The 124,674-nt window shown below is 26.2% G+C and overlaps 9 protein-coding genes and 1 pseudogene across 14 annotated transcripts; 4 read left to right on the top strand and 6 right to left on the bottom strand.

Annotated features, from left to right (window-relative positions):
* Window positions 1-3,346: 3,346 nt before the first annotated feature.
* LOC113548053 (probable peptide chain release factor C12orf65, mitochondrial) lies at window positions 3,347-5,529 on the top strand. Of its 3 annotated transcripts, none has more exons than XM_026948707.1 (3): window positions 3,347-3,583; window positions 3,795-3,961; window positions 4,897-5,529. In XM_026948707.1, the coding sequence occupies exon 3, from the start codon at window positions 4,960-4,962 to the stop codon at window positions 5,410-5,412; it is 453 nt and encodes a 150-aa protein (XP_026804508.1). In that variant the 5' UTR covers window positions 3,347-3,583; window positions 3,795-3,961; window positions 4,897-4,959; the 3' UTR covers window positions 5,413-5,529. The 3 variants fall into 3 exon arrangements, with proteins under 3 accessions (XP_026804508.1, XP_026804509.1, XP_026804511.1); XM_026948708.1 differs by having other exon boundaries at window positions 3,347-3,703; XM_026948710.1 differs by lacking the exon at window positions 3,795-3,961.
* A 4,158-nt stretch (window positions 5,530-9,687) lies between these two features.
* LOC113561221 (protein lifeguard 1-like) lies at window positions 9,688-17,651 on the top strand. Its single transcript, XM_026967518.1, has 4 exons — window positions 9,688-10,336; window positions 14,047-14,125; window positions 16,486-16,759; window positions 16,834-17,651. The coding sequence occupies exons 2-4, from the start codon at window positions 14,080-14,082 to the stop codon at window positions 17,465-17,467; spliced, it is 954 nt and encodes a 317-aa protein (XP_026823319.1). The 5' UTR covers window positions 9,688-10,336; window positions 14,047-14,079; the 3' UTR covers window positions 17,468-17,651.
* Window positions 12,262-13,290, bottom strand: LOC113561220 (annotated as a pseudogene).
* Window positions 17,652-30,475: 12,824 nt separating the features above from the next.
* On the bottom strand, window positions 30,476-69,150 carry LOC113550451. The gene is given in 30 exon segments (XM_026952280.1): window positions 30,476-32,461; window positions 33,317-33,348; window positions 37,518-37,854; window positions 38,263-38,385; window positions 38,831-38,935; window positions 39,351-39,594; window positions 39,657-39,819; window positions 39,876-40,029; window positions 40,171-40,331; window positions 40,476-40,652; window positions 41,083-41,091; window positions 41,375-41,509; window positions 42,751-43,000; window positions 43,675-43,886; window positions 44,550-44,633; window positions 44,718-44,898; window positions 47,071-47,173; window positions 47,250-47,376; window positions 47,441-47,651; window positions 47,711-47,754; window positions 47,757-47,813; window positions 48,559-48,663; window positions 48,877-49,035; window positions 49,132-49,224; window positions 49,401-49,569; window positions 49,645-49,803; window positions 49,914-49,988; window positions 50,073-50,162; window positions 53,903-54,001; window positions 68,434-69,150. Coding segments are annotated over 30 exon segments (4,983 nt in total). The 3' UTR covers window positions 30,476-32,053.
* A 1,962-nt stretch (window positions 69,151-71,112) lies between these two features.
* Window positions 71,113-74,150, bottom strand: LOC113549009. The gene is made up of 4 exons (XM_026950144.1): window positions 73,897-74,150; window positions 73,626-73,763; window positions 71,420-71,573; window positions 71,113-71,362 (listed from the first exon to the last, which is right to left on the bottom strand). Exons 1-4 carry the CDS (start codon window positions 73,952-73,954, stop codon window positions 71,227-71,229), a joined length of 486 nt encoding a protein of 161 aa, XP_026805945.1. The 5' UTR covers window positions 73,955-74,150; the 3' UTR covers window positions 71,113-71,226.
* A 3,302-nt stretch (window positions 74,151-77,452) lies between these two features.
* LOC113558086 (E3 ubiquitin-protein ligase sina-like) lies at window positions 77,453-88,891 on the bottom strand. The gene is made up of 10 exons (XM_026963604.1): window positions 88,459-88,891; window positions 85,999-86,098; window positions 85,840-85,936; window positions 83,146-83,426; window positions 81,962-82,062; window positions 81,569-81,874; window positions 78,480-78,708; window positions 78,198-78,410; window positions 78,006-78,121; window positions 77,453-77,829 (listed from the first exon to the last, which is right to left on the bottom strand). The coding sequence occupies exons 4-10, from the start codon at window positions 83,401-83,403 to the stop codon at window positions 77,565-77,567; spliced, it is 1,488 nt and encodes a 495-aa protein (XP_026819405.1). The 5' UTR covers window positions 83,404-83,426; window positions 85,840-85,936; window positions 85,999-86,098; window positions 88,459-88,891; the 3' UTR covers window positions 77,453-77,564.
* A 1,752-nt stretch (window positions 88,892-90,643) lies between these two features.
* Window positions 90,644-98,248, top strand: LOC113550485. Its single transcript, XM_026952359.1, has 5 exons — window positions 90,644-90,649; window positions 91,895-91,937; window positions 96,593-96,712; window positions 96,953-97,072; window positions 97,649-98,248. Exons 1-5 carry the CDS (start codon window positions 90,644-90,646, stop codon window positions 98,143-98,145), a joined length of 786 nt encoding a protein of 261 aa, XP_026808160.1. The 3' UTR covers window positions 98,146-98,248.
* Window positions 98,249-101,715: 3,467 nt separating this feature from the next.
* LOC113558097 (GDP-Man:Man(3)GlcNAc(2)-PP-Dol alpha-1,2-mannosyltransferase) lies at window positions 101,716-103,352 on the bottom strand. The gene is made up of 2 exons (XM_026963615.1): window positions 102,202-103,352; window positions 101,716-102,139 (listed from the first exon to the last, which is right to left on the bottom strand). The coding sequence occupies exons 1-2, from the start codon at window positions 103,268-103,270 to the stop codon at window positions 101,808-101,810; spliced, it is 1,401 nt and encodes a 466-aa protein (XP_026819416.1). The 5' UTR covers window positions 103,271-103,352; the 3' UTR covers window positions 101,716-101,807.
* A 6,640-nt stretch (window positions 103,353-109,992) lies between these two features.
* Window positions 109,993-116,329, top strand: LOC113558135 (hydroxysteroid dehydrogenase-like protein 2). Its single transcript, XM_026963645.1, has 9 exons — window positions 109,993-110,440; window positions 110,509-110,650; window positions 110,761-110,924; window positions 111,945-112,158; window positions 112,784-112,989; window positions 114,304-114,504; window positions 115,440-115,637; window positions 115,818-115,943; window positions 116,023-116,329. The coding sequence occupies exons 2-9, from the start codon at window positions 110,637-110,639 to the stop codon at window positions 116,133-116,135; spliced, it is 1,236 nt and encodes a 411-aa protein (XP_026819446.1). The 5' UTR covers window positions 109,993-110,440; window positions 110,509-110,636; the 3' UTR covers window positions 116,136-116,329.
* A 29-nt stretch (window positions 116,330-116,358) lies between these two features.
* Window positions 116,359-119,109, bottom strand: LOC113558107 (interleukin-1 receptor-associated kinase 4-like). Of its 4 annotated transcripts, XM_026963634.1 has the most exons (10): window positions 118,928-119,109; window positions 118,649-118,859; window positions 118,443-118,530; window positions 118,183-118,371; window positions 117,935-118,104; window positions 117,695-117,845; window positions 117,216-117,531; window positions 116,988-117,143; window positions 116,723-116,920; window positions 116,359-116,664 (listed from the first exon to the last, which is right to left on the bottom strand). In XM_026963634.1, the coding sequence occupies exons 4-10, from the start codon at window positions 118,341-118,343 to the stop codon at window positions 116,464-116,466; spliced, it is 1,353 nt and encodes a 450-aa protein (XP_026819435.1). In that variant the 5' UTR covers window positions 118,344-118,371; window positions 118,443-118,530; window positions 118,649-118,859; window positions 118,928-119,109; the 3' UTR covers window positions 116,359-116,463. The 4 variants fall into 4 exon arrangements, with proteins under 4 accessions (XP_026819435.1, XP_026819423.1, XP_026819439.1 ...); XM_026963622.1 differs by having other exon boundaries at window positions 118,443-118,859; XM_026963638.1 differs by lacking the exon at window positions 118,443-118,530.
* Between the last annotated feature and the right edge of the window lie 5,565 nt (window positions 119,110-124,674).

The following is a 124,674-nucleotide window of genomic DNA, read 5'->3' as shown; positions in this document are numbered from 1 at the left end:
CAAATTTCCAAATCATTTGCTATACTGTTGCTTGTAATTAAATATTTATTGTGTTCTTAGGTTGGGATAAATTATACAATTTTTTATTTGTCTGTTTCTAATTTTTGTACAGGCATGTAATCCAATTTTATCTTTCATGTTCATTAAATTTTGAAAATAAAGCCATTTTAGAACTGCTATTTTCATCAAACAAAATTGTCTTGTCCAATTTCCATATTGGCAATATGTTAGGTATATGTTTAAATGTTTCTACAAACTTGATCATATGTACTACAACACTTGCATCAAATAAAATATGAACTTTTTCTTTTGTAATATAATCACTAAAATATGGTTTTAAATCTGAAATTACGAATTACTAATAGATTTAGCTCCTAAATATTGTGCAGCTCAATCAAAATGTTATTAATTTTACTATTACACCTATATCATGAATTTGAGTTAAATATGTATTCACCAAATTTGCTTTGTCTTTACTTGTAATACCATTTATTAAAAATATGAGATTGAACCTTCCAATTTGAATTTAAAGTGACCATATAAAAGTTAAGGTTTCTTTAGCTTTAGGCATAGCGTCATTTTTACCAGTTTCTATTCCACAAACTATATAAATCAAGAGCTATTAAAATATTCTTTAATAATCATCTCGGAGGCCACAAATCAATTTGATTTTGATTTTCGTTTCTGTATTACACATGTTGACTAAGCTGCAACTGCTTCTGAGAGCTGTCAACCCAATACATGTATTGATTGTTATCAACAAATTATGACTTTCAGTTGATTTGTAGTCCATAGAATTGCATACGTTTTATACGTGAAGAGATAACTAGGTGAAGTGTGTCAACATTTTTGGTACTGAAAAGAATGATGTTAGCATCAGACTTAATTTTTTAAGTAATGATCTTACACTGTTTTTACAGGCATATTTATAGTTCAAGTATAAAAGAATATAGAAATGACACTCGATCAGTTGATAGTTTTTATTTACTATCATATGAAGTCTATAAACTTTCAAGAAACATGCAAATAACTAATAAGCTTGCATACTAACCTGATGTTATATGTAAATTTATCCAAGTAACAGAAACATTTACTGCTGTTATAGTGTTCAAAGCCAAAATCACCAAATTTTACCAAACTATAATGCAGTGGTTTCAAACTTTTATTGAACACGGCACACCGTATACTTCAAAAAATTTTCACGGCATACTGACCTTTTTTTAGATGAACAAAACTGTTTTGAATTAATTATAATTATTTATATATTTAATAAGAAATGTGTGATTGAATGGCTAACAAATATTTTTAATTCTTGGACGAATAGTTGACACATACCCTCATTTTCTTATATCACAATTCAATGTAATTGGTAATTTATAGAAAAACCGTGACACACCTTTGAAAACTACTGCTATAATGTCACAGACATAGTTCATAAAGTATTAAGTGCTAAAATTGCCAACAACAATAAAAATAAAAAATTTTATAGTTTGGAAATAGTAAGCTCGGTAATAAACAATAAATTATTTTTGTTTATTAATTCCTTTATAAAATGTATCAAAAATTTATCAGTTAAAGTCAATAAATTGTAATATAGTAATAAAGTGTAAAATTCTAAATATATACATTTTAATTTGTAAATGCATATAACACTATAATGATTATATTTTTTCACTTGGTTACTTTTTGCATGTTGGCAATAATGTGATGTAATCATGTAGAAATTAACCAAGTGAAAAAACAAAAATTGTGAATTTTTACAACAAATTTAAAATTTAAAAATAAAATTATTACAATTTACACTTAATCTCTTTTTGCATGATGAAACGATATTTTCATTCAATTCAGTTAAATAATGTTCCTAAGTAAATTTACCTTAAGAATTGTCAAATTGTTATTAAGACATTTTTATTTCATCTTTTAAATAGTTATAGTTTTTAATTTTGTCTTTAGTCCTTGAGTAATTCTTAGTAGATAAATATTTTATTATTAAATGCTGTTAGTACACCTGTTGACTTCTGTATCATTATATCCCGTTTATTAAAATGGTTTAAGTCATCTTCTTCAACATTTTTCTAACAACTTTCTTTTTCTGAAATAGAAATCTCTGTTAATATCTTTAAATGTAATAATAAGTACATTGTTGAAATATAGATGTTTGGTTTAGAAATAAAATCACAAAATATTAAGAAACTCAATTATAAATTACAATTGCTAGTTGAACAATATTGCATTTTCAGATTTTTAATTATATATATATATATAATTTTATAATTACACTATCAGAGTTATAGGTAATGGAACGTCCTTTTATTAGAAGACTCATCAGACCACAAAGACAAAAATATTCAAAACCTAATTTATGTTTTGTTAAATACATTATAATATACAATACACATTTATAAAAAAAAAATAAAATAATGTATTAACTAACATTTGTTGAACAAAAATCTCCATTATCACATTAATTTCCTCAACTAAGTATTTGGTCAGTACTGTGTACTGATTCTATATTAGTTGGCATGTTAAAATAAACATAGTCAACTTGTGTAGCATCATTTTACCCATTAAGTACCTATGCATATAATCTGTTATTAAAAAATTCAAACTATTAATATAAATATATAACTGATCATTGATTTAGCAGATAATGATGTATTTATCCATAAAAATGACTAATATCACCTTAAGAAATTATCATACATAGATAAATTAAACATGTAATATGCATGCATAAATATTTAAATATAATGTATAATAGATATTATATAAAAATATGTAAATGTAAACTTAAACTTTTGGCCCTTTGACAGTAGCTGTCTTACAAGTAACAAGTTAGTTGGAAGTTACAACCCTTTACTATACAATTGTTCATCATGGTTTACCAAGTTGGTATTTATTATTTATATAACAGAACACAGATCATATAAATAGTTTTATATGATCTGTGTTTTTATTTCAAATTTAGAGATTATAGAATACAGATATACTCACGATGTAGAAAAGATCTTCTCTAAATCGTGGATATACTATTAAAATTAAAAAAAAAAAAGATCCATACTCATATCATATAATAATTATTAATAGCCATGTATACCATCCATAGAGTGCCATCATATTATGATTCAGAAAATCAGAATTTATTATAGTTTATGATTATCAGTATCACTAAATATCGAGTAATCAATTATTTTATGTCGTTTACTCCATGATGAGTGTATTTTTTTCTATCATGATGTTGATATTGACTTTCTCTTAACACAACCTATTATATAATATATATATATATATATATATATATATAATATATTATTGTTATCTACGAAGTCACGATTTAGCACCAGTTCTCGCGTATCACTTCACATTAAATATAAAATAAAAATACCCGTGGTCTGTACCCGGCTTATTCGGTGAAATTGTGTTTATTTTTTGGTTTCATACTTTGAACTTTTGTACTTGAAATATTATATAATGAAGTACTAAAGTTATTTAATATTCACAAAATAATACACATTGGTTATGTTTAACGGCCATCAGTAATAAATTGTTTTGAAATTCGCTGAAAAACAGTATCCTTGTACAGGTACGTTTACTGTTGAGGAGTTATACAATAACGCATACCTCAAGTGTTTTATTGAAAATTGTTGCTTAATGCTTACGTCCATTTGGTAATGTTAATTGAACATACCTATGCATCAATATTGTATGTACCTAGTTATAATTCATTCATTTTTATAGATTTTTTTTTTTTTTGTTATTATTTTAATTATTTATATTATTTTTTTTTTTTTTAGAAATGACTATTACCCATTTACAAGTAAAGCAATTGTACAAAGAGCTTTTGAAGTATGGCAGTAATTTAAAACTTACTGACAAAAATTATTATAAAATTCGAATCAAACAGGAATTTTTAGACAATAAACAGTTAGTTAAACCTGAAGAGATTAAATTTTTCTATGATGTAAGTTTAAAATATCCTTACAATTAAAAAAAAATCATCATTTTTTGGTACCTACATTTTATTTTAATACCATTGTTTCACAGTCATGTTTAATATACATTTTTACATTTATGTACACTAAAATATTCATGTGTTCACTGGAAAAATTTTATAAATAAGTACTCGATAATCATTAAATTAATAATAAATAATAAATATAATTATTTATTTCTTTATAAATCATAACCATTAACATTAAATATATTATTATAGTATTTCCCTAACTGAGGCGCGAGATAAAATTAATATTGTACTTATACACTATAGATACCATAGTACTATTATACAGTATACATAATACGCTAATAAAAAAAAATTAATTTCATTTATTTAAGGGAAGCGTGATAACATTTTTCTATTTTTCGGAATGCATCAACCAACAATGTTTGGGAACCACTGTATTAATGTATTAATCAATGGTTCAGTATTTGTATCATTATTAATTGAAAAATATAAAACCAAAATTTAAATAAGAATTATATTTGTAGTTCTTTAAAATTGTCTAGAAACACAGCTGTTATATTTGCACTAAATAAAATACAGTTGAAATAGTAAAATTATAGATTTATTTCACTATTTGAACTGCAACATCATTACAAAAAATGTTGATCGAAAAAACTTTCATATTTACAACCTGTATGCCATGAAAAAAATCTTAAGCTTGCTTAGCATATAAAAAATTTAAAAATGTAAATACATACAAATTCATTCTCTTATTAAGTAAAACAAATTTGTTTCGCAAATGAAAAGTATGATTATTCTTGACTAGTAATTACACATTGCTTAAGTATTTGCTATTTATAGATATAATGATATTATCATGTATATATTTTTAACAGTACAGTAACTTAAATAAAACTGTTTTATTAACAATTTTTAATATTTATTTGTTTCAGAAAGGTCGAGAGTTATTAAAAAGAAAGTCAATAGTATAAAGTGTGTACGTTTCCATCATATCTATGTATTCATTATTGTGTAAGGCACTACCTTTTAACACTATAAGTGTAAAAAATGCTAGAGGCATTAGTTTAACATTGTTTAATAAGAAACAAACTATAGATCACTCAAAAGTACCTATTATTAATGAAAATGAACTTGAAGAAATGTTTGTTAAGGGCAGTGGCCCTGGTGGATCAGCAGTCAATAAGAATGCTAATTGTGTTGTATTAAAACATAAACCAACTGGCATTGTAATTAAATGCCATGAATCAAGATGTGTTGAAGATAATAGAAAAATGGCTAGAAATAAACTAGCTACTAAATTAGATGTATTACAAAATGGTAATGAATCAGTCGAAGCCCAAAAAAAAGCCATCATGGAAAAAAAGAATGCACAAAAAGAATGGAAACGGAAAAAATTAGAAACATTAAAAAAAGATTGGATTGAAAGAGAAAGTAGTTTTAAACCTTAAATTATTATAAATTCATAACTATTAGTTTAGTATTTAAGCTGTAATTTGTTGAAAACTAAATTAACTGTAAATGTTATTATCAAATTAGAAGTAAATACATATTAATCATTTATTAATTTTAATTTTTTGATTTATTTTAGTTCAGTTTTAATTAGTAAAATGTAGTAAATATAATTGAATAAACAATGTATGTATAGTACAGAAGTGCTAGGTTTTGAAAATATAGGAAGACTATTTTATAAACACATGTATAGTTTTACCTAAATCTAATCATATATTTCCTATTTTTATTTAATTACTAAAATATAATTATTTGTTCTTTGTTTGTTATAAACTTATAACATTTCAAATCAAAAGACAAAAATTAAATAATGCCAATTTATTTTTGAGAATTTTAAATATCATTCAGCCATATTTGACTCATCATACGCCTTAGGTAGTTATGTATATTATGTCTGTGAAGGGCATAAAAAATCTTCCAGATGTACATGATGAATGATGACGCTGGTATAACGAACATACATAATATTTTGATTAATGTTAATAGTAAAAAAATGATCAGACACCATTTGATCAAGAACCAAAATCTACACTTTTTTCTGCTATCAATATACAAAAACATTCATCTTTTTCAATTAATTTGTTATAAATAAAATTAGTATTTTGAGGATATATATGACAAATATTGGTTTATTTTTTAATGTGAGAACCATAGGGGCTGAGCTTTGTCTTATCAATCTCTTAAGGGAGACAGCCCCAAAGCGGCGCCTCTGATGTAGTAACTATCTACTATAATTAATATGAATTGAGATTATTTTCCTAAGTTAAAAAAATGATCACATCAAATATAGTTCTAGAAACTTACAAACATAATAACATATTAATCTACATAATACTCAGAATCATAGGTGTACTTCAAATTAAGATTCCAAGTTTCTTTCAGTACTTTATTTCACAAATCACATATAAACTATTATATTTGAAATGTTTTATTTAATAATTTAAAAAACTAAATGTAGAATAAATGTGTCAATAACTGTAACATTTTTTAATTTATTTTTTACCATATGTTCTTAATAAACTCAATAAGAGTGAAGAGCAAGTCATTTTCATAAGTTCATTGTTCTGTGGACTCTGATACTGTGTGACTGCCACTGCCACAGTACGAATGTATGTTTATATGTTATAGTATGTAATTAGGTACAAATTATGATTTATAAAATTGCTTTGATTTTGATAGGAATATCGTGTGACTTGCTTTGAATAGGGAAAGATTAAGTCAATTTTAGAACTGATTCATATGTACCACGAAGAAATGGGTAGGTACTTAACTTATAAGAAATAAAGTGTAAAAAATTGTTTGAACTGCTTCAATAATAGAATCTTGTTTCAAATTTTCAATTTATTCACCCATACTAAAGGACAATACTAGAGATTAAAGCGTGTAAGTTAGCAATATAAATAGTTATTAATGATAAAGAATCATTAAAAGAACCACAAGTCTGTTTGAATTAGAAATATGTAGTAGGTATATAAAAAGTTGATAGATTTAAGATTTGAATCGCGGATCAAAAGTCCGTTTTAAAAAAAGTTGGACAAAAGTTCAGATTCAATTTTTAATGTTTTTATAGTCGAATAAAAGTACAAAAATACAAAATATTTTATTTATTTTAAAAATTTAAAAATGTTTGCAAACATATACTAATATTTTCGTATAACTAACAAAAATATAACAGAAATCCACTATAGTTACTAGTTAAGCACCTATATATTATATAATAATGACAAATTTTTTTTTTTAGTTTTAGTTTAGTTGACGCGTGTTTATAAATAAAATTTGTTTGTTGAAATGTACTAAGTTACAAATTAATTTTGATATTGTTGATTCTAAGATATCGTGTGATTGTATGTTAATATTTTAAATACATATGTCTACGTACCAACTATAAATGAAAATAGGAAAATAGAAAAAAATATATAATACCTAATATATAATGTACTTAAATTTTGTATTTTCGGACGTTTTGTCTGATACTAAAATGTGCTTGGACTTTTTGTCCAACTTTTTTTAAATCGGACTTATGACCGATTACCTTACGATTTAGCTAGCCCCCCTCCCAAGTTTGAATATTATTGATTTAATTTTGTGAGCCAATCGCATTATTATGAGAATTGATTATTTTTATAAGTTTTAAGGTCATTTGCAAAAAAATAAATGTGTAAACTTTTTTTAATAACATTAGAAATATCATTAATACCTAAATATATTAAAAAGAAGGGCTGACAAATGATCACCTTTTGGGACATCAAATGCCACTATGCCAAATAGCACATTAAAAAATTTAAAATTGAGGACAGACAGACTTCAAATGCTCAATTAGTATTACACGATTGTTAATTAGAGAAAAAAAGAACAAGACCAGGAATGTATAAAGGATTAGTCAGCCAAAGAACTCGAATAACTAGTTTTTTAAACAAGATTTTGTTGTGTTCTACGTTGTAGAAAGCATTAAATTAAATTTAAATGTTTTTCATGTTAAGGAATTAACTAGTTAGAAGAATAAATTAAATATTTAAGTTAAAATAGGTGTAAAAATAAATCTGCAATGATAAAAATAATTTCATCCAGACCAACATTGAAGTTGAAATAGAGATTGTTAGTTTAAAATATCTATTTCGCTAAATTCTAAGGAGGAAAAAGAAAATAAATATTTATTTTCTTCAACGTTTGGTATAGGTGCTCGACGCATTAGAAGCTAAATGGATTAGCTATGGCTATAGGTAGTTCTTAAAGAAAAACTGTGCAACAAGATTAACAATATTTTTTCGGTATCTAGTATCTAAAAAATAATCCCATGAAAAATAACTCCAGAAATTTATTCCCCGAAAAAATAACCCCATATAAGATTTTGTAAGATTTTAAATGATAATAATTGTATAATATTTAAAACTAAAATGTATTCTAATAAATACGTGTATGTCGTATGTGAATATCTTATAAAATATAGGTATTAATATATATATTTTTTTTTATGTATTATAATTGACATTTAATATTATTAATATTATAAACGTTTTTTTATTTATATTTTATTGATTGTAATTGAAAAAATTTACTAAGTAACATGGGCAGATTAGGAAGTCCATATTTTAACAATATAAGTATAAATATAGGACTTATAGATATTAAGATATAGGTACGAGGTACCATATCTTAAGAGGACGTCGCACCCACAATATACCTAGTGTGCTTTTAGTTTTGATATTAGAGTAAATTGACCAATTATCAAACTTTTAGGTAAGAACATAATCTGTGTTTTCTCGTTGGTTTTTTATGATATTTTAATTTTTAGGTGAGTATCAAAAATATTAAATATTTGAAAATGCTCATAATTCACTTAAAAATTAAAATATTACACTTATTAGAATATTCGTTTATTTATTTATTGAACATTTTTAGTTTTGAATATTATACAATTATTATCATTTAAAATCTTACAAAATCTCATATGGGGTTATTTTTTCTGGGGTTATTTATTAGACAAATCCTAAAAAATATGAGTCCAAAGTAAGGAGATTGGGTATTGCGAATTCGCGATATTGTCTTAGTGTTTATAGACGTATTTCCAAAATGATTTCAGATTGTGTTTAACAGATAATTTAATTACGTTATATTTTTTTAAATCAAATTTAGTCATTTTCTTAAATTCAGCTCGTAAACAGGAAAAAAAATATAATTTTACGATTACACATGACACGCAGTATTAAATTGAATTGATGTAATATATTACATATTTTTTTAATGTAAGTATTAAGTAACCCGGTGTATTAAATATTTAGTATTTACCATATATTTTGTTCATAATAATTTATTAATACCTAATCAAGGTGGTGGATATAATGTCATAATGCTTCAATCAATGGGCTATATGACTGCTGGTCACACTGTACACGTAACTATACCTATTGTACGATTCGTAACTGCAGCACTGACAGCAAGCCTGTAACAAAAACAAACAGTTATTGCCACAGACTTTATATTGTATACAAAATTCTGTGGCTGTTGCAAATTGCTCCTCCTGACGGTGTATGTTTACTGCTTATGCCCTTTTGACATTTAGGCTATTACAATTAGCAAGGCGTACCTATTGCATAATACTAAAATTATCGTTTTTGTCACCACTACAGGCGCCAAGCGCTACTCTCTAGTCTCTACGTTTCTACCTACTGCCTTTTCACTTTCGTTTTCACCGTTTTCAGAATTCAGTTGAGTCAATCTTAGGCGAGTTACCACTAGGCGGCCAGGCGCTGTAGCTGTATGGTGTGTAGTATTCCACTATTCAGGTTTCACGTTCAGTTGACGCCGTTGACGGTTGCTAGTTTGTTACTTGTCTTATAATTGAATATCGAAGTCCGGAAGTGATTGTTGTCACTTAGCGCTTATCAGTCATCGCGGGAGATAACGCGTTGTAATTCACCGTACCGTAAAATAGATAAGTACCTATATACCCGTCGTAGTCGTACCACATAATATTCTAGATCTTTCTATGGGTGTTTGTCGTTTGAGTATTACACGATTTGTTTGACATCACAAACAGTGGAATCGATCAACAATAATAATCCATTATTATTTATTCCCACGATTACCAAGACTTGCGCACAGACGCACTGTCGCGTTGATCCCGTCGCCCATCCATTGCGCACTTGGCACTTGCGCGCCGTCGTTATCTCATTGCGCGAAGGCGAGCAGTTGTATTACACCACTCGTCGTTTCGTCACTACGAATCATCGTCAAAAGTCGTTGTTTGCCCTAACACATACATTGTAAACACAGTTTGTTGTGCTGAAATATTACTCATTTCAAACCGGACGACCAGTTACATAACCGTGGTTTGTAGCTTGTACGGATTCACGTCACCAGTGGGTAAGCGATTTTTCTCGTCTCTTTTACTTAAAATCTCTTATCGTAGGTATATTGTAATATTGTATTATTATTATTTGTTGTATTTATTACGGTTACCGTCGTGTCTTGTGTGCCCCTGCTAGCAATGTTAGCATGTCGCCCGTGTATACATAACACTTGTCTTTCGCCCGCGATTCGTCCGTTTACTGTCCTATACATCGCATTAAATGCAGTCTTTTTTAAAGGATACCACGATTGCTGTGCGCTGATAATTGTCTTCCTGTGTGATGACGCAGTAGCTCACTGCAATGTCGTTTGCCTCGTGTGAATTAGTCAATAATTAATAGTGCAACAGTCATCTGAACAAATACCTTTCGAAGTTCAAGGTTGCTGCTTATTTTCTTTTTTGCATCTTATTACGCAAACTTATTTTTACGGATACTGCAACTAGTTTTCTAAAGTTATCACCATTGCTAGTAATTTATTAGTTATTTCTACTATAAAATTCAGAAATTAGCTGAACAAAATTAGCTCATTGGTGCATTTTTATGCTGTTATGCATTTCATTTGACCAATTATGAAAACCGATACGTGAATTTTATTAGCATTAAATGACTCATAAAATTGTTTGTTTTTTTTTTATTTTGAAATAATCCAATGAATCATCGTAGTGTATCTACCAATACCACAATTAAATGATTTTGATTAATAATTTTATAATACGTTTAATTCAACTAATAGTTTTATAATTAAACAAATTAATGGCTTTTTAGTATCAACTACCTACCTAAATTCAAGAATTTTAATGTGTTCATGTTTTAATTTAAAAACCACTGTTTTATTGTCTTTTAATTTTGAAGGAGGGTTAGGCTGGAAGATTCAAAGTTTCAAAGTTTTTTTTTCTCAATAATATAAGCATAAGTGCGCGCACTGTTTGCATGGTATGCGGCTGATAAAATGTGTCCCCCCCCTTTTTTTCGTTTTTCCAAAATCAATTTTAAAAAACAAGTCCATATTCCATATTAATAGTATATTACCATTTTTTAACTACTAACCAGTCTAAATTAGACATTGTACATGTGCCCCCTGGCCGCAGGGTATGCAAGCGCATACTCTGCATACCCCATGCGCATACCTATGATAATAAGTAACCTTTAATCTGTCATCTGTCTTATGATATAAAAGATATATAAGTATAAATTGTTCTGTCTTGAATTTTTATAATTCCTATAGACTTGTGTCTAACATTTTAGAAAAAAGATAATCTTTAATAATAAGACATACATTAATATTGTACTATATATGGTAGACTATTTGAGATGCTTATTTTGTTTTAATATTTATTTATCACCTATAGAGAATAAACTATACATAGCATACTGAATGGTTTGTCCAATTATAATAATTTTTAACATTTTTTTTTGAAAATCTAAGTATTTAATTACAAGTATTTTAATAGTAGTTATTTGTATTTATTGTTGAAGATAGAGAAAATAAGTTAGCAATTACATTAAGTTTTTGTGTTTATCCCACAGCTAAAGAAATATTTCTTTAGTAATAGTCTATTCTGATAGCTATTGCCATTTATATTTTGATTATTTTATAATGTAACTAAATTAAGTAATAATCTTAACATTAAATTAATTGTAATGTTCATTATTATGGAATAGTAAATTTTATTTTTAAATATATATATTGTTTGGGGAACTTGTAAAGGTAGAATTTTTGATAAGGAGGGGGAAAAAACAAAATCTTTATCAATTTTGCCTTTAAATAAATAAATACAATTATATTTATTTAATATTGAGTTGTGGCATAGCATTAGTCAATAAAGTTAATAATAATTTATTACCTTTGAAAAGCTGCGCTCCGCAGAAGCCGATGATATTGGTATAGTACACAATGAATTATATGGAACATAAAAATGTGGAAAAGCCCCAACTAATCTATAACTTGACAATAACTCTAGTATTTGTAAACAGGATATTATTTTTTTCATCTTTGTCTGGACTATCTTCAGAATTTATTTCAATATCACTATTAGATTTAATATTATTAGAATAATTTAATTGGAATTCATGACCGATTAATAGCTCATTTAAACTTTTTTTAAATGTTAGATATTCTGTTCTTAATGTAGCTTCATCAATGTTAATAATCCATTGCTTTAGATTATTAAATGGATGGTTTGTTAATATATTATTATCATCTGTTGTCATTAAACATTCTGGAGATAATAAACTTAGTCATTTAAAATATCTCTAGAATCATTAAATCTTTTAAATTTCTATTGATATTATAGCATCTAAGACTTAATAATACACATCTCTTCGAAAAATATCATTTGGTGATGAAGACACTTCATCTTTGGCAGTTTCACCAGGCATAAATTTTTTCTTCCTTGTTAGTATCTGTTTAAAATTGTTTTCTTTACATAATATGTTTTAAGTAAATGATTTTGTATCATTAATTATTTTAATACAGGTTTCCTCACATCTTAAATCTTACAAACGAGTCTTAGCAACATTAACTAATGTCATAGCTTGTACGAAGTCCATAGATTCAGATTGCAGACACTGAGAAACTTCTGTAGTAATTTCAATTACTTTTCTTATAAAATTCATAACTAAAATAAATTGAAATGATGTAATAATTTGAATTAAAGACTTTGCTATTGATACAACATCATGATCTGAATCCTGTGAAGTACTTAAATTGTTCTGTCTTTAACAATGCAGCATATTTGTCTTATATCACTATTAATACCCTATCATGTGAATAATGCATTAGTTATATTTTTATGATATATATCTAGAGACTCAACCTACCCTCATCCATAGGTGTTTCTGTCAAATAAACATAGACCTCTAATCTGGTTGAAAAAACTCTAAGAAAAATACAAAATACATGGCCAAATCCAAAAAAAAATTTAATAGGATACTTGAGAGTGATGCATAACACTTAAGAAACTACCATTTCACCCATAGTATATTATATTATAAGTGTATGCAAAATAGAAAATGATTTGAATGACTATAGGTAACAAACAAATGTTTGGTACTTAATTAACAAATATTAAGGATACTTTAACTAAAATATTATTTAAAATCCTACTTATGCAAAACCTACTCTTAGCAAACATTTTTAAGAGAGATTAAACATGTTGCTCATAAATTAGTTTTTTTTTAAATATCATTTAATTTCATACTTAAGAAAAAAATGTGTTAAAAAGTTTAGGAATTTAATTTCATTATTTGATTACTTACTCATATTTGTATTTCAAAACATATTTTAAACTTTTAAAGTATTACTAAGAGGACATTATACCCGCATGTGTTGTTTCTGTCTTACTAACGTACATCATAGCAAGTTTGCGTTCGGCAGAACACATATTGGAATGTTAATTTTAATATTAGAGTAAATTTACCAAATATCAAACTTTAAGGTAAGAATATTATTTTAAAAAATTCATGATTTTATTGATATTATCATTTTAAAGTGAGGCTTATAGCTATGTAAAATCTGCTGAACGAAAATTATCCATATTGTATGTATGTGAGACAGAGACAACACATAATATATCATCCTCTTAATTGTTTACACTAACATCAAAATTCTTAAAATTATGATGGTATAAATATTCATTTTTTTTTCTAGTGTTTCCATGGTGATTGAGACTAGTATACTGTTAGAAGATTTTGTTTTAAATATTGATCTTTCATATTTTTCAGATTAATTGAGCCAGTGTATAAACAACATTTGCAATGAGTACGTGGCAACAGACACAGACTCCATACGGATCAGGAGCCGGTATTTTTATATTAATTTTAATACATTTTCTTTTAGAATTAATTTTCAACATAATCTTAAATTGTAAATATAGAAATGTTACAGTTAGAATTAAATAAGACATCATGTTTTTACATTCTTAAGTTACGACCACTACAGTGGATTCCGCTTAATGTGGGCATGTTGGGACCAGCCCTTTTTGCCCACATTAAGCGGTTGCTCATTAAAACCAAAATTTGTTATATTAATTATTAGTATTGGGACCAGACCATTTTGCCTATATTAACTGGTGCCCACATTAGGCAGAATCAATTGTACATATTAATTGTCAGTTTTTTTTATTCATTTACAAAGTTTTCATTATGCTATCCCAAATTTGTAATGCTTTTTCTACAAGTTTGTAGGTAAATTTTTTGCGGGCATAAAATTTCAGAGAAAAATATTATAGTAAAAATAATGAAAGTAAGTTAATAATATAACTTGTAATCATCTCATAAAAAAATAAGATAAAATTCATATCAATAAGGAATTTCATATTTTTTTCCAAAAAAAATAATTAATAAAAAGCACAATCAGTGGTGCCAATCTTATGGCACAACTGTGACAAATGTCAGATAATATTTTAAGTAGGTGCGTGGGTATGTTAAATCGTGGTCTAGACACCTAAAATTGTTAAAAGTCATGCTTTGAACTACAAAATAACAAGAGAGATTAGAAAATTTGATTATAATTAGGTGTTAAAAAAAGGTTATGAACCTTCAATGGGTTAGGGTGTGTGTTAAGTATACAAGTATATGGAAATTTGTCACAATTCATAGGTATTTCAGATGACATCGGCACCACTGAGCACTATAATATGATAGATAGCAAAGAAGTGGTAGTGGTATTGACATTATAAGTGCATAACTGCGTAATTTTTTATCATACGTTTATCTTAATAATACATTCATTGAAATTCTGATTTTGGGATTTTTAAGTATACTACAAGACCAAACCATATTATATTCATATACGTAGACTTTTTATACCATTTAAAGGGAGTTTCATGTGATTACAAATTTTTTTTTAAATGTTAACCACCCTTTTTTAATGGGTATGCATACAATATTATGTTATATATAATTAATCTAGTACTTGTTATACTTTACTGTAAAACAAAGTTTATCAAATGCTAATATATTAATATTACTATAACTTTCAAAGGTTACTCTAAACCTATTAATAATTATCATGGAATATCAACCTTTAGTATAATTAGTGTATGACTCAGAATCTACCTATTAAAATTATATTTGTAAATATTTATAAAAAAAACTGATTTGTAATAGTAATAGTTATAGTTGAGGAAAAAAGGCCATTCTCATTTGAAAAATAGAAGTTTGTATCACTACAAAAGTAGTAATTAAAGTAGTACATTTTATTGAAATCACTTTATGACCAATACATTTGAGCCTATTGACTTAATAATGCAAGAGGATCAACAATTAAAAAGCATACTATGTATGTAATAATAAAAAGATATTTAGGTGGAATATAGAAATTAGACTATGTATTTATAAATATGCATTATTATTGATTTATTTATTAAATATTTCTTAAAATTAATTTAATAATATAATTTTTCAATCGGAGGCAAATCAATAAAAATATTGAAAAATTTACCCAATTAATCAACATAAATCAATCATAATTTAATTAATCCCTATTATCCTGTGTTGTAAGATCAATAGATAATTATTGACCTTGACCAACCTAATTAGTTTTATAGGCAAATAAATAATTGATTCAATAAACTGTGAATGCAATTTGCGGCAACTACTCTGTTTAAAATTATGATCTTAACTGTTAAGTATACTTAAACATTACAAAAATCTGAATTTGAACTAATTTATTGTAAAGAAAAATAGGGGTGTACATGGTAGGTTATCACGTGTATGTACATAATATCAATTATGTTGTAAGTTGTTTAATGTTTTGTTACTATTAATCCTGTGATCACTTTCTGTAGTTGAATAAATTATTGCTGTAGTGGTGTGCAACCCAGAGGTTACTAAATTTTAGTTGAAAGATACCAAAAACTAATTATAATATTAAGATTAATTAAATGTTGTAGACTTGTTAATCGTTAATTTTTAAGTCTCGATACAAAATAGGTTGTACATTACTAGGACAAGTAAACTTTCAAGAATATGCTGTCTGCTGTCTATATATTATTATTAATCCCTATTGTATTAAAGGTTGCTGTTCTAGTGTTATAATAATTAATTCAATTATTTACTTACATTTTAGATGGTTTTATTATAAACAAAATTTAAGATACATTTTAGATTCTAAGCACTCCTATACTATAATATTAATTTTACAATGATGTTTTTTTTTAGCCCCACCTCCACCAGGGTTTTATCCACAAGGTGCCCCATATCCAAAAGCTGATGGTGGCTATCCTGCTGCCGGGGGATACCCTACTGCTGGGGGATACCCTACTGCTGGGGGTTATCCTGCTGGTAGTGGATATCCTTCTGGGGGTGGATACCCTCCTCCATATGCACAACAAAATATGCCTTATTATGGAGCAGGAGCACCAGAAAATAACAGTTTTAACGCACCTGAAAACTTTGGCTTCAGTGATAAAACTATACGTAAAAACTTCATATGGTAAATATAAATTATTAATACATTTATTATGGTAGGTGTATGATATTAATATATTTTATTTTTTATTCTTTCAGTAAAGTCTATAGTATTCTGATGTGTCAGTTACTTGTCACATTATTTTTTGTAGCTATGGCAACTTTTCATACGGACACTAAAAATTATATTAAAGCACATCCAGGGCTCAGTATCATCGCAATTATCATTACTTTTGGTACTTTAATTGCGCTCGCTTGCTGTGAAAATTTACGCCGCAAAAGTCCTACCAACTTTATTCTATTGTTTGTATTCACCTTAGCTGAATCATTTTTATTAGCAGTATCTGTGTCACGTTACTATCCAGATCAAGTGATGTTGGCTCTTGGCTTAACTACATTGATATGTTTTGCTCTTACAATATTTGCTTTTCAGACTAAAATAGATTTTACAGTAATGGGTGGTTTTTTAACAGTAGCTGTTATAATTTTACTGGTTGCATCTATTGTTGCTATATTTTTCCCTGGTAAATTGATGACACTCATAATTGCATCTGCGGGGGCTATCATATTTTCCTTATATCTTATTTATGACACCCAAATGATGGTTGGTGGTGATCATAAGTATTCAATCTCTCCAGAAGAATATATATTTGCAGCATTAACCATCTATGTAGATATTATAAACATTTTTATGTATATATTAGCCATTATTGGAGCTTCAGGTGATGATTAAAAATTGTATGTCTAAAGATTATTTATAAAAATAATAAAATTGTTGATTGTTTATTTAAAATTAAGTGATGTAGATTATTATTCCTTTTAGCTTTAATTTTTCTGATTAAATATAGTTATTCTGTTTTGTGTTGAGTGAATCAGTTTTAATAATATTTACTCATTTATCCTCACTAAATATTTATGTATTTATAATACATTAATATGAAAAAAAATATTTAAAAACACTTGTTTAATGATATATTATTAAATACTTGTGTTAAGCAAACATATTTCATACTTATTAGTTATAAGTTTATAGCTAATATACTTCTTAAATAATTATATATTTTTTTTTTTATGATAAACCATTTTAGTTACAATTAATTTAAAAAAATGATTGCATTTGGAATATTAAAGTTTAAAGTAACATTTAAAGAATTTTTAAAATAAAAAACAACATACTATTATTTTTCAATTGAACACAGAACATTTTAATTTATGTATAATCAACAAAACATAGTAATAATAACTTGAAATTCTTATTTGTTAAATTGAATTGTTCAATGAGGAGAAATGTTTAAGTGATATAATTCTGTACAATTAAATTAATTATATTTTTGTTTTTATCAATAACAATTAATTTTTCAAAGTATGTATAATTGTATATGAGTTAATTTAGTAATGAAAAATATTGTGTTATTGACTAATTTTATTCAGAACAATTCATTTTATTCAATAAATAAGCATTCCTAACGCATATTTGTGATTTAAACTTTGTAGTATTTTACAATTATAAGTGTAATTGTATAAACAAATTTTAATTATTTTTGTACACATTGTTATTCTTTTTTGCTATCTTATATATAACCATTGATGTTAATATATATTTTTAACCTATTTAAATTTACCTTTATAATTTAATGTATTTGTGGCATTTAATTTATTGGATATTTTGCATGTACAATATACAAAATAAGTATATAACTATGATTTAAGATAATTGGTAATATACATTAATTATAAAGATGTATTTATTGCTTATGTTATGTATTAAATGTCTTGGAATATTAAAAGGTAAACAATGATATTTTGTATTTAATATTTTACATTATAATTCTACCAGACCATTTGAAAAATAATTTTTCATCATATATTCATGTAAATTCTATTATAAATCATCATAATAGAAATATTAATTATTTTATTGAATTGTGTTGTAAAATTCCAGTTTAAAATGTTGATAAAATTTAAAATACATTTATTTTAAGAACTATCCAATCAGGATTATATCAGATTTAAGTTGATGCCAAACTAGGTGGGTAAATATTGGTGAAATAAGAATATCTTATTACATTTAAACCAGAATAGATTAACCTAGAAGGAACCAAAAACCTATACGTGGATAACCTATAGCCCTATAGGTTTCAAGTACCTACATTTTTACCCCTTGGGATCTGGCCCTACGCTTAAGATAATATGCACCTGTGACATGTAGTATAGTGGATTTTTAATTCTATATTTCAATAATTCCTTTATTATTTTACGTTTTGAGCGGAATGATGAATGTATTTTTTTTAACTTTTGGAGTGGTTTCTAGAAGCTGAGTAGATCTTGTTAGTAGTTTGGGAAGGGAAGGGGGGTCAAAAGTAAAAATTTTCCAGAACTTTTTTTAAGAATTGAGAAAAAATAACTAAAGAAATACCTACTGGAATTTTTACACTAACCAGTTCTCGAAAAATACATAGAATTCATAGAAACTTGAAATTTTAACGAAGTGTTTATAATTTATATTATCATTTTCTATACATGATATAAATCTTTTGAAATATTTATAAATAATTTAAATGTTTGACTTTTTTAGTTTTTTTTTCATGTCATTTCATTTTTGTTTAATTTTAATACAAGATTTAACATAAGTTATTTTAATTGCATTTGATGTTAGAATTTTCATAACATTTTCAAACTATTTAGTAATTAGAAATTCATAAAAAATTTAATCGAAAAATTAAAAATTTATTACAACATTACAACTAATATAAGACTACTTAAAGTATTTCTGACATGGTACGCAACGGTTGCCTGTATCAAGTACAGGCACTGCAGCGACCGGTCTACGCCTTATCAATCGCCACTATGGGCAACGACCGACACACCATCGACTGCTCTGCCGCAAAAGCACTGGGTAAGACGGGAAGACAAGTCAGTCCGGACGAGTACCGGCCGCCGTCCGTCTCGCTCTCTTGCGTGAACCGTCTTACCGACAACGTCTCCTAGTCGTAAGACCGCGTAAAGCATAATAGTGTATTCTCTTTTATGTCGTCAACACCTGGCATAGTGATAGTTAACAAATAGTTATTGTGTACTGTTGTTTATCATCAATAAAAATACATTGTACAAATAGTGAAATTCGTATTGTTCTTTTATCCTGGGCGACTCACTAAGCACCTACCGCCGTAGTCGTGTCAAAATGAACAAACCAAAAGCTATTATACCTATGTATGTAAACTATAAAAATAATTATTGTTTTTAGTTATTTGATTTGAAGTTAAAATTTGGATGAAATTACATTTTTTAATGTTGAATAATGATCATTATTTTGATAAAGTTTAAAAACTTGAAAGGTGCATGAGTATCCTGAATATCAAAAAATATGAAATATATTGTAGTTTTACTAGTAGAAAGATTAGAATGAATACAACATAAAACTAATAATTATAAAAACGTACAAGAATAAGTAGTATTATGTCTTATGAACAGTGAACGCTATTATAAAGGTTAGTACTCTGACAAAATAAACAGTGTAATGCTTTGACCCTCGACCGTCGACATAGGTACCTATTACCTACACATTACAATAAAAGACAGGTACCATAATATGTCCACTTTTTTTAAAACAAATAATGTGAAAAAAAATGTTATTTACTTATCCGCTCACTTACTATCGAGATTAATTTTACCTATCAATGAATTCACATACACATCCATTAAAGTGACCCATTTGACTTAACACTTACGACACACTGTACAGCAAAGCAATACCATGAAACCTATAGGTATTTGCCCACCTTTGTGAATTTAATTTTAAAGATTTTAATTAAATTCATAAATCATCAATTATTCAATTAAGACATAATATATATACATTGAGTGATTATTTTATTGGACAACGCTCACTATTTCAAAATGTATTGTAATGATATGCTCACATATCATAATTGTATATTTTATTATTTTATTAAATAAATAACGGTAAAGTTATCGCACGCAGATAACCGTCAGATAAACAATTTACATTGTTTGATCACATAGGAAATCACACGTAATTGTGACAATATGGCGCAAAATGTGTGATCTATTTCGAGTGCCACCAGAGACTAGGGATGGCTCAATGAGCATCTCCGTCGTCGAGGAGAAAGCCGATTTCTCTAAAGATGCAAAAGCCTTTGATGGAGCCGCCTGTGACATTGGCAGGCTTGACCATGTCGTCTTCGCTCATCAGTGCAGGCGCACCACCCTTTTGGGTAACATCTCTCCCAAGAGTGCATGAGCACCATATACACCCACCATACCGAAGACTGCGAGCGACACTGGACCTTTTTCACTTCAACGAAAAATATCAGTGTTGTTTTTTATTTGGATTCGTGTGATTAACACCTTCTATTTTTATTAAGATAACTACAGCTTAACGAATTCAACTGCGAATACGGTAAGGTGCATGAGCATCATTTTATTTCCGTTAATTTGTATAATCTGCTTTTCTACGTTTTATTACTACCTACGGTGTATTTGATCATATTCTCGAATCACGACCTCGAGAGCCCTCCGACCATCAGGAGGAAGGTAATAACGTAAATTTAAATAATTTTAATATTTACATCTGATAGGTAACTATAGTCTCTAGTAAGTGTAGGAAAAAGGTTCCACAGATTCGAAATTTATTCAAGGCTTATGTCCCTTTTATTTGTTACTTTAGATTTATTATACACGCTCACGTTAGTTTGCACATTACCACTGTTAACACCATAACTACTTTATATTTTCTTTTCTTTTAATTTATTTTATTTTTGCGTTATTACAGTATTAACGTTTCTGAAAAAAAATGTTCAGTTTTATATATTTTTTTAATAACTACATTATTAGTTTCAAAAAATAAATATTTTGTATATAAAATATTGCATGAAAAAAATACCCGTTTTATGATCATTTAAAAAAAAAAAATAGGGTTTGTATATACCTAAGAATATTTTAAAGAATATTAATTACTGCCTAACAATTTTGAATGTAACACGGCGCTTAGTGTATGCAATATTGATACATAAGATCAGTTATTACTGTTATTAGTAATAAACTAATAACTTATTACCTATCCACTTGTTTCTTACAATATAATAATATATTAGTTGAATCAACCGGCTTCACCTGTGAGAATGAATGCTTATCTTTATATTAGTTTATCTTCGGCCTTCGTTTATATTTCTATTAAGGTTATAATAATTCCTTACAAACAATATTTTTTGTTTTTTGGTTAAGTGCATATATATATATATATATATATATATACAGGTTTTTTGACCAGTTTACACGGTAACGTTCAATTGTTTGTAAGTAAAACAAAGATTCATTATGTCAACGGGGATGTTAATGCATAATTAAGGGTGATAAGGGGAATAGACTCTCCCCAGAGCTTTAGTTTACTAATATTTTGCAATATTCATAATTTAATAGTAATCCAAAATCCAACTATAATAATATTAATAGTAAGTTTTTACTAAAAAAATTGTGTGTTAAATTTGAATTTAATAATATTGTTGACGACCGCTAGATAACTACTTAATTTTTAATTACCTCTGCGCTATTGTGCAGCATAGCTAGATATAGGTCGTTGACGGTCGCACTCACAAGATTTTCCTCGTGACCCCGTCCACTTCCTATTGAGTGCCATTTATATAAACATATAGGACATAGGTACACATATTTCACTCAGGTCGGTCGAAATTGATCAGATACAAGTTACGTTTAAATTAATGTAACAGATTCTCTATTGGTAATAAAAAAACAATACTGAATTAATGGAAATAAGCTTTATGCATACAGTCCACTATTTTAAAAATATAAAAAGGTAAATTTTGTAATTTTATTATATGTTTCCTGTATGCATTCGGTAAGTATGTGCAATATTTAAATAAAACAGGAATTAAAACGTAAATTATTTTGTAGTTATATAAATAGTTCTAAAATCACCAATTGGTTAATCTATAACAATATGCAACTAACATGAATTGTAATATGCACTATTACACGTGCACAAAGTATTTTATCAAATAAACTAAGTTATATTATTCTTAAAACAATTGAATATTTGCATTATTTTCAACAAATTATGTTGCCACGTCAAGCAGTGATTGATCTATATTTAATCAATCATGTATCTGGATTGATTATATAGTATAGTATAATATAATAGCTCATCCACACATCATTGAGTTTATAAATAAAACTCTTATGACTTAAAAGTGTTCATACTAACTTATTAATTTAAAATAATCAACTACATCAACATTCGTTATAAATTAACGAAAACATTAAAGTGATAAGTTCTAAACTGAATATAACGCTATTTATGATGTTTCAAATTAAATTCTACAAGAAATCTTATGTTTTCCCGCTGTGCTTTCTTTTGGTCCGTCCTGTCATCCTCGCGGACCACAGTTAACTCGTTGCCATTTTAACCAAAATATTGATAAATCTGTAAATAAAAATTAATTTCATTTCCATACTTAATTTTTGTTGATTAAATTATATTTTTGTAAAATATTTTATTTTTACGAAAATTCGTAAACCACTATGAGTATGCCGTATGAATTTCTATAACTTTGACAAAGATGTGTGAAAATTAAAACCAGTTTATGGTTTTAATAAATAAAACGGAATTAATATTTCAACTATTTTTATACTTCCATAATATTTTGTATTTATTAGAAACATAGAAATCCAAAGATTTCATGGATATAAAGTGAATGGCCACTGCAAACGTCAAAGATGACATTGTTATTAAAATATTAGATATGTACAAAATAGTAAAGTTTTATAATTAATTTTAAATTTTACACACAGTTAGTCGAACCTTGCATAGGCTTATCCTGTTACTGTAATATTGCTGTTCTCGAGCCGTTCACCAAGTATATAGAATTGTCTCGAATTGAAGCCGCCGTATCTAATCGCGGTAATAGCTAGTGCTGTAGAACGGAGCATTCCTTCGGTACCAGTTATAATGTATTGAAGTTCTCCGTCAGAAAGGTAAAGCAGGACTTCTGCCCGACAATTTTATGTCCGTAAACTTAATACCGCATTGTTTGGGAATTCTGGTCGTTTCATAGATTCTATTCGGCACAAATATGACGCGGCCGACTGCGGGACACGCCAGTGGCGAGGGGGAGAGCATAACTCTCTTTTTCGTCGCGAGGCGGACCGAAGCCGGCCGGGTCGCGTCCATCCGCGGTGGCCACGTGCCGTTTTGGTGTCCGTCGCTCGTCCAAGAGTCGTCGTCTGCACCGCCGTCTGACGCGCCCATGACATCGCGCACTAGCCGCTCGCCGTCAACCATCGCTCCCGCGGCCGAAGCTGTCGGTCCTCGCCTTGCCGTCTAGTGGTCGTCGCATCGTGCGCCCGAGCAAAACGATCTCGCCACACTTGTCTGTTCGTGGGCTGATCGGAAAACGTTGCGGAGGCGACCTGTATCATACATTGTTTTTTTGAACCGAATCGCCATCTCGTATCCTCCCCCCCTTTTTTGTTATATTATCATTGGTATTATTGTTTTTTTTTGCTACTGTTCAAATTTCCATTTTTTTTTCAATTTTTTCTTCATTTATACATTCATTTATTTATATTATACCAACTTTGTAGCCCATAAAGCGAATTTTTTTCCGGAATATTTTTTTTTTTATCTCGTTCATTTCACTTTTCTACTTATCAAAATTGTTTATACCATTTTGTACACTGTTTAATTTGTCAAAGTGTATTATATCTACTATTGCCCATACTGAAATTTTTTGATTCATACATTTACACTGATTTTTCTTATCAAAATGTTGTACATTATTGATAGCTCTTACGGCAAGTTTTTTCTGAAATTAATTTTTGTTTCATTAGTTAACACTTTTTTTACAATCAAAATTTATGATGATGTTAGCCTTGTAGGCAAGCTTAATATGTACCTTGATTGAAATATCAATAAATTGAAAATCGTATTTACACAATGAATTATTGTTTTTTTTTTTTTTTGTATTTTTGAGTATATACATCAATTGTTAAAAATTAACGATTTACAAAATCGTCTATGAGAAAAATATATATTCAACCAGATATAGATACTAAAGAGTGTAGCAGCAATGGAATAGGACGGATCGACAGTAATTTGCAAAATAGTCAAAAAATTCAAGAATCCCTCTCCCCGAAATGTAGGTGTATAATACACTTGCATACAGCATTGAAGTAAATTGGTATTAAGTCAATAAGTCATATAAGACCAAAGGTCTATAAATACATTGTATTCAACTTCAATCTATATCAATGACGTTGTGGTAATTTACGCATCTCAAGTGGTATAGGTTCATCTTTTATGTAACAGCTTTTAAATCGTCTATTGTGTCTTAGTGTGAAACTGCGATGTATTATAATCTCGTAAAATACGACTTCTAAATCACCACGATTCGCGACCCTGTAAACTTCATGTGCTATGGTTCTTCTTCAAATCTAAGAATTATTAATATATATTATATAGCAATTTTAGTAACTTCTATTTTTCACTTTTTAAGTATAATAACTGATTCGAAATATCAATCACTGTTACGTATAAATAAAATAAATATATAGAACGAAACGAAAATGTGTGACCATTACTTAATATTTTATTTATCTTAAAGTTATATTATAAGAGGTTTTAATAAAACGAAATAATTATTTCAAGTCATCGGCATACCTCACGTGTTGGTAAACTAAATATCATGAACGAATGAGCGCACAGTGGCGCTGTACAGGTAGTGGCGAGAGAGGTCATGACGTAGATGGCGAAGAACGTTGACGTAGAGTGTAGCAGAGTGACTCATCGTCACATCGTCACTACTCGTGCATTGGAGGGTGGATGAGAGGGGTTGTTGGCATAGGTATAAGAACAGTATAGTTATGAGGGGGGGATGTGTGGCGCAATGACGTTCGGTGGACTTTTTTTAATTTGTTGAAATGTATGATGATCAAAAACACATTTATTGATGTTGTTCTTATAGTTGTTATTCCTTAAGTTCTATAGGGTGATTCTTTTATCATTTTTAACTTATTATTTAATTTTATATATTCTTTTTTCGAAAACAATCGATTTGTAATTATAACTAAGCTATAAAAATGGGAAATACACTTTATAAAACAAAAAATAACTAAATGTATTGTATGAATTTTTTTTTTTATTTCTATGTTTTTCTATCATTTATGACTGTAAATTGTAACTCAAATCTAAATGGTGTAACAATAAAGTCCAAAATTGAATGTACAATGGATATTGGATTTTAATAGAACGAAATACTTTTATGAATTATAACTCGTAATAGCCGGTGGCTGCAGTCGACCTGTAGTCATAGAATTTGGTGTCCTGGTTATTTGTAGAACAACAAGACAAGTCGTAGCCTTTGCAATTTGTTGATGTTGGATCATACGCCTATAATTGGTTCAGCACAACGTCCCCCCACTTTGATGGCTGGGTTAAGTTAGAATGTTAGGTTGTTCGAAAGTGGTGGTCAAAAAGAAGATAGCGTCGGTGGTATGCTACAGTGTTTCTACTTATTAGTACATGTGACTTCGATGCACCACACTAACTTAAAATACATGTAATTATAGATTCTTAGGAGAATGATGAATGTTTTTGTATTACAATACTTGCGTATTACATTGTGTACCTTCTACTGTATGTCTGTATAGTATTACTTAGTAAATAAATAAACCCTGTTTTTACTAGAATATTTACTAAAAAAAACACGAAGTAGATTAAATTAAAAGTTTATTTAGACATAAAAATATTAAAATCGTATGTTATTTTTACTTTTTAGTATGGCGTTTGGTCAACTTTAAATTTGTTCAAATGTATGACGATCAAGAACACTTATGAAAATTATTTATTGAAGGTGTTCTTATAGTTATTATTCCTTAAGTTATACAGAGTGATCCTTTTATCACTTTACACTCATTATTTCAGTGTTCAGTTTTTTTAATTTTTTTTTTCAAAATATTTAATTTCATTCTTTTCTAAAATTATATAATATTTTTTTCACCTTTATATTTAATGGTGAAATCACTATCAACTTTTGATCGTCAAACGGTAACCTATACCGGCACTGTCTAAATATTATTTAAATGATGAAAATCAATCGATTATTTTAATAACCATTTTCATACCATCACTCCCATCACTATAGTTAAATCGTACTTATACGTAATGAAAAATTTTTAAATTTTAAATTAATAAAAATATAATTTTAATTACCTATTGTTGTCCAATTGTGGTATTTTATTTTCATTTTTGTGCCACGCAATAAAATGGGTCCATAAACTTGATGTAGATTCATTGTTCATCAACACAGAATCACAAATTAAACAGTTTATCGAAACATTAGATTTATTACGTTTAAAATACTGCCATATTTTAATGGGAGCCATGATTAACAAATTAAGAACTAGAAATAGTTGTTGTTTATGCTAAGTGGAATCAGTGCTTAGAGAGTACTAGCTGGGCAGTGAACCCGTATATGTTGCTACAATACATATTGTTCACCATGTTATCGCAAAAAGTTAGAGTTTAAACTTAGCAGCATACTATAAAAGTTTACAAGCTTTATTTACCAATAAATCGGTTTTTTTATTGATTATGTATTTTTTTAGATAGTATATACTAGTATAGGAAAATAATATATAATAAAAACAAAATGTTGACATTAGGTATTTAATAATAATACGGTTGTCAAACCCAATTAAGAATTTCATGCATAAGTTGTTGTGTAATATTAAATATATAAATCGGGATAAAATTTTATATCATAAAATACATTTCAGTTATTATTAATCATATCCCCAAAAATAATGATACGCAAGACTTGAAATGTTTATCAATTATTGAAATATCTTATTTAGACCACCATCATCTTGTCCGAAAATTAAAAGAACAACCAAAATGTTGTGTAATAAAAGTTTTATTATTAGAATACAGAAATTTACAATGTTAAATCCAAAAATTGGATCTTAAAATCTATAAATCCATATTTTGGATTTTGAAATCCGATTATACGAGTTTCGGACTTGTCATTTCTACTAAACGGAACTCGCCGTAGCTCTGTGCATGTCGACATTGACCATAACGTTCATAACGCACAGGGAATCAGGATTTTACGAATATACGTTCTGTTTGGGAAACATACTTGAATACTTACGAATAATGTATTCCTACGAGTGACTGTTTATCGCATAATACGGGAACAAAAAAATATAAAATATGCATTAAAGCAAATATTTAATACAGATGTGACGATCAGTGTTCCCGCTAACGCACACACCAAACACTGACGCTTTGCCCGAACGGTGCCAGACTTATATAGGCCAAGGTCGAATTTTATTTGTGCATACCTGAGTTTGAGCTAACGAAATGTTAGAGCAGCGAATAGTTATGAATAAAATCACTAGGTATTTAATAATACGAGTACAAGCAATATAATGTGCAGGCAACATAATATGCTAAAAATCTATGATAAAAAATATAAATACAGGATGCCTTCCCTAATCGTGTAAGTGTGCCCGGGGTGGGTCTTACTATGACGGAGGACAAACAGCGAATGTCAATGCCGGTAGTTTCACCGGGCCTTTTATACCTGGTTCATTAGCGATTACACAGGACCGGTCTCGTGTTTTGTGACAGATAACAAGAAACTGTTGAAACCCCAATAATGCAATCGCCGATGAACGTACAATTTAAATAAAAATTATTATAAGAATAAGATAATTATAATAATAATAAAAATAGTAATATTAATAATAATAATAAAATTAGGAATAAGAATGATAATTAAATAAAAAGGAAAAGAAGAATCTAAAACCTTCCCCGTGCATCTCCCCTACATCGAACGGAAAAATCCCCCTCAGACAAAAAATTAAAAGTTAAAATATTAAACAGTTATTTATTATGTACAATGCAAATCAATAAATTTACAAACGTATTATATATGTTTATTTTATTATATCAATTATATTAAATTAATATAAAAATATAATTTAATAATTCGTCATAATAATAGTATTGCCAACACAAAATCCATTACTATAAATATTGAAAATATTAAACAATATACAAATCACTAATGCAAATAAATACACTATTGATATTAAAATACAAAATTAAATAATACAAATCGAAAAAACCTATATCAGTTTTAAAATATAGTTACGTACTCACGTTCACAATAGTTAGGGTCGTAGCGGCCGGATAGAAAAAACTAAAAAAGTTCTATGTCATAGAGTAATAATTATTACTCTATGGTCTATGTGCAGTCGATTATATTGTTATTATTATTACTTACGTGATTTTTTGAACATTTTCCACTTTTCACAGAATTCTAAGACTTTTCCAGAGTTTTTCCAACCTATTCTTTTCGTATTCGCGTAATTTGCGTCTTTTGAAAGCCGTGCGTTTATACGATTTTTTCGCCTTTTTATGTTCGTAGTGGTTGCGATCGCGGTAACGAGTACGACCGCCGACAACAGTCATCCGGGCGTTTTTCTTCGTTCTTTTTATTTTCGCACATAGGATCGCAGACACCAATCGACGTACGAGATATTTATTCTATTGTTAAACTTCTATCTAATCTATCTTAAATTTACACGTATATAATATTAATATACGTTTGATTCGAATCCCATTTGTCGATGTACAATAAGTACTGTTTCTTTGATTCAATAAATTGAATTTTATCGTATTTATACTGTTTTGTTGTTCTCTCGGTAGCTTAATCTTTACGTCATATATCTTCAACCACGAGTTGTTCTGTATATCATAAAAGTGTTTCTCGACAACGTTTATGTCGCACAGTACTACTGTATTCATGTACATGTATATGTAATAACTAATAATACATGATAAGTTTTTTGTAGGTGTATTGATGAATTAATAACATATTATATATTTTTATAAATCGTAATATAAACTATAATGTTATTTGATGATATAATACATAAATAAATGTTTCTCTATTTTAAAATATTTTTATATAATAAATTTAATGATTTTTTGGGATTATGGATAGCTGAAGGGGACGTGAGGGGCTTTGCCCCCCAAAGTAATGTGACATTGAATTTTGTGTGAAACGTTCGTTCATCAAACACCTACTGAGTACCTCTTCTAATTTTTTTCTAAATCAAGCACTGCCTTAATCAATGTCTGATTTTTAAATAACTTGTCTTTTTTATTTAAACAAATTTTTAAATAACTTAAAATATAATATATATGTACATTTTACCTAGAAGGCTATAAACAGTTATTGAGTAATGCCTACCTATACAAAACATGTTAGGTTGATGTAGATAAATTAAAAGTGAAAAACTATAATATATTTTAGCAGTTTTAATGGTTGGGTGAAAACATGCGATTTTACACCTGTTAATAATCCTATTCCTATTTACATTTGTAAATTTTTGTCATATATTTTATCGCAAAGAATAAAAATTAACAAGATTGTATATATTTGAAAGATATTATATTTTAATTTATGAACAGCATTCAATAATTTATTTGAAGTACCTTAAAATTACATTACATATTATGATGAAATGAGTATATTTTAGATATAATCCATTATATAGCTTAAAAATAATCATTGTAGAATATAATTTTAGACAATTTGAATGTTATATTAAAATGATAGTAAACGATAACGCAATCAATGTTCATAAAATATTTTTTTCTAATAAAAATCTAAAAGTGAGAATTATTATTTACACCAATACACATTTTATAAAGAATGTATCTAATAATTATAATAATTATATTATTACATTTTGTATGTATATACATATTACCAGATGTGAATGTGCATACATATTATATATATGGGGATGACAAGAAACGTTTGTAAAGAATTTTTCATTTGTTTTTAAATTATTCCTATCTATAACTTTTTATGTCATCCGATGTACTTTAATAAAGCTATAATATATAGGACTTAATAAGACTTAACTAATACATCCTTCAGTATACAACTAACATAATCCATTACATAATATTATATGACAAAAACACGAATAGCAACCGACATATGTAATAGAAAAGAAGTACGTATATGGTATATAAATAGTTGGCAGTTGCGAAATGGAATCAGTGTTATTATATGTATATTATAATCGAGGCACCGAAAACTATATAATTATAGTATTATTAGTATTATTATTATTATTATTATTATTATAATTTTCAGCACGCACGGAGCAATAAAACTCTAGTTTGTAACACGTGAAAATTTGGTTAACCCAGAAAATATATATTTACATTCTGCAATGTAGTCGTATAGATAATATAAATACGATTGGTTTTGGGTTGGAAATTTTTAAGAAATTAGTTTAATTAAAAAGATTAGTGCGCACATGAATTTGATCTATGTGATCGTCTCTTATGGTCGAGTGCAAATGTTGCAGCGTATGAATGTACAAGTCGTTTCCGGGCCTTAAGGCAAGATAAAACGAGTCACAAATACTGTTTCAACTGGAAAATTGAACTTGAATACCGCCATTGTATATATTTACTATGTATTATATCGAAATCGTGTAATTTGTAATTTAAAAAAATTCTTACTTCAAGTATAGTGCAGGCGGTTGTAAGTAAACAACTAATAATATCACAGCCTTTGACTTTTCTCACGTACAGCTTATAACAAACCTATCGTTTAATATTCGTAACCATATAATGTAATACTATTATGTATGCGTATATAGATTACACAATATAAATTTATATATAATATACACCTATTATATATTAACAATTAATAATAATAATGACGTGTATATGTATGTTATACGATGTATACCAATCGAAATGATAAAATTATTACATTACTGTTTTATATTATTAGATTATATGATACAAAAAAAATTTGACTAAATGTACGTGTTATAAGTCAGATTAGAAAATAAAAGTAATAATAATATATTTATCCTAAATGGAAGTCAAAAAGAGGATAATCCATATCATCATTATCTATAAAAAAACATATTTACCGTTGACTATTAACATGAATCCAAAAAGGGCTTTAACGATTAATACATAAACAATTTGCATATGATTTATTCATCACCGATTACAGTTATTAGTAGAAAGAGCGTTTTTTAGCATTTTTGTTATTTATTTATCTTTTTGTTCAATTAACTATAAACATATAGGTTTTGCTATGTCTTTTAAATAAATAGAAATATTTACCGATATCAAGAAACGTAAATATAGACATTAAATTATACATTAAAAATATAAACGGATCACAGTGACATCGGCAGTGAACACTACGTTAATAGTCATCGGTAAACATCATTTTCCCAGCCCAAATTTCATGAAAATCAATTCTTTGCCCTTTGACAGAATGTTATCCACACCATGATCGGGCTGCTGTTGTGACTGCTGCTGCTGTTGCTGCTGATTTTGTTGGTTTTGTTGATTCATAGTAGTGTTGTTGACAGGATTGTGATGGGTCAGATCGTTCAGCTTTTGCATGAAACTCGATGTTCCACCTCCAGTATGCCCTTGGTTATGGATTTGTTGACCATCTTGTGGCCTATTACCAAGTCCGAAGTCTGGAACAACATGTGCTAGGCCCTTGAATAGTTTTCCCGACGTGCTCTGAACACCACCACTACCCGCTGACTGACCACCGCTTCCGTCTCTACCATCTCTCCTCTCGTACGGATCTCCTCTCTCCCTCGCATCCACCGCTGACATCTAAAATCCCGACACGGTTTTTTAAGTACCAAATAGTCAAACAAAATTACCCTAAAACGCAACCAACACACATAGGATTCTCAAAGTCTTGGATATACCTACCGTTAGTGTGAATAAATTCAGCTGCCTGTTGTAAATACATTTCGAGAGAACGTTGAAAATAAAAATCAATAACTAGGTTTAATTAATAATAATATTTTATGATTATCAATTAAAATTTAGTGTTGAGATTAGTAAATTCTAATTTAATTAAAAATTAAACAAAATAATGTTGTATATCTTATGTTCAATTGTTTAATAAAATATAACTTATTTCCATACGCCCAAACAGACGCAAGTTGCCACACATTCATTAACATATAAACCGTAGTCAGAGAAATAAAGTTACTTTGTTGGTATTATGATGAATTTCAAACTAAAATTATGTTTTAATAAGAGTTGACACTGTAAATTATCTTGCAAAACAATGAGAAAAAATTTATTTAGATACCTATTTAGTTTTTGAAAGATAAAAATAATATAAATTGGATAAATCTAAAATACAGAATAAATATACACTAGTAAAAAATATATTTTATTATAAAATCCTATGTGAGTATTACTATATTATTAATATACCTGTAATTATCGAATTTTAATGATTTAAACTTAAATATTGTGTACATTATTCCATTATGTTTATAATGTGACGGGTGCACCGGCAGCTAGACGTAGCACACAGAATATGTTATGTTTTGTGTGTGTTAATATTGTAGAGGTTGTTGTTGTCTGGTCGATAAAGAGTGTGAGTGTATTTGTTGTATAAATATATGTATTGAAGAAGACACAGATCATTAATAGCTCACACGCACTCACCTGGTGATAATCATACTGCGGAAGGCAGGCATCTATAGCGAACAGAACAAAGATAGAAAAACAAAAAGATAGAAAAACATACAGAAAACATATAATTTTGTATGGTTTGGTTTTTTTGACCATGACAAAAAAACTAAGACACAGAACATGCAATATCTGAGTTTTATAATGAGTAATGGATGAATTCACAAAAATAAAATTATCAAAAATAAAAACGTAACTGTAGATTTTTTTTTTTTTTAATTTCGTTTTTATTTTAGATGTGATGTGTGCGGTGGAAAACCATTTTCATGCTTGGAACACATTGAAGGTGGGTCATATCGTTGAGAAAAATTTACAAATTCATTCAGTTTGAACAAACAAATTCAGCATATTTTATTAGAATAATAATTTATAGCTGATGAATAAATTTGAATTAATCAAGAACCATAAAAAAATAAAGAAAAAAAATCATAAAACATTTAAAGCACACATAGAGATCAATGTTATAACATGCATTTTTTATTTATTTTTTAAATAATTAAACAAAATATGTAGGTGGAGCTATACATTTTTTTCTTTAACTTATATTTAAGTTTAAAATTAATGTTATAATCAGTTTTCATATTCCTAATTAAAGTTTTTAATTAAAACAATATATTTTATTACCAAAGCGAGCAAAAAAAACATTTTAGTTATTTTAACTCTATAAATTACATACTTACGGCCAGAAAATAATATTTTAATTTTTATAACCGACTGTATACTAGTTGCGGTCATGGATGATTTTTGAGATAAGCACATATAACAGTTGCGGTTGCTGCAATTGTAGGTAATGTCTAAGTTGCGGTCACAGTAAAGACTGAGCTTTTACACTGATAATAAAATGAGTTAAAAATTTAGAATTTAAATTATATATTAGTAGTATAATATTATAATGAGTGCCTAACAAATGTAATTTGAAATTTGAGCTGAATAAGTAATCTAATCTGGAAATTTTGTTGGTATGTACAAGTTCCATGCTTTTATATTAGAGTTGACTTTAGAGCTATTAAATGCCATTTGATGTAAGTTTATACTATATAATATACTGTACAGTAATCTTAAATGATTATTAACCGTCACCGTAGTTTGTTAACTGAAGTCGATCACTGTTGTTTTTGAAATATAAAAATACTATACATTTTAGAAATATTTATATATTGTTGTGCTTTTATCCCACAATTGAGTTATTAAAGCGCAAACAGTGACCGCAATTAGTAGGTAACCTTTTAATTGGTTGACCGCAACTAGTACGTAATTTTTGATTTTGATCGCAATTAGTAAACACCGATTTAAATAGCTTCTAAGTTACTTTTTTAAATATTTATTGATTAAACTAACACTCTTTAAAAACATATCTGACCTAAAAATATGATTTTTAAATGTATAAAATCAATCCATTAATTAATTTTCCATGTCTATTCTACAATTCCATGAATAAAATTAATGATTATTATTGCTGGTACAACATATGGAATAAAAATGTAATTACACTTATTTATAGTTTATAGCTCCACTTACTCTTTTTTAATTTCTCTGTTAGGTTATTAATTAAAAATTATTTAATAACTTTCTCATATGTTTTATTTTAGATTCTGAGCGGAGAAATGAATATGTATATCCATCATTTCGGTTTTACAATGATGTACGTATTTTATTTTTTTATACCTGATATTATGCTACATCTAGAAGCAGTAAAATAGGTATAGTATTGACTTATAAGTTAATAACAATAATATATAATAATAAAAATAAAATATTTTAATTATCTAATATTATTATATGGTATAATATGTGATGTTTACGGCGAAAATTATTTCAATCTACCATAATAAATAGTAACAGTAAATAAAAATAAACTCTAAAATATCATTAGAGATATACTGTATCATTGTCTCCACTCAGATTAATTTTTCAAATGCAATGATTTATCATTGAATTCAAATTTGACACATTTATTACAGTGACCTACTCAATGGAGTAAAGTAAAATTCGAAATCAAATTTACAGCATTAAAAATTTTTTGGGGTGATTTGTTATTTTTTTAGAGTGGAAAATTGATTTTAATTACTACAAACGTAATATTGTGTTGACGTTATAAACTCAAACATAATTATTTGTAGGGAGCTACACAATTTAAGCAGAAAATGGCCAATAATAAGTTATATCGATCAATCAGGTACGTCAACAAATTATGAAAACTAATGTGATAAAAAATAATTTTTGAACCTTTAAATGCATAACATGGCTCTTGTAATAATTGAGTAAAATTCATAAAATGGCATACAAGGTTGATTTGTTGAAGAGAAAAAAAACTTGTACAAAACAAAATGTATTAAAATTCATTTTCGCTATGATGGAAATTAATTTACAAAATCGTTGCATAACATATAACGAAGAAGCTTGAATCTTATAATAAATTAGTTATGCTTAAACAACTTAAGTATTTATAAAAGAAAAATAGTAAGATATTAATATTGAATGTAACGTAAGGAATATAGTAGATATTAATTTTTTGAAATTCATTATTATCGATTTCTCATATTCTCTCCTACAATTTTCACAGAATAAAAACTAATGATAATTGAAGGAGTGTGGGTTTGAGATTAATTTAAAAAAAAATCTGTTAAAACCTAAATATTTAACATTCTTTATTTTTTCTTCGATTGCAGTACCAACACGTTCGTGCTACCGTGCGACGCGATCGCTTAGCAACATTCAAATTTACATGTTTCATATTTACATTTAACAATTACTGCAAACACGAAATTAGTTACATAGTAATATATTTTATATTATATATTATATATTTTAATATTTTGAAACATTTTTTTAAAAGAAACAATCATTATCTTAGCCAATTTAGGTGTTTTAAAAAATAAAGATCTAGTCTCAACTTTGGAGTCAATGAAAACTATATTTCGAGAAAAATATTATTTAAAAAAAAATAATCAAACTTAGTATTTTTGTATTTTTTTTTTTAGTAACAATTCCAATTTTAATTTATGTAATTTAATTCAAAAAAAATAATTTCTATGCAGAAGCATTAAATATATAAATAGCTGTTTATTACTTAGGTTAAAATGTTAAATTAAAACTTTTAATTAATAGTGAATATTCACTACTCGATTATACACAGGATACTCTTTGACATTTATGTCTTATCTTTTTTTTTTAAACTTTAATGCTTTTTAATAAACAAAAAACTTATGCGCATATTCAATAACTATATATCAACCTTTTTTGAAAAGTATTCAGCTTTTAAATATGAAATTAAAATTATTTGTAGTCATAAAATAAATTTAAAAATCATTATTAAGTATAAATGTATAATAATTATTTTTAAAAATGTTGTTTTACAATTACTTCAAACTCATAAAAAAAATATTTATTCTATAACCATAAACATTCCCCAAGATAATGAGTGCATCATTTAAAAAAAAAATCACTAGTTCATGTATTGAGTAATATGAATATTATAAGTACACTTTATTATGGTATTTATATGTGTTGCAGAGAATAATGGGTTATGGGTATGCACATTAAACATAAATATATTATATTACCAATAACACAACATAATCTTGTCAAGTTTTCAATAAAAAACAAAACAATAATTTCAAAAGCCATTGCAATAGGGTAACAAATAAATTCAGTGACAAAAACCGGGCCAGAAAATAACAACATAACAAAACAAAAACAAGCTGCTGAAGTAATCAGGCAAAAACAAATAAAACATATTTATATATTTCCACTATTTCGACTCATTGTGTAGGTGTATATGCATGTTTTTCCTAAAGATCTCGCGTGTCTAAATATTCACCATAATGAATTAAAATATTTTATATATGTATTTTTTTTATTTTTATATTTAACGCGCTTTTTTAATTTTACAACGATAACGGATAACCCACCATCACGGTACTTTCATTTACAATTTTATTCAGTACATTGTTACATTATAAGAGTTGAGTGCGGCAAGACGATTATAGTTTCCTTTGTTGATCATCGTCTAACTATGTCAATTGCCGCACACCCGAAAAATGTAATAAGTGTGTGATGGACATTAAATGTAAACAGCTGCTTCAAGGTTAAAATTTAACCATAAAGAATATCTGTGAAATAATTATGTATGGACTATGATTAAAGGGCAGAGGATAACTTTTTCGGAGATGCGTACCTTTACGTTTAATTGGCTGATCTATGCCTCGAGGCGGGGGTGGTGGACCACGAGCGCCCGGGCCGTGTCCTCTCATATCCTGTTGCTGTTGCTGGTGCTGCTGCTGTTGTTGTTGTTGTTGCTGTTGCTGCTGTTGGTGATGCTGTGTCTGCCTTTGACCTTTGGGTTGTAGTGGCCCTACACTCTCCCCATCAGCATACTCTGTGCCTACCTCCACCAAGAAATTTGAAGGTACTAGACCCCGGACTCCGTTGCACTCACCTCTGTAAAAACCATCATCGTCCATTTCCCCATATATGAAAATGGTCTGACCCATTTTGAAATGTAATTCTACTTGCTGAAACAAAACGAAAAATAAAATGTTGTATCTGATATCTCTATGTCTACCTGATAAATATTTATGATTTATGAGTAATCTATATTATATTTGCATATTAAATTTTTTTAACTAAAAACAGAATAAAACTGTTTGTATATTATTTTCAACTTAACATCGTGTTAAATTAATAGCATTAATAAGATGGCTAGATTGATGTAAAATATTATACATTATACCTACCTAATGTTTATATATATATATATCTCAACTATGATACATAAAACAGTTTCAATTAATACGTAATACATATTATATAAATACCACAGTATTTTCATAACCAACTTATAATTACAATAATATATCAATATAATTATATCACATTAAAAATATTAGCTACCTAATTAAAAATTAATATGATTGACTTACATCTCCATCGACATTTGGTGAATTTTCAGTCGGGTCATAATCATATAATGCCACCATTTTTTTTACAGGACCCGAATACGGATCAATCCAACGATCATCTTTTCTATTCCTAGGATCTTGATTCTTTAAAAAATTGCAAACATATTAACATTTTTGTATAATTAAACAATCAAAGTAAGTTTAGTTACTATTATCACACAGACTATTAGAGATATTTAGCATTATTAGCATGATATTGGAATTAGGTGAAATAAATTGAACGAAACTTAATGGCTTTTTGACTTCTTAAACCCAATTTGCTTTACTTGTCTTGTTTAAACCCGGGGAAAGTAATGATAATAGATGTATCATCTTACAAAAAAAAAAAAATACAAACAGAACTACTAATAATCAGAAGTGAAAAATATATTATTATACACTACTTTTTTCATTAACTTTACAAAAATAATCCATTTATCAATAATTACATTTTATTTTATACTATATCTTACAACTTATGATTTGTTAATAATATAACAAACGAATAATCGTAGATTTATTCTTCATAAATAAAATTGTATACATTTACCTTTTGCATATCTGATAATTCCATGACCATATTATGAGGAACATAACCAAATCTTCCTCTACTTTCACCCCAATAGAAACCATCCGGATCTTTATCTCCATATATCTACAATAATTAAAACATAATTATATATTTAAAGTAGTTTACTAAAATCGGAAGAAAAAATTCAAACAAATTCGTTATGTGGAATCATTCAGTCGACCACGTGAAAAGTTTGTGTTCTTATTATATAACCTACTTTTGTTGTTTATTTTTCCGGGTGGAGGCATATTTCAACCCATTTGTTCAAAAATATATTACATTTAAATCAAAATACATCAATATGACGTTATATCCAATACAGCTAGTTAATAATATAACATTCACTATTAAGTTTATTATTTAGAATTTTATATTTTAATACCGGCATTAATTATTTTTAATATAGATAATATTCTCGAGCTTATGCTAGTAATTTTTACATAAATAAATATACTTAAATACCTACATACATGTTTCATAATGTAATATAATAGCAAACCTTTATATGTTCTCCTTCTTTAAATGGTAATTCTTCATCACAAACATCTGGGTTAGGAGACATAGTAGTTGGATCATAGTCATAAATAGCCACTACCCATCTAGGTCGTTTGTCTCTTGGTGTTTTCTGATAAACAGTCTGTCTTGGATCAGAACCTCTCCCTCTGTAAGTTCTTTGGTCTCCACCACCACTAACGTGCTTTATTCTAGGTTCTATTTGTTTTTCGTTTTGATAGAACTGCTCTCTACAAATGTAACAAATAAAATAATTTCTATAGTGTATCACAATCACTAGTTCTAAAAATACCTTTCATCATAATGATGACGACCGTGATGAGGAGGTTTAGACCTAGGAGTGGGTGCTGCAGGCCTATGTGGATGAGCTGAAGGAGCACGCCTTGCTCCTCTTCCATTTTCCATGAATTCCTCTTCACTATAATTTCCCTCTCCAGCAAAATCTTTCGTAACTTCTGTCCAAATGTATTATTTGAAGGTTATCAATGATTTAATACAATTTAATACATACCTATCGATGGTATGCTTATTTGCCCAGGAAATATTTCTTTATCACTAAGATTTTCTGTTTCCGTGTCCACGATTACCTGGCCATAAGCATTCCGTTGCGGTCTCATATGATTTGGTACAGCAGATCCATATTTAATTCGTTTGTCTTCATCTTGCTAAAGTATATTTAAAAATGGTTAAATTAATATAACACCTTAAGCTTTTTAAATATAACCAAAAATAGCAAGATCGATAAAGAAATAAAATTTATTATTACTATTATTACTATTTTGTTTATTGGTACTTAAATTGTTTACTTTATGATGATGATTGTGATGATGAGGTGATTTATTTTTTGCACCGGGTATCAAAACCGGATTACTATCAGTAGACTGGTTATCCCTAGACTTAGTGCGTACGGTTACTTGTCTGGGGTTAAGACTGAGCAGTTGAGTGATATCGATTAAAGCATGATCGCCTGAAAATCATAATGTGAATCAATAAAATTGTATTATTTTTTAATAAAATAATTTCTGTAATGATTATTATATTTGATTTAGGTTTTATAGTATTTTGAATTGTAAAATCTCATGTATTATAAATATGATTCTAAAATTCTAACCAGTTGGGCTATCAATATCCGACACTTTTTTTCCATCTGCATAAACAGCATAACCTGTTATATGACCACGGTTAGAGGGGTCACTGAGTGTGGTAGTCACCGGAAGCCATGTTACCAATAAAGTTCCATCTTGTGGTCCTGATTCTACTTGTACTTCTGAAGGTGGATCCGGAAGTCCTAAAAATGACATTGTAAATTAGCATATAATAAAACATTCTCTAAAAAAAGTAACGTTAAATACAAAAAAAAAATCAAAGAAAAAAATGTTACTGAAAGGAAACAGAATGACAAAAATATTTTATACCTAATTATTATTCATAAACTATAGATCTCATAACTTTAATATTTCTGAATAGGTTGATAAATAAAAATGTAAAAAAATAAAATGTTAAGTAATAAAAGATATTGATTTTAGTTTTTTTAAATCTAAAAGTTGTAAGAAAAATACATTTTTCTTTAAAGAACTTTCATTATTATTTTTATTTATAAAAACAATGGGTATTTAAAAATATTTATTAGAATAACATTTTTTTCTTTAAATATTTGAATTTTTTCGTAATTGATAATAAATATATTCTACAAAAATATAAAATGATGTATTATCTACCTTTACAGCCTGTATGCAAACATGCAAGCACAATACAATAAAGAAAACAAGCAAAGAATTACAATTTGCATATATCATTATTTAACAATATTTATTAGATGAATGTGATGTAAAATAAAATTTTGCAGTTGAGTAAATTAACTTTATTCGGTAAAAACCGACTCAAGTTAGCTTTCAACTTCGCAAAGCCAACACATTATTTTCTCATGACAAAAGTAACAATGGGTACATAGCAGTAATTATAAATCTCATGTCCGATTGTTATATGAAACATCAATTCAAAACTGTTTACCTTTAGGCAGCGTTTTAAAATTTATGTGCGTAGAAAATTTTTCCATAGAGGTAGAAGTCCTTTTTTGATCAAACGTCGGTGCACGTAACGTCTTAGCACTAACTGTTACTCTGTATAATGTATTAGGCACCAAACCTATAAACAAAACCCATGAACTAATATACTTAAAAATGTATTTAATTTTTATATTATTATTAATACTTTGATATGATTAAGAAAATCATATTTATTTAAGTTATATTAAATTAAAGAAAATTAATCTACTAAGGACAATTATCGATTATTGATTATGTATTTTTTAGATTTATATTATTAATACAATAACACTTGAGTTTTTAGTTACTACAATATGTATAATTTTTGTATTGGACAATTTTATAAAAATTTTGAAGATATTAATAACGACATAACGATTTCATTAAACAAATAAAATAAAGATCTTTTAGTTACTACAAGATATTAATCGTAACATAAGTTTACTGCCAACATAATTAGTTCTCCAACTCAAGTTGTATCTACTGCACCCGTTATAAATCTACTTTTAAGTATTTTTTTTCAAATTTACCAACAAACAATAATATTCCTACCAATATAAGTATTCCTGTTACACAATCTATTGCTAAAAATAGTAGCTATATGATTAAGTCATGCAATAATACTCTTAAGTCTTGTTTGAATAATTGTTATCAAAATATGTGCAGCATTAAAATTTATTTGATCGTTCTTAAATATTCTGTCCCTATATTTTTTCAATAAGATCAGATTATGTTTTACTAAACAACTAATCATCAAGAAAATAAAATCCTTTCAAACACCAGTTTTCAGTGTCCCTAGTAGGAATGTATATTATTTTCTATATATACTTCCATTTATCATCATAAAGGTATATAGGTAATCATATCCCATAACCTTTGCATAATAATAACATATACGAATACATATTGAACGAATGAAAGTTATTGTCAATTAGTCATAACGGAATCTTAAGTCCTATCATGCTTTTCTTTATTGTAAATATTAATTATGATAAAATTAACTGTTTCGTGTAAAATAATTATTAACAACTGTTATCTTATTTTGGTATTACACACTATACATTATATAACACGACGGTTTATTTTTCAAGAAAAATTATTTTATAACTTTCTTTGTAAAACACAACTAACAAAGTAACGAACACATGCCGTTATGTATTTATCTACCACTATAGTATTCGATATGACTTTTAGAAATAAATTTAATTAAAATACAACTCATATTATACAATTTGTTATATGATATTCGGTCAACTATAGTCTATAGAAGCCATATAATATTATGCATATTTTATGATGATGTGTATATAGTAACTACATAATATAAAAAAAAAAAATTACCTGTAATTGTATGTTTGTAAACACCAGGTTTGACAGTTCTGAGTTCAACATTATTAACGCAAACCACATGTTGAAAATTACTGTTGCTTGGCAACCATGATATAACAGCGGACGTGGATGTTACTTGGCTAGCCTTTACGTGTGATGGTCGTAATGGCAACTCTTTTTCCTTACCAATAACCATTGTACAAGCAGCATCTCTAGATGTTCTTCTATTAGCTGTTACTGATCTTACACTGATTCTATGTGGCTGCAAACCATAAAAAATAATAATGCTTAAAATATATTTTAAGTATTGCATAAAGAAATAAACAAAAAAAATCCATACATTTTTAGTAATATTTAGTAAACAATTAAATATCTCAATAAAACAGTGCAATAATATTTTATAGATAATATTATAAATAGTTTAATATTTTGATAATGATATTAGAATAAACTATAAATAACTATAAATCTATAGTCAACTTCAAAGTTATGAAATATAATCATTAAACAAGCACCTATTCACATAAATAACAATTCTATCATAGAACATCAAAGTTGTTTCGTGACCCAAATCAACAAGTTATAATACTGTTATAGTTTTATGTACGTAACTGATAATATATGTAATATGTATGTTATTCAATTTATTTAAATTGTTGTAATCATTGTTTATACTAGATGTTATATATATTATTTAAATATTTATTTGGGTATACCTAATTTTAGAACATGACATTAGACAGTATAAACATCAAAGGTAAATAATTTTTTTGTAAGGTTACACAATTACTCAAGTCAATAATAGTATAAAATAATAATATAAAATAATATATTATACCTATAGAATTATTATGAATTATTACTATTCATTGGTTTTAAAAAATCTAAGACAATTATACTTTACACAAAATAATATACACATAATTATACTATTACCTTGTTTGAGTCAACTCCTTCAACTAAAGCTCTAGTTCTTTCTGTAGCTTTAATAGTTGTTTTCAAATTTCCATCTACGTATACATGATATGACTCTGGCAAACAACCTTCTTCAGAAGAAGGCGCGTTCCAACCAATCAGCACGCTTTTGTTCAACTGCCTTTCCAACGTCAGCTGCTTCGGTGCCGGTACTAGCAGCGAGAAGAACATGTCTAACAGTGTCGATGTCCCGGAAAAACAATTTCCCCCCCAAAACAAGACGCTATTACTCTACGCTAGCTCTACATGCACTAGTCTAGAATATTCAGCCACCACCATGTAATAATATTTTTAAATTGTAATATCACTAATATTTTTTCCTATTGACTTGTTATAATTTTTATAACAAAACATACAACTTGAAACTATTTGATAAAAATAAAATAAATTTGAATGCTTTATTATTCAATTATTCTTAAAACAATCTATTTACGGAATTCTCAAATTAACGTTTTTTTAGCTATAAGACAGGAAAGAACATGGGTATTAAAACACTTACAATTATTTAATTTGATAAGACATATTACCCACAGTCCACACATAATCTAAAAATCTATAAAGCTCTAATAATTGTAACTAATATATTCTCTAGTATTCCTCGTTTAAAACTTAAAGAAAAATTGAAATTATAACATTTCTACAAACTTAATAACATACTTATAATTTATATTTCATATACTTTCCTATTAGCAAGCAATTTATTCCTATGCCTATTGCCATATTTGGTCAAATGTCTATCTGAATTTTTATGTTAATAGGTTTTCAATAAATATAAGAATAAATAAGAAGCTGAACAACAGAAATCAATTAGAAGTAAATTATTTTTAAAATCTCACCATCGTCATCGACGTTATCGTCTTCTTGTAATTCTTCTAACATATTATTGTACTCTTGTTGAGCCAGTCTCTTCATTTGTTCATCTGTTAAGATTTTAAAAAAAATAAATAACTATTTTATTTTTAATAGTTTTTATTATATATCAATAACAATATTTTTTTTTTCACCTGGGAGCATGTATTCAATATTTTGAGGAACCGTAGTTGTCGCACTATCGTCACATTCTCTAAGTCTGACGACCATAGACTGATAGAAATCTTCAAGATCTCTACCATAAAGCTGTTGTACATAATTTGAAGGCACTAAACCACGTCTTCCATCTAAAAGCTCACCATCAAAAAACCCATCCTATATCCAAAAAATATATAAAATTATTGTTACATAAAATCTACATATTTTGTACTACACAATGTAACATTTTAACATAATCTAACGGTTAGGTCCTAACCTAACCTTCATAACGTTAGCGGTAAAAATAATGACAAGCATATATTAAATATATCCAACAAATGTATTGGTGACTCGACATTATTAATATTTTTGTTATTAATCAGGAATAACAAGACAAACAAATTACGGAAAACAGAAATAATTACGCAATAATAATATTTGATAAAATAACAGCATTTATTTTATTTTAATTAAAAAGTAAATGACCGTTGATACTTCAAAATTTCACTAAATATTTAGAATATAATTTAGTACAATTTCAAAACACTCAAGCTCTTTTTAAGATGTTAAAAGACATTTAAAATAATTTTTTTTTTTAATACGACATATATTAATATGTTTACAATTCTACATTGCATTATAGTAATTTATATTACTATTAAAATATACGGTGGTTAAGGTTAATTGTTGACAAAAACATTGCATTTGTTATATTATTAATATTTAATTATTATAGTAGTATATATTTATATCATATTATATCATTGTTATTTTTTCTTCAGTCAATACTGATACTTATGGTAAAAAGTTTCTTTAATAAATATTTTAAGAATTATAGATTAGGTTTTCAACTAATAAAAATAGTTATTTTACGTGGCAATTACTATACATATATATATTACGTTGTCGTCAAAATTTTAAATCCAATCACTCATAAAATTATATATAGGTGTTAATATTAAAAAGTATACCTAAGTATTTTTTAAAACAACATTATTTATATTTTATACCTATAATATTTTGGTGATTTTTGCGAATTTTAAAAAAATATCATTATTAAATGCTTGTTAAAAGAATTGTGGCTATGTATTTTCAATATTTCTTAATTGCTGTAAAAATCATTAATGAAAACCTTACATTAAATAATCAAGTTTTTTTACACAACAACGAAAATTTTATTGCACATAAATTGAATAAAAAACGAAAATTTAAAAAATGTTTTAATATGTTTCACAAACGGAGTCAATATATTTTGTAAATGATAAAATATATTTATAAAAAATTATTATTTAAAAAAGTAGAAAATGATAATCGCTTTGCTGTACAGTAAGCGTCGAATATATTTAGTTATTGAGGAATTAATCACTGTAATGTATGAATTAAATTTGAATTAAAAGGTAGATTATTAAATATGAAAAAATTGAATTTCAAATATCTTCTACTATTCATTTTTTTATTACAAAAAAAAAACCAAATCTTTGTAAATTAGTTTTGCGTACACAAATTCTAGTTTATCCTTAATTTTTTTCCCGGATTCTTTTAAAAATTATTTTGACTTCTCAAAGTAACAACTAAGCCCATTTTTCTACCAGAAACCACCCTCAAAGTTGAAAATCAAAGCATTATTACTGCCCCCAAAAGTAAAATCAAAGAAATAATAAATAATAATAATATTATTGTAAAATCAATTAATTTATAGTTTTTCTCAGAATCTAAAATGTTGAAATGGATTTATGTCTCTATACATTTATTCATTTTTAAATGAAAATTTAAAAAATAAAATCGATTTTGTCAAAAGCTATTTAGCGTAAAAATTCTAGTTTTTTTTTTAGTTTTTTTGTTTTACTGGTTGTTTTTTAAATTTAAATTTCTAATTGTGAGATTATGATATTTTCAAAGTACCAACTTAAACCTGTTCACTACTAGGAACTACCAAAAAACAACAATAAATCATATCGTACTGCTCAGAATCTGGTTATAATAATTAGTCATTCGTTGAATTCAAATTTGATTCAATTTATAGTATATTATATACATTACAGTAACTTGCTCAATGATGTGGTATACGGTATAGGTACACGACGCCTACTTGAAGTTTAATACTATACAGCAGAGTAAATAACTTAGTTTTTTATAAATTGTATTTTACAGAAAAAATATTCTGCTTTAGAGTATAAAACTAAAAATATAGATGCTCATTCATAAAATTAAAATTTTAATGACTGAAAATTATGTAATATAGATATTTCTAAAAACGTTAGGAACATCATAACACACGTCACATGGTTGTAAAACCAATATATTCATCACTGCTTCAAATTTTAAATATGATAGTAATATTGGACGTACCTCGTCTTTATTACCCCATACTAAAATATAATCCCCTGCGGTAATTGGAAGTTCTTCTTCAAAATTTTCATTAGGTGAACAATAGAAAGGATCATATGTATATCTACAATTAAATATTACATATTAATATTAAATAAATATACTATTTTAGCATTTATTCGATTTATTTTATTTATTACCTCGCACAATAAACATAACACTGTCCCTTTCCTGGTATATCCAACATGTCTGGCATTCGTCTTTCCCCAATACGTTTCGTTGAATCTATACTTAACCCTAATGCATCGTTAATTATGTTATTTTGATCTACAAAAAAATTCAATCGTTAGTTTTAAGTTTTATCACGGTGAAATTAAAAATAACCCCTCACAATCGATATCTTGTTGAGCGTTGATCATACTGGGAATCGCTGGCATAATCCGTCCTTTGGGTTGAATTCTTGATTGCTGTCCAGTAGCTAATAAGACAGAATCCAATGCTGGAGTCGTGGTAGTAAGCGGTCCTACGGTTGGCAACACCGATGTGCCAATGGATAAGGGTTGATATGTCTGTGTCAGATGACCAGGGGCCACGCGATAAAGCTTTATATGGTAAAATATGATGTTAAAAAAATATTTTGATTACAAAATATTATACGTACCTCTGTGTATGGGTAATTTATATGCGATGGTACCGAGGCCAAGCATAATTCGGATCTTGCATTGAACTCGAAGAAGGTGTCAATATACCAGCAGTCGGCAAACCTAAAATATGCCAAGAAGTAGATTTAAACATAAATACGACATAATACTTATGCCTTAATATATTTCCGAAAATTAGATTAAAATTACTAAAAAAAAAATATTGCACTAGCAATTAAATTGACTGAAATATAAATAGAAACAATTTGTATAGATAATTTTTATGTTAAATTTGGTATTGACCAAACTCATGCATATCAGATTATATATATGCTATTTAGTTAATAAATTGAATGCATTATCGGCTAATTTGGAAAAAATTAGTTTGCTAAATATTGAAAAAAATAATTCTAATTTTTAGCAGGAATGTATAAGCACGTGGACCACATTAGTTTTATTAATAATGTGTTTTATAGGATGCATACCTATATGCTTACATAATATAATTATAATGCACGTAATACTAATCACCGTAAATACTTAGGTTCTAACTATTAATATTTTGTGCTATAATGCTATAATATGATTATATAATCTTGTAGTCTAAATAATTGTATTGAAATAAATTAAATGTAGTAGTATATATATATATATATATATATATACAAACAAAAGCGTAAGTGCTAGTTAAAAATCTAAATATCATATTGAATATATTTTGTCAAATTACCTATAGGCTATATAAGTTATGCTTATTTGACTATTTCCTTATTGATGAATAATTAATTTTCAAATTAATTATAATAATCTAATGAACTACACTTTGCACTATAAGAAAGGCTTTTTTTTATTTCTGTCCATGACTTACTGCGTTTTTTCAAGCACGACCGAAGCGGTGCTGTGTTTGAATCCGTTTTATCACTTTTTATTTTGACTTTATGCAGCGGTGCTGTTTGCCCGGTACCCCCGGCAACTGTTTTATTTTATTTTTATTTTTTTTATATTTATATATATACGCATTCAAGGTGTTCAATATATATAGTTAAATATAAAACTGAATAATTCATATTTTGAAAAATAAATATATTATATGATTTAAGTTTTAAAAAGTTCACATATATATTAAACATCCTGTGTTTTATATTTACAATTGTATGCAATTTATGAAACTTGTTGTTAATCTTACCTATAGTAGATCTTGTCTTGTCTAGTTCAGCTAATACTCTATTGTCTTGGTCTATTTTTGCCATTATGCGATCGATTTCTGAAGGCAGAGTAGATGTTCTACCACCCGTTATACTTGATAATACTGGTCTGTTGATATTAATTGTTTCCAATACATCTCCTATGTAATGAAAATTAATTGATGTTATTGACTTTCGTATTTTATAGCGTAACTTTATTTATTTATTCAATGTAAATAAATAATATTAACTTGTACCTGCAGACTGTAATCTGTGTTGTCTCAATTGATCAGTAGAATACATGTGCTCTAATGATGCAGGTAGAGAAGAATGGTTGATAGAATTCGATCCTATGAAATAGTAATATATTAGATATACGTAAACGTTTAACGAGCTAGTTTATATAGGTCGTTGTTGTTTTTTGATTCTTAAATTATGTGTTTATTATAATATACATATAGATAAAATAATACATCACAATTCATAATATAATTATTATCGTGTATTAAGTATAAACACAACTTACTTAGTTCTACACTAGATGTAGTAGATTCAGAGGGCGAGTTTAAAGCTAAGTCTATAGACTTGTATGAAGTTCTTAGTGTAGACTTTTTGTGATGTTCTAATTCCAACTGCAATTCCTCCTGTTTTACATTTTCTAATTCCATCTTCTTTTCCAACTCTCGAATCTTAGACTAAAATCAAACACAATTATCCAATATAAATTATTTATTATTTAGGAATTCGGTTATAAAACTATTATATTTTACTTGTAATGATTCAATATGTTCACACAGTCTAGTTTTTTCTGCATAGTTGATATTCGATGGCCTGGTCTGTAATTCACGCTGCTTATCTTGAAGTTTGACAACGCATTCTTTGTAATCTTTTTCCAACGCTCTCTTTTTGTCAGTTGCATCTTGCATAAGCTATAATATCATAAAATTATAGAACTATTATAATAATAATAATATAATTATAGATTATAAAATAATATTTATTTTTTCATATTTAAATACTAAACACTATAAACACTTGCCTTAAGAATTTCATCTATTTCTTGATCGGCATCTGCCCGGGCTGATACTGAGTTCAGCCCGGAGCCCTTTTTCACCTAAGTAAAAAAAGTTAGAAATTTGTATTAGAAATTCAAAGTTTTTCTATTTCTGAATATTATCTTAAATTTAAACTTGCTCACATGTTGGAGTTGTAATACTTGTTTGTGTAGATCTGTATTTTGGATGGTTAGCTCGGTATTTTTTTCCAACACTCTGACTAGTTGATCCTCCTGTAATATAATAAAAAACACATTTAAAAAAAAATCTTATGTGCTACGTTTACATACAATAGGTAAATATCTTTTATAAGTTATTCTGATTGAACCAAGAAAATTTATTTTTTGTAATGTTATTTAATTTAATGGACTATATTAACAATTATTATCATTCCAAACGACTACAGTTAAAATCCCAGACCTCATAAATAAATAGTAGGTATACATTTTATTTCAATAATAATATTTAGGTAGGATAAATGGATAGAATACTACTGATTTCCTAATCAAAAGTTATTCCTATTAAATATATATTATACTTAAATAATATAATAAACAATAAATGAATGCAAAGGAAGAAAAACCTATGTGCACTACCTGTGGTACCGAATTATCAATCAACCATAATTTTACAAAATGCCTCTAGTACACAGATGAACTCAACAACCTCAACATCCGAACACCCTAGAGGCCAGATGCATCACTTGAACCGAACGCAGACACCACCTATCTAGTTTTAATATTTTTAAGAAAATATAAATTGTAAGATTTAATCTAAATAACATTTATTGTAATTAATATAAAAACTAATGGCCGATGTTAATTTAAGATCAATAAAAAAAAAACCAATAAATTATCACATTGAAACAAACTTTTCAGTTATCAAAAAATTAAAATGTATACCATTAAACCTAAATAATAAATTATTCTTAAGCTTATAAAAACATACAAAAATAATGAATTTTAAGTGGCTAACAAAACTAATTCATTCGTTGCTTAAAAAAAGTCAATAAGTAAAATTTATTATTAAAAAAAATCTATTTATGCGTTAGACCACCTTAATTAATTCATTTTTAAAGCAGCTGAGCAATTAATTGTTCGATAGGAGATGTATTACCATACATATGATAAATCACATAAATAAGAAGATAAGATTGACCTACCTATACCTTTTAGGATATATGACGCGTATTACCACACACAAAGCACTTTTAACCCAACCCCGTTCTCATTATTATTATGTACGTTCTAGATTTTTTCATATTTAATTAGACACTAGTAAGAACCTCTTTTGTTTCATTTTTTTTCTCTTCTACATCATATAAATTAAACAATATATAAGCAGGTCAAGATGTGGTTCCAGATAAAGAAATAACTAAATACATTGAATATAAATCATTACAAATGATTCAATATAAATTGTATAATATAACTTACACTCAATTCTTCTAATCTCTCTATTATACAAAAAAGTTTTGGAAAATAGTTTCATCAAATAATTAACCGAGCAACCAATACTTAAGTTCTTTAGTAAATTATAAGATGGATAAAAAGATGCTTCAGATATCAGATAAAGAGAGCTATTTATTAAAAAAAAAATGATTGAAAAGGTTCCAAAAAAATATAAGCCGAGGAGAATAAACGTTCTGATAATAAATATTCAACAAAATATGTATGGACTATATTTTGTTGGAAAATATTTTGTCAGAACGTCTATTTTCGGAGTCATAATTATTGAAAAAAGCGTTTAGTTAGAAAAATATTTTATCGAAAATTTATTTCGATAGAATAATATTTACTACTGGGAAAATATTTCGTCGAAATACTAATTCAATGTAACAGGAAGAATTGACGAATAAAAATAAAAATTATAAAAGTTAAACACATTATGAAAATTATATAGACAATAGCTTAAGATTTATTCAGATCTTAAAATACCCAAAAATAATATTTTATAAAAAATTATTATACTTCAAATTAGTTTACACCAAAAAAATATTAATATTCTATATAATTGTAAAAAAAAATTGCTCGACTAAAATAAACGTTTTTACTAGTATCTTTTTTTTAATTAACAAATTGAATGTTTAATTTTTTATTTTCTGTATTAAAAAAAAAATGTTAACGTACTTGTGGCGCAAAAGTCTGTAAATTCTATACAAAAAAAAAATTAAAAATATTGATTAGAACAAAAGTTATTTCATTTATCAAGGCTTTCTGTTACAACCTATAATATTGGAACAATATTTTTGTTTAACTGTATTTAAAATGCGTTCTCACAATAATTCATTTTTAACAATATGTAGTTTCTAGAATTATAGTTAATTTAAAATACATTTACAACTAAGTACTTTCATGACTAAATATGGTTCTGTGAAATACAGTAAATTCCTACTAAACGTATATACCACAAAACACTTTTCTGATCAAATATTTTTCCAGACAATTACGATTCTCCTCATCATATATTTTTCAACTTGTATGTATCCCCCCAACCCAAAAAAAATGTAAATATTATCTAATGAAATTAATATTAAAGCAACATTCAAATATTAGTTTTAACAAGTTACTTTGTATTGAGATCCCATGGCATAATTTAATGGATATGATAATTGAATTAATAGTTTTACACTTATATACTTGTTGCCTGAGCTTCAGATTGCTTCACGAGACTTTACACAAGGTGAAAGGTGAAACAAATAAGGTCAACAAATTAATCAATACATGGATATAGACCATGGTTAATTTATTTTTTAAAGTGCTTTAAGGTCTAAATGTGTAGCTAGGAGTAAAATGTTTGGGAAAATTATGAAAAACAAAGTAGCACGTGTAACTCAAGAGCTGGCTATAATCTAGGATTATGTTATTGGGGTTATAAAAATCATCTGTGTATCGATGGCATATTAATCAAAATTTCGATGTTGACAAACCCTGGCTATTATTTATTAATAACGATGTAAGTTAAAAGTAATTTTTTCTGAACTATGTCTTAAACATTATAAAAATGATTTAAAATTAACCAATAAGGGCAACATTAGTGTTGTTTTTTTTTAAATAAGCAAGTAGCTTAAATATTAGAAGCAAATATAATAAAGATCTACCATAAAAGTATATTTTATGGTACATGCATACTACTATAAAAGATGGCACAAGAAAATGTTTACCTACAGTTATAATAAGTAAAATACAGTTGATCATATAAAAACCCTGAATACAGAACTACACCACACCATCTACCGAAAAATTAGAGAATTATTATAAAACGATAAGTATTACTGTGTTTAAATTTAAAATCACTATGCTTAAAAGTAAAAGAGAAATAATTTCAAACAAACTGTCTTTAAAATTTAAATACTGAAGTATAAATTTACGGCTCAAATTATTTAGCTATGACTTATGACTATTATTCTACATTTATTTAATTTTATTACTATTTAAATATTACAGAAAATATTTAGGTAATTATTTAATATGCGGAGATTTGTGTTTTTATATAAAACGTTATTTTTGTTTCTTATACAACATTATGATTACTAACGATTGTTGGTAGAATAAATTTTACTTTGCAGCATTTACATGACGAAAGAAAGGTTGACTTTGTATTTAACGTTACAAGAGTTTGTGTTCTTTAAATGTAATTTTACGACTCTTCAATGTTTATTAACATTATTTCTTTTTTTTTTAACTTTAAATAAATTATTAAAAAAAACATATAAAACATAAGTTATAAACTCTAAATGTCTTAACAGGTTTTCAATAACAGACTTTAGTAAAAAAAAATCTCTATAATAAGTAATAACTAATGGTCACGCATGAAACTAATCTAATTGAGTCATCAAAAAATACTTGAAATACTCTAAGTGTTATTACTTAACGGTCCTGTATTTTTATGATAACAAATTGGTACAAATTATTTTGCCTCTAAAATCTCAACATATCTCAACAATTAAGTAACTACTATTAATAAAACTTACCAGTGCGAATGCCGTTGAGCCGTCGTTGTCAGATAAGTCACTGTTTAAACGGGAAGTACTGTGTTCACAACTTTGTACACAATGATAATAATCGGCATCCTAAAAAAACAAAAAAAAAATAGTTATAATAATATGCTTAATCGTTATTAATTAGCCACTGAGTATAATGTTTAAAATATTTTGCGGACACTGTAAACAAAAAAATTAACATTGTATCAGAGTTAAGAAAAAACAAGAAAAAATATCTTTTGTGTATGTAGGTCAAACTAAAAAATATTCTTTTTAAGCACCATTGCACAAAGCTCATTCAAAAATATTATTTCATTGACCTTTTTATTTTATTAATTATCAAACAAAATGGTAGTTTATAAATATTTTTTAATCGTTAAAATCGGTTCAATGGAAATAATGTCCCTAGTCAAGTATATCTAGAAAAATGTAGGTATAGTTCCAAACGATAACTATATTTTCAAGATAATATTTTATTGATTTGCAGAGCTACAAGATGTATAATATATTCGTTGCACACGCATATAATAGAATATCCACATTTCATCCATATATGGTCCAACCCATATATTTTTTTTTTTTAAGTGCACGTTGCGTTTCATTGTCTATCAAATGATTAAAAATAAAGAATGAATGAAGTTTTAGTTAAAAAATATAATACATTTCACATTTATTAAGCTGCTACTTCTACTGAGTAGTGGTAAAATTATAAAGCTAATAAAAACTTAACAATTTAACAATGACACTTCGTCTTTTAGACAAATTTATAACATTGTATTACTATGAAAGTGTCTTAAATAAATCCAATAATACTTTTGTAATTTCAATGAAAGTAAAATTCTCTTTTTAAAAATAATTTTTAAACATAAAAGTTAGTATAAAGCCTAAAAAGTATAAATTTAACATTTTTAACTACACAAATAATTTAAATATTTTCGTATTTGTTAGGAATTATATTAAAATTTGAACTCAAATGCTTATAAAAAAAATAGACCTTCTATGCAATTAATATTTCATAACGTGCGCTTATATGTGTATCTATAATTAAATAGCTATGGATGGTTTCTGATTAGCAAATTGGATTTAGTTTATACTTTAAAGTCAAAAGTAAAAAATCACAGTTATTTTCAAAATAATTGAGTAAAAACAAAAACGGTAGATAACTGAATACAACTCTACTACCTATACAGTAAATAATGAATGTATTAAATTTTAAATTTTCACTGGACAGCCTCCCCCTCATACTATATATCATCTTATTATTTATATATTTTTATTTTGTATTTTCTATGTTATATCCTATTTGCTTATTGTACATGTTACAAATTGTAAATGTTCTATTTAAATAAAAAACAAAAAAAAAATTTAATCAGTTATAATATATCATTATTCATTATTGATGAAAAACAATTCTGAGCGGAGACAGTCTATCTTCTATATTATTAAGTAGTAAAATTATGATTCGTGATACGTGTTTTAAGATTACTATTAAATTAATTAATTTTACTACTTAATCGTATTACGATAAGTTGATTTAATTTTTGCCAAAAACATTACATTTGTTATATTATTAATATCTAATTAATATAACAATATAATATACCATAATATATTATTGTTATTAACTTAAATCAATATCATCACCTCACCGTAAAACGATAAATTATCGTGATTTTGGCAAATGTTATTAATATTTGAGCTTTAAATGCTTATATAAATAAGCCTAATTGTTTTAAACATTTTTCTATAGCTTAAAGAAAAACTTATGTATGATCTTGTATTACATTTTCAAAATTTTTGACCAAATGAAAACATTTTTATTAATATTCAGAAAAATAAAAAAATATACTATTTAAAAAAATAAAATACTGGACATTTTTAATTTTACCTCTTTAAAATACATGCTAAATCAAAAACCTCCACATAGTTGATAGTCCTAGTTTTTTTTTACTACTTATTGTGTAGAAATACATAACAAAATTACAAAATAAACACACGTCATTGTAAAATCAATACATTCATCTTTCCACTCAGGATCTAAAATAATAAAGAAATTATTGAAATATATAATCAATATTAGCATTTTATCATTGTAAACACATGTTTGCACGTATCAATATTACATTTCACTATTAACCTTCTACAATTCTACTTATATTTCATTTTACTATATTAGGACATAACTTTCGATTATTATATGTATGTAGGTTATGAGTATATGACGTCAATGATGGCATATAAATAGGGCCATTCAGTGTACGTAGACACTCGCTAAACTAAACACCATACTGTGAATATAGTCATACAGTCCAGTTGTGTTTTACATTAATATTACAGTATTAACTTAATCATAAAGTCATGTTATTTATCTACATCAAATACCTAAATCCTAAGTCTAGTTAAGCTTCAGTTTCAACAGAAATAAATACAACATCAACATTGTAAAACTGTAATACATGTTTAGCTTCTCTCAGAATCTAATAAATCGTGTATACAAAATAAAACTTCAAAAAACTCCACTAAAAAACTATTATATTATTAAATTATTGTATAATTATTAATTTGTATATAACATTTTATTTAAAAAAAATTGTCGATATTAAAGTATTTTAGCCTTTAGGTAATAGTTATAATAATAAATTAATAATAATTCTTAAAACTTTTAACCAACTACAGATTGCATATTTTGTTTTATCGTGGACATAATAAAATACAAATATATTCGTACAGTAGTATAAGTTCTATAGTTGTTCATATTTAATACTAAAAAAACAATGTAGGTATACCTACTGTAAAATATTCAAATTTATTTACGGTTTGCCCAAATACGTAAGGCACAACTAAATAGGATTGCCCGACAAAAGCCGAAATACAACGTTTTGCATAAGTACAGTGGATGCTTTTCATTTTTCCTGGGTATTTCTAAAGTTTAACCAATTTTGAATTTCGCCCCTAACTCTCAAGTCCGTCCAGTGATCTTATCATATGCCGTAAGTGATTTTCCACCAGTAGATACCACAGATTGCGGTTTTCTGGAAATTATGACTGCATATAGAATGCGCTTTACCGCGGCGATACATTGATAGTTATTTATAATTTCAAATAATATAAAGCAATAATTCTGAATTTATGCAATATTTTGTCTATCATAATCTGTTGATATAAGTGAACTCATATTATTATTTATAATCATATTTAGTGAATTGGTGAATTCGGTTAAATTTTAATCTTATTGAAACGTGGTGAAGGTAGTTTAACAAAAAATATTCACACATTTAATGTCTTTTTAAAATATATAGGTACTGTAAATTTTTTTTTTAAAACTAAATATATTTATACTGACAACATTTTTTTGAAAAAGTTTTAATTTATTGACAAAGTATTTTTATTAATTACAATTATGTGCAGGTACACTCCACAATTATTGTTAATATTGCTACTTTTATTTTTAATTTGATTTATATTTCAATCAATTGTGGTGCAGGTATTTTAGCGATGTATAATTGAAAAATTTAAGTATTATATATATTTCAATAAAATGCGTTTAGGCTGATTTGAGGTATAGTATTAGATAGTATAATAACAATTTTAGCCAGTAGAGAACATACGAAAATATAACACTCGTAACTTACAATTCATACATCTGTTTTATTATTTTAAATACATTTTTCTGCACTACCCCATTTTACTCCTAAAAAAAAAAAAAATCAAGAACTATAAAATTAAAGCATAGAGTATTTATTTTAAATATACCTCACAGGTCATGGGCATGTCAGTGTTGGCAAAGGTAGCACGCTTTAAGGACAAATCGTACGTCAGTTAAAGCAGTGTAACAACTTCGCAAGAGAAAATCAGCTTATAGGTATACCTTAGTCCGTTAAAATGAACAATAGATATAAACAATACAGATTTTTAACATGGTCAACTCGATTAAGTGGGTAGTTTCGTATATTTTTTTTTTTATAAAATAATTGCTGTAAAAAACCAACAGAAGGATCACTTGTATAGTCATATATACTAGCTCAATTTTTTGGGACAGGAGTTGGGTCTATAAAATCATGCTTAAAACCTGCCCTATAGTCTTATCTATGAATTTATAAAAAAAAAAGCATGACGATTGAATAACTGGTTCCGATTTCTAGAGCCAACTCCCGTGATAAAAATAAAAAACACCTATTTAAACATGAGAATAATAAACCAACATAATATTTTTAAAAAGGACTTTATAATCAAATTAATTAATAAATAAGCATTTTTTTTTTTTTCCGTTAAACCAATTGAAACCAGAAAAAACCAAAAATACACAATTTTTGTATTTGTAAAATATATATGTGAACAACCACTCCTTGCAACTGCATGGGTCGAATTCCGGGATAAAAAAATGTCTTAATACTTTGCCGCCTCCCCGAGTCCCAACGACTCTATATTAATATAACTTTTATTGAAATCGGTCCAGTAGTTTCGAAGATTAGCTCTTGCTAACAACAAAACTCAATTTCGCATTTATATAGTTATAGATATATTTCTATGTTATAAAAAAATGTATGGATAACCTTTTTATATATATTTTGTTGTTGAAGATATAATTTAAACTGATACTTGTGACGTATTTTTACATACCAAAATTTTAGATTAATTTTTAGATTGTGTGAACGGAGTTCTATGAATGTATTTGTTTTACAATAATGGTATTTGTTTGTGCGTGTAAAAACACTTTATATGTCAGAAAATAAAATGCTTTAACCTTCAATATTGATAGTGTTTTATGGTAGAAAATTGGATCAAGTTTGAACTTTGGGCGGTCAAAAGTAAACATTTCCCAATACTTTTCAAAATAATACGGAAAACAAAAAAAAATTAAATAAATAAAAAACCGCAAGACTATTTGCAAAATACCAATTTTCCACAAAATTGATTTTGATTTTGTTATGATTAAAAAAAGAATAAACGTAAACATTTGAAATATTTAATTTCTTTAGATTTTTCGATTTATGTATTGATAACATTTTTTTTTAACACTAAATAAATAACAGCTTCATTTATAAATATTTTTTATGCTTATTTATTTATTATTTGAAGAAAATAATGACTGAATAAGATATTATTTTATGTTTATATATAACATATAATTTTTTGATTTAAGTAATGTAATATAATCAAAAAAAGCATATAAACATTTTAGATATTTAAGGCATATATTCAATATACCAATAAATCAATCTTGTGGTTATACAGATATTAAAAATGCAATTGATACGTTCGTTAGGTAATTCAGCATTTTTCAACTAATCAAAAGTTCTCTTGCACATGTTTCAAATATAATGAAATTAGCAAATTATTTTTTTAAATTATTTTGTATTGGACTTATTTTCTTCGCTCTTATGTTATTTCAAAAAACTTTTACCCTTTATGGCTCTATTAGCTTTTGATTTTTGAATGTCAACCTATATTTTTACTTTCATAATCTAATTTAGAACACTATTCTAAAAATGTTTATGTATTTATTGAATATTTAATGCATAGATTTTTAAGCATTCAAAGTTTAAATAAATAAGTACAGAATCATTGGAAAACCTCAGAAATGTATGATCTCTAAACTTATAATGCATATAAATAAATAAAACTATTTACCTATATCAATTTTCAATATTTAAACATCAACATTATTAGAATATAATTCTGCTTCAGATAATAAAATATCAAAATATAGTTGCTCATAAACAAATAAAAAACAAAAACAAAGACAAATAAAGAAAACTAATAAAGAATTTAACAAGAAACATAAGGCTTAATGAAATAAGATACTATATAAAATGTTAGAAAATAAATTAGATACATGTATATTATATAGCCATATAGGTATATATAATTATATATCTATAATTTTCAAAAAGTTCATTATTTTCTAAAAAAAAAAAAACATATTGATAATTTGTTTCCAACAAAATATAATATAATATTTTAATTATTTATAACCAACAAAATAGGTACTATAAAGGAAATATAATTAACAGAAGTCTATAATAACTAGTATTTTTTAGTTAATTATAAATTATATTTTATGCAATTACTACAAATTATAAAATATTAATGGGTACTAAATGAACTATCAATCATTCCACCATGTAGTTCCATATTTAAAATATTAATTCAAAATGGCTTATTTGGATCCAACAGCTTAATTGACAATTTAGGCCAGTTTAACAATTTAGATAGTGTGTTTAAGGCATAATACCTTTCTGTAAATGAGAAATAAAGGCATTGTTGTTTCAAAATATTCGTATGTTTTGTTCAATAACTCAAAACATAAAAGAAATAGTTGAATCGCACCGAGAAAGTTGAGACATAATAAAACCAAAGAAACTTGTATTTTTAATTAATCACAAAAGTTAATCGTTGGAAAACGGTTAATAATAAAAAAATATAGGTATATATTATAATAAATTCACATACAAAGCGATATAAACATTATAAACTAAAATGTCAACCACTCGACATATTTTTCACGCAAGATTACAAGACTATAGTATAAGAGTTGGGTTAGGTTATGACGTTTAGTTATACTATAATATAACTGTACTACAGAAATGTGCAGAAAAAAAAAATGATTTAGTTCCGTGATGAGCTCCGTCGTCTGATCTCTAAGAAAACATAGCAATCACGGACGTTACAACATATATAGGTATAACTCTACGTTTACGTGTCATTTGAACAGCTAGGAAGGGAGTGGGGCAACAATTTTTTTCGGGGGGAGGGCGAGAGTAAACCGCCACGTTTTACTGTTTAATAAAAGCTACAGTTATAGTTATGCACATACATGCACACATACCTTCACACACACACACACACACACACACACACACGCACACATACGCTCACACACGACGTTGTCTGCCAGGCGGTATATAGTGTTATTATGGTGTAGTAATGGGGAGCTAGCGGCAGCAATCAATAGTGTGCCCATGGCACACTATCGCGCCGTACACGCGGACCTCTACGAGTGTTGGCTTTAACTGTGTATACGCGATGGCCTACAATACGAAACCACATGAAAAACAACGCATATAATAATCTGTACACAGTTATCGGTGCGCGGGATTGAAATCGCACGAGTGCGGAGCGATGTAAAATATAGTACTTATAGGGAAATGATACAAAAAAACCAAAAAAAAAAAATTATTATTAATATATTTAAAACATACTGATTATATTTTTTAGGGCAACGATTATTGCCGACGTACTGCAACGATGATAGGGCAGTGCTATCACCCGGTTGCTGGGTGGCGGCGACGGCGGTGACGACGACTACTGACGACGACGACGACCGGACAGGGTTTGTCGAACGATTTGCACTGCACGTTTAATGGAAAAACTTTGATTTTATATTAGAAAAAAAAACAAATAAAAATGTAGGTTACGGAACTGACTTTAAAATAAAAATAATGTACTATAGTAGCAAAAATAAATTTAAAAAATAGTAATTACAACTACAGAACTGGGCTTGTTGCTACTCGGTGAGCTTTATAACACTGGGCACGGAGAGACTTCTCGGGGAAACACCCCGCTGTCATTGGTCCGTACAGTTCGGTTGCGCGCGGTAAGGCCGCAATATACGCATGATAATGTGGTGGCGCGCGCTGTGAAAACCGTGTAGATGGTTTTTCGCAGCGCGCGCTATTCCCGTGCATGGGCGGGGGCGGAATCGATTTTCCAGAAATGTTCCACCACTGCCACCGTTCCCAGTACCGTCATCACGTCTGGCGTCGCCGCTATTCTACCGAGTCGTCGAAGACGACGCGTACAGATAGCGCTACCGCCGACAGATGGACCGACCACCAAAAGGGAGATTATACCGAATATGATGCCGAGTGCCCACGTTTTCGAATTGAAAACGTGGTTAAAATGTAGAAGAAAAACGTGTCATTTTTTTTTTTTAAATAAACATAAATATAAAATTAAAATTGCTGTAGTAAGATCGACTTGAAAATATAATCTTGTATTACATTTTCAAAGCTTTTTTTTACCAAAAAACTACAATTTCTATACAGAAGATAATTTTTTTTTAAATACATGATTTTATCAATTACATTATTTATGCTCAATGTTAAATTTTTAAAACATACTTAATTTAATAAATTAAATTATTATTATTTTTATTAATAATTCAATTATTACGTTTTAGTTAATGACATAACATACTACATTATACAAATAAAGTAATACAAATAAAAGTAAAAAAAATTAAAATACTTGTTACAGATATTTAAATAAATTATACAAGTTAAATACTTCAATGTATGTAACATGGGATACTAAATATGTGGTTAGAGCAGATTAAATTAAAATTGGGTATAATGTAATTATTAAATTATCAAACGCTAAAAACTAAAGGTCGAATATTTTTTTTTCATATAAATAATTACTAGATAGTCTATATAGAAACGTATTATTTGTTATGCAAAATCTATCAAATTATTTTTTAAAACTGAATTATATTCCTTTCAAAATATTTATATAATTTGATAAGAGTGAATAAATAAATTGTATATTTTAGTAGACGATGTTTTAATACATAGAATGTGTATCGCAATAATCTGACACATTCAAATGCAATTTTAATGTAAAATTTTCAAATCTCCATAATACACCGTGTATTGTACAAATATATTACTACCAATTTTTGAATACAAATTTGAGAAAAGTAAAATTCTACACAAACTTTTTTTAGAACATAACAAATTGCTTGATAAATAACAAACTTAACTTTAACTTCGATAAATTTAAAATTAAGCATGCATCCAACAGGGGCGTATTTAAGGAGGCATTTGCTATATTTTTTTCTATATGATACATTAATTAATAATTTATTTAAAAAAAAATTCTGTTTGATAAAGATCGTAAATCGTAATGATATCATACTAAACATATAATAAGAATTGTATGCTTATTTAGGTAATCAACTGTAAATTATTTTTAGTTTTTATAGAAGAAAAATTAATTCCCCCCCCCACATCGTCTCAACAACTCAAATACGCCCTCGGCATCCACTATATCACACTTATTAAGTATGTATTAATAATATTCAGTATAGAATAAACCTATTATAATATTAAAAAGAAAAAAAATTATCAATACAAATTAAAATTATTAATATCATATTAAAAATCGGAATATGCTGTTTAGTATGTTTCGAGTATATACTTTTCCAACTGTAAGTTAGTCGCTGAAAAGGAGCTGTGTATATTGAATCCAATAATAAATTATTGAATTTATGTAGAAAAAAGGAAATTGTATGTCAGTAGCATTAATAATTCTTAGATATTTTTTTATTTTCTTAAGAGGGCGCTGTAACAGCATGTATTATTCCCATCTTACAAACGTGCATGTGCAATTTTACGTTCTCAATAATAATCAATTTTACTGTTATTTTTTTAAATTAAAATGAAATAACCAAATTATAAAAATTAAAAGTTAAAATTATAAAGAAATTTATGAGCATTTTAAAACTGTACATTGTTTGTACATTTTAAAATGATCATGACTTATTGTAACAAAACTAAAATATCAATAAATTCTTCGAAATGTCCTACTTTTAAAGATAAGAAAATTAAATGGATTCTTTCATATTTAATAAATACATTACAGTGACTTACTCGTCAATGCTGATATACATTCAAAACCTAGTATACAGCAAAACAATTATCTACCTTCCCCTTTTTTAATTTTTAAATATACTCAAAAACCATTTACTTAAATTTTTAAATTTCTCATACTATAATAGATCCTTAAGGAGTGATGAACTTCTATATTTAATTTGTTAAAATGATTATAGGTACGTAATATACGTACATAGAATAATAGCCCTTAAAAATGCATTTTTAAGACCATGGTCTTACAAAAATATAAAATATATTAAATGTAGGTATTATTAATTATTATTAGATCTAGTATTTATAATACTTTGACCATTTTCACAAATAATAAATGTTAATAGATTCGTAAAATTTTCAAATTACCATATCCTATACATATCTTCTAAACCCGTTATCAAAAACCAATTATCAATTTAAATAATTTAATTTTGAATTTTGATTTTGACACGTAAAGTTTCCAAATAATTTTTTAAATAAAAACCTACTAACTACGGAAAAACGGAAAAGTTAACTCAAAATCATTTTTTAACATAAAAAATGATTTACTATATATAGTTGGATTTTTGTACAAAATATGTATAATAGGAATTTTTAGACTTGATGTTCAAAATATTCAAATGTATTAAAATAAATAGTAACTTATAATAACGGGTTTTCTACTGGCGAAACTTGTAACATTCAACTATTATTTTTAAATTATCATTTTATTTACACAATGAAATTTTCAAAATATTAAATTAATTTTAGACTATTTTAGGCATTTAAAATTTTCAAATATATTGTTTTATTTAATGTTCCGATAAAAATGTTTAAAAATTTAATACAAGATTCCACAGAAATCGTTCTTACAGAAACATAAAAATATTTAATCTTAATTTATTCATAAATGATTAAAATTTAAAATGTACAGTTTATTTTATAATTAAAAACGTGTAAAATGTTTGATTGTAATAGATAAGGCTTTATAATGTAATAAGAGATGTCTTATAAGATGTTCTAACAATTCCAGATAGATACATAAAAATCTCAAAAATACATAAACATAATAATATAATATATTACGATATACAAGTCCGGAGGAAATAATATAAATTTGTCCAAAAATCTAAAAATTAGCTCGAATCCTTAAAACAAAATCATTAATCAATAATTAGTTGTCTTACAGCCCCCGTTATTTTCTGTATTAATTAGCTATGATGATATCTGCAAAAGTAAAGCAGTCAGCTGAGAAACAAATAATTTATGTATAATAAATGGTTTTGAAACTATAATACGTATATTATAGTACATTTTTGATAATACAAAAAGTATAAGAAGTTAGATATTCTAACATTTGAATCATAAAAATTGCATAATGATAATTATGAACCTATAATGTCAAGAAGAAAATTCTTTTGACTGGTCAGATGTTGATATCGTAGTCACGATATCTCGATATCTCGTATCGCAATTTTATCGACTAACGCCACGAGTTAAGATATCTTAAATCGGAACTAACTACTAACTAGCTTTTAATTTTTTTAAGGAAAAATAACACCATTGCGGTGTCTGCAGTCTGCAGTTGATCTCGAGTCTCAACGCGTCATTCTGAGAAAACGCAAGCGCCCCGCACAACAATTATTCTACTATGGAAAGAGTGGGCATCCACGCGGGTCGATAATATTCCGCCCGTGGCAATTGCGCGCACACTACAACAATGATCACCCGCAAATCGCAATATATTATAGTCAATTTACATTCTATAACAATTATTATTTTAAATACTCATGCACAAACACGCGATACTATTTTCCCCGCAGTATAATTTCATAATGATGTCTACAGACGTACGATTATTTAGGGGACTTAACCCAACCCCGTAGTAGGAATACATATAGTACATATATTCATATAAACAATAATTATATAATAATAGACTCCTAGAAATGTAGACAGTCCAGTCTCCATATAAGTTATAACAATCTTATAGATTAACAAAATGTGTATGTCACAATATTTGTTATCAGATGCATTTTCATGACTAACAGTTCTAATTAATAAAATATATAGGTATAAGATCGTTTTAAATATGTAATACTAATACACCATATTTGGTACAACGGTTATAGTTATTATTTTATTAATAAAGATCGTTTTCTACAATAGTTGTTTCTTTTTTATTTTTTAAATTAAAATTTAATTTGTATCATTTTAATTTATCAATGAAATTTAAGGTATTAAATACTGACCGATTTTAAGGATCTCAATATAGGATTTTTACTAAATATGATGCATACGTGTCGTGTAAATGTGTATGTAATAAACTAGTAAGTGATCATTAGACAGTGTGCGTGACTGTAGAGTAAAGAATGTGCACGTGCACACATATGTCAACAACGTGTCGTCGAAAGAGCTACACGAATTTTTTTTTTTTATGTCTAAATGTATCAATTTTTTACCAGCTATAATGCTAGCTTGGATATATCCATAAAATTACTGAAACTGAATTTTGTCATAAAGTTTACTTGATAACCAGTTTCTTGCAATTTTAAATTAATTTCAAATTTTGAGCGAAGCAAATAACGGGTAAATTGATTGATTTTACAATACTATTTTTTTACTTAATATCTGTTACCATCTTTAGAACTAGTAAAATGCATCAAACTTCAACCTAGGTTGAAGGGTAATTATTGGTAGCGAATTGGATCTAATTAGTCTTAGTAGTTAGTATTTAGCTTTAGAGTTAAAGCAATAAATGTATTTTTCCTCTTTTTTGGGGGTAGACAAGGACGCCCATTAGGGGGTGTAAGAGGGTGACATGTCACTCCCCTAGAACAGTAAAATTATTGTTATTATTTTAGTTATGAATAATAAATTCATTTTTCTAATAATAATATTACGAAAATTTACTTATAATTATGATTTTCACCCTCCTAGGTTTTGACAGATGGGCGCCCTTGGGGGGAAGTGTATGGTTTTACAGTGATTTTATTTTTTATTTTATTTTTTTGAATTTACAAACACCTTTTGATATACTAAAATGGTATGGTACCGGGTAGCAAATTGAATTAAGTTAATACTCTTGAGACTTTGGAAGTAAAAAATAAAAATGTTCACTACTTTGCAAAATATTCGAGATAAATCAAAATAAAAAAGGTAGACAAGTTGGTATCGCTCTGCTGTATAGTAGAGATGGGGAGTAGGTGACACTATAATGAATATGTTAAATTTGAATACAATGACAAGTATCATTGTATACGAAAAACTATTCTGAACGGAGATGATTTGTCAGTCTAGGATATTAGTTGGATATATTATATTATTACCTATATTTAAATTGTAATATATCGTAATTTTACACGATTTAGTAAAAAATTTAATTTCATACGCTCATAAAATTATTTCCATGTTGACGCTAGAAATTTTTTTTACAGTTACTTGTAGGAAAATTTATAAAGAACCTAGCATTGAGTTTTTCAACTTTAGGTATAAATCACAAAATTTTTATGAATTTTCAACTTTAAAATTTCTTGTAAATTTCGCGATTTTAACATATTTCATAAACATAATTAAACTTTAAATGCTTATCAAGAAAAATGTGGCAAACGATTTTTGATTTTTTTTTTTTAATACGATAAGTATAACTTATAATAAAACGTATTAAATTTTAAAGATGTTTTGGTGAGCCAAATTTTTTTTATAGGCATTTCAAAAAAAAACTTGGAAAATCGAAAACTTCAGTTGTCTATAAATAGCTTAAAAAAGTCAAGATATTTCGAAAATTTAATCGTAAATAGATTACGTTAATATAAACATTTGGTGAAAATTTCAAGTATTTACAATGATTCGTTTTTGAGTTACGGCAAAATAAAAAAATTAATTTATTCGAAAACTGATTATGCGTAAAAATTCTCGTTTTACCGTCACTTTTTTTAGAGTTTTTCTTAAGGCTTTTGAAAATCACTGGACATTTTTTACTTTTGAAAGTACCAACTAGATGAATTTTCGTTTTCAAATAGGGGCTGAAGTCAAGAATCAAAGCATTATTTCTACTCCAAATCGTGACGACATACACAAAAAAAAAAATCATACATCATTATGTAAAATCAATATATTCCTCACTTCGTTCAGAATCTAATACATATATATAGGCAAAACGGAAATTCCAATAAAAACCAAATTATTTGTTTTTTTTTTTGTAATTCATAGTCGAATAGTGAATAAACTTTAATGATGTTCTAAAATATTAGATACTATTATCACTTATTAGACATGATTTAACTTTAAAAATATCTTGGTTCTTTTATGCGATCTTAGAGTTTTAGACATTTAAAATGTTCAACTTTTTGTAGTTTTAATTCAATTTATATTATATGATAACTTTTTTGCATGAAAATAAAATACTTAATAATTTAATTCAAGATTCCTAAGACTCCTTATAAGTAATTTTACTTTTAGATGCAATGTTTTTATAATAAATTAAATCGTCAATATCGACCTTCCGTATTAATTAAAGTAAAATAAATAACTTAAATAGCAAAAAAAAAGTCAATAGTAAATACATAAATATATCATACAGTATACTTAGTTATAAAAGGTAACAGAACATCTTTGCTCAGAAACGTTTTCATATGTAATCATTTATCATTGAGTTCAAATTTAACGCATACATATTATATATTACGTACTTCTTAATTATACTACAACTTTTTATTTTTAACCCTCTCAAAGTACCAATACTTTCCTATTAAAAAAGATATTGAAATTAAAAATTAAAGCATTTTTACTACTCCAAAAAATGGTTACAAGCAAAAAAAAGCTACCATTGATACCACACTATTATTTGTTATTGTATTTAAATTAATAATTTATTTTTTTACAAAAGTTTACCTCTTCGTCAACAAATATACTTTCCTCTTCTGAATATCCATCGGTCTGCTTAACGGAATTGTCGATCCACGAATTAACTTTATCTGCTACATCTTTTGGACACTTAGACTCGGAAAAATCCTCTTCATTCACATCATTAACGACTGCTTTCAATGGCTCGATTGCTATATCTTCGCCCGCTATATTTTCTTTTTCATCTTCTACGTCATTATCCTCCACTTCCTCATCCTCCTCGTCATAAGCATCGTCCTCTTCAATTTTATCTTCTTCGGTATTGATAGTTGTAGTAGCAGTTTCGTTTGCTCTTTTTTGATTTTCCATCAACATGGAATTAGCAACAAGCGTGAATCGTAATCCCGAGCTGACATTGAACAGACGTGGTTTCTTTTTCTTCACCTTACACTTCTCAAACACATTCCGAAATCCTTGGAACTTCTTTTCAATATCCTCAACTGTGTCTTCTTCCAATACACGACCATCGCCTATTTTGGCACCAACTTCGTCTGCATGCATAGAAGGAACGTACGATTCTTGTGTATTAGCTCTATGACGTTGTTTACGACGTCGGTCATTCGATCGGTAGAAAACGCGAAACAACGATTTTTGCTCACGATCACGGACATTGCCTGATCGTACATCGTACACACAATTCGGTTTTGGGGGACTAATGCCAAGTAATTTTGTCACATAATATTTACAAGTGGCCGCCGTATCCATTGCAGGTATACACTATTATACAGACACATTGTCAATTACTAAATGTCTTATATTATGAACACAATTAATAATATATAAAACTACTCCTATTGTAGTTAACACCAAAGCATAATTCACACGCAAACACACACACAACAACATACAACACATATACTAAATTTAAATGTGTGGTATATGCGGTGGATAAGGAGGATATGACATTCGTACGAACATTTGTACAAACAAATGTGCGACGAGGGGACCTAAATAATCGCACAATTACACCAGTTTTTAATGTATATACTTCGAAGGTTAAAAAGATATTTCAGAGACCCAGCTTATCGCTTTCCGACCAATATAATCAAAATAAATTTTATTATATCAAAACTTTTTAGAAATAGATAGGCAATTATCAAACACGATAATAATAAAAAAATACATTTAACTGACATTGTTTGATATTATTTTGAATTTATAATTTAATATGGTAACTATGGAATACCATGAATTTATGATAAATTATAATATTCTAATACTAGTAATACTACATACTAATAAATATATTTTTTTAAATTTTTTGACATAGGTAAGTTTTAAAATATTTTTATGTAATATTTCATGTTTATAACTTATTGTTAGTTACCTAACTTATTTTATCTTATTTTAATGTAAATATTAGATGTATTTTATCTTCTAAGTAGGTTATATGTAAATGCAATTTTAATTAACAAATATGTATGATCTAGACTGTAAATAAGATCATACACAGCAGCTGTCTAGTGTGCAGAGGCTACATTACACATGGTAGACATGGTGGAAGTTAACGACAATCGTTGCTCAATATGTATATATATATAATTATATTATAACTAAGTTTTAACAACCGTCCATTGAAGTAAGTATTAATGATTTACATATTAATACTATTAGTTTCACTTAACAAGAATCCCTAGTTAACAATTACAATACTGAATTAGTTATATAATACTTAGAAAATCAAGATCGTGTTCATTCATTTAAATCTTTATTGGTGAAATAATGATGACATTATAAAGATAAATAATTGAAATATATTTTTATCTAAAACAAAAACTCAAAAACTAAAAATATTAAAAATTTCAAAAATCAAAATAATGAATTTTTTTGTAATCTATGGTTGTTTAATCTGTAATATTTACATGAGTAGCTTAATAATATAAAAAATTTAGAATGCCTTGATTGTGGTATAAAAAATTATAATAATTTTTAATGTCATAATTTAAAAATATATAATCTAAAGTATCAAAAGACAAAAATAATATGTATAATATATGTCTATGTATATGTATATAAGTACTAATATGATAGTATTTCTGGATATACTTCAAATTATTGATGTTTAACAATTGTAAATAAATATATTATATTTAATGTATTTTATTCTTATTAATTAATTAATTAATAATTAAAACCAAATTCCTGTAAGTTATTTAAAAATTCAAATTTTTTATTTATCAATAAATCACAAAAAATTTTAATATAGTATAAAAAAATTTATTTCAGTAAAAAAAAAACAAAAAAAATATAGAATTTAGTTATATAAAAAAAATAGTATAACATGGACGGATTTAATTACCTTAATATTAATTATAATATAATACAGTTCCACTAAGAAATAATTTATCAATAAACTAATAAATTAAAGTTATATAATAAAAGACAAAACATATGTGATTGAATATGAAAATTAAATGTTTGGTGTTTTAAATTAACCTTTGAACATAAATGATACTTAATATTACCTAATAAATGGTTTATTATTATAAACCTATTTGGTAAAAGTGCTATAATAATTATAAATTATTAAATACTAATTTGAAATCATAATACAGTTCTTCTAGCTAACAAAATTAAATATAAATTATAGTAAATGTATACCAAAACTTCACAATATGTTTTTTAATACAAACACATTATAAAAATAATATATATCATTATCAACAACATTTTAACTTATTTGTAAATAATAAAACCAAAAACCTAAATAAATGTTTGATTTTTCAGTACATATAATAATCATGATTCTTATACATTAAATGTATACTATTGCAAATATAATTACTGGTCAATATTACGAACAAAAAAAAATATACTTATCAGCACAATAAGCAAATTGGAAGATGTAGATATATTCGCTGAATTACACCAATGGTCAAAATAGCAAAAGCACCAAGTAGTTGAATCATAATAATCTCTATAAATATTTAAAATAATTAAAATGTAATACTCCATGTTTATTTTAAGTACATACCGTTTAATATCCAACTCAGGAATTGAATTATTGACATAGTGGCCTAGTTTAACATCCAGGGAACTTTTTCTACAACCCTCATACTTATCAGCAGGAATATCTGTTCGAAAACCTTTTAATGAACTCAAACAATCACGAGTAATACGTTCTTCAGCTTAAAAAATAAAAATAAAAATAAATTTAATAATAATAATAATAATAATAATAATAATTGTATACTCTTTCAGACCCATGCACAACAAAGATAAACAATTTCACTTTTTTTTTTAGTTATCTAATGTTATTGAGGGTTTGATATACCAATTTTATAATTTATAATATAATTTGACTTTAAATTCAACATTTAGAAAAATAAAATTCATCAAATTATATCGATAATGGGTGACTCCTTTATCAGCCCCTTTCATAATATACTCTTAGACCTTAGTATATAAGCTTATCTATTATGCATTTTTTATTTCAAATTGAAAATAAATATAAATATATATTCAAATCTACAAATGACAAGAGGAATGGTAAATTTTAATGGATATAGTGTAATATTTAGACAATTTTAAGAGTGTAGTGAACATTCTTTATAAACTTTTCTATCTTTAAAATTTTGATTAATTCAAATTATTTTTAGAATATTATCTTGAATGTAAAAATAAACAATAGAATTGCAATTCTCATATTAATTAGGATGTAACATCATTTATAAGCGTATCGTGGCGTTTTTCACACTCGACAATTACTAACTAAAAAAACCATTATGTGACACATCAATTTATATGAAAACTCTACTAGATAAATAGTGGTAAAATTTATCTGTTGTTAATTAACTTGCATGATTAATTAATACATTATTTATATTGGAAAATAATCATAATCCAATTCGCTTTATTTAAAAAATCAATTTTTATTTACATTAGTTATTTGATGTGACCACCATTAATTTTTATGCAAAAACTGTATCATATCTCGATTCATGAGAATTTTGCAAAAAATACCATTTGAGAGTTTATTTTTAATTTATAATAATATACTAAAAATAATTTTAATAAGTCCAGATTTTTAAGATAGAAAAGAAATTTCAAAAAACTGTTCATTGTGCCACTGCAGTTAATATGCTTAACTGCTCGTTCATTTCAAAAACACCTTATCCAAGATAAAAAAAAAATGGATTTGATACTGTCTGTTTCTGTCTTTTTTTTAACACACATAGAATATAGCAATGTAAACATGTTTTTTGCAAAACATACCAATTAATCTATAAAGTGAAGCAATAAGAAATCTAAAAACAGATTTGAATTTGTTGCTAAAACAGCTTGAAATTGACTTTCTCACATTTCTTTTTTTTTTATTATTATTATAACTTCTTCAAAAATTATAATATGACAATTAATTAATTTTTATTTTTTTTAATGTAAATTTCTAGGGATTTAAGGTTATATAAAATTATTAATATGGAAAAATTGATTAAGTCAAATCAGTTTTCAGATTTATTATCATTTCACTGAATAAATAAATACATTTGGCAAAGAAAACATCTAAATTTATTTTACGCATGTATTAGATAAAAACAAAAAGTCTGTATTGAATCTTCTGAATCAAAATTAAAAAATAACAAAATCACATTCCAGTAATTCACCCAATTTTAATGTAAGTAATTATTCCAACAATAGTCACAATAAAACTAAAGTAAAATTTCTAAATATTATGTAACTAAATTTGTATTAATAGTATAAAACAATTACTAAAAATTAAGTAATGTTAACTTAATAATATTTCTGATAAAATTGTTTAATAAATTAGTATACTAAACTTTGAACAGTATAATTTACAGTACATCATATATTTGACTAATGGCAATGTTTATTTAGATGTAGAATATTAAGTAAAATAATCAATTAACATACTTAAATCATAAGTTTAAACTTCAGAAATATTATATTCAATAATTTTTGTAATAGAGATTTTACTCTAAATTAATTACTCAAAGGACAGAAAATGTCTTGAAAATCTTCTTAACTTTTACCAAAATAACTTACCTTTAAAAATAAAATTCTAAAAATATATTATTTGCTAACAAAAATTAATTGTTGTTTTTACTTAATTATGTATATTGAAGTATATAAAATAAAAGTCAATAATTTTAATCAAATATTAATTAACTAATAAAATGTTATACAAAATGTTATTTCAAACATAAACAATAAATAATTACCTCCAACTTTCTCAATGACTTTTACACATATATCATCTTCTTCAGGACAAGACACTGTTTTATGCCATAACCACTTAAATGGTGTGCCACAACCAGGATGTGTTGAAACACATTGGTAACATAATAAATATGATTGAGCTATAAAATAATGATAAACAAATTTAATTTTCTGTTTCAAAGATTGCCATACAATAAATTAGCCAAAACATGTTATAAAGTACAGTAAAACAGAAAAATACCATAGGGCCACTCCCTGCAGTGTAGTACTCACCATGTACAAATATTGTTGAAAATATAACTAATGAAAGAAAAGCTTTTGATCTTGTCATTATGAAAATATGGAAAAGCTATATATTCTACTGTTAAACTTTAGAAAATATTTACCGTCAAAATGGAGGTAAATAATTTTAAATTAATTTCAAATGGTACTTCAACAATTCAACATCAACAGTTCAACCGACTGATAATCTAATAGACAGTTGTTGTAGTCGATAGTCAATGATACCTAATTGGTAATTATTATTATATCAAAAGCCAAAACAAAACTGACAACAACATTGCAATGAATAACATTGTTAGCAATAACTTACAGTATGACCATTTGTGCAACAAGTAGCAGCCGACAAACTTAAAAATCAAACCCATACCACAGAATAACTGAACATAGAGTAATTATATTTGTATGTATATTAATTATTATACTTCATGTGTACTCTGCATAGAAGCACAAAACAGTATCCCAAGTTCCAACAAAATATCTAAAAGTCCAAACATTCCCTCTAATGCAGTCTAAAAATGAAAACACTTCATATAATTATAATTTCCTCTTGTTATACCACAAACCCAGAACCAGGGACATATATATATATTGTCTGAATGGCTGTGCCCTAATAACCGCCCTAGAACATTTATTTAGATCTCTGTATTATGCAAATGGAAAAACTTTAAGACACTTTTATCTATCAATATCATCCTAAATCACCAAAATTCACTTTTGGATATTACTGGTATATTAGCTGCAAGAACGGTGGCTATTGTCCAAGAAATGAGAATCATCCCACTATCTAAGTCTTAAAAAAAATCAAATTATGTCACATTTGTAGTGAAATGCTATGTATAAAAGTGTCACTAATGAGTAATTGAGTGACTATTTCTCAAGCCCTAGCTTCAAAACACATGCTCATTGTACTAAAAATTAACGTATACTATGTCATCATGTATGACAATATAATAAAATATAAAAATACAACTAATACAAGCCCACTATTTATAATGCATAATATTAATGAGCTATGTACAACTAGGGCAGCTCTCCCTCCCCCCGAGGACCCAATCCTATATTTAAAAAAAATTGTATTCAGTGTCGGCCTGGTATATAAAAGGCCTCGGCCGCCCGCAATTTTCCTCTGGGGCTTGATGTAACATTTGAGATAACTTAGCTATAGTATCAATAATTTGCATTTTCTGAATCTTCTAATATTATCTTTCTGATATCTTTTTCAATCGCCATTACTATTAAAAGTGATAAATAGGGCTAAATTTTTATATAGGTTTGCATATTTTTAACATAATGCATATAATTGCATATATATAAATTTTTGAGAATTTTGTTAATTTTAAATGGTATTTATTTAATGAACGCCTATAATTATTGGGTTATTTGTCAAATTATCGTAAATATACTACCTATCTAAACTAAAATGGACTTGGTACTAAATAAGAATAAGGGATTCATAACACTTCTAAAAATTTGTGGCAATATTAACAATGAATATGAAACGGATGAAAAATATGTTAATATTAATTTAAATCCGGGACAAATTGCGTCATTTAAATATGCTCCAACAACACGTGGAATGTGAAAAGGAGTTTCAGCCAATATAAATTTATTCTTCAATCTGATCGCCGGTCGTTCACAATAGAAAATTTAAAAAAACATATACTAATAAGTAAATTAATAGTATCTAGTAACAATAACTAATAAGTAATGAGTAATGATATAAACTAATATTTAGGGCTCGGGATTTCTAAGTGTTTGCATGTTTTTTAATAATCATTAAAAACATAGCTATAGGTAATATAGAAATTTGTTTCATAGCAATTCGAGTTTATATTTAAAATTTATAAGTGAATATTTGACAATTATTTATATGAATGGGTAATTTTTTATTTCCTAACTTAAGATAATATCTAATAATTCAATGTAATGCCCAAGGTAATTAGTACTATATTAAAAATATATAAATGTATTCAATTTAAGTTGTTTTTTAAAAGAATTTAAACATTTTTGTTTTAGACTAAAACTCAATGTAAGATTAAAACAGATCTGAAAAAAGGTAAATAATTATCTCAGATAATTAATCAAATTTATCTATTTATGTATTATATCTACAAATATATTTGTAATAATATATTATTATTATTTATTACTAGTATACTTTTTTTAAATGTATATTTAGTGATTCTTTAGGGCATAAATACATGTATATTTTATGGTTCTTTAGTGTACATAGAAATCCTAGCCCTAGTGGCCTGGTGATAAATATTGTTGATTTTAGACTTCACAAGTTTCAGTTTAGAAAATACCTTTTCACAAGTTACTTGCAGTAGAGGGTAACAGTAGTATACATTTCATAAACTGTAAATAAATTATGAAATAAATTTGAATGAAATCAAAGTTTTTTAATTATAATATAAGCACAGGTAATACATTTGTTATTTAGTTACATTTGTCACAGTCTACCAATTCAATTATTTCTTCATCTTTGCTAACATTGATACTATATTCATTTAATACACTATCTCTAACTGACTAGAAAACTACTTCAGTACCTTACAAGGTACTTTGCGTTAGGACACAAGAAGTAGGCTTCTGCCAACTCACTAATGGTTTCTAAATCACCGTTAGGAAAAATATTAATCAAATTAATTGATGAAAAAGTTTTAGGGCCCAACCAATGACAATCTTTGAGAAGTCCTTAGTCAACACATACCTATAACAGTGGCATGCTCATGGGGGGATCAGGGTGTCATATCCCCGCCTTTTGGAGTTTTTTGTAATGATATATTATCTATATGAAAAAAAATTTAGAGTCTATGACAAGTCAAAAATAAACATCTCCTCCTTTCAAAAAAGCTGAGCACGCCACTGACCTATAGTTTATATATATATATATTATAGTGTAGTAATTACTGTACTAGTTCATTTCGGTATAGCAGTAATGTTAATAATTAAAAAAAATATTGATCAAACCTATTGTACGCTCGGTCGCTTGTACGGGGGCTCGGCATATTTTAAGTTTTCCTAATTATTAACTAAAAAAAAAAGCTCAGGGCCAGGCCGACACTGATTATATTATGTTAAGAACAAAATTGCAAAAAAAATATACGTATTATGACCAACTATTATAGACACATAAAAGTATATAGTTAGGAGTATGTACCTAGTATTATCTATATTATGAAGAATAAATAGAGATAATAATTAATAATAATATAAAACATACTAAACTATACTAACTTCCTCCCCTCTCCCACAACTAATTCTCCAGGGCCATCCCTGTGTGCAAATATATATACTTTTAACATATGTATATTACATTTTAAAATTTAAAATTAAAATATACATTTTAAACATATTAAATAATGAGAATTAAAACTACATACAATCATTTTTGGCTTTTATAGTTTTATTCTTTTTATTTTACTAAATAAACTTGGTAATATAATACAATAAGTATAATATTTTAAACAATAGAAGAATAAAATTATCATTAATATAAATACATTATATTATACGTATTTATATATTATATTATACAAACACTGAAACACATACATTAAAAAAGTTATAAGTACATACATATTTAATGTTTAAAAAGATCAAAAAATATTACAATTTAACAATAATATTTTTTTCAATAGTATGTATAAACTAGATTATACTGGGATAACTTTAAAAATAACTGGTAGACGACAGTTAGTCCTTCTTCTTATAAAAGGTTCTATCATTTCTTCAGATAAAGAAATTAAGTTTTGTTTTAGACCACTGTGGTTCAACGCATCATCGATTTCCGAAAATGAAAGAGTTGAACTCTCATAAACTAACTTTTGTGAAAATCCACTGCGTTTTTTACGTTGGGTTAACTGTACACAAAATTTAAATTGTTTTGCTTTAACTGCTGGTCCAATCAAATTTACTTGACTGAAAACAATAATAAACATTAAATTAATAATCAATAACTACTTAACATATACAATTTTGGGTTCACATATTCTGTTTAATTATATAATGTTATTTTAGATTAGTTAGTAAAATAAAAATAAATAAATATTATTTTTAAAATTACTTTTTGAGTTAAAAAAAAACAAAATCCTTACATTTTTAATATTCTAGGCGATTCCATTACATGAATGAGTATTGCAAAGTATTCACTCTCTCCTGATAAAAACCACTTTAATGTTTGATTTTCACCATTCAACACAATATCAAGAAACTAAGACAATAATAAAACTTAAGTAAAACATATAATTCGAAAAATTTACATTTATTATTTTTTTTTTAAATTCCACCTGTTCTGATCCAGTTAGGACGTAGTTATTATGATTTTTAATCATATGCGAGTGCAATTCAGAATAGTATCCTTTCCAAGAACAATCAGTGAAAAAACATTGGTATTGTCTACACAAACATTCTTGTTCGTGATTTTCTTTTAGACTAATAAACATTTGCTGCTTGCATCCATATGAAGTATTTTTACAGGGAAACTTTAGCAAATTACCAACCTTAAAACAAAAAAAAACTTGATTATTGAAAATTTTTTTGTAATAATTTAAATATATAAAGTAATTTACTTTTTCCATGTATAGATTGCGTTGTGTGTTGAAATAATTTCTACATGTTGGGCAATTTTCACACATAACTATACATTTATTACAAATTAAATGTCCATGCAAGCATTGATAAATGGGAGAAATAATGTGTTCAAAACATACAGGACATTCAAATAAACGTAATAACTGACCATTAAGGTCTTCATATGTTTCTGGATGTTCTTCAACGCGTACTAGTGATGTTCTGGATCTATATAATTTTAAATAAAATTTATTATGATTTTAAGCAATCAGTTTGAAAATAATTAAATTATACAGTGATTTTTTTATCATAAAACACTCGTTTTCAAAAAATATTCATGTTTTTGAAAACATTTTTTATTCTTATATTTTTTTTAAGTTTTTTACTTTTTTGAATGATAACATAGTTTTAATTTCATATTCCTAAGCAGAATAATTTTCTGAGTATTTTGATACATAAAAATTGAATTTAGGGTGAGTAGTTTATGAGTTATAAGTATTTTAAGATTTGATGCGCGGAGTGGAGTGGTATCCCACAAAATGTTTGTCCACTACTCCGCTTGCCAAAACTTTAAATATGTACAACTCATAAATTCTATTTATATATTTTTTGAAACAATGAGTGTTTTATGATAAAAGAATCACCATGTATACTTTAATTTATAAATTAACTAAAACAATAAAAAATATTAGTTTTTAAAAACTTAAATTAACATTATAATTTGTAATTACATATTATATTTGTGCTATGCACTATTGTTAAAGGGCACAGCCCCGTAAATCTTAATAAATAATAAATTATACAATTATTATTTAGGTAGTATATGAATATGTTGTACATTCTAACGTCCTAGTATTGAACATTCACGATACTACTTTATGTCTTGCTTATCCACAATGGGAAATGTAAAAGAATTTGTTATAATTATTTATTTTTTTTTATTTTTGTAAGAATTCCACGTAAAATTAAAATAAAAGGAGGGAATAGCTTAAAGACCAACAAGTCTGAGACAAGAAGAAAGGCAAAACCAGGTGATAAAATCATAATGCATACGAGTCTGCGTTAAGTGAGACATTTTATGTCTTTACTTTCCTACCTATACGTCAATTATTTTAATTTATATGTTAACAAGTTACATTATTAGGAGACGTAATGCTAAGTAGTGGTCGGTGGTGTGTAAAGTAGGATATATAAGCAAACGTTTGTACATTGGATACGTTTCTCATGAAGACACCGTCAACACACTTCATATTTCGAATATATATAAACACACTTAACCCGGGGTCTACATGGCAATCGTGGTATCCATGGCAATTACATAACGCTTTTCGTGGACACTTTTTCGTGACGGTTTTTTATTTAACTTATTGGTTATTACTGTGTATTGCAGATTTTAATGTAGGATGAAAATTTCTCGAGATTGTTTCACTATTATCATGAATAGAATTAACTACTTCATCAATTCTAAATGAATTATTAGCTGTCTCATTTTCTATATTATTTAATTTGAAATCAATTGTTCTATGAACTGAACCATCATCACGTACATCAGAACGTATAACATATCTGAGCAGAGGTGGGCTAAGATTAGTGTTATCAGTAAAGCCACTGTAAAATTTGTGAAAAAAAATATACTTTTAAAACCAAAAAAATATTAAAATATATAATAATTATTGAATTATTACTATTTACTGAAAAATATGTATAATATTGTATCATTGTATGAATAAAACTTATACATAATGGTAATAAAATATTAAAATTTCAGAGTTCTAGGACCACTATAAGAATATGCTGAATACTAAATAAAAAAGAATAAGATACTCAGAAAAGTTAAAAAGTATTTTAAAAAGAGAATAAATTAATGATCTGTAATGACGGATTAATCAAGAACATTAAAAACAATTGACTGGATCTTAAATTAAAGCAATGGCTGTCAAACAATTGTTGGAGCAAGGACATAAACTTTGAATGCTCTTGGAAATCAATATTTGTAAGCTTTTGCACATCTCATTTGAATGTGTGGAGTTTGATGGAAGTAAAAATTTAATAATTCATCAGAGTTCATAATAAAAAGTTATATTTTAATATTTTAATACATCAATAGGTAATAGATAATATTTAGTTTCTTTGGAATAGATATTCATCATGGAATACTTAGTGAATTATAAAATAATTATTTATTTAAATTTATTAGAAACAACTAGGGTATTTAATACCAGCTACAGAAAAATAGGACATCATTTTTTTGATTTTGGTTTTTTCATTGAATTCTTTATTCACTTTTAATAATAACACATTAAACTATAAGATTTTTTAACTATAAGCATTAGATTTTGAAAAGTTTCTCACAAGTTATGATAAAAATTAAAATAAGCTGATAGAGGTATTAGAAAGGATTTTAAATTGGTTTATCAGGTTTAGGGAATAAGATAATTGAAAATTTCCATTGTAAGGGGAAGTAAAAAAGCTTAAGTATTGAGTGTATTATATACGCAATAAGAATATAGTTCTTTTAAAAAGTTAAAATTATTAAATTGAAACCAGAGGACTTTCAAAGTTGAAAAGAACAAATGTAGAGGGAGATATCATTTGGAGTGAATGCTTTAATTAGTATGAATAAAATAAGTATAATTGTTAGAAAATTTAGGATTTCTTTTGTAAATTATGAATTGTTAATGTCTTAGTAATTTTAGAAGACAAAAGCTAAGTATGAGCAAATAGTTAAACATTTTTTATTTCTAAATTACAAAAAGTAATTTGTTTGAGACAGCTGTGAGTAACTTTGCATGAGAGCAAACCTTCCAAAATTATTTCTTAATAGTTAAATACTTAATAAGTTAATTAATAATAAAATTTATAATACTATAGTATAAAAAAATCACAATATCATTACACAACTTTCTCTTCTACCTAATTATTTTTTTTTTTTTAATGCTGCATAAATATATTATACATATTTTTAAATGTAATAGAATGATTTTTGAATGTTTCAGTTAAAAAAAATAAAAAAAAAAAAAAATGAAATAAATAATGTTCTTTAAATTTCATTTGTCCTAAGAATTATTATTACATAAAAGTTACTTACTCATTATTGGAAACAGTATTATGATTATCATCATTATTAGTTGTTAATGGTATTGCTGCAGGCACATTTGGTAAATCATTGTTTACTCCTGTAGCTAGAATTTCAGAAGTATCTGTAGGAGATTCGGACGGTGGACTAAATGGTGTTGGTGACATGATAAAAGGTACAACTCTTGTTCTTGGAGTTTCATTAGGTATATCTAAAGTACTATTTCTATTTTCTTCATGTGAAGATCCTCTATCTTCGCCAGAATCAGCATCATTACGAGATGAAACACTTAAAATACCTTCTTGGCCACGAGCACGACTATATTATATAGAAATAAACGAGTAAAATGTATTTATCAATCAATATTAACATGAAAAATAAAAGAGAAAAAGGATGTTAACTAACTAGACATCATATTGGTCATCACTGTTATCAGGTTCCATTACATTTTCTATTACTTGTACTTCAGGAAGTTCTTGTTCTGGAGTTTGTGATCTACCAGGAGGCTTAAAATAAAATTCATTTTCAATTAATATAAATATCTGTATACTGAGTATCTTACAGTGTCGTAATATGTGAGCTATGATACTTTGTACACATTAAATAAATATGCATATGCATAAATATATTCAAACAACAAATTGTGTCAAAAAAAAATGTGTCCAAGTGGTAAAGTTGTGTAGCAAATGACTAGATAACTACACTGTGGATGCAAAAAAAATGATAGTTCCACATACAACCATTACCATTTCCAGTACTATCATGTCTTCAAGATTGCTAGTGAAATTCAAATTTAGTCTACTCATGTCTTTTCATGGGGAATGAGGGTGGAATTAGGGGTGCGCGATTATAACAATCAATAGATCGATCTAACAAATTTATTTGATTAACAGTTCAAAAAATAAGCAGTCAATAGTCTACTAAAAATCAAAAGTAAATAAAATAAATAAAACAAGTCACATATTGATTTATCAAACCACGATTGATCGATTAATTGTTTAACATATAGTCGATTAACAGCTATGATATAAATCAATATAATAATCAATTAATCGATTATTAAAAAAAACAAATAATCACACACTCCTAAGAAGAATATATATATATGATAAATTGATAACTAATAAGTATTTCCAAATTCAGTAAACAGATAATAAGAGACAAAAATAAATTAACATTTAATAACATTGGTTTGGTGATAAAATATTTACGTAACCAAGGTTATATAAGTATTTTTTTTCTCTTTTATAAATCTTTAATTTCTCATTTTCTACAATTATTTAAAATATATATTAAATAAAATTGTGAAGTGTATAATTCTGTTTCAAACCTACTCTTTTCTCTACTCAAAATCTTTAGATAATGCAAGGATAATCTATGTAACAATTATAAACCTAAATAGTCTGATCAATAAGTGATTTACTCATTTAATCATTTGATAAAAAATCAATTATTAATTATAGTTTAATATTCAAACTACACATAAGTATCATTGTATATAAAATACATATGTATTTGAATCATATATCTAGTTATCACATACTATCAGTTCAAATATAAAATTAAAAATATATATTTATTAAGCTTACATGATCATTATAACCTTGGTTTGTTGATGAAACATTAACAAGCCTATTGGTTCTTCTTGTAACACCGGAGGAAGTATTTCTTGGAAAGCTCCGGTTTATTAATACATAAGGTTGATCTGCAAATTTCCTTGACCGTCTTACAGATCTAGCGTGTTCTGGTCTATGATCATAGCCAACATGTCTTAGTACAATATCTTTTCTCCAAAAAGTAAGGTTTAAACCGCTTCTAGTATCGTCTTCTTCACTTTCATCATTCATTGATACACTAGCTACTTCATTACCTAAAAAGTTTTTTAAATTTATGTAAAGCTTAGCTTATAAACTAAGTTTATATATTGTTATAAATTATAATACATGCATTATTATTCTTTCTATATTTTTATTAAATAAATAATTCATTAAAAGTGGTTATATCACAAAAATATTAAACTAATTTAATATATTTCAATTTTTTTAAATACCTACATAAATAATTTATATGATATGCAAATCACATTAATAATAAGTTAACTAAAATGTTCATATACATAACATTCATTATACAAAAATATATTTACTCAATGTTAAAGAGCTTGTTTGAGTATTAGGTGGTGTATTATTCAATGGAATTTGCCTAGCTGCTGTTATTTGTTGAGTGTCTGAATCAGTAATGGTAAATCTAACAAAAGGTGATCGATTTCTTGTAGCATCTCCATTTACCGTATCTAAGAGACATTTGGAACTTAAAATAATGTTTCCTAATGATAAATCTTTGAAATTAAGTCTTTTTTTGTTTTTTCCTAATAATTTTTTCCTAGTTTTGATGGTTTAGTCTATTTAAGTTGTATAGTATAGTAAGAGTGCTAATATAGTTATAAGTTTCCTGCTTGCTGATAACAGACTATATTTAAAAGAATTGCTGAATTAATTTTCTAAATACATTTTTAAGTGTCAGTAAAAATAAATTAAATTTATAGCATAAAATAATAAAATCAATTTTTATTTTCTATGTTAATCTCATTGATGAGATAAATAATTTGTAGGCCTAATTTTTCTACACATTATAAAGGCATGATAAGTAGGGTCTAGATTTTTAGGTTTTTTTTAATAGTAAGAAAGCATATACAGTTTTAAAGATTAAAAAATGTTGACAACTTTTTCAACATTAAATTTATAGAGAAGTTATATATCATTAACAATAAAATAAAATAATAATTTTCTTTATGTTCTAATGAATTTGTGTTCTATTTTTATTATTATTATACGTTTTCATTATTCGCAATTTTTTTTTTTTTTTTAATACTACTTAATAATAATTTTTATAGTTATAATATTTTTTTAAATTGTAATTTGTTTATATTTAATTAGTAAATATATAGGCTAAGAAAATTAGTGAACGTTTTTGTTTTATACAATTCCTTCAGTGGCATATGTAAAAAGAACAATAGTAGTTACATATATACTTAAGATTATTAAAATTATCTTTTTATCTAATTATATTTTATACCATATTGTCCAAACCTGTCTACAGAGGGAATTTTAGGGGTTCAACCCCCCCCTCCCCCCAAAATTGTTAAAGTAGAAACATTTTTATCATTCATTAAAATGATAATAAAATAATATAATATAGTAATTTGAATTCATGTATTATCAATATTTTAAATTAAAATTGATTATGAATACGTGCTTGATATTGTCCCAGATACAATTTCATGATATTCAATAAGGAAAATTAAACTAATTTACAATTATCTAGAACAACGGTTCTCAAACTTTTGTTTACGTACCACTTAGGTATATTATCTATCAGTCACTACCACTAATGACTAAAAATAGAATGATCCAAAATCCAAATTGTACAGTTAAATAAATTTTTTTTTAAATAATAAGGCAGTAAAATACTACAACTACAGTATAATTATTTTTTATTTATTAGTTTTTTAAAATAAGATATAAATGGGTTTATTATCCAAAAACGCCCTCCGTGTATCATCAAGTAGTCCAGTGTTTCTCAACCTTTATATTATGGCAACACACTATTAAAAATGTTCATACTTTGTGACACACAATAAAAATAATAAGAATACCTATTATTTTTTTGTAAATATAGTGTCAACAAGTTTGTACATTTAATATTAGTACTTCCCGCGACACGTTTGGATTTACCCGACGTCATACTAGTTGAGAAACACTGATGTAGTCTTTTGCGTACCATAGTTAAAGAATCTTTGATCTAGAAGAAAAGGTTTACGTGGGGAAATTTCAAATATTTATTTTAAAATCATAAAAAATGATTTTTGCATTTCTTCTTGTGAAACTTTTTGTTAAGCATAAAATAAAACATAAAACAAGAATTTATTTTATATAAATATTGTAAAATCTATTAACAATTTTACCTCTACGACGTAACTTTTAGTTTAAAAATTTTTAAAAATACTATATTTTGATATTTATTAATTTTTTTTACATAAAACTTTTTTTTATTTTTAATAGAATAAAAGGAAAATAATAATATCATATTTCAACATTTTTTAACCTAAAAATCCTGACTGGTCATTGGTTTCTCTTAGATAATAGATAGATATTTATTAAAAAGACGAATATAGTTAGTTTAAATTTTTAAATAAATATATTATGGTAGAAATTAGAAATGTTTTTATTTAACTTGATTTGACTAGTTAAAATATGTGAACAAATAATTTTAAAATAACTTACTCCTCCCTGCATTTTGTGTCGTGCTACTTAAACTTTCATCATAGCTATTATCTCTTGAACCTACGAACTTGCTCGTTTTGTTCCATATTTATTGTATCTAAAATAATTAAAACAACAAATAAAAATGTCAAATTAATTTAAATTACAAATAACACCAACCTGTTAACACTGGAGGCATAGATAAATGATGATGGCTATTGAACACTCGACTAGGTCTTTCCATACGGTTAAGCTCCTCTTCCAAATCAATCTATAATAACTGATACGTTATTATTCATATGACCTATACAATTTGGTATGACTCTAATACTTTACTAGATATTATTTGTCCAACAAAAGAATAATTCAAATAACTTAGATTGTCTAACTATAATAATATCAATATATACACTATTCAAGTGAACAAACTTAATAGCCACCCGCTTAAGGTGAGTAACAATTTGGAAACACCCATTCATCAATGCCACACAGTCTGTATGCCTATCATGTAGTAATGCCACCCCTTTAGTACATAAGTTTGTTTCTTGACTTTAATAAGACAGGTATACTAAATTAGCTAAATACCAACATGACCATTGTTTTATTTTTGGATAAATTTAAAAAAAAATAAAAATAATAATAATAATAAATAGAGCCATCAATAATATAATTTTATATTTCTGGAGAGTAGAGAAAAATTAATATCATAGGTAACTAAACACTAATTTAACAAGAAAATAACAAACAAATACCTAGTGGCTTCTTCTTCATAAATAATAGTACAATATTACAAGATAGTATTAGGTAATTCAAGTAATAAATATATATATTTTTTTTTAATATATGCCTTATTAAACAAAATATTTTTCTATAATAAAGACATGTTTATAAATAATGAATTCAAAATTTGATAAATTATTATATTTATAATATAAACATTAATTAAACAAAATATTAACAGACAAAATATCCAAATATATCCATTTTTCTGAAAATTACACTTTACTTTCTAATAAAATATTAATATATTATATTATAATACATAAATTACGTTAATAATAATAATATCACAAAATATACTGCACACATATTAATCAAATAGCCATTGTTAAATAATATGAAATAAAACATAAAATAATATTATTTTCTAATAAAATTAATTCGTTTTTCCAAAAATAAGTGCATTACACTTAACTTGTTAATAAAATTAGCTCAAATACTCAAATAATTTTCAAGCATTTAGACAAGAAAAATAAAAATTCTATGAATAAAAAATATTATAATAAAATAGTAAAGAATCTAGGAACTAATCCGGTTTCTACTTATTAGAAAGTGAAGTGTAATGCACTAATTTTCGGAAAATGGATTAATTTTATTAGAAATAAGTTAAAATTTTCTATTTTTAAAAATAGTTTTCTAAATTTTTAATAATGTAGTTATTTTCTTAGCAAATTATTTTACATTTTATTTTATAATATTTGACTATTTGACTAATGTGTGTGCAGTATATTTTGTGATATTATTACTACTAATATAATTTATGTACTAAGTACAATATAATATATTTATATTTTATTAGAAAGTAAAGTGTAATGCACATAGGCGTGCCCGGACTTTAATTTCCGGTCAAGCATGGAAGAATTAGTGCCTCAATACTTGGATACTGCACTTAATTTTTTTTTAACACATACATTCTAATTGTAGATTTAAAACTGTATAATATTTATATACCTACACAAATAGAATCAAGTTGTCTGTGCACAGTGCACACAACATTAATGTGCTAGACATAGGTACTTGTATATTTTTGGAGTTAAAAATAAAATAACATATTATATTAATATATACCTAAATACCTAATGCATATTTTTATACGTAACTATACATAAAAACTTAATAGGTAATATATAAATGTATAATTATGAAGTAATTTTAATAAAAGGAGTATAAATTAATTTTCCATAGGCGATAGGCCAATGTCTATACTATAGAGTATAGACTCTTTAGTACCTCTATCAACATGATTGGTACATATTTTGACATTTTGTGCACAAATGCACATGTTTTAGTCAGATAAATAAATCAATATAAATTATGTAATGGTATACAAATATTTTTAATTTTATTTCAGTATTACCACAAATACAATTTTCATGATCTTCACGAACCACAAATATATTGATACGAGTTAAAAATAATATACAACTTTAAAATTTTACTATGTCCCTAAGATTCCAGTTTAGCCGAGGCTCATCCAGCTTGACCCATGCGCATACCTATGGTGATACACTTATTTTAGGAAAAACGAATACATTTGGATATTTAGGTTTGGATATTAGGTTCGTGGATATTTTGACCGATTATCAAACAAAATACTCTTCAATAGTTCAGTACATTTATTTTTAATCAGCTTTAGTGATTAGGTTTTAGACAAACCAAAAAATTAATTGATAATATAGGTTCGACTAAGAAACATGACAAATATTTTAAAACAAAATTCATAACTAACAACAATTATGTTCAGTATTAAGTACAGATACTTATACCAATAGTTGAATCTAAAAATAAATATAGTATATAACTACATTAAAGAACAACCACTAAATACTAAATAACTAATAATATATATATAGTACATACTCTACTAGAATTATTAGATCGCCAATTGATTAGTTGTATGTCCACAGATTCGTTTTCGTCGGCAGACATTTTCATACAAGACTTAATGTTAAAACTACATCACACCGATGTTGAATAATATTATACCTTTGCACTTAATATATAATATATTAAATTGAATGATAATTCAGGGTTCAAAGATTTCACTTCAATAGTTATTAGTATGATTGTATATTTGTATTAGTATCATACTATAAAAGAATAATTTAAAATAAATATTAACTTAATAATTTATTCTGTGATATTATCATCAACATTAATTAGTTAGTATCATTATTCATTATACTTTTTTTCAACATCACAAGTCATAACTCACATGTAATTTAGACCTAAAATTCTAAAACGTGTTTACCGAAAGCACTACACAAACGCAAAGGCGAAATATGAAATGTAATAATGTGCTTTAGTATTTACTAAATGAATGTCGCAGACGACGCCAACTCGCAACCAAGATGGATATTATAACCACAATAAACCACCTTTTTCAGTGCTCACAACATAAATCTATCGCCGTATCAACACTATTAACTCAGTGCATGTCGTAAATGCTATACGCAGGTCTGCCACAGAATATAGATCACGGTGCTCGGGCAGTTGGGCGGGCAACGGTGTGTACAACAAACCATGTGTACCATACAGATATATAAAAACCAAGGGGAATTTCTTATATTGTAAAACGCTAATAAAAGTTGCGTTCACTAGGACGGGGAGCGCTTGCTGTACCGACCGCTGAAAAAAGAATGTGCTTCGGTCGCCGCGGCCACAAATGGATCTTCGCAGGAAAAATTCAAAATTATTCCAATATGGCGTCATTACACTGTCATCACACAATGTATTGCTTATCACGAAATAATTTTAAATTTTTATTAAATCATTTATATGATATTTATAAATAATATTTATAATTACACCATGAATAACCAAATATATATTTGAATTCAATTATGAATTAAATTATAACTTCTAAGGTATTCAGTCACTTGACAGAATGCGTGGAGGATACAAACCAAGTATTTTATTTGTATAATAATATTAATAATTAAATTACAACAAATTGAGTGTTAGAATAATGTTTTAGAAAACTTATAATAGGTATAATGCATATAATATTATATAATATAAATCACACTTCAAGTAATACATTAATACATAATAGAACACATAATTATAATTAAAAATAAACATATATATATATATATAAAATAAGTAGCGAATATCACATCTTGTTATAAAATCTAATGAATACTATAATATAAAACATTTTGTTCAAACAAACTGTCATTTATCACTAAAGTCAATAAAATAATAATAATTAAAATAGGCGGATTGCCCAGCACAAGTATCGCTTTGCACTGGTTGATGACTAATTGTTAGACACTCAATTACCGTTATTTTATTTATTTTATTTATTTTCATTCAAAAAAAGCACCGGGCAAACGATGCGATATGTATCCAATCCGCCGTAGGACTGTATTGCTTAGCCAGGTATCAATTTGCACCGGTTAGTAATGAACAGATGAATTTGTTTGACTCAACTTTAATGCACTGATTTGGGAATTGGGATACCTTTGCTTGTTTATTTTCATCCAGTAATTAGTACTCAAAGGTAATAATAAATGAATAAAAGATTTTTTTTCTTATTTTACAAATTTCAAAACATCTTATGTTTTATGACTTAATTATATCGTACATATTTTTCAGTGGAGGGCTGAACTGTTTTCTGGGGGAGATAGAGCCCTGCTTTGCCCCCCTCTTGGTGCCATGTTTGCAATAAAATTTTTAAAACGTCTACGAGAATTATGTCACATTATTTTTTTTAAACACTACAAAATACAAATGTATAAATAAGTAGAGTTGGTAATTAGAGTTTGAATATGATAAATTAATGGAAAATATGCAATTTTCAAAATATAAATTGTCCCTATTACTCTTTCAAAATAAAATAAAAATAATGTTTTATACTATGTTCTGGTTTGTTGTTGCTATAGTGTTATAAAAAAACCATTACAAATATTTTCTTAACAACAATATATTTTTATTTTTTGAATATAACAATAAATAAAACATAAAATTTGTAAAATTAAAATCTGCTATAATCAGTAATTGATAAAATTAATTTAACATTTATTTGAAAATTGGTTCCAGTATGAAAGTAAATCATTCTCGAAATGGAAGTGAAATATTGTTGAATCAAAGCTCCAAAGGATATATATTAGTAACATTTAACATTTAGTAAAATATTTAAGTCACAGAAATGTATAACTGTATAAGTGTAGGTACCTTTAACCGTTTAACCACATATTAAAATAACAGTATGAGTATATAATAATTAATAAAAATGTATTAAAACATGACTGCTTAGATTATACATTATTATATTAATAATTAGAAGGTATGTATTAGACATTAATACATTAGTATACCTAATAAGAAACAGTTAAATTACAAACAAATTACCTATAAATACTAGAGACAAGGGTGTGGTATAAGCACTCCCTTAAAGATATCCCTGAGTATCTATCATGGACTTATTATCTTTAATACACAAAGTTCTCAAAAATTAATCATTCTAATGTTGATTAGATTTTAGATACAAAATTTTCAAAACAATCATCTAACATTCTAATGCAATTCCCAGGAAAAAAGTTTTTGTGGTCTTTGTTTAAAAAATAAGTTATTATCATCACAGGACACTGCTTGTATAGAAAAATCTAACTTAAAAAAAAAAACAGTCCTTAGGTATACATAAAAATTCAAAATATTAAAATTTGAATAATTTTATTTTTAAAGCATAATAGGAATGAACATTTTAATTATTTCATTAATTTCAATATAAATATATAAATACTCTTATTATATATTTTAATGAATATTATAGAATACATTCAACATTGTGTAGTTTAACCTATACATAAATATAGTATATATTACCATAGATTAAATTTATTTAATCTATGATACTACTATTATTGTAATGTATAAATTTTTAAACAGTTTATGACTGTCATAGTGGATTCCTGAAAGATATCATCTTTTTGAATTTTTTGTTGTTGCATTACTATATTAATATGTTTTTATTGATAGGTACCTATTTAATTATTTTACATGGGTTGGGTTCTTATTTTTATAATTATTTCATAAATTAATTTAATTAACTAATTATGATATCATAATTTTTAAATAAAAATAAAATTAAGATATCTTCTATAAAGTGTAATTAGGTTTGAATATTTTGTTACATCATTTAATATAAATAAAAAATAAACAAATTGGAAATGATTATAAAGTATATGTATTGCATATTGTCTTCTTAGATCTTGAATCTTGGTCTTGATTGACTTTATGTAATGTATTCATACATTTTAATAATTAAAATAAATTATTATTTGATTTATAGGATGTACAAAACGATCAAAAAGATACTGAAAATTGCTTGAAAAGTATGTACCTATTGTACCTATACTCTGTCCAGCGAGAGAACGCCCCTCAAACCTGTCCAAAATCAGTTTTTCTGCGCATTCCCCAATGATACCCAGCCATAAGCGAACCAGTTTTGATAGTACGATGACGCGGGGGAATGGATGTGCAGAATGGATGCGTTCTCTCGCTGGACAGACTATATATAGTATATAATATTATGTTATCAAAGAGGTACCCACGGACTAACAGTAAATAAAAATGGCATTACCTATGTTAATACAATGATAAAAAATGATATTCTTACAATTATAATATTTCAATTTTTTTATATAATCTTTATTAATGGCAATATCACTTTAGGAACCACTTACAATAATCAACTGTAGATGAAAAAGTAACACGAATTGCGTCCGGGACATAATTCGTTAAAAAAAAAACCTATTTTTTGTACGTAATTTGTATGTACCTCAAAAACTATATTCTTTTCTTATCATATTCATATGTGTGCATAGTTTAGTAAATATATTCACTATCTTTTAGTATTAGCAAACTGCCAAAAATACTATTAAAAATAAAATAAATTAATTGCCAATCGTCATTATTTTGTATACATTATAAGATTTTCAAAATGTTAACTATTATTTTTGCTGGGTCGAAAATGTTACATAAGATTCTTTATAATTTATTATTATAGCTATTTAAAAATGTATATTAACAATTTTTTTTATAACTGTTTGAAGTTTAAATTTGGGCGATATTACATTACATCAACAATTAATAACAATTATATAATTGTTTTAAAATAAATTAAAAACAGTTGCGGTGACTTAATATGTCAGGTATTTTATAAATTTTACAATAAGTAATGGCATTTTAAAAAGATGTAGATTAATTTTTAGATATAGCCTACATATTTATACCATTAACCAATTCATTTTTACATTTTACAGTAAGATACTAAGGAGGTAATGCAGTACATATTGACTATTGAATATTGACTCAAAAATTAATAACAATAATATATACTGGGCAATTCTCGTATCAAACAACACTCATTATTTCAAAAACTACATATGTTTTTGAAAATATTTTTTTTTTCATAACTTGAAGTCAATAAATAACGTTTTTCTAAAAATATTAATTTTTTTCGAGTGTATACAATGATTATTTTTAGATCATAGATACCTATAGACACTTTGGTTCCTTACAAAAATAGGCTTTTGAATAAATAAAGTATTAGATTAACATTAACCTATAGGTAAATACTTTTTGGTTTTTGAGGAACTGTATACGTCTAAACTATATAAAATAATGTATTTTGTAATTAATTGTCTAGATACTACAGAGACTAAAATTAGGGTACTTTGCTACTGCATACCTAATTCCATAATTCCACACATAAAAATATTTTAAAATGATAAACATAGACCTAGTAGTGCACAATGCACATCATGCCACATATTATATAACTTAGTTGCATAATTATTATTGGTACTTTATTACTAAGTACGTTTTAAATGCGTTATGCGTGTAATATAAGTACGAACTAAAATCTAAAAGTTTTAAGTGCAATTTTTAGCAATTTTATTGAATTTACTCATTTATATATACAACTATTTTAGTTATATAGTCGACACTCAACCGTTGTAACATCTATGTTATCTTATAAAATAAACATAATTTCAAGTTAGTAGATAAAAAATAATTTGTGAAATATGACTATTTAACAATTATGCGTTATATTGTTATAATTTGTTCTTCAGCTACTTCGAATAGAATTCTGAATTATATATATTTATATTTTTGGTAGGTAGAATTTTAGATAATAACAGTAAATTTAAAACATTTATAATAAAACACTGTTATTTTTTAATGCAATTTTAATATTTTAACTTTTTTAAGTGTAATACTGCAATCAATTTTACTAATTTTATAGTACTGCAACATCCTTGCTCTACTAATTAATAATTTCCAATAATCAATATTGAATATTAATCAAATAACAATTTATTAAATCCAAAAATATACTGCACACTAGGCCCTGGCCCCTGAGATACTATTATTATAAATGAAAAATTAAATGATACATTACTTGCTATTAATGCTAATAATACATATTATTATCAATTATAGGATTTAAGCAAGAATACAATAATTTAATGAAACAAAAAAATGAAATTCAGTCCGTTCAAGATTCAACAAATAATATTGTTATTAAAACATTATCACCTAAAATCTGTAGCAAAAGTATTGAATCAAGTAATATTAATTTATATTCTTCAGATGAATTTTCGATATCAAACCTAACTGATTTGAGTTCAAACAGTACATTAGAAGTAATAGAAATTGATAATAATACAACGAGTGATTCAAACTTTAATATATGTAAGTTTAAATAATAATACATATCATATACAATTTATTTAAGACGCTTCACAATGCACATAATAATAACAACCTACCAAGATTCAAATAAAAAATAAAAAGTTGTTTCTAAAATGTTTTAATTATACTATTCGTAATTCATATTAAACATAGTAGTATTCATAATATTTATTCGTTTAGAAAATCAAACAATTTTTTTTAACTGAAACACAAATTTTGTAAAAATTTAATCCTAAAATAAAATAGTTAAAAATACTAATAGAAAGATTTTGATTTACATGATGATACTCAGTAGTATATAGCATTGATTTTATAATATAAATTATATTATATTGATTATAAAACCAATGGAAGTAGGTATAATAAATGTATTTATCATTAGAATATTGATTATTGCCTACCTATATATTTTTGATATATTTTTATTGCAATAAAATCAGTATTGTAAAAAAAAAAATGAGAAATGTTGTATTATACAATTCAAAGGTTTTTAATTTGTAAACAAGTATGTATTATCATACAAAAGACGAAAAAAAAAATTTTAAATATCACAAAAAGGACCGAAATATTTTTTAAAAATAATAATACCATGACTATAAAATGTTAATATAAATATTAAATAGTGACAATTAGTGAAATTTTCAAATATACGTTTATTCATTTGTTTATATTACGACAAGAAAACAAAATCGATTTTATTTAAAACCATACAGTTTTGTAAACATTCCTATTTTTTGATAATTATTTTTGTTATTTCCTAAATATTTTTAAAATTATACCTGATCGTTCTTAATTTTAACTACTTAAAGTACCAATTAGATCCAATTTCAAACAAGAATCCAATCAATGGTATTGCTCCAAAAGGTGACAGCAGACAAAAAATACACATCGTTGTAAACCAAATACATTTGTTGCTCAACTCTAAAATTAAATAGCAAAGCGTATTTTTAAAAACCACAAAACCATGATTCAAAATATGTCCCATCTATAAAAATCTATAATGACGTCTCTAATCCATTGGAGCTAGATAAATTGAGTCCGAAATACCGTTTTTGTTGTAAACAGTCCCGGATTTGGAAAGGTATAAGATAAACTAAGTTCCTGGTTATAATAGGTTTAGTTTCCAAAATGGAAAATTTTCTTACTCACTTTTACAGGCTTAATACTATCTGTTATGTTAACACAACTGGCGTGGTTAAAAATGTACTTTTTTTGTTTTTAATATCTAATATAATTCACTAGCAAGTTGTACATAAAAATCACAATTAATTAAATATATAATATACAAATTCAAGTCAATTTTTTTTTTTTTTATTACCATTTATTGTTATTATGTATACACGGTAAAAATTTATTTGATATGTTCTTAACAAATTCAAATCTTGAAATATTTTTATTTTCATATTTCAACATTTCTTGTCTCAAAATAAATTTTTTCTATTGTTATTTTTTTCATTTTAATCACCTCTTTGTTACGTATTTTTTATACATGTATCTATTTGAATATAATATTCAAGTAAGCAAATCGATAATCATTAATTATTGACTAGTCACTATACAGTACTCATTGAATGTAGAGACTTTATTTTCAAGTAGGGGTACATCGTCGTTATTTATAAATTATTCTTCCGAAAAATATTATTACTCAGGACTCTGTTTTACAACTAAATGATCTATATTATAGACATATGTAATCATAGATTTTTTACCATACTATGATTATTTAATGTATATAATACCAGTTATAAGTTGTGCATACGAACGAGTATTATCTAAGTTAACTATAGTAAAAATAAATTCAGGTGTAGAATACACCAAGACCGAATGATCTATTGTTACTGAACCAGAATTAACATCTAGTGTTAATATTGGCAAATTTAATGCTATAGAAATTAGAATAATTAATTTATATTTTATTTATTATCAATGGCGTATCCAGAATTTTTTTAGGGGGAGGGAGTTCACACACTGTCTAAAATTGTATAAGACATATTGTAAAATGTATTCACGTATACGTATACAAAAAAATATAAATTTTTAAAACAAAAAATAGTAAATATGGCCAACAAGGGAGGGATAGCCCCCCTGAATACGCCACAGCATTAATTTTCAGTTTTTAATTAATAAGAAAAAAAAGTATATTAAAAAAAATTTAATTGCTCCAGAAATTTCAGTCTGCACATCTATGCCTATTATGCACATTATTATAAAATATTAAAATAAATAAAATACAAGCTATGTTAATACAATATGAATAAATTATTTCACGTATTCTTTATTTATTTTATAGCTCAATACATTGATAAACAAGACAAATGTAACAAAGAAAAAATAGAATGTCTTCATGCTGAAAGTATAATAAAAAATGAAAAAAATCGAAAAAGTGACAATTTTCAAATGTATGAAGAAGGTAATAAATTAAAAATTGCATAAGAAAATTTAGTTTCTATTAGGTTACAAAATATTAGGTAGGGAAATCAATAGTATAATAAGTTACTCATTCATAATTATGCTATGTACAATACCAGTGTATTAGATATTTAAACATTTAGATACAACAAATGTAATGTATACATATGTATTACTGTTTTAGGTAATAATTAATAACTAATACTAATTCAAAATTATTTCATGAATTCTTTATTTATAGCTACACGCATTGCTAAACACGAAAAATGTAACAAAGAAAAAATAGGATGTCTCCACGCTGAGAGAATAATAAAAAATGAAAAAAATCGAAAAAGTGATAATTTCTACAAGTATGAAGAAGGTAATTAAAAAAAAAATATTTTAAACAATCTTTATATACAATTTTCTTTCTAACTACATACATTAAATTCAATATTTACGAATTGCGAATAATCTGTTTTTAAAGACATTTAAAATATGTTCAATTTATACGGTTATACTCGAAAATTAAAATAGTATCATTAGTATCTTTGATATTGTTAAATAATTGTTTGTAGACAGATAAGATATAAACAAACATTTATTTGTTTTCGTAATTTAATATAATTTTCATCGTTCATTTTATTACTATATCTATATCTTTAAATTATGTATCATAATTATTATTTAAAATACTACACTTAAATTAAATAAGTTTCTACCTAATTAGTGAGACTATGAGTTTAGACCAGGTCTACTGAAAAAACAATATATCCTATATACATATATACATAAATACATAATTACATAAAAGAGAAACAAGATTCTCTTTTAAAATTATAAATATAAAATTCTATTTAATACTAAACTTATAATACCTATATGGTTATATTATGAATTATTTTAGAAACGCAAATAAATACACTTAAATCTCTAGCTACTTCATGTTTTATATTAGATCGCATCAAATTATATGGAATGTTGGATGGACTTAACGATGAAATTACAAAAATAAAAGATCTATTTTCAAACCATTTAAATTCTAATTCATTTTGCAATAAAAATAGTAAATATAATAACCATATTACTAATCAATCTATTGAAATGTCCGCTGGTGAAGACTTTATTGATAATGAAGAATGCCGGTCAACTAAAGAAAATACATTTGTCGAGCAAGCTATTCATAAAAACTCCACTGACCATGACTTGTATCCAAAAAATATATTCAATAAGAATCAGAGTTTCTTAAAAGGAGTTTTTCATGATAATGAGGATGGTATAAATGCATCACAAAATAGGTATACTCACCAAAATGTATATCAACAAGAGAAAGATGATGAGTTTTATCAGATCCAATTGTCAGACATTAAAACTGATAATTTAAATGTTGAACATTTTTTCACATGGCATAACCCATATGTTTGTCAATGTGGAATGATCTATAATACAAATTAATAAGTACATTTAAATTAATTATATTTTTATAAATTTTATATTATTTTTTCACTAATATTATTTAGGATTCCCGGAAAAAAGAACAAGTAAAAAAGAACGCGGAAAAAAGAACAATTTTTAAAAATTTTAAATATATTTATTGATTATATAAATTAAAAAATTATCACTTACCTAGTACTTACCATAGAAAATATATGGTACCTGCGTACACATTTACATTTACACAACCCGCATACACTCACATTGAAATTGCCTACATTAAACTCCTTAAGAGGATGTCAGAACACTGTATTTGTTTTCTCTCTCTAACCCACGTGCAACATAGCAAAATTATTTACGTTCACAACAATCATTACAACGTCTATTACCATAATATTTTTTTAAATTAGAATGAAATGACTTTTTATAACATTTGAAGTTAAGCACATTATCTAGGGCAACTCATAAGCGTTTTATTATATTTTAATTTTAAAGCGAGTTATGATGTATAAACAATTTACAGTTTTAAAATACTCATAACTCGCTTTAAAATAAAAATATAATAAAATACTTATGAGATGCCCTGGAATCTAGATAATGTTTTTAACTTTAAATTTTATAAGAAGTCATTTCACTCTAATTTGAGAAATTAATATAGTTATAGACATTATTGTGAACGTAAAATTTGCTATATGTTGCGCGTAGATTAGAGAGAGACAGCATATACTACACTGACATCTTCTTATTGACCGTCGGTATCTAATCTTTAAGAAAAATGTATAATATTTAAATATTTAGTATAATTTTTAAAATATTGAAATATATTTATGTATTTCTTTTGAAAAATGTAGTTTATTTATTGCATAAAATTATGTGAGAAAATTTAAGCAAATATATCTTTCATTCTTCATCTTTATGTAGGTAAGTACTAATTAGGTTATTAGGTACCTAGTATATTATTATATATTAAATACAATATAGCTTAGTATAATATAGAGTAAGATGCATTTTTATCATAATATGATATTATCATTAATTGATAAATGATTAATAATAATAATTTGATACACATTTTTCGAATAAATGTGCTTAAATAATTATTTTTAATCTTCATAATCAATTAATATTTAATATATTTATTCTTTTTTTATAATTGTTCATTTTTTCTTTTGTCTTTTTTACCGAATACCATTACTTAGTCATTTAGTGTATCATACTAAAATTACAATAAAATCAGTGTGCGTTGGACACTGGGACTGCAGGCGTATTGTGATTGATCCTTAGATCACAATCAAAAACAAATGTATACATAATGCATATGCCATATGTATATATGTTTATATGCATATACAAAATTGTATATATGATCTAAGAGCAGTCACGCCGTTGAAGTTATTTAGTATTTACTACAGTCAAAACCACATAATAATATAAAATATTGTATTAAATAACAAACAAGATATTTTTAAAAAATGCAGAATACTGTCTCATACGTCACTCTTTGAGCTTTCGAACTTTTTATGCCGCTATCTCTAAAGAACCGAAAAATGACTATGGCCAGCCATAGTCCATACTTCTATAGTTCTAATAGTTCTATAGTTTATAAATAAAAATGCTACAAAAATAAGTACCTACCTAATTGAAGTCGTTATTTCGGATTTGCGGATCCGATAAATATAAAATAAACCAGCCAAACAATTCAATCTATTATAACAACACTAGGGACTAGTGTAACTCGATTCCGAGTGTTGTAGAAGCCGCCTTCGAAGTGGTCAAGTGAAAATCGTTTCACCAGAAATTCGGTATATAATTATAGTAATCGGGTAACAGTAATAGTAATTACTGTCTAGAAAACGGTCACTAAAAAATGTAATTAAGTGGATTGTCAGTAAGTTATCACTTAACGGTTATTATTCGGTATAAAAGTTTGTCCCGACGCTTTTTCGGATTCAAAAATATTAAATGCATACTAAAATGGCAATTGAGTGTCTAGCAATCAGTCATCAACCAGTGCAAATCGATACTTGTGCTGGGCAATTTGACCAATGGATTGTCATACCTCCTAACGTCAAAAATCTGATGTAGCGTATTGTAAGAAAAAAAGTTAAAGTCGAACGACGGAAAGAAGTGTTAAGAGAACGTCATACCCGCATGATGATGTCTGTCTTATAAACGTAAGACATAGCAAATTTGCGATCAACAGATTCAATTTTATGCTAGTTAGCTTTAAATTAGAGTCAATTTTTCTATTATCAAACTTAAAGGTAATAATATTATTTAGGGCATCACTAATGATTTTTGATTTATTTTTTTTATACTATGATAAGTACAACTTAAAATAAACCTTGTATTAAATTTTAAAGATTTTTTGGAAAGCCAAATTTTTTTTATTGGCATTTTATGAAAAAAAATTTAGAAAAAATTGTCTGCAAATAGCTTAAAAACAATCAAAATATTTTGAAAATTTAATAGTAAAGAAATAACGCTAATATTATAAATATAATAATAATTTGGTGAAAAGTTCAAGTATTTACAATGATTTGTTTGAGTTATAGCAAAATAAAAAAAAATTGATTTTGTCAAAAACTGATTATGCGTAAAAATTCCCATTTTTGTTATTTTTTTAAAGGTTTTTCCTGACGCTTTTGAAAACTACGGTAAATTTTTATTTTTGACCAAATTTATAGTTATACCACGCATGAACATTGAACACATAATTTATTTTTTAAGATATACGAACGTTAAATTTAAGCAAATAATCTATTTTACATTAGTTACATTACTAACACTTCAAATGCAAAAATTAATTTATCTTTATTACACATTTCAAAATGTTTCGATAACTGAGTGGTCTTTGTCATCTAAGTATATTCATGACAATACAATATTTTGTCTAAATTGTAATCACGAACTCATAACTTCACTGTACTCTATACATTAACACTACTTACTAAACACTAATAATTAGTAATAGAGAGCCTAGGCTCTCTAATTAGAAATATTAATAATATTGTGTATACCCACAGATATATAAACAAATGTGTCATCTGTTTGTAGATCATAGAGTACTTGAGTTTTTTTTACTCTAAAGTCTAACTATACAAGGCATTAAGGCCTGTACCTATCTACCACAAATTAAGATTTTGAGATAATTTAATTGTATATAATTAAGATTCATAGTACCAACTATACCACAAATCATGATGACTTCTATTATGCTTTAATCCTATCTATCAATTATATTTAAATATGATTCTATATAACATATTATGCTAATTTGAAATATTATAAAATGTTTTAAAACTTTCTAACTTCTTACGAATTATCACAACATTAACAACAATACATATTATTTATTAATCAACCCAAAAATAATATAAAATTAAGTTTCAATAATATTTGAAAAAAAAAATTAATAAGTAGTTAATTATTACACAATATACATCATATTTTATGTCTATAGACAATAGACATATAGATATAATATTTTAAATTAATATAATCATTATTGAAATATTAATAATGATTTTAATTATAATATTTTCACTAATTAATAATCATAGTATTTGTAAGTCAAATTAAACTTTAATATCATCAAAAAATATTTTTTTAAAGTGCTGTATGAATTATAATTAATAAGAGATAACAAAATTCATAATTTAACTCTAATTAAAAATAATAAGTTACTTAAATTTTTTTAAACTAAACAATGGTTGTATTGCTCTCAAAAAATTGTCATGAAATTGCTGATTTGAAAACCGATTTACTGATCCCCTAGCAGCTTTTTGTAACGACAATTTTTGAGTATCTGACAACAACAGTGCTTTATGTATAGCATGTGCATATTCTACTTCGTTTGAAGCTAAAAATCCATTTTGTCCAGCGCCATCTTCTATAATTATATCCATTAAAGGTCCACCAGAACGATGTGCAATCATTATTAATCCTGCAGCCATGCATTCTACAACTCCAATACCAAAATGTTCATTCCACATTGCATGTAAGCCAATTAGCCCTGGAAGCATTAATAAAATATTAGTTTCTAAAACTTACACATTATTACTATGATGAATTTACCTTCAGATAGTTCATTTTTAAGTTCATCATAACTGATATTCACTTTAAATCGTACATTATTCTCCAACGACAAATGTTTACATAAATCCATCATATCAACAACTCTCATTTCATCTTCTTGATTTCTTGTTGAACCAACAAATACAAGCTCAATATTTTCCCATACTTGTTCATTCACAATTTGTCTAAGATGATACATGGCTTTAAGTTGTAGTGGATGATCTTTTTCTGGCCTGAATTGTGCTAAACTTATAATTTTCACAGATTTGGTTTTATGTCTTTCTAATAGTAAACATTGTAAATCAGAAGTATCGCATGGAGGATATACTTTGTAAGTGCTTAAGGGCCGCTTCCAAAGTGTATTGATATGATCTTCAGTCCATGAACTATTTACCATAATAGAATCAGCAAACCAGCCAACTAAACCATATAGTTTGGCAAATAATTGATAATATATAAGTTTAATATAAGATATTGTTCTACGTTTTCCTTTTTGTTGAATCACTTTATTCATCATATCTGAACTTATAGTTGGATAATGAACGTAACAACTGACTTTACAACCACAAATTAGAGAAAATAATGGCAGTGTAAATGCATAACCCATAGTATCAATGTATACATCGGGTTGAAATAAACGCAATGCTTCAAACCCTAAGATGATAGATCCAAGGCTTTGTCCTAAAAGAGTGAAATAAGGATAATTTTCGGCTTCCACCCATTTTCTTCTGTGCAGATAAACAAACTCTAAATTATTTGGCAGTGTAATATTAAATCTCTGTTTTGCTCGTTTAATTATTTCTACTGGAGATACTTCCAAGTCCCCAGTATAGATAACAATTTTTACTTTAGGGTATACAGTATTAACAGCATTAACGGCACACCATAGTACACGCTCACCACCTCCACCAGCATTGCAGTAAGGATGGAAAAACGCTATGCTAAATTGAGTTGGACATTTCCTCTTTTTGCTAACGTAATGCCATCTTAACCCAGCAATAGACACAACCAATACAATGAACACCACAATTAATAAAAATATGAAGTATAATAAAAATTGAAAATACATATTTTAAAAAGTTACTAGGTAGTTAATTTTCTTTAAAATATCGACATCAATTATATTTTTATAATCTAGCAACATATTTGAACAAAATAAAAATATATAATCTTACACGTCATGACAGTCATATGAAACTAAAAAAATTTAAAAATTTTAATGTTCAAGCATTTTATTTATTGTTTACTTTTTAAATATTATCAAAGAACAAATAATACATTCAGACATGTTATCACAATATTAATGTGACAGAACCACAGACGGGCATCGGCACGAACTAAGATATCACTAGTATCACTATGTTCATACTATACATCTCAATGGCCCATCACATACTTTATCTGAGTCTCGGTTGATGAAGTGAACGAATACATTTTAAAGTGTTGCCCTATTAAAAATATAAGATATAAATTTATTATTGTACATGCAAAGCTTTTATACAAATCTCACAATGACTTATCCATAGGCGCAATTGGGGGGGGGGGTGCTAAGCACCCACAAAATTCATATTAGTACCCCAAAATTTTCAATAAAATAATCGGATTTTTGACAGATTTATCATTTATTAATATTGAGAGAGATCTAAGCAATAAAATTGATAAAGATAAAATAATAAATATAATTTTTCTATGTCTCAAAGATGTACACTTTAATATAATATTTAAATTAAAATAAAAAATATATTTACCTGTACACTTTAATAATTTTTTTTACTTTCTTAATTTTTAATCAAGTAAATATGGTAATTTAAATTAAAAAAGTCTGAATTTTTAAAACTAAGAATTTTTGTTAAATTGGAAAATGATAAAAATGTAACTCGGTTGTAATGAGTAGGTGGATAATTAAGTTAGCTTTAACATAAAATATTAATGAGAGAGATCCGATATCACACCCAAGCAGTATAACGATTTGAATCCACAAAAACGTCGGCGTGGACAGTCCCAAAATTTCTATTTTTAACTTTACTCCAAAAATATTATAGTTAAAAAGGTGGTTGTTAACTCATTAAAAAGGGATTATCAAGTAGATACAAAATATGAGATTAAAGTTATAAATTTTCACAGTTAAAAAAATAATTATTTTTTGCTAGATTTTCATTTAGTGACATAGATCTCTGAAACTGGAGAGCGGATTTTGTTCCTCAAATAACAAAATTCGCTCTCCTACTTCAGAGATCTATCTCACCAAATGAAAATGAAAATGAAATACATTAAACATATTGCATATAATTAATAAATTTCTAAAAATTGAAAATTCCGATTTCTGACTTAGCAAGCGTTTTTTTTTTTGTGTTATTTTATTATAAACTATTAATAATTATAGATGATAAGTTAATACGATGAATGCATGATTGGTTTTATAAGGGGGGTGTAGGGGGCTTTGGTCAACATAAATTTAGCCAAAATTGCGCCTATGGACTTATCTAGAGCCACTAGAGCTGATGTTAATTTGTAAACAACAAATCCAGCTATATAAATGGTAACTTATTTTGAACAATTACCAATAGTATATTCAATAGGTTTACAAAAATAATCATGATCTATTATGTAGAATTCCACTGCATAATTTTCTAATTTATCTTGTATTCTTATTCAGAAAGCATTAAATCAAATTTATTATTATAACTATTACTATTCTTATTATTAATTAATATTATATTAACAATATCACCAAGCCCATGAATATTTTATTACTTGTAAATTATTTTAATCTATTGCTAATAAATAATAATAATATAATAAACATTGTTTTTTTAAATGTTTTCTTATGGAAATCCTTCTTAATTTTTTAAAAATATTTTGAATAAAAAAAAATATAGAATCTTTTTGACAGTTAACTTAATTTTTTAAAGTTTCTATTATATAATGCTAAAATACATTGTTATACTAAAAAATACCAATAGTATAATATATATTATATTTTTAAATTAATTTTTACATAAATACATATTATTTGATACTATTTATTCTTATTTAATTAATTCAATTAAGCACATATTCATATAACTATAGTTCTTAAATTTTAAACAAGAAAATAAATAAATTAGTTTAAGGCCAAATAACTAAAATAATATTATTAAAAAATTAATTTCTATAGTATTTAGTTACTGCCAGAGGCGTATTTACAATTCTAGGCGCTTTTTTTCCCCTAATAAAACTTAAACCCTACAAATTTAACTTCTAGTGTGGCAATCCTTTAATAGACTTACAAATTGGCACTCGGTGCGATTGCCACCCCTCCTTCACCTCACTAAATACGCCTAAGGTTGCTGTTCATAAGCGTATAAGATAATATAATATAATTGTATTTTTTACAAACATTTTCATCATTTAAATTTTTTATTATAAACAATACATTTGAATTGTAAATATAATACACAACTCAAATGACAGATAATAATTTTATTGACAATTGTAGGTACTAAATATAATAGTGCACACTGCATAGTACATATTATTATTATATTGTCGATAACATTATATTATTAATCCCTTGGAAATAGGTATATATTATTTTTGTTTTAATTTTGAGTGGTGTACGAGGATAACAAGTCTAGATCTGCAAGGGCCATAAATTTACGGCCTAGCCCGGTCCTACAATTTTTTTCTAAAGCCCGCCCCTGCCCGAAAATCATCATAAGCTCTTAAAAAGCCCGTTCCGATCCAAGAATATTTTTTTATAAGCACAGCAGTCTAAAATATTTTTATTTAAAATATTAAAATATTCGTTATTTGTGATTATCCCAACATCGAACTGCAGTAAACTTATCATTTTAGTTTTAAATAATGGTTATTTGTCATACAAAAAAAAAGCCAAAAAATACCCAGGAGAGATAATGTCAAAAATTCTTAAAAAGCTCAAACCAACCTAGGTTTAAGCCCAGCCCGGCCCGTCCCAAAAAATTCTACCAAAAAAAAGCTCAGCCCGGCTCGGCTCAAAAAGTTTTATCAAAAAAAAAAATGCTGGTTCATCCTTGGTTTAAATATTTTGAGTCCGGCCCGGCAAAAAAAGCCCAATCTAGCCCTTTTTATTTATTTTTAAGGCCCGGCCTAGTACATTTTCTGAGCTTAAAACTTCTCCCTAACATTCTATATTTTGTTTAACATTTTCAATTCCTGTTGTTTAGTTCGAGTTCCGGTCATAGATATGTATAATATACATAATGTATTATTATACATATCTGTGGTTCCGGTACATATTGAACATATATAACATAAATATTACATTATAATGGTTGGTTTGATTTATAACCTATTATATAATTCTTATACCATCTTTATTATGCAAACTCTCTTTATCGTAAGAAATCTCTAATTCGTTATAGAGAGTATTTGCTGTATTATATATTTACTAGAAGCGCAATCTGCAGGATTAATCTTTTTTTTAAAAACTATGCACACAAATTCTATGTAGGTTCAATCAATGAATAATATTAAAAAACTTTTTTATAATATAATATTAGATGTATGCTTGTGTTGCTAATAGTTTCACACAAATGACAAATAGGTAACGTAATTAATTATTCTTAATTCAACCTGATAATATTTTATTTTTTTAAAAGATTGTTTACATTAAATATTCTTGTTTTATTAAATATAAATGCCAAACAATTCTACTATAATTGGCTTAGTTATTTTCCCCAACTTCAATGTCCACCCAAGTAAAACAATAGTTGACATCACATAATGAAGTGAGCCAGAATGTTTTGATTCTATCATATGTATGTGTTTCCCATCAAGTGCTCCAATGCAATTAGGGAACCTTGCATGTATTTCAAACCCTTTAGATTTTTGTCCACATCTCCTTGATGGGTTGAGATATGATGATATTTTTCAATTTTCTCCAAATTACTTCACAAACATGACGAATAACAACAGACACAGTATATTTTCCAATCTTATATCCATGGTGCAACTCACCTACCCGTTTGCTAGGTATCTGTAAAATCCATAATATTGTTTTAGATTCTGAACGTAGTGATGAATATATTAATTTTACAATATAATAAAATTAATATTTTAAGATAGATTTGCATTCGAGTACTTGACACCCACAACACAACAGAGCAAGTTCCCGATTTTTTTTAAATTTATTATATTTTTATCCATTTTAGAGGCAACATTATACAAAGAAATAAAAAAGTCTTTGTGATTACTATGTTAGGGAAGCAAAGAAATGTAAGACTGTTAAATCAGGATCAGGAGCATCTAAAAATCCACATATTTACATTTTGGAAGAATAAGATTTTTGCAAAAGACAATAGAAAAAAATATTACAAAAAATAGTTTCTGCTCAATCGATGAAAATTCAAACACAACTGTCGATGAAAATGACAAAAATGAGACATTCATAACCTCCAACAAAAGTTATTAATAAGTTTGTAGATATTTTGGTTAAAAAGTATTAATTAAGTAAAAATCATTAATAACTAAGTTTTCATTTATAAAAATGTTTTTTGTTTCAAAGTATATTTCAAGTTAAAGTTAATTTGTTATATTCGTATGGGAAAAATAAAGTGCATACCTCAAAGTGATTATGAGCTTTTCTTCAGGTGAAATGCAATACCTAATTGCACTTTCATCAGCTGTATTGTCTTCCTTTACTAGTTCCAAAAAATAATCAAAAGATTGAATGGATATCCTGAAGTAGTTGAAAAATGTAGGTCCATAGATTTGGATAAAGCGTAATGTACAAACTTGAGGTAAGTTTATTTTGTAACAATTAACCTGTCCAAATTACTGTACGACCTATATTTTCCATTTAAGTGTATCTAAATACTATTCATTAATTTATATTATTTTTAGTATGTTGTAACACTAATGGCAAATAGGCCAAAAATGTACATAAGATGAATTTCCTTGATTAGTTACTAGTTTTCCACAATAAAAACTACCTTAATGGGTATAACTGTACTATAGAACAAAGAATAAAGATCTAAAACATAAATAAAATATTGGTAATTTATTTTTTAATTGTTAAGAGTGAGGAACAATTACATTAAAAAGAATATTTTATAATTAAAATAAATATGATTAGACATTATACATTTTATCCAAATGAATAACAATCATAAACATTAAATACTACTTATTCTGATAACATACATAAACACAGGAATTTTCACAGCCTTTTAACAAACATGACCTGAAAAAAAATACTTTTAATCTAATGTATGTAATGCTACAATTTACATAACAAAAATTCTAATTGAAATTGTTAAGAAATAATCATAAGCATCCCCCCATTGGGTACATTAATACACAAATATTGGTACACAAATAGGTATTAGGTGAGACTATAATGATTCTTCTTCTTCAGTCCCAACTATATAGGGTCCCCAACTAACCTAACTTTCAACTTTGTTGAACCTCCATCAGGCTTTGTTTATTTACTCTTGCTAGCTATATTCGTATTGTGTGAATACGAAGATCAGTCATCAACAAAAATATATTAATTGTAAAAATGCATTTTAGTTTAAGCTCAATGCTTACTTGTTATCAGATTTCAATACAATGGTCGGATACAAATCATGTTTATCTAATTTTGATAATTGATTTGCGATGAATGTTATATGTCCACTGATTCCTGGTGTTACTTCTCCCGAAGCTTAATTTTTGAATTAGAAAATATAGAAAGAAAAAATCAATTATTATCAAAATAATAAATAATAATATTTTATTAATAAAGCACTTTTATGACTCACAAAAAATACACAAGCCTTTGGTATCTGATACCAAAACACCAAGTACATTTTGTTCTGACTGTCTGAAAAAAAAATTGAAATACTTTAATTTAATTATATAATATTACGTTGATTAAAAAAAAAATATATCTTAGACGCACATAATGTAATATCGTTGATAATAGAATATTCTATAATCAATGATAATATCTTATATCTAATTATATATAATTTATAAATCATCAATTTTGTAGCTAAATAATGCTAATAAAATATTTGCTACTAGCCTAACATTTCACATAGAGATATTCTTGATATGTCATTAATTTAATCTCAAGTCTACTGAAAATATTGTTATATATTTATAATCTTATTATTTTTTAAATTATTTATAGATACATTATCTTTTTAGAATAACAATGCTAAGCAAAGCACTACTTTATTACATTTTTTAATATTTAAATGTACGCATTTTGAGTTAGTCATTTTTCACAGTCAACAAGTTATAAACAAACAAAACCGATAAGTCAATATTAATGCTATTAAATTGTTATTAGTCTTACAATATAATATAATATTAATAATAGTTTTTAAGACTTATTGATAGTACGTCTTATAAGTTAAATTTAAGTATCTTACAATTTTGAAACTTCTTCTAATACGTGCTTCTCCATTTCTAGTATTTTACAACACCTGTGGATTAATGTAGTGTAATTTATTCTTTTGCCTAACAAATAACGTAAATAAATACTAAATTAGTCGACTAGATAGTGCACAATAAAAACGTATAAAAATGCACTAAACGGTTAAATAATAATTAAAGTCTAAAATAAATCTAAAGTTATTACAGTACTATACTCGTAATTCGTATCAACATTCATCATAATATAAAAAAAACTAAAACTTAATAAAGATAAGAAATCTTACAGTTATCAGTAAAACTAAAATTTATCAGCCGTCGTTCGTGGCCATGGTGCATAAAGTAAGTGGTAATAATAATTAATTATGCGGTGGTGGACCGTATTGTCCTAGGTATTGTGAACGAGATTATCTCATTGGTAATATTCTTGATAATATTTATTTGTAGACGTCACAATATTCTGTATGATGTTATTACTATTTAGTCTGGTATGGTGTTTGCTCAACGTTGAAAACTACAATAGGTATTAAATATTGGTAATAACGTATAATTACTAGAAACCTACAACTTACAACTAGTTACAAGGCTACAAGCCTACTATAGTACAATTATATTGTGCTACAAATGGACACTGGTGATATTGTTTCATTATATTCCATAAAATTATGTTATATAGTTTAAAATTTGTACTCTTATTAAGCGATAATAAGTTACAAACTTATCTCAATTAAATGATATATTTGTTATTGCTCAATATCTTTGTTTTGGTTTTGGCTGTTACACAAATAACAATGTGCGTTCAATGAGGACATAATATTCGTATTTGTAGGTCATGGTCATTTTCTGCTGATCACCTGTAAGTTTTATATTGCCCTTCCATTGATAAAGTTTAAAACGCTATTTTATTTGATTTCCTTGTTACAGAATTTCAGATAAATTCAAATAGTACATATTGTTGAACTATTGTGTTTACACGCGACTACTCAAGTCTTGAGCTTTTAATACTATCATTTAAAATATTTTAAGGAACATACCCATTTTTCTACATTATAATGCTGAACACAGGGTTTGTTAATTATAAATTTGTCTTATATTTCTTTATATTGCATTTATTATAATATATTATTATTATTATTTATTATTTTATATTAATAAAAACTATATTTTTTTATTTAGAAAATTATCTGGACTAACTTTGTTCATTACTGGAGGAAGTCGGGGTATCGGTAAGGCAATAGCTTTAAAAGCAGCTAGGGATGGTGCTAACATTGTAATTGCTGCTAAAACTGCTGAGCCTCATCCAAAATTACCCGGAACTATTTATACAGCTGCTAAAGAAAGTAATTTAAAATAAAACTATTGCTTCCTTTATTGTATTAAATTTTGTTTGTTCTATCTTATAAATGCATAACATGTTAAATTAATGTCCAATAGTTCATCATTAGGTTTGTTAGTTTTAATAATAATACGTATTTGACTTATTTTTTAAAGTAAGAACATTATTTTTAGTTGTATATAGATTTTTTCAAATTTTAAATTTACTTTTAACTTTTGAGTGTATGAAATATTATAATTTATAAATACTGATAATTTGCTTGAAAATTTAAATATTATGAAAAATCTGATGTAGAAATACAAATAATGTTCTTACCTTTAAATTTGATATGAGATCAATTCAGTCTTATTAAAGCTAACAACATAAAATTAATTTTTCTAAATACAGATTTGCTATTATGCATATATAGGATTGAAATCACATATGCTTTTATATACATTAAATATTTCGAGTAAACCATTTTTTAATCATTTATTTAACTATAAGGAATAATAAATTTAGAATTCATTCCAACTTATAAAATGTATAATTTAAATTATAATTTGTCACGGAAATAACATAGTTTTATAGATAAAATAACTGAAATGACTAATCTGGTCATAGTCCAATTATGTAATTATCAACATACACAGTCTTGTTATTATTTTAAAATATTTAAAATATTTTTATTCTGTAATTATAAAATAATTAATATAAATTATATTTGTTTTAATTTTCTCAAATTTTAGGTTAATAAAAATTTAATATTTCTACATCCTAACTGTACACAAAAATGTGCAGAACGTGAAAGAAAAAAATAAGCACATATTTTAATAAGATTTAAATGATTTAATAGATTAAATTTATGATGGTATGTTTCCATAAATTAATTTAAGATTAAATATAGATTTTAGAATTAGTCTTCTGAAGTAAATTAACCTATAAAAATTATTAGCTCTTTATGTTTTTAATTTATTTATTTTAGCCTTATATTATTTTATTACAATTTATGTCCATTTTTTTTATTGTAATTAACATTTTTTAGTTGAAGAAGCTGGAGGAAAATGTTTACCTTGTGTAGTCGATGTAAGAGATGAAAGTCAAGTAGCAGATGCTGTTTCTAAGTCAATCAGTAAATTCGGAGCTATCGATATAGTTGTAAACAATGCAAGTGCAATTTCATTGACCCCTACATTAGATACCGAGATGAAGAGATATGATTTGATGCATAATATCAATACAAGAGGAACATTTTTAGTGTAAATATTTAAAACTATTATTGTTTTATGAACTCAATGCCGTTTCTGATTTCAGTTGCTGTTTATAATAGCACAGACTAGTTCTATCATGGTTGACTCAATATCTTGTGGTCAATATTAAATAATTAACAAAACAAAATTACAAATAATTTTTTACTACAATAAAAAATGTATATAATTGTCTTGTTTTGAAAAGATAATGCTAAATATTTAATATTGAATAATAAAAATAAACCATTTGGTTTTAATATCGAGCTACTTTTAAAGTTCATTCTTAATAGCTTCTGGAAGTTTCGCTATTTTTCAATAAAAATATAGCCTTTACAAATATAATTAAATAAAGAACTGCATTTCCATAACTGGTATATGTATCAAGTAAACTAATAATCAAATACACCAGTTATTTACATATAAATTTGTGTTCCAACAACTGATATACTTATCAACATTATTCATTAGTATATTAACTATACCTTTTACTTATGATACATAACTAACCTTTGTGAAACACATCAGTAACAAATATTTGTTAAGTATATCCAGCTAAACACTTAAATAGTGTGATGTTGTGCTTGTTATGTCAGTGAAAAATTTAAGTTATTTTAATAGTATTTCTATGTTTTAGGTCAAAGATGTGTATACCTTATCTAAGAAAGAGCAAACATGCACATATCTTGAATATTAGTCCTCCATTAAACATGAATCCTAATTGGTTTAAAGACCATGTTGCTTATACAATGGCTAAATATGGAATGTCAATGTGTGTATTAGGTATGGCTGCTGAGCTTAGAGCAGATAACATTGCTGTGAATGCATTATGGCCAAGAACTGGTAATAAACAAAACACAAATTTATTTAAAAATAATAAATATAAAGCAATTATTTTTTCAAATATAAGGCATGATCAAAAAAACACCTTTATTAACATAATATTGTTTTAAACATACATTATCACCTTCAAAATAATCTCTCTTATTTTCACATTGGAAAACATTTCTGGTAGGTACTTAAGCACTTTAATGTTTTTGGATTGTTTTCCTTGTTTTGTAATGTCATACAATTATTGAAAACAACATATTTTTGATCATTGGTTTTAACTTAAGAAATAAACTTAAATTGTATGGAGTCATATAACGCGAGTAAAGTAATTGCGGACCTGACCTACTGTACTTTGATTTTTAACTAAATACTGGTGTGGGCTGAGGCATTCAAGAATCACTTGTCTAATTTTTTGTCATTTTTTTTTTCATGACTTCTAAATAAAATTGCTGATGCACAATTTATCCTTAAGGTAACAATTCACGATAAACTATCCTATAAATTCAAAACATATGACTAACATGGCTTTTATATTTTGATCTTATTCGTTTTGCTTATTAGTTATTATGATCTTGGAGAATTTATTGACTTCCATTATGGTGATTGACGTTTGGTTTCAACATCTTATCCATAAATTAAAATTTTTTCACTTGTTATAATATTTTTAGAAATTTCAAATAAGTACCTATTCTTTTAAAAAGTTCTTACAAGATGTACTTTTCGTTTTATTTTTATTTATCGGTTAAGAGACGAGGAACAAATTTTGCTACAATTTGGTTTATGCTCAAATAATTTATTATTATCTCTTTAAAAGTCTATAAATAGCTCAAAATGTTTTGAAAATTGTATCATGTATAGAAAATGATTTATCTATAGCTATTCGTTTTTGAGCTATACCAAAAAAACAAAATAGATTTTGTCAACAACTGGATTTGAGTAAATTTTCCTGTTTTTCTCTGTTTAATTAAAAAGTACTAGTAATTTAAAATTTTAATCTCACTTAAGTACAAACTAGATCCAATTTTCTATTCAAAACCACCTAAAAGTTGAAAATTTAAGCATTTTTTCGACTACTTATTGAGTTTACACACACATTGTAAAATCAATTAATTTAGCACTGATCAGAATCTAAAAATAGTTACTTTACAATTTTCCATAGTTTAAATGTAAAAAAAAAGTTACCAAAGTTGTTTTTTATCATAAATTGTAGGTATTTAAAAAATTTGATTAAAATTCTTAATATCATGGACAATTAAATAAACAATTGTTACTCAAATTCTAATTAAAACTTGACCTATTTTATTTTGTATATTATTTGCATTATAGCAATATACACAGCAGCTGTTGAAATGTTATCTGGCTCTACTGAAGCAAAAAAATTATCTCGTAACCCAGAAATTATGGCAGATGCAGCTTATGCAGTACTTAGTAGGTCGGTTGAAAATTGTACTGGGCAGTTTCTAGTTGATGATGAAGTACTACAACAAGAAGGAATCACTGATTTGGACCAATATGCCAGTGATCCAAGTAAGTAGTTTAATTAATAACAAATGTTCTATAATACTGTGGTTTAGGTACTATTGTCAAATGTTATTAGAAAGAGCTTCACTAAAAATATGCATGTTATAATATATTTATTTTTCAAGTATAATGTAGTGAGTAATAAACATAGGCACAATTTCTATTTTTTTTTTCTTGAAGACTGAAAAAATTTATGCCATACAGTCTAGGGGGAAACTCCCTGATCAACCAGTTGAACTAAATGTATTGTATGTACCTTTAATATTACTTAATAATTATTTTAGTGAATTGACATATCAAAATAAAACCATATTATTTATTTATATTAATTTTTTATATATATATATATACATGATTTTGTATTATACAAATTTAAATATTGTAAAAACATAGATAAATAATGTTCTTATCTTTCTCATTAATAACAGGTCAATTCACTTTCACAATTTTATACTCAAATTTAAAAATACATAAGATAGATTCTACTAAACACTAATTTTATTTACTGATCATGATTCATAGATAAAGTAAATAGTACTGACTAAGTGACAACTTCTTAGTTGCATTTTTACTGAAAAAATGATAGCTACAATATATTTTGCCCATAGATTAGCAATGGTTACAGATAATTAGATTTTAGTTGTTAAAAAAGATTCTTCTATTTTAAAAAATTCATGTTATATTTCATATTTAAAAAATTATCATATGATAATAAAAACAATTTTATTTTTTTAGGGGGATGAGGCCCTTTCAATTACACTTATAATTATGAGGTTCATAGAAAAAATAAATACCTATGTTGTATACCTAAATATGTTAGATTACATTAATTCATTTTTAAAATTTGTTTCTATCATTACTTATGAACTTGCATCATTCAAAATGTGCAATTCGCACTTAAATCCATATTTTATGTACTGATATTAATTTTTTTTTTTTAGCTTATAAAGGAGATTTAATGATGGACTTCTTCTTGGACGAAGCACCTCACAATGGATTCAATCAAGGAAAAGAAAAAGTACAAGCTAAAAAATCAGATGGTATAGATACAATTGAGGGTATATTTACAAAAATAAATTCACATCTGACACCAGAAATAGCTAAAGGAACAAATGCTTGCTTCTTGTTTGTAGTAAAAGGTTATTAGAATTAAATACGTATTATAGTAAATATATATTAAAATCTTGTAAAATCAAGTATTTAGTAGATTGATTTATATAATCACAATATATATATATATATATATTACATTAGTTATTATTTATTAATTACTGTCATCTAAACTCTGTGTATAATGTAAATATATACATATTTTTTAGGAGATGAAGATAGAACTTACTATGTAGATCTAACTGGCAATGGTGCAGCTGGAAAAGGTAAATCAACTACGAAACCAGATGCCACTTTAATAATGGAAGCTGATAAAATAGAAGAATTATTTGATGGTTAGTTATAATTATTTATTTATGATTTTGTTTCTAATCATTCAATAATATATTAAATAAATTTAATATACATTTGCAGGAAGACTAAAAGCTGCTGATGCTTATATGTCTGGTAAACTTAAGATCAGTGGCAGTTTAATGAAAGCTATGAAATTGGAGAAACTTATGAAATTATTAAAAGCTAAATATTAAGTTTTTATCTATGGACAATGCTTTTAAGGATTGGTTTACAAATATATTTCAACTTAATTGTATAACCACATATTTTGGAGAAAACTTATGGTCTTAGAATATTAAAAACTAGCCATCATGTTTCACCTAATTTTAATATTTTTTTAATTATGTAAATCATATGGTTTTGTATAAAATAAATATACGAAAAGTTATGTTTGTATGGTTAATAATTTAAAATATATAACTCAAAATAAAAATATTTTATTATTAATTTGTTATTCTGTTTAAATGATTATGGTAACTTATTTGTTATTTACAAAAAATTGTATAATTAATAGTTGTCATGTTATACACCAATTTCAGATAGAATATTTTTAAGAGATTCAAAAACACCCTCTTGACCGTGTATAAATGGTCTTTGGGTTTTAGTAGCAGTACAAAGATTTGCCAAGTCATACATTTTTATAGCAATACTGTTGTTCCAATACCCAGCACGTTTGTCTAATAGTTCTTCAATAGGACTTTCAATTTCACTTATATGAGTTAACTAAAAAAAAAAAAAATGAGAAAAGAAAATATTTTTCACTATAAAATGAATTTCTTACCAAATCACAACCAGTACGACATTCATCGTACGGTGGTAATCCTGTTAATAGCTCCAATAATACTACTCCAAAGCTGAAAACATCTATCTTCATAGAGATATCACCTCTAAATGCCTCAGGTGACATATACGCAGATGTTCCTAACACTACAGATGTCATAGTGTGATCTCCAATGCGAGTTAAGCCAAAGTCTCCAATCTAAACACATTATAAATAAATATATAATATATAACATTATCATATAATATAAATTGTAAATACATGCTTTGGCAATAAATGTATTGTCTAGAAGTATATTAGCACTTTTAATGTCTCGATGTATGAAAGGTGTTTCAAATGCTGTGTGTAAGTAAACTAGCCCACTGGCTACATCTGTTCCAATTTTTATCCTTAGTTTCCAATCTAATATGGAAGATCTATTCTATTCAATTACATTGATAATTAATATTAAAATTATATTTCATAATATTTATATTATTCCACAAAAACATACTTTACATGCAATGCAATCAAGTAATGAACCATTCTCCATAAATTCATAAACAACACACGGCTGTTCATCATATGAAATTGCTATTAATGGTAATAAATTATCATGTTTGAATTTTAATACAATATCAATCTCATTTAAATACTGTTTAAAATCTTTTTCTTCGATTATTTTTTCCATAAGTTTTATTGCCACTATTTGGTTAATTAATTTTGCTTTGAATACTTTACCAAATCCACCAGCTCCAATTAAACATGAATCCGAAAATCCATTTGTGGCATTAGATAAATATTTATAAGGTAGCTTAATTTTGTCAAACCTACAGAAAAAAAAATATATTAAACAAAATGTATGTGTTCAAAATTATCAAAAAATGATTAATTAAGACTTAAGAGTTAGATTCTGATGAATTAGAAAAAAAATATAGATCTATTATGTATAAAATGAAAAAATACTGTTTTAATAACTAAAATTAATTATACCTTGTATTACTTTTGTCATCATTTAAAATTGATCTGGTCTCTAGCTGATGAGCGAACAAAGTAGATTTATAGTCTTCACTATTATCATTATTTGTGTATTCATCAATCTCAAGAAGGTTCATAGATGTCTCCAACTTTTCATTAGGTTTATCTAGAAGTTAACACATATGAATATGATATATATTTCATATAGTTAACTTTAATTTTAAACAGCAAAGTTCATATTGTTTTCTTAATTACCACTGGTTATTTTAGAAGCTATACATTCAGCAGCTCGTATTAGTTTTAATTCGATTAATAGATCCATAAGGATCTTGAGATTAGGCCTAATACGACCACTGGTTCCCCATTCTTCTAAAAATATTTCACTACAAGATCTTCGTTGTGTTTGGCTTGCCATTTCTATTAATCTAGTAAAATCATTTGATTGTTTTCAAAAATGTTGACAAGCAGATAATAGTAAGCATGGACATCAAAACAAATCTTACTTCAAGTGATCAAAAGTATATTTCCGACTTTTCATTGGATCACAGTCAACAGTTACAGCAGCCATAAGTGATTTCCAACCATCATTAATATCTAATAAATTTACCAGTTCAAATTTGAGCGTTGCATCCATTTTACGTACCTCTGTGGTTTCCAGTATCATACTTTCTAATAATATGTTGACCAGTTGACTACAAAATAAATGTTGCAATATTAAATCAAAGTATGGTATTTATATCAATATTGTTAATGCTTTCAGTACCATTCAAATCTGATCTAAATCTAATAATAAAGCTTTTGATATTATCTATTTATCTGTAATAACCACTGGCAGTCTGGGCTAAATAAAACTAATATAAAATATGAATAAATTAAATCTAAGACAGACTTCTTAGAGAACCATCCAACTTAAAAAATTGATAATTATTTTATTATCATAATAAATAAAAAAAATACAGTCCAACTCACTCCAACTAGAGCACTAGGCCACTAGATATTACTCCAACTAAGATAATGATACGACTAAATCCGTTTGTGGGTTTATGAGTTGTGACTAATCGTTCGCTATTTTTTAGTTACGGTGATTTTTGACATTGTACGTGACGTCACGGATTCGTTCACCGCGGCGGCCATATAATATATGGCAATATTTATCCATTTTTGATTTAAATTAAAATAACTAATAAATAATAACTGCTAATGAAATTATTTTTTTCAAATTAACTAATCAAAAGTATTTAAGAGTACCTCATAATCTTTCCATTGGTATAATTATATCACATTTTGGTTTAATCTTTTTAGAAAAAAAAACCCTTAAATAAATTATATTACGAATTTACCATACAGATACATTCATATCTGCAGTAAACGTGTGTAATATTGTTTTGACGATCGTGATACTGTGTAGTTGTGTTCCTATAGATTTTTGACGCCTAAACAGGCTATTAAGTCTTAACATGTAGCTAATATTATAAGTGAGTGAGGGCTTGCATAATATTACTATCTAGCAAGCGCGGATACAAGAGGGGAATAATGGGGGCAATTTCCCCCCCCCCGTTCACAAAAAAAAGTATCATATAATACAACAAAGTTTTTTTTTGAAATAGATGATGACATTTTTTTAGTTGATAACTAACATAAAAGAATGTAAAAAAACATAATAATATATACAACAAAAATAAAATTAAGTGAAATCTATTATTTCATAAATAAGTTGAAAATAATAAGAAATAATATTATAGGTTAATTATCATGATGGCAACAAAAGGGTTGTCACATTTCAACGATAGGTTTGAAGAAAGTGATCAACCAGTTCTTTTATACAATATGACAGGCAACCACGTTAACTTTCAAAGTACAAATTGGACATCAGGAGAAGTGTATTAATTAAGTCATATTGACGAATGGAATTATGATTGGTTATCTGTTAACTGCATTTCAATTATAGATCCTTTAGATCTATTGGAAACCGGAGAAACAGTAGGCTTCGTTATATCAAGAAGATGTGAGGCATTTATACACAAAATGCAGTTTACAGGAGGATTCACTATAGAATTACCCCCAGATATGGTCGACAATACACCACGAATGTTATTTAAACTTACAAACAACACAGCCGTTAGAACAATTACAATACCTATTAAAAAAATAAATGAATTATACATACTAATACAACAGAACCTAATGTACATTAGGTTCTGTTGTATTAAATGGATTACATCCGGTATAGTAATCTCAATAAGACGTAGAGACAAGCTATTTCATAAATTAAAAGAACAACCATTCAATTCCAAACTTGAAATTAAATATAAAACATATCGAAACCTATTAACTAGAGTTATTAAATGTGCTAGAGATATGTATTTCACAAAAAACATTATTATGTCAAAAGGCGATCCCAAACAATTTTGGAATTTAATAAATGAAGCTATGTATAATAAAGCGTACAATAATAAAAATGTAAACATTTCTTCGGTTACTGATTCCAAAAATAAAATAATAACTGATGATGCTGATATTGCTAATGAATTTAATACATTTTTTGCTACAGTTGGTGAAAATATTGCAGATAAAATTAAAACCCATAACCCTGCTATTAATTATAAATCCAAAATTAAAATTAATACAAATTCAATTTTCCTTAGCAATATTACTAAGGATAAAATTAAAAAACATATTCTCAGCTGCAAAGATAGCACTTCCTTTTATTGTTGTAATTTGTCAAACCATATATTAAAACAAATAGTAGACTATATTTTAGATTCATTAGAGTATATTTTCAATTTATCTCTTTCTTTAGGAATTTTCCCAAATTTATTTAAACATACTCTAGTGGTGCCACTTAAGAATAATAAAGGCAAAATAAAGGTACATCAATTGCTTTACAAACACTCGTCAGTTGTATACATAATAATTTAGATGAGGGTAACACAACACTTGGCATATTTCTTGATGTCAAAAAAGCATTTGATTCCGTTGACAATAAAATATTATTAAATAAGTTAGATAAATATAGTATTAGAGGGATCGCTAATAATCTAATTAAAAGTTTTTTAGAAAATTGTAGCCAACAAGTTTGTATAAATGATGTACTAAGTAACTTAAATGTTTTGAATTATGGCGTTCCGCAAGGTACGGTCTTAGGACCATTTTTGTTTATTGTATACATAAATGACCTTCTTAATTTGGATCTTGAATGCTCTATTTTCTGTTTTGCTGATGACACTGCGATCCTGATTCACGATTTAAATTAATTTAATTTAATGAGTAAAGCAGCAAAAATTATGTCGTCTATTAAAAATTGGTTTGATGCAAACTCACTTGAAATAAATTTTAATAAAACATGTTATATCCCCTTTTCCATATCAAAAGTTAAAAGTCTTGATATTTATGAACCCATTAAAATGCATGATGACTCATGTCAAGAGATAAATTTGATAGATACTTGTAGTTGTAACTATATAAGTGTAAGAGGTGTAGAATCAGTGAAGTATCTGGGAGTCATGATTGATAAGTTTTTAAAATGGAATTTTCACATTGACTCAGTGATTAAAAAATTAAAAAGTATGTTTGGTAGATTTAAAACATTAAATAAAATTTATCACCTAACAATATTAAAATGGTTTTCTGTGCAATTACACAGTCAGTATATACATACGGAATTTGTGTATGGGGTGGTACCTTCGATAAATATTTAGGTTTGCTTAGAACTACTATAAACTCATTACTAAGGATAGCTTTGAAGAAATCCTTTCATTCGAATACTGATATACTATATAATACTTATGATATATTAAATTTAGAGAAGTCTCATGCAAAAGAAGTACTAACAAATCTGTATTTTTATAAATTTGAAAGTGTCAGTTTTAACCATAATTATTCTACTCGTCAAAATAAATACAATGATTTTAGATTGAATAAATATAATACGGAATTTGGGAAAAAAGATCCCTTTAATATAAGTATACATTTATGCATGAAGTACGATATATCTATTAAACGATTTTTATTTTATAATGATTATGAACATTATAAAAAGTATATTAAGTATAAAATTAAAACTTGTTTAAAAAACCCACATCCATACATTTGAGCTGAGCTTAAATATTGTGCCTGTCTTATAATTTATTGATCAATTATTACTTTTATTTGTATAAACGTAAGTTATAATTTTTGATAAGAATTAGTAGTTGTCTTAAAATTGTAAACACACATTAAAATTAGAACTGTTGTCTCCTCCACAAGCCTAGGCTTTTAGAGACAATCATTTAAAATTTTTTATTTTTACTGGTATAATGTATGTAAATTTTTTTCTTAATTGCAATAAAGTTATTATTATTATTATAAACATAGATTCAGTAAATAAAAAATAATTAACATAACACTATGTCGAATGTACACATAAAAAATAATATAATACAGAGTGATTCTTTCGAATTTAGGGCGAGTAGTTTATGAGTTATAAGTATTTAAAGTTTTGATACGTGGGGTGGAGTGGTACGGGGTTACCCCGCAAATGTTTGTTCACTACTCCACTTGTCTAAACTTTAAATACGTAAACTTATAAACTACTCGTCCTAAATTCGATTTGTATGTATCAAAATATTCAAAAAATTATTCTGCTTTGGAATATGAAATTAAAACTAAGTTGTCATTTAAAAAAGTAAAAAACTTAAAAAAAATATAAGGATAAAAAATATTTGAAAATATAATTTTTTAATAAAAACGTATAATGAAACTATATACAAAAATATTTTCAAAATCATGACTACTTTTTGAAATAACGAGTGTCTTATGATAAAAGAATCATCCTGTATATAGTAGTTAATCATTAAGGCCATTTTTGAATAAATTTATAAATCTACGTGATGTATCATGTACTCCTATCCGTATGACTCGGAGGGGGGGGGGAGTTCCCACTATTGGAAGAACTATGAATTAGAAATTTGTACGACTAATAACCATTATATATATATATATATAAATTAAGTTATTGACTAGTTATTAAACTCGAGTGTAGCTATTTAAGAAATAAAGAGAATATTCAGATGTAAAACGGATAGGTATACGAGATGCTTGTCTAGATCAATTAAAACAAGACAACAAGAAATAATTTAACGCCATCGTTCATTGAGATTTGAGAGCTATATTTTAGAGGCAATAAAGAAAATGTAATAGTAGAATGGAATGGACATTCTGATAGAATTAATTTATAGGCTAGAATTAACACAATACCCTATGTCCCAATACTAAATATAACATGTTACGATAAACTTTTTAATAAAAATTTCAGAATCCAATTTGAAAAACAAAACAATAAATATATAATAAACATTAGGTTGGAAAAAAAAATTATTAAAAATATAAATTAGAGTATAGACATTTTTTAGAAAAATGCACTGATAGATATACACACTTAATTTTAGTAAATATTAAAATACAATATAAAAAAAAAAGGAAAAAAAAAACTGTAAACCATATTATAATTATGTACTACGAAATTATTAATATTTCAATTATTTATATACATTACTAATCACCATATTTTATTTTATATAATTAATCATATCATATTATTATATCACTATCCACTATAACAATTTATATTATTATATTATATAACCACATTATATACTAAACATATACATTATATTATTATACTATCTACTAACCACTTATTTTATTGTATCAATGAAAAATAATGTAACCACTATCAAGTATATATTAAGCAAACTATTTAAGCACTTATGTAATTAATATATGCAAGAGCATACAAATAATTGTAAAATGTATTGAAAATATTGTAAACAAGTTTTAATAACTTGTATTTTGTAAACTTAACTATTTTTGTATTAGACTTTGAAAGATTTCTGTCTTGAGGACATAAACCTTTTTTTTTGTGGGGAGGTGCTACGTGCTCCTATATCTCATACATAATACATAATGGGGATATTGTGACGTAGGCATAAGCAGAGCGAAACCCACGTGCCTTTTTTAAATTTAAATATGGAAATTGTTTTACAAATTTTAATTATATTAAATAGCAAATACGTTAACGGCAAATCAACGTTAATATGTTATCAGTATTTTTGTTTTGTTGTTTTATTTTTATTTTTAATAATTCAAGTAAAAATTATTTAGTCCCCCCTCCCCTATAAAAAAATTCTGACTACGCCACTGGTGGGAAGTATATTAAATTATTAAATAAATGTTTTTAAAAGTAAACAACTAATTATGTAATATCTATTGTAACATAATTATATATTTACATGGATAGTTCAAATATAAGCAATTAATTGTCAAGGTATTAACATCATATTATTCTGGTATTCATATCAATAATACAGATAGTGATTACTCCTGGCGATTGTCTTGATTACCTATTAACATTTAACAGAATGGTTATGGAAAATGCCAGATTGTTAATATAATAATTTATTTTGCTAATTTTGAAATATGTTTATGTACTCACATTTGTTTATGAACAAGTTAATGGCATTTATTTCATTATTTGATTTTAAAAGTACCAAATCCTTCTTAATTTCAATACTTACGTGGTTTCATCCAATATTAACTTTATTATAATTTTAACTGATGAAATACAAATTGGATGAAATTATATAAATTATTCTTTAAGATTCTTCAAAATTCTTAAATAACAAATAAGTCTTAAATTCAAATGTACACTGTATTTTATTGCATTAAGTTTAAAACATTTTTGTTTTACTATTTAGAACAATACTATAAGGGTATTGTTACAAAATCAATAAATATTACAAAATTGATAGTTCTCCATTGTTTTATCTATAATGTTTTTATCTAATAAATAAATAAATTTAAATAGTAAATACAGTGATCACAAGATAAGTTTTTAGAAAAAGTCAAACTTAACAAAATAATTTTTAAAGGCGTGTGTTTTAATAACATTTTCTATTTTCAAAATTTAGCATTAAACAAAATAATTAATATTAAGAAAACAATTGAGGAATGTGAGC

Source organism: Rhopalosiphum maidis, chromosome 1 (assembly GCF_003676215.2).
Source record: "Rhopalosiphum maidis isolate BTI-1 chromosome 1, ASM367621v3, whole genome shotgun sequence".
NCBI classification, from domain to species: Eukaryota; Metazoa; Arthropoda; class Insecta; order Hemiptera; family Aphididae; genus Rhopalosiphum; species Rhopalosiphum maidis.
The sequence above is the reverse complement of the archived record's forward strand: the minus strand, read 5'-3'. Positions and strand labels throughout refer to the sequence as shown.

Excerpts from the sequence above, each read along its gene's own strand:
- LOC113558107 (XM_026963622.1), bottom strand. The coding sequence starts at position 118,343 with ATGATACTGGAAACCACAGAGGTACGTAAAATGGATGCAACGCTCAAA. Across the intron at positions 117,846-117,934 it reads AGCTTCTAAAATAACCAGTG|ATAAACCTAATGAAAAGTTG; the intron begins GTAATTAAGAAA and ends GTTAACTTCTAG. Across the intron at positions 116,921-116,987 it reads ACAATACATTTATTGCCAAA|ATTGGAGACTTTGGCTTAAC; the intron begins GCATGTATTTAC and ends TAATGTGTTTAG.
- LOC113548053 (XM_026948710.1), top strand. The coding sequence starts at position 4,960 with ATGTATTCATTATTGTGTAAGGCACTACCTTTTAACACTATAAGTGTA.
- LOC113558135 (XM_026963645.1), top strand. Across the intron at positions 114,505-115,439 it reads CCAATATGCCAGTGATCCAA|CTTATAAAGGAGATTTAATG; the intron begins GTAAGTAGTTTA and ends TTTTTTTTTTAG. Across the intron at positions 115,944-116,022 it reads AATAGAAGAATTATTTGATG|GAAGACTAAAAGCTGCTGAT; the intron begins GTTAGTTATAAT and ends ATACATTTGCAG.
- LOC113549009 (XM_026950144.1), bottom strand. The coding sequence starts at position 73,954 with ATGACAAGATCAAAAGCTTTTCTTTCATTAGTTATATTTTCAACAATA. Across the intron at positions 73,764-73,896 it reads TTCAACAATATTTGTACATG|CTCAATCATATTTATTATGT; the intron begins GTGAGTACTACA and ends ATTATTTTATAG. Across the intron at positions 71,363-71,419 it reads CCTGAGTTGGATATTAAACG|AGATTATTATGATTCAACTA; the intron begins GTATGTACTTAA and ends AAATATTTATAG.
- LOC113561221 (XM_026967518.1), top strand. The coding sequence starts at position 14,080 with ATGAGTACGTGGCAACAGACACAGACTCCATACGGATCAGGAGCCG. Across the intron at positions 14,126-16,485 it reads TCCATACGGATCAGGAGCCG|CCCCACCTCCACCAGGGTTT; the intron begins GTATTTTTATAT and ends GTTTTTTTTTAG. Across the intron at positions 16,760-16,833 it reads ATACGTAAAAACTTCATATG|TAAAGTCTATAGTATTCTGA; the intron begins GTAAATATAAAT and ends TTATTCTTTCAG.
- LOC113550485 (XM_026952359.1), top strand. Across the intron at positions 96,713-96,952 it reads TTTTCAAATGTATGAAGAAG|CTACACGCATTGCTAAACAC; the intron begins GTAATAAATTAA and ends CTTTATTTATAG. Across the intron at positions 97,073-97,648 it reads TTTCTACAAGTATGAAGAAG|ATCGCATCAAATTATATGGA; the intron begins GTAATTAAAAAA and ends GTTTTATATTAG.
- LOC113558097 (XM_026963615.1), bottom strand. The coding sequence starts at position 103,270 with ATGTATTTTCAATTTTTATTATACTTCATATTTTTATTAATTGTGGTG. Across the intron at positions 102,140-102,201 it reads TAAAAATGAACTATCTGAAG|GGCTAATTGGCTTACATGCA; the intron begins GTAAATTCATCA and ends TAATGCTTCCAG.
- LOC113558086 (XM_026963604.1), bottom strand. The coding sequence starts at position 83,403 with ATGAATGATGAAAGTGAAGAAGACGATACTAGAAGCGGTTTAAACCTT. Across the intron at positions 82,063-83,145 it reads ACCAAGGTTATAATGATCAT|CCTCCTGGTAGATCACAAAC; the intron begins GTAAGCTTAATA and ends TTTTATTTTAAG. Across the intron at positions 77,830-78,005 it reads TCGCCTAGAATATTAAAAAT|TCAAGTAAATTTGATTGGAC; the intron begins GTAAGGATTTTG and ends TATTGTTTTCAG.